The sequence below is a fragment of the Dendrobates tinctorius genome, unplaced genomic scaffold (assembly GCF_039654945.1).
Source record: "Dendrobates tinctorius isolate UK_male_01 unplaced genomic scaffold, ASM3965494v1 ptg000156l, whole genome shotgun sequence".
NCBI lineage: Eukaryota > Metazoa > Chordata > Amphibia > Anura > Dendrobatidae > Dendrobates > Dendrobates tinctorius.
This window is the reverse complement of record NW_027361823.1, coordinates 24643460-24787638: the sequence shown is the minus strand read 5'-3', so window position 1 is coordinate 24787638 and position 144179 is coordinate 24643460. Positions and strand designations below refer to the sequence as shown.

Sequence of the window (144179 nt, the reverse complement as noted above, 5' to 3'; positions counted from 1 at the left end):
AGTCAATATCTTTGTAGCTCTGAACGTCTTTAAAAAAAAAAAAATATTCCTGCTACTCCATTTGATTGGGCTAAACCTCTATGCCTTTAATGTCTCCTCCACCTCCCCCAATACATTCTACATTATTCTTAGTTGTTTTTCTTCATGTAGAATTAACCTACAAGGAAAGAAAGGGTTTTTTTTTAATTCCGATATTTCTGTCCCATTGACTTGCAATGGTTTCCGGTATCGGAATCGGCGATACAGATACTTTTTTGGTATTGGTCCGATATGTCAAGATATCAGATGGTATCGCTCAACACTAGTGATTATGTCTTGCGGATCCTAAAAAGGGACCCCCGCATTGCCCAAATTATGAAGGATGACGACTACTGGTTGGCCAGCATTCTCGATCCACGATATAAAGGCAAATTACAGAACATCATGCCGCAGGAGAACCTACTAGACCTAATATTGGCGAACAAACAAGCAACTCTGGTAAACCGTTTGTTAGAGGCATTCCCAGCACACAGCTGTGGTGCAGGTTCTACCACGAGCCGTACTGGGCAACATGGAAGAGGTGTTTGTGGTGCCCACAGCCGAAGTGGCGTTGGAGACAAGGGTTTCATGACCATGTTGTGGACTGATTTCTCGAGGAACGCTCACACGACTGTTAATACTGAATCGATTGCAACAGACAGGAGACAGCAGTTGTCAACTATGGTTCAAAATTGCCTCTCCTCCCCTATCGATGCTCTCCCTCACAGTTCATTCCACTTTGACTACTGGGCCTGTAAACTGGACACCTGGCCTGAATTGGCACAATATGCCTTACAGGAGCTCGCTTGTCCTGCTGGTAGTGTGCTATTAGAAAGAGTCTTCAGTGCTGCTGGATCAATCCTGACAGAAAGAAGGACCCGGCTGTTGACCCAACATGTTGGTGATCTCACCTTCATTAAAATGAACCATGCCTGGGTTTCAAAGGATTTTATACCACCTTCCCCTGATGACACATAGGTTGCCAGCAAAATGGTTCGCTTTGTCCTCCTCTTCCTCCGACTTCTCCAATTCCTCCATTTGAAGCTGCTGAACATCCAGCCTACACCTCAACATATGGCAGTTTTTCCACCACCCTAACTGGGCTATCCCCCCCAGGGCTGGCGTCAGCACCTGGGGCACCCGGGCAAGAGCCAGGGCCCTGAGCAGGTGAGGGGGCCCACTCGCCGACAGAGACACCGGCATACTATGAGGGGCCCTGTGACAGTATCGGCGCCCACGAGTTGGCCCCCCCTGCTTGCTCAGGGCCCCAGCACTTGCAATACTTAAGTCTCCCTGCTCCACCGCTGTGACGTCTTCCGCGTTTCCTGACAGTGACATTCAGGTCAGAGAGTGTGATGACGTCACGTCTGTGCGCCCTCTGCCTGAAAAGTCACAGTGCAGAAAGCTGGAAGATGGCGATGCTGAGGAGTCCAGAGTAGAGCAGTGCCCAGTGAGGAGAGGTATTTCATTATTTTTTATGTTTGGAGAAATATATGGGGAGCATTATACACTGGAGAATTATATATGGGGCCCATCATACACTGGAGCATCATCCATGGGGCCCATCATATACAGTATATGGGGCCCATCATATACTAGAGCATCATATGGGGTTCATTATTTATGGGGCATAACATGGAGCCCATTATGGAGCATTACATATGGAGACCAGTATATTTGGAGCAATATATGTGGCTCATCATACACTGGAGCATTATAAATGGGGCCCATTATATATGGAGCATCATCCATGGGGACCATCATACTCTGGAGTATTATAAATGGGGCCCATCATACACTGGAGCATTATATACAGGGTCCATTATACACTGGAGCATTGTAAATGGGGACCATCATACACTGGAGCATCATATACAGGACCCATTATACACTGGAGCATCATATGGGGCCCATTATATATGGAGCATTATATAGTCCCATCATACACTGGAGCATCATCCATGGGGACCATCATACAGTGGAGCATTATAAATGGGGCCCATCATACACTGGAGCATCATATACGGGACCCATTATACACTGGAGCATCATATGGGGCCCATTATATATGGAGCATTATATAGTACCATCATACACTGGAGCATCATCCATGGGGACCATCATACATTGGAGCATTATAAATGGGGCCCATCATACACTGGAGCATCATATATGGGGCCCATTATACACTGGAGCATTATAAATGAGGTCCATCATACACTGGAGCATCATATACGTGACCCATTATACACTGGAGCATCATATGGGGCACATTATATATGGAGCATTATCTAGGCCCATCATACTGTTAGGAGTCAGATTTCTGCCCTGACTATGCAGGAATCTAGACCCTCACATCCTGCAGTCTGCTGCTCTCTCTCCACTGCAGAAGAGATTGCAGAGGAGATTGCTTTACAGTAACTCTCTCCGGAGGCTAAGTCCTTCATTCCATCCTCTGAGCATGCTCGTGGGACGAACTCCCATTGGAGTTCAGGAGTCAGGTGCTCAGGTCCTGCTCCTGATTCCATTGGTTCAGCTCAGGATTCTGGAGACTTTCGGAAGGTCCCGTTCGCTATAAAAAGTGCACATGGCTGTTCCACCATGCGCTAGTATAGTCATACTTGCTGCTGTGTGCATGTTGATGGATGCATGTTCTGGTGAATGACTCATTTGAAACCCCATTCCCTTGATAATACGAATGTGTGAGGGATTGAGTTTAGCCAGTACCAGCGCCAGCGCGCTATTGCTTCACAGACACACCTGCTAGCGTGTAACATCGCGCCTGCGCTAATTGTGGTGTTACTCTGCAGTATTCTCTACGCCACGCTGCGGTAGCAGCTTTCACATGCGCTTGCAGTTGCAACGCTAGGCACACGAGTATTACGGTAGGTCTAGACGGAGTTAGTACCGCATCTAGGGCTTCTCCTGTGACCAATTACCACGTGTGCGTCGCTGGACCCTGTGCCTCTAACAGGCTCAGCGACATTATATTTTCTCTTTTGTTTATTGTAGCTCTGTGAGTTCAATAGAGTTTGCTTACTGCACCTGGGTGACATCTAACCCCGTGTACATTACTGCCAGATTGCTCTGCCACCACCTAGCAGCGGTTTTAACATCTACTGCATGGTGGACCCCGAGCGGCGAACACACTTTATTTATATTTTTTATTTAGTGTGTTCCGCCACTCATAACATTATACTGGCGCCAGGGTCTGGCTAGTGATGGCAGAACAGCAGCAACTCTTACAGTGCGTTCACCAGCTAGAGGGCCGATTGACCACCCTTGAGCGGGCGCTCTCTGCTGCGCAGTCCACTGATGCTGCTGTAAAGGCACTTACAGATGTGGTTGGTCGTTTGTCCATGTCCTCCCTCGCGCCGACAGTTACCCGCCTCCTGTTGCCCGATAAATTTCCCCTCCTGTAGGGGCTTTATTAGTCAGTGCTCAATCCAGCTAGAGCTGCTGGCTGAGCAGTTCCCTACGGAATTGGCCAAGGTGGCCTTTATTGTATCCCTACTGTCGGGCAAGGCGTTGGAATGGGCTACACCTTTATGGGAGCGTGGTGACCCTGAGATTCGGACCACTGCGCACTTGCTAGCAGCCATCAAGCAAGTCTTCCTTGGTCCACAGGTCACACACGACACCTCTCTGCAGCTGCTTGCCTTGTCTCAGGGATCCCTCTCGGTTAGTCAGTACGCCGTCCGTTTTCGGACACTGGCGTCCAAACAGGAGTGGTCCGATAAGGCTCTTATCCCTGTTTTTTGGAGAGGTTTAGCAGAGCACGTAAAGGATGCCCTCTCTACTAGAAAGATTCCCACCAGTCTGGAGGAGTAAATCTCCATCTCCACCAGTATCGACCTCCGTTTTTCGGAGCGCGGTATGGAGCGTGCTCACTCCAAACGGAGAGGTACTCCGGCTCCCAGTTTTTTCGAGCCTCCAGAGCTGCCCGAGCCGGAGGCTCTACCCCCAGAGCCCATGGAGGTGTCTCGCACCATCTTTGAGGGACGCCCAACTCAGAATTCCATGTGCGGTTGTCACCATCTACACGCTGCTTCTCAGGAGGACAGCGCCCCGCAATGGTCTTATTGTGAGTCGGTCGGCGAAACTTTTGTCCCTCCTTCGCTTGCGGCCCAAGATTCTCGCGTGGGCACACGCGTCCGATGCGGATGGCCATCGTGGCTATATGCAGACCACAAAGTCTCTGGCCGGATCGTATTGGTGGCAGCACAGGGCTCGGGACGTGAAATTTATTCAGGCATGCACATTATGTGCTCGGGATAGCCTTCCCAGATGGAGTGTGGCGACGGCCGTCGATACACGGCGGCGTTACCCTGTAACTCCCGCTCCCAGTATCTCCCGGGTGTCCCTCCTAAAACCTGGAGACCTGGCCTCCGCTGATACCATCCATGTGTCCCGGTTTTCGGTTGCACCTACCAGGACATCAGGCTCGCCTTTGGACGAGTCTGAGGCCTTTGCCACTATCGGGCATAGGCTGGTGGATCGGAGGGTTCAGGGAGGGGGGGGCCCTAGGAGGGGCGGGTAATGTTAGGAGTCAGATTTCTGCCCTGACTATGCAGGAATCTAGACCCTCACATCCTCCAATCTCCTGCTCTCTCTCCACTGCAGAAGAGATTGCAAAGGAGATTGCTTTACAGCAACTCTCTCCGGAGGCTAAGTCCTTCATTCCATCCACTGAGCATGCTTGTGGGACGATCTCCCATTGGAGTTCAGGAGTCAGGTGCTCAGGTCCTGCTCCTGATTCCATTGGTTCAGCTCAGGATTCTGGAGACTTCCGGAAGGTCCCGTTCGCTATAAAAAGTGCGCATGGCTGTGCCACCATGCGCTAGTATAGTCATAGTTGCTGCTGTGTGTATGTTGATGGATGCATGTTCTGGTGAATGACTCATTTGAAACCCCATTCCTTTGATAATACGAATGTGTGAGGGATTGAGTTTAGCCAGTACCAGCGCCAGCGTGCTATTGCTCCACGGACACACCTGCTAGCGTCTAACATCGCGCCTGCGCTAATTGCGGTGTTACTCTGCGGTATTCTCTACGCCACGCTGCGGTAGCAGCTTTCACGTGCGCTTGCAGTTGCAATGCTAGGCACACGAGTATTACGGTAGGTCTAGACGGAGTTGATACCGCATCTAGGGCTTCTCCTGTGACCATTTACCACGTGTGCGTCGCTGGACCCTGTGCCTCTAACAGGCTCAGCGACATTATATTTTCTCTTTTGTTTATTGTAGCTCTGTGAGTTCAACAGAGTTTGCTTAGTGCACCTGGGTGACATCTAACCCCGTGCACATTACCGCCAGATTGCTCTGCCACCACCTAGCAGCGGTTTTAACATCTACCGCACGGTGGACCCCGAGCGGCGAACACACTTTATTTATATTTTTTATTTAGTGTGTTCCGCCACTCATAACACATACACTGGAGCATCATCCATGGGGACCATCATACACTGGAGCATTATAAATGGGGCCCATCATAAACTGGAGCATCTTATATGGGGCCCATTATACGCTGGAGCATTATAAATGGGGCCCATTATACACTGGAGCATTATAAATGGGGCCCATCATACACTGGAGCATCATATACAGGGCCCATTATACACTGGAGCATTATAAATGGGGCCCATCATACACTGGAGCATCATATGGGGCCCATTATATATGGAGCATTATATAGGCCCATCATACACTGGAGCATCAAACATGGGGACCATCATATACTGTACCATTATGTGGAGCTCATCATATACTGTATGGAACATTGTATGGGACAAATTATTTATGGAGCAATATATGGGGCTCATTATTCTATATGGCGCACGATGTGGTGGCCATAATACTGTATGGAGGAATATACTGTCCGGGTTTTGAGCTATTGTAGAATTTAAAATAGATATCACTCATGTAATGTAAGAAGTGAAGTATTTGTCATTGTACTATACCTATATTTCTCTGCCGTATCGGAGCATCATGAATTGTGGTATGAGACTGAGACTCTTTGGCCCGGGGCCCACGACAACCTGGAGCCAGCCCTGCCCCCCCCCCACAACTTTAGCCTAATAACCCCTAGTTTTCAATGTGTAACTATTATTATAAAGTAAATTAAGGTTGACAAGCTTAAGTAATAAGAATTGATGTCGTTGGCATTTCAATGGGCACTTTAGTTGTGTTTACAGTCCTCCATTCCCTGCCGACTTTTCTTCCCCATTGACTTGCATTGGGTTTCGTGTTTCAGTCGGACCTTCGACTTTTCCCGATAGTCGGCCGATTTCGTTCGACTCGACTTTTGTGAAAGTTGGGTGGTCCGAAACCCGACTCGACCTGAAAAAAGGCAAAGTCGCTCATCTCTAGGTCTAACCCCTCCCATACTATGAGCTAATCCCAATTGTAATAACTATCTAATCCTTAGCATAGTGTAAGCTAAATTCCTATACTTTGTGTGGTCCCCCTTGTGGACAGATCTCCTGCATTCCAAGGGATGACCTTAGGCATAGCTTAGAGACGAACTGAACACATAGCGGCCATAGGGATATAATAAAAACCCTTTTTATCACACATATAGTTGTGCTCAAAAGTTTACATAGCCAGGCAGAATTTTTGCTTTCTTGGCCTTTTTCAGAGAATATGAATGATAACCCCAAAACTTTTTCTCCACTAATGGTTAGTGGTTGGGTGAAGCCATTTATTGTCAAACTACTGTGTTTTCTCTTTATAAATTATAATGATCAAAAGTTCACATACTCCATTTCTTAATATGGGGTATGTGAAAGCTGTGATTAAAAATCATGGTTATTCCACAAAATATTTAATTCTGAACTCTTCCTGAGTTAAAACATTAGTATTGTTGTTTCTAAATGATTATGAACTTGTTTTCTTTGCGTTATTTGAGGTCTGCAAGCACTGCATTTTTTGTTATTTTGACCATTTCTCATTTTCTGAAAATAAATACAAAATTTAGTGCTTGGAAATTCAAAGATAAGTTGTCAGTAGTTTATAGAGTAAAAGAGAAATTTACATTTTACTCAAAATATACCTATAAAGAGAAAAATCAGACTGAAAATTTTGCAGTGGTCTTTTAATTTTTGCCAGAGCTGTATATACCCCTTACTGGTATATGTTCCTCATCCTGGTATACATATCCCCAATCCTGATATATATATCCCCCATACTGGTATATAGCTCCATCCTGGTATATAGTATAGGCCCTATTCCGGTATATGTCCCCCATTTGACCCCTGTTCTTTAATGTACAGAAAAAAAACCATTATACTCACCTTCCCTCCGCTTCCCCACCAAATTACGTATTCTGAAGCTGGCAGCTGATTTTATCATGCAAGCGATGGGAGCACATGACATCACTGCCATGCGTACCCAGTCATGTGCATGCTGATGTCAGCTGCTAGCTCCTGATTGGCGTGTATTTCCGCACACGGACCCGAAGGGTCTCTGCCCTACAATACACTTTAGCTGAACGTGCGTCCAAGGATGTACAACCAATTGAAGTTTGCGCTTGTGTCGGCAGGCCCCTCACCCGCAAGGACCCTGTTACTTTGGCGATCTCTGTTATTTCAGTCTTTATGCCCCTGTCTGTAATTGTAAAGAGTAGGAGAATTAACCTGGCCTGCACTAAAACTCGGGAAAGTCACGTCCAAAAGTTGCGGACATGATTGGCCCTGCGTGCTTATCGACATAGTGGACGGGTGCAGGAGCTGCCCATTATTGACATGTATTACTCCGGTCTCTTAGTCAGATGAATCTAGTGGATGCTGCAATCTGTGAGAAAAATTGTGGTTATGATTGGATCTGTGTGCTAAGCACACCAACAGTACACTAATCCAAAATACCTCCGTTGGGATGAGCTCAGACGCTCAGTGGCCTCTGTTTAGCTTATACACCAGGATCCATATATATAGACATACATTAAGGGGTTGACCAGTCTAAAATCACAAGTCTGCAGTCACTAACTGCAGACCTGTGAATCCTCCGAGCGCACGCACTGCACGCCAAGAGGATTTGCCAGTGTCAGTGCCAGGAATGGCATTCATGTGTCCACAAGTATATGATATGCATATTCCCAGGCAGGATCTGACAAGACTGTTTCCAGCGCTCTCGATACAAGTGTAATGTGTGAGGCCGGAAACAATCTAGTCAGATTCTGGTCAGGAGTTTGCATATCACATGCTTCTGGCAATGACGGCAGTTCCTGGCACATCCTTGCAGCATGTAGTACGTGCTCTGGGCGGATTCACAAATCTGCAGTTACATAGAGTGACTGTAGACTTGCAATTTTAGACCAGACAACCCCTTTAATAATTTACCTCCTTCGTTTGCCTTACGTCAAAAAGTAAATGTTCATTGTACATGTCTTACAGGATGCAGTTATGTGCGCAGTGCAGTCTACTAGACGCTTCTTTAATTTTATTTGATATACAATCAGATACCAGACACAGAAGACACATTTAGGGCTCATTCATATTTTTGGTCCATCCATGTGCTCAATGGGCTGCGCTGATCCAGTAGTAACCTGTACATCCCAATGATTGTTCCAAGTGATGACCAGACTAGAGCGCATTAATAACAGGCAGCTCCTTCTTCTGGGTGAAAAATCTGCTAAGTATTATAATACGATCGTTGCAGATGAGATTTTTGTCTTAATCTTACCTAATGGAGAAGATCTGTAGCGGACATTGACCAATGTTGCGTATTTGTCATCTGCAACATGTAAATTTCCACTCTGTATCTGTACCAGGGATTTCACCCTTTCTCGTGTAGAGAGTGAGATCGGTGATGCACCGGCAGTAATTCTGCAGCAGGGCCGCCAAAAGGGAAATGGCTGCTAAAAATGCAGAAGAAGAGGAAGCACAGTGTGTTAGCTGGGGTCAGTATGGAGCCTGCTGATGATATTGAAAGCATGTCACACTCCCTTGACAAAAATAAGTTCACACTAGAACTGCAGAGCAGACTGAGTGCTCTCACTGTTATTAGCGGCAGTAGGTGTAGGCTGATAGGAGTAGTAGTCCCTTCAGCTGCCGCCTGCACTCACTTCTATCAGTTTAATAGAACTCTCCTTATTCTCCCTGCTCGTGCTGATCACAGAGACTCCACAGGCCTGATTGTTACGAGTGTGGGGAAGATTTGAGGAGACAGTTTGGAAATTGAGGAAGGGATGGATGTGTACACAATATGGGGAGCAAGAGAAATTTGAGGACATAGTATGAGGAGCAAGGGAAGAGATGGAGGCATGGATGAGGAAACAGTATGGGGATGGGTTCAGCACGATATGGTGAGTGGGGGGTGGGTGCATACACAATCTGAGGAGCAATGTATGCGGACAGAATGGGGAGGATGGGTGCAGGCACAGTATGGGGAAAGATGGAGGGGAATGTATGCAGACAATATGGGGAGCAGGGGATGTTTTAAGCCAGTATGAGGAGCAAGGGTGGAATGTATGCGAGCGCTGAACGGGGGATGGGTACAGACACAGTATGAGGACTGAGGATGGAATGTATTCAGACACAGAATGGGGAGGATGGCTGTAAACACAGTATGAGGAGCGAAGGGGGGAATGTATGGCGGACACAGTATGCGGAGGGAGGGGATGGATGCAGACAGTGTGAGGAGTGAAAGGAAGAATGTATTCAAACAGAGAATGGGGGATCTGTGGAAACAGTATGAGGAAGGGAGGGGGAAAGATGTGAGGAGACAGTATAAGGAGGAAAGTGTGAGTGGGCACAGAATAGAGACTGAGTAGGGGGGTGGGGTTTGAACATTTAATAATTTAAGAATAGAGGTACAGAGAGATGCATAAAGTGCATGTATACTAATGCCAGAAGCCTCACCCACAAAATGGAGGAATTATAATTAATTTGCTGGAACATAATTATGACATGGTGGGGATATCTGAGACATGGCTGGACGAGAGCCATGACTGGGTGGTTAATTTACAGGGCTATAGTCTGTTCAGAAATGACCGTACAAATAAGCAAGGGGGTGTGTGTTTATATGTAAAATCATCCTTAAAACCCATCCTGCGTGATAATATATGTGAATCTAATGAAAATGTAGAGTCCCTGTGGGTGGAGATAAAGGGAGGGTGAAAAAATAATAAATTACTGATAGGGGTTTGTTATAAGTGTCCAAAAATAATGGAAACAACAGAGAATATCCTCATCAAGCAAATAGACGAAGCAGCGACTCAAGGAGAAGTCATTATTATGGGGGACTTCAACTTCCCTGAAATACATTGGGGAACCGAAACCTGCAGTTCCAGCAAAGGTAATGGGTTTATGACAACTATGAGAGATAACTACCTTTCACAACTGGTTCAGGACCCAACAAGAGGGGGGGCACTGCTAGACCTAATATTAACCAACAGGCCAGACCGTATATCAAATGTAAGGGTTGGGGGTCACGTGGGTAATAGTGATCACAAAATAATAAGTTTTCATGTGTCCTTTAATAAGATATGTAGTAGAGGGGTTACAAGGACACTAAACTTCAGAAAAGCAAATTTCCAACGGATGAGAGATGAGCTTGGTGCAATTAACTGGGACGATATCCTGAGACATAAAAATACACAAAGAAAATGGGAGACGTTTATTAGCATCCTGAATAGGACCTGTGCACAATATATACCGTATGGGAATAAACATGCTAGAAATAGGAGGAAACCACTATTGCTAAACAGAGCTGTAAGGGGCGCAATAAGTGACAATAAGAAAGCATTTAGAGAATTAAAGCAAGTAGGTAGTGATGAGGCATTAACTAAATACAGAAGATTAAATACATTCTGGAAAAAGCAAATCAAAATAGCAAAGACTGAGACTGAGAGACTTATTGCCAGAGAAAGTAAAAATAATCCCAAAATATTCTATAACTACATAAATTGTAAGAAACTAAAAAATGATAGTGTTGTCCCCCTTAAAAATAGTCTGGGTGAAATGGTGGATGAGGATGAGGAAAAAGCCAATATGCTAAATGACTTTTTTTCAACAGTATTTACACAAGAAAATCCCATGACGGATAACATGATCAGGGATAATAATTCTCCATTAAATGTCACCTGCTTAACCCAGCAGGAAGTACGGCGGCGTCTAAAACTCACTAAAATTGACAAATCTCCGGGCCCGGATGGGATACACCCCCGAGTACTGCAGGAATTAAGCACAGTCATAGATAGAACATTATTTTTATTCTTTAAAGATTCCATAACAACAGGGTCTGTACCACAGGACTGGCACATAGCAAATGTGGTGCCAATATTCAAAAAGGGGACAAAAACTGAACTTGGAAATTATAGGCCAGTAAGCTTAGCTTCTACGGTGGGTAAAATCCTGGAGGGTTTTCTAAGAGATACTATACTGAAGTATCTGAAGAAGAACAACCTCTTGACCCAATATCAACATGGGTTTACAAGGGACCGTTCCTGTCGGACTAATCTTTTATGAAGAGGTAAGTTCCGGACTGGACGAAGGAAATGCAGTGGACGTGGTGTACATGGACTTTTCAAGAGCTTTTGATACGGTGCCACACAAAAGGTTGATACATAAAATGAGAACAATAATAGGGATAGGGGAAAATACGTGTAAGTGTGTTAAGAGCTGGCTCAGGGATAGGAAACAAAGGGTGGTTATTAATTGAGCACACTCGGACTGGGTCACGGTTAGCAGTGGGGTACCACAGGGGTCAGTTTTGGGCCCGCTTCTTTTTAACATATTTATTAATGACCTTGTAGGGGGCGTAGAGAGTAGAATTTCAATATTTGCAGATGACACTAAACTCTGCAGGGTAATCAATACAGAGGAGGACAATTTTATATTACAGGAGGATTTATGTAAACTAGAAGCTTGGGCTGATAAATGGCAAATGAGCTTTAATGAGAATAAATGTAAGGTCATGCACTTGGGTAGAACGAATAATATGTATAATTATGTGCCTAATTGTAAAACACTGGGCAAAACTGTCACTGAAAAAGACCTGGGTGTATGGGTGGACGACAAACTCACATTTAGTGGCCAGTGTCAGGCAGCTGCTGCTAAGGCAAATAAAATAATGGGATGCATTAAAAGAGGCATAGATGCTCATGATGAGAACATAATTTTACCTCTATATAAGTCACTAGTGCGACCACACATAGAATACTGTGTACAGTTCTGGTCTCCGGTGTATAAGAAAGACATAGCTGAACTGGAGCGGGTGCAGAGAAGAGCGACCAAGGTTATTAGGGAACTGGGGGGTCTGCAATACCAAGAGAGGTTATTACACTTGGGATTATTTAGTTTGGAAAATCGAAGGCTTAGAGGTGATCTTATTACAATGTATAAATATATGCGGGACAGTACAAAGACCTTTCTAATGATCTTTTTACTCTTAGACCTGTAATGGGTGCAAGGGGGTATCCTCTACATCTGGAGGAAAGAAGGGTTAAGCATACTCACAGACGCGGATTCTTTACTGTAAGAGCAGTGAGACTATGGAACTCTCTGCCATATGATGTTGTAATGAGTGATTCCCTACTAAAATTTAAAAAGGGACTGGATGCCTTTCTTGAAAAGTATAATATTACAGGGTATATACACTAGTGTCCTTAATATTGCGTTGATCCAGGGAGCTAGTCTGATTGCCGTATGTGGAGTCGGGAAGGAATTTTATTCCCCAGTGTGAAGCTTACTGTTTGCCACATGGGGTTTTTTTTGCCTTCCTCTGGATCAACATGTTAGGGCAAGTAAGGATAGGATATGGGTTGAACTAGATAGACTTAAAGTCTTCATTCAACCTTAATAACTATGTTACTATGTTACTAGTATGTGTGGAGGGTGGGTCGGGGGTAGCATGGGGGGACAATGTAAGGGCACAGTCAGGAGGGGGCAGTATGCCAAGGAAAGGGAGTGTAATGAGTAGTGTTGAGCATTCCGATACCGCAAGTATCGGCCGATATTTGCCGTATCGGAAATCCGATACCGATTCCGATATTTTTTTTATATCGGATACCGGAATCGGAAGTCCCAAATTGAACAGAGCCACTTTTGTGGCTCTGATTGGCTGCCGAAATGACGTCATCATGATGCGCAGTTTGTGCGCATCATGATGCGCCGTCACTTCGGGCCTTCCGGGTGGTCTGTACCGGCCTGCCGGGGGGCTGTGCAGGCTCCGGGGGGTCGGTGCCGGCCTGCCAGGGGGCTGTGCAGGCTCCGGGGGGTCGGTGCCGGCCTGCCGGGGGGCTGTGCAGGCTCCGGGGGGTCGGTGCCGGCCTGCCGGGGGGCTGTGCAGGCTCCGGGGGTCTGTGCAGGCATCGTCCGATGGGACTACAAGTCCCATCTGGCGATGCCTGCTAACATGACGGTGATTGACACATTAGCCAATGATGGGACAGTAGTAGTCCCATCATCCGGCCTATGTGTTGAATGTAAAAAAAGAAAAAAAAATTACATACATACTACATACATACATGCTACATACATGCTACATACATACTACATACATGCTACATACATGCTACATACTACATACATACTACATACATGCTACATGCTACATACATACTACATACATGCTACATACTACATACATGCTACATACATACTACATACATACTACATACATACTACATACATGCTACATACATACTACATGCTACATACATACTACATACATACTACATACATGCTACATGCATACTACATACATGCTACATACATACTACATACATACTACATACATACTACATGCTACATACATGCTACATACATACTACATGCTACATACATGCTACATACATACTACATACATGCTACATGCTACATACATGCTACATACATGCTACATACTACATACATGCTACATACAAACTACATACATACTACATACATGCTACATACATACTACATGCTACATACATACTACATACATGCTACATACATGCTACATACTACATACATACTACATACATGCTACATACATGCTACATACATACTACATACATGCTACATACTACATACATGCTACATACATACTACATACATACTACATACATGCTACATACATACTACATACATACTACATACATGCTACATACATGCTACATACATGCTACATACATACTACATACATGCTACATACATACTACATACATGCTACATACTACATACAAACTACATACATACTACATACATGCTACATACATACTACATACATACTACATACATGCTACATACATGCTACATACATACTACATGCTACATACATACTACATACATGCTACATACATACTACATACATACTACATACATACTACATACATGCTACATACTACATACATGCTACATACTACATACATGCTACATACATGCTACATACTACATACATGCTACATACATGCTACATACATACTACATACATGCTACATACAAACTACATACATACTACATACATACATACTACATACATGCTACATACATACATGCTACATACATGCTACATACATGCTACATACATACTACATACATGCTACATGCTACATACATGCTACATACATGCTACATACATGCTACATACATGCTACATGTCTGAGGATTAAAAATTAAAATAACAAGCCACAAATATACTCACCCTTGATCCGCAGAATTCCACGTATGTCCCAAGACGATTTTGTGTGGAGAACAGCAGCATCAGCTGATGCTACCGTTCTCTACGAGCGCCAGGAATCCTTCCGCACTGTATTCCTCCGCCACTGTAAAAAAAAAGTCCCTAGTCTCACTTTATGGCACTTTGCCATAAAGTGAGACTCGGGCCTTTTTTTTACAGTGGATTCCTGGCGCTCGTAGAGAATGGCAGCATCAGCTGATGCTGCTGTTCTCCACACAAAATCGTAGTGGGACATACGTGGAATTCTGCGGATCAAGGGTGAGTATATTTGTGGTTTGTTATTTTAATTTTTAATCCTCAGACGACAATGGCTTCGGGGAACAATGTGACAAGTGATGGTGAGTATGTACTCTATGTTATATGTACTGTATGTCTATATGTATGTATTGTATGAATGTATTGTATGTAGTATATATGTATGTTGCATGCATGTAGTATGTATGTAGCATGTATGTAGTATGTAGCATGTATGTAGTATTTAGCATGTATGTAGTATGTAGCATGTATGTAGTATGTAGCATGTATGTAGCATGTATGTAGCATGTATGTAGTATGTATGTAGCATGTATGTAGTATGTATGTATCATGTATGTAGCATGTATGTAGCATGTATGTAGTATGTAGCATGTATGTAGCATGTATGTAGCATGTATGTAGCATGTATGTAGTATGTAGCATGTATGTAGTATGTAGCATGTATGTAGCATGTATGTAGTATGTATGTAGCATGTATGTAGTATGTATGTAGCATGTATGTAGTATGTATGTAGCATGTATGTAGTATGTATGTAGTATGTATGTAGCATGTATGTAGCATGTATGTAGTATGTAGCATGCATGTAGTATGTATGTAGCATGTAATTTTTTTTTTTTTTTTTTTTACATTCAACACATTAGCAGGATGATGGGACTACTACTGTCCCATCATTTGCAAATGTGTCAATCACCGTCATGGTAGCAGGCATCGCCCGATGGGACTTGTAGTCCCATCGGACGATGCCTGCACAGACCCCCGGAGCCTGCACAGCCCCCCGGCAGGCCGGCACCGACCCCTGGAGCCTGCACAGACCCCCGGGGAGTCGGCACAGACACCCGGCAGACCGGCACAGCCCCCCGGCAGGCCGGCACCGACCCCCGGAAGGCCCGTACAGACCCTCGAAAGGCTGTACGTGGGAAAAAAAGGGTATTTCTAATTCCGATACCGGAAGTCCCATAGACTTGAATGGGACTTCCGGTATCGGAATCGGCGATACCGATACTTTTTTTTTAAGATCGGCCGATCCATTCCGATCCGATATTTTCAAGTATCGGCTGGTATCGCTCAACTCTAGTAATGAGGCACAGTATAAAGACTGGGGCACAAAGTGTGAGAGAACAATGTGAAGAAGGGGCTCAGTGTGGAAAGGAGAGTAGTGTGGAGGGCATATACCATAAGAGGGACAATGTGTGGGTCATATTTTGTGCAGGGAATATAATGAGGGCCATTCATTTATTCAGGGGATCAGCGTAGAGCAGATGTTTTTTTTATTCAGAAGCATTATAATGACACTGCTACTTTTAAGGGCACCATGTTGGGATGTGCTGCACTAGACCAGAGAAGATGGGAGTCTGCAATGCCAGCTGTGAGAAGTCATCATAGCAAATGGACAAGATGAAGAAAAGAGAACGACTCAAATCAGAGACGTCATCTAAAAGGTAGTCTGATGATGACTGATAGCAATGAACTCCCAGTATCTCCTTACCATTTGTAGCGTGGCTAAGTGTCATATAGTCAATGGGAGGTATATGTCACAGAGATAGTTTGTCTCTGTGATGTAGCCCAAAGGGTCTTCTTTAGTGCACATAAGCACTAAGGGGTCATTAGTACACTTAGGTCCGGGTTATGGTTACACAGGAGGGTCTGGCTACCCATATACCTCACCCCTGGGTAGGTACATCACCGTACCTCTATGTGTTTGAGGACCTGCGGTGATGTCACGGTCACGTGACTAGTCATGTGATAGGTTCCTGGGTGTGGTTATAGCTATATAATGTAGGCTACTGCTTAACACAGGGGCTGTATGTGGGGAGGGGGAAGCCTCCTGTGTATGCTGAGGCTCTAGGACTGAGCCTGAAGTACTAGACACTTACACTTGTACTTTGCCTGAGCTAAGGGTATTTATTTTGTTTTGCTTCGTGGGTCTGTGAAGCAATAAACCCCGTGAATTTTTAAAGGAACGTGCCTCCTGATTGCCACCCATTGCACCTGAGCAAGTACAACCCCTACACATTGTTAAGGCCATACTGGAAGTTGTAGTTACATGTGATACAAATGTATATTGGTCTAACCTGACATTACCATTACAATTGATATACCATGTACTGATGATGGTTCTGGTGCTGAATTCATGTACTGATGGTGGTCCTAGTGATGTATCCATGTACTGCTAGTGGGTCTTGTGATGTATTCCTGTACTGATGAGGGTTTTGATATTTATGCACAAATGGGGGTTATACGAATGTATTTTTGTATGGCTGGTGGTTCTAATGATGAATTTTTGTATTGAAGTGGATTGAGTTGCTGTATTTCTGTACTAATGGGGGTTCCAATGATGCATTTCTGAATGCCTGTGGTGCTGGATTCTTGTGTTATTATTGGTTCTGATCCTGTACGCATTTAACAATCCATAACTTGTAAGATTATATGACTGCTAATAAAGTGTGCTGTCGGACACATTAAGGGTTATTATGTTTTTATTTGTGTTAGCACTAACCCCTTAATGGTATAACTGCTAAGGGGCCTTATTCACGTGTGTGTGTGTGTGTGGGGGGGAGGGAGTCATTCTGCTGTTTACACACCTTAAATGAGACATGGCACTCACGATCTTTCAGCCAAGTTTGTGTTACAAAATTCAAATATTGTTCCTTCTGTTCCGAGGTTGCTGGTTATTTGGCAAACAGAACTTTTTGACTACATATGGGGTATCGCCGTGCTCATCAGAAAGTGGGTGAAAAACTGTGGGGTCCACTTTTTGGTGTTACCTCTTGCAAAAGTGAGAATAGGGCTAAAGCATCATTTTAGAGGTAGCATTTTAATTTATTTTCATTACATTTAATTCATGTATAGAAGCTGAAGGGTTAAAAAAAAAAAAAAACTTCCTGATAAGTTTTGAAGTATTTGAGGAGTGCAGTTTGTAAAATGGCATCATCTTTGGGAAGTTTCCAATACATAGACCCCTCGAAGTCCATTGAAGTCTGAATAGGTCCCTAAAGAAACAAGTTTTGTAAATTTGTTGGAAAAATGAGAAATTGCTGATAAACGTTTAACCCCTCTAACATCCTAACAAAATAACATTACAATTGACTTACATACAATTACAAAGACTGAAAGTTTGAAAATTGAGCATTTTTTTTCAAACTTTTCATAAATAAGCGCAAGTCATATCGAGCAAATTTTACTACCATCATAAAGTACGATATGTAAACAAAGAAAAAAAAGACAGGTATCAGAATCACTGGGATCTAATGAAGCGTTCCAGAGTTCTTACCACATCAAGTGACTGGTCAGAATTGTTAAATTTGGCCTGGTTCGAGCAGTCATCACATGGACAATTGACTCATGCGTTTTTCATTTAAGGTCATGTGAGAACTAGCTTTTCTTCCTTCTCTCAGTTCTCTGAGCAATGAGAACATTAGGAAGAGCAGCTAGTCGGCATGGGACTGCAAGTGGGCAAATCGCATATGAATGTCACATGACGACTACTCAAACCACTACGGGGGAGTAACTGGGGAGCCAGGCTGAACTCTTGCCCTGGGTGCTGGAAAATCTAGATACACTTCTGTACTATGTACAGCCATTCTGACACAATCACAGTTTTCAGATATAGCAATACAGCAGAGCTGAGAGAGCAAACCCTGCACACACCAGGCTCGCTCTATAAACAGTGAGCTGCTTATCACAGAAGGGGCGGAGTCAGCTCAGGAGACCTGCTAGTCACAGCAATGTTAATCACAAGGCTATCAAAGCTTCAGTCTAAGGAAAAAACAGCACACAGCCAGATGTGATACATCACCGAGTTCAGTTTTTTAATCCCTACCTCTTGCTGTCCTGTTGAGATTCCCTTCGATTTTGCTCAAAATAAAATAACCAAGTTGCAGTTAAGTGACATGTCATGTGGGACTTAGAAATCTATAGCAAGTATGTCGCATGCCACTTGCGACAGAAAATCCAGCACATTTGGACACGTTTACAACTCTATCCCCAACATAATAAATCATTACCTGAAATTTTGGGGAGTGACACATGCCGCTTGGCAGCACTAGCATAAAACATGCAAGTCCTTAAAATATAAAATGTTCCCTCTATTTGCCAGCCACAACCCTTTAGTAGCACAATGCATTTGTATTCCTTTTTATGTAAAATGGCCTCCTGCCAGTGCTCACTTCTATCCTCCAGGGTCTTTATATAATTTTTTTTTTTTTTTTTTTTTACAACTGAGCACAAAATTGTTGCACTCTGTACAAAACGCAGGCTAGAAACCAGGGCAGGGGAGTCTGCAAGCCAAACCGCTGACTCGTTAATTTCCCTGACTCCACAGCACTGGTCACTACTGGGCATGTGCATAAAGTGCAACACAGATTCATCTCAACTAAAAGCCGAGATCCTTAGATCAGGAACAGAACAGACATTTATAGGACATTTCATAACTTACCAAAATTATTATGAAAACATTTACATCACATCCTGCACTAAACTACTGCACCTAATTTATTTATACACTAGCTGAAGAGCCCGGTGTTGCCCGGGCATAGTAACTAACTGTGGCTAGTTATAACAAATTATAATGATTATATTGCACATAAATTGTCGTTTTACATCATCTACAGTACTTCTGTATATAATGTACTAGCTGAAGAGCCCGGCGCTGCCCGGGCATAGTAACTAACTGTGGTTAGTTATAGCAAATTATAATTATCCTCCATCCCATAGTCCCGTGCCCATATTCCCATCTTACATATCCTCCATCCCATAGTCGAGTGCCCATATACCCATCATACATATCCTCCATCCCATAGTCCCATGCCCATATACCCATCATACATATCCGCCATCCCATAGTCCCGTGCCCATATATCCGTCATACATATCCACCATCCCAGTCCCGTGCCCATATACCCGTCATACACATCCTCCATCCCATAGTCCCGTGCCCATTTAACCATCATACATATCCTCCATCCCATAGTCCAGTGCCCATATACCCATCATACATATCCGCCATCCCATAGTCCCGTGCCCATATACCCGTCATACATATCCTCCATGCCATAGTCCAGTGCCCATATACCCATCACACATCCTCCATCCCATAGTCAACCATTGTGACATCATAATGAGGGGCGGGGCTTGATGCGCACACACTTTTTCCCCATTATGTAGATAGGGGCAAAATTGTTTGGTGAATTGGAACGTGCGGGATTAAAATTTCGCCTCACAACATAGCTTAGGACGCTCTCAGGGTACAGACGTGTGACTGTGCCAAATTTTGTGGCTGTAAATGCGACGGTGCAGATGCCAATCCCGGACATACATACACACACTTGAGCTTTATATATTAGATATCTGTGAGTTATCTCCTCCTGAATATAGTATATACCTGTATGTCATCTCCCCTGTATATAGTATATGCCTGTATGTCATCTCCACCTGTATATAGTATATACCTCTATGTCATCTCCCCCTGTATATAGTATGTACTAGTAGGTCATCTCCAGGTTCCTTTCCGTCTGTACACGGTGGCGGCAGTGTCCCCGCAGCACAGAGCATTTCAGTGCGGCAGCTCCACCCCGAGTGTAATACCATTTAGTTAGAAATTGTAAAGAAGAAATAATTTAGGCTACTTTCAGACTAGCGTACTGAGGCGCAGCGCAGGGCCGCAGCTAAGCCCCACCCCCGGCCACGCCTCCTCCGGTCAGCTCCTCCTATGATCGCATGATGTTGCATGCGATCAGTGTACCCTATATTTAGCGCTGGGTACGCTGGCCATGCGCTGGTATGATTTTGCTGGTGCTTGCGCCCTTTTGGCACTGCGCCGAGCGCACAAAAACGCACTCTGTTGCATTTTTGTACGCTAGGCGCAGCGCCAAAAGGGCGCAAGCGCAAAAAAAATCATGCCAGCGCACGGCCAACGTACCCAACGCTAACTATAGGGTATGCTGATCACATGCAGCGTCATGCGATCATAGGAGGAGCTGACCGGAGAAGGCGCGGCCGGGGGCGGGGCTTAGCGGCGGCCCTGTGCCTCAGTACGCTAGTCTGAAAGTAGCCTTAGAGTGACATTAGTTGTAGCTGTATACATAGGTTTAAAGCGAACCAGGCCTTGTCAGTTTGGCGCTGTTACACCAATTAGGCCGGAGTCACACTAGCGAATAAATCGGACGAATCCAATGCGATTAAAAAATCGCATTGCTTTCGTCCCAATATTATTCTATGGTTTAGCTCCCATCATCCGATTTTTTATTGGATCTGTTCCTCGGACCGAGACAATCACAGCATGCTGCAATTGTCAGCGATTTTCGGATCGGATTCGCCAATGCAAGTCTATGGGTGCGATTACAAATCGAATTGAAAACGGACCAAACGTGTGACTTACGATTAAATCGCAACACTTCTCCTGGTCAACAGGAAATAGCATCAGGCATTGGCAGGAAGCTTTGGGATGCAAATTTCACTTGGAGCATAAAAAATACAGGAAGAACGCCTCCACGGAGTCCTCCATCATGTGCACGCCAGTCAATGTGGAAATGCTGATAGTTCTGGTCCAGGAGAGGCCAGAACTATGGGACCAGAGAGATCCCCACTATGCTGACCGGACACGCAAGGAGGCAGCGTGGAGAAGAATCCGTGCCCAGATGTTCAGTGGCTACGCGGCAAGACCTCAGGAGGAGCAGGAGCAAATTAGTAAGTTAAATGATGTGTACAAATAATCACAAACCCTAACGTAATAGGGTTTACGATCTCCAAATCGTTTTGGATGCCAGCACACCACCCAAAAATCCCCGCACTATGTTTCAGTTTCTGGAAAGGTGGCAGCTGTCAGATGAAAATCAAATTGATAGGCTGGTTGGACTTGATGTGACAAGTCAACCATCCTTGAAACCTGTTCCTCCTCCTCTGCCACGGGTGCCAACACCTCCGCCTCAGCCTGCACACATCCCCAATGTGGCTCCACAGGTACAATATATGGGCCAGGGCGCACATGCCCAATATGGCCACTTTAACGTACCCAATGTTGGAGGGCGGCCCCAACATGGGTATGTTAGACATGGCCATATTGGGGGATATGGGCAATTAGGGCAGCCCTACCATGACTACCCCCACCAATTTCAAAACTACCCCTAACCAAACCCCCAAATAGATCCTGCCAGGATGCAACAGATGGCACAGCCAACTGGCAGCGCACAGGGGGACAGAGATGTGACCCAGCAACCAAGGGCAAATGTCCAAACAGGACTCCCACCTTCACCACCCCCAACCTACCATGATTTGTAGGTTTTCCTTGTGGCCTTTTTTTGAGGTTGTCTGTTTTATACATGATGTTTCTTTTTTGTGTCTGAATGTTAACTACTAATGTGCTGCTAACATTATGCCATATGGCATTAATAAGGTTATTTGCTTTCGGCATTCCCAAAAAACAAGTAATAAACTTGTTAACATTCACAATGTGTGCCTGTTCGTACATGTTCTGTAATGTGTTAGATAGATCTACTAAAAATTAGTCTGAAAAAAACACAAAAGGCCAAGCAAAAAATCTTTATGAGAACACAACACAACCAAACCACTACATAGATAAGGCATCATCTTGCCAGGGAGTAGCACCCTGAGGTGTTAGAAAATAAGTAGTGAACACATCACGTACTTTGAGTCCGGAAATTGGACGACGGGGTGGGATTGCATGTTTCCTAGGCCTAGACACATTTGCAGACTCAACTTCAGCATCATCATGTGAGGGGCAGTCATGAATTCTTGTGAAGTTATGTAGGACCACACAGGCTTTAATAACTTCATTGACATTTGCTTCACTCAGCTGAATGGCGGACTGTAGGACCCTCCATTTTTCCGAAAGGTGCACTCCACCAGTCTCCGAGCACGTGATAGGCGCAAGTTAAATATTCGACGCCGGCGGTCAAGGGTTCGTCGTGGATATGGCCTCATGACATGTCTGGTCAATTGAAACACCTCATCTGCTACAAGAACATAAGGCACCGGTTCCAGATTTGAGTCTGGAAGCTGACGTGGTGGTGGTAGGTCAAGCTCATTATTACACAGCCGCCGACCCATAATGGAAGAATTGAAGACTCTGGAGTCTCGTTCTTCCATAGGCCCCAATATCTAAAATTATAAACCTGTAGTGAGTGTCGACCAGAGCCAACAATACTACAGAAAAATATTGTTTATAATTATAGAATTGGGACCCTGAGTTTGGCGGCTTACACGCACGGATGTGCTTCCCATCCAGGGCTCCAATACATTGTGGAAACTGGCATGTGGCCTCAAATCCACGAGAGATACGCAACCAGTCTGCCATTTTGGGCTCCGGCATTACCACATGATGGAGTCTGGACCAGATTTCGGAGCATGTAGACGGGACAATGCCAGAGATTGACGATTTCCCAATTAAAAATTCTAAATGCAGACCAGCATATGAAAGGCCAGTTGAAAGGAAGCTAAAAAAATAAAAAAAAAAAACCATGAGTACACAGCCCAACAAACAACAGATAAAGCTTAAATCACATTTAAAGTCTATGAATTCTAAAGTAGGCATGATCAACATTAAATTACATGCCATGGCTTGGTTACGTAATACACAAGCATATAATGTTTATTTGGAAATGTGCTAGAAAAAATGTGATCAAAAAATGGCAATAATAAATAAGGTTCAAGGTCTGGTAAGGAAATATGCTGCTTCACACATCATCAACATATTGGTTTGAGACATACCGTAAGGTGTGGAGTAGACGCTCCTCTGCAGAAATAGCTTTGCGCATCCTCGTGTCCTGAAACGTGATACCAGGGCGCACAATCTCGAGCAAAACATCAAATGTAGCAAGGCTCATCCGACAATATTGAAAGAACTTCTCCGGATGGCTACGCAGAGATGTATAGAAGATGGAAATGGCCTTTAGATATCCTGCGTACCAAAAGCGGATGGACCCACATTCGTCTACGCCTCCTCGGATCCACAATCACAAGGTATTGCTCCCCAAAACGTCGGGATATAACCCAATAGAAAAGAACACGCTCAGTGGTGTTAAAAGTGAGCCTGTCTGTCATGTTTAGCACAAAGCAGAGATAACAAAATCCAAGCACTGACTGTATGGCAAAGGTAGCAGGCTCACACCTGTTGTAGAGCCCATAAATATAGGGCGGGATGATTTTTTAAATTAGTTTCAGGCCTGAAAACCGTTATTTGTCCATTTTGTAAGGCTCCGAGAAAAAAAAAAAAAAAAAAAAATCGCCAGACGGATGTCAAACGGATGCTTACATGCGAATAAAATCGGATCAACGATAAAAACTCGGATCACAGACGGATCACTTGTCAAGAAACCTTGGTGCGATTTCGGAACGTAAAAATCGGATAGAATTTTTTATCGTTTAGTGTGACTCCAGCCTTATAATGATACCTGGGTTGGAGAAATCTGTCTTGTGTTTCTTTTTTTTAATCTGTTTGAAGTTAATGAGGATGCTTCATGCCAAAGAGAAGTTCCTGAATCTGGGCTCCCCCTGCAGTGTGACAGAGGGTGGTCTGTGTTGGCACGGTAATAAATTGTGTTATTTCCAGCTTTACAGAAGGACGATAACACCATAGAAATGATAAAAATAATAGGCCTCAGTTACAACTATCCACAAGGAAAGCTGTTGCTCATAGCAACCAATCACAGCTCTGCTTTCATCTTTTAAACAGCTCTGGTGAAATGAAAGATGCTTAGGGATTGGTTGCTATGGGCAACAAAGGCAGTGTAACCTGTTGTGGTCAAGAAGATGTGCCTATGAAAATACATCCATATACACACATATATACATACTGCTCCAAAAAATAAAGGGAACACTATTCCATTTGCAATGGACTGTTTGTGTTCCCTTTATTTCTTTGAGCAGATATAGATAGATATATACACATATACAGTGGGGCAAAAAAGTATTTAGTCAGTCAGCAATAGTGCAAGTTCCACCACTTAAAAAGATGAGAGGCGTCTGTAATTTACATCATAGGTAGACCTCAACTATGGGAGACAAACTGAGAAAAAAAAATCCAGAAAATCACATTGTCTGTTTTTTTTCATTTTATTTGCATATTATGGTAGAAAATAAGTATTTGGTCAGAAACAAGCAATCAAGATTTCTGGCTCTCACAGACCTGTAACAACTTCTTTAAGAGTCTCCTCTTTCCTCCACTCATTACCTGTAGTAATGGCACCTGTTTAAACTTGTTATCAGTATAAAAAGACACCTGTGCACACCCTCAAACAGTCTGACTCCAAACTCCACTATGGTGAAGACCAAAGAGCTGTCAAAGGACACCAGAAACAAAATTGTAGCCCTGCACCAGGCTGGGAAGACTGAATCTGCAATAGCCAACCAGCTTGGAGTGAAGAAATCAACTGTGGTAGCAATAATTAGAAAATGGAAGACATACAAGACCACCGATAATCTCCCTCGATCTGGTGCTCCACGCAAAATCCCACCCCGTGGGGTCAGAATGATCACAAGAACGGTGAGCAAAAATCCCAGAACCACGCGGGGGGACCTAGTGAATGAACTGCAGAGAGCTGGGACCAATGTAACAAGGCCTACCATAAGTAACACACTACGCCACCATGGACTCAGATCCTGCAGTGCCAGACGTGTCCCACTGCTTAAGCCTGTACATGTCCGGGCCCGTCTGAAGTTTGCTAGAGAGCATTTGGATGATCCAGAGGAGTTTTGGGAGAATGTCCTATGGTCTGATGAAACCAAACTGGAACTGTTTGGTAGAAACACAACTTCTCGTGTTTGGAGGAAAAAGAATACTGAGTTGCATCCATCAAACACCATACCTACTGTAAAGCATGGTGGTGGAAACATCATGCTTTGGGGCTCTGCAAAGGGGCCAGGACGACTGATCCGGGTACATGAAAGAATGAATGGGGCCATGTATCGTGAGATTTTGAGTGCAAACCTCCTTCCATCAGCAAGGGCATTGAAGATGAAACGTGGCTGGGTCTTTCAACATGACAATGATCCAAAGCACACTGCCAACGAAGGAGTGGCTTCGTAAGAAGCATTTCAAGGTCCTGGAGTGGCCTAGCCAGTCTCCAGATCTCAACCCTATAGAAAACCTTTGGAGGGAGTTGAAAGTCCGTGTTGCCAAGCGAAAAGCCAAAAACATCACTGCTCTAGAGGAGATCTGCATGGAGGAATGGGCCAACATACCAACAGTGTGTGGCAACCTTGTGAAGACTAAGGCTGGTTTCACATTAGCGCTCTTTAAGCGCAAGCACGGCCGGGGGTAGCTCCGCCCCCGAGCCGGCTCTCTGCCCGGCGTGCCCGCCCCTTGCTTGTAGCGCCGCCTCCTAGCGGACAGCGGCGCCTGCGATCGGCGCACCCTATCTTTAGCATAGGGTGCGCAGATCGTGCGCAGGCCGTGCGCTAGTTGCGCTTTGACCTGCGCTGCGCACTTTTGACGGTGCGCCGTGCGTGCCAAAATCCGAAAAGTTCGATTTTGGCGCGCACGGCGCACCGTCAAAAGTGCGCAGCGCAGGTCAAAGCGCAACTAGCGCACGGCCTGCGCACGATCTGCGCACCCTATGCTAAAGATAGGGTGCGCCGATCGCAGGCGCCGCTGTCCGCTAGGAGGCGGCGCTACAAGCAAGGGGCGGGCACGCCGGGCAGAGAGCCGGCTCGGGGGCGGAGCTACCCCCGGCCGTGCGTGCGCTTAAAAAGCACTAATGTGAAACCAGCCTTACAGAAAACGTTTGACCTCTGTCATTGCCAACAAAGGATATATCACAAAGTATTGAGATGAAATTTTGTTTCTGACCAAATACTTATTTTCCACCATAATATGCAAATAAAATGAAAAAAAAAAAAAACAGACAATGTGATTTTCTGGATTTTTTTTTCAGTTTGTCTCCCATAGTTGAGGTCTACCTATGATGTAAATTACAGACGCCTCTCATCTTTTTAAGTGGTGGAACTTGCACTATTGCTGACTGACTAAATACTTTTTTGCCCCACTGTACATAAAGAAAAACCTGACCAGCATCTCTTAATGTGAACACGTGCAAGCTGCCAGACTACATTATATAGACAAAAAAAAAAGCACAGCAGCACGGTGCATGAATCTAGGCCATGTGAAAACACAGAAAAACATTCAATTTAGATTTCACTCCTCAAAAAGATTTTTTTAACTTACGGTAATGAATGAAAATGAAAGTTCTTAGCACACAAATTGGCCAATTCATGTATGCCCATCAGCCACAGCAAGGTGACCTCCCTCTGATGGGTCCCTGCTCTACTTGCTCTACCTCTCTTGGGCCATCAACCTACAATTATGGACACTCATGTCTCTCCTAGGCTAAGACTACAATTTCTGGGCAGGTAGAGCCGATTACAGCCACCTGCAGGTGAATGGGAGGAGTGCAAAATCAGGCTGGAGGCAGCCAGCATCCAATAGTTAAATATACAGGTGGCTGTAATCAGCTCTACCTGCCCATAAATTGTAGGCTCAGCCTGGGAGAGACAGGAGTGTCCTTAATTCTACGTAGGCAGATAGCCCAAGAGAGGCATATACAAGTAGAGCATTGACCCATCAGAGGGAGGTCACCTTGCAATGGTTGATGGGCATACATGAATTGGCCAATTTGTGCGCTCAGAACTTTCATTTTCATTCATTACCGCAAGTTAAAAAAAATTTGTTTTTGAAAAAAAAAAATCTTGAGTAAAATCTAAATTGAATGTTTTTCTGTGTTTTCACATGGCCTAGATTCATGCAGAGCTGCTGTGCTTTTTTGTCTATATATTATTTATTACACGGGTTTTGCGTGTGGAGTGAGTGTGGCTATGTGGAGTGGGCGTGGCTAGACACAGTTTTAGGCCGCTTTCACACGTCCTGATATTTCCGGTACCGGAGATATCCGTGTCTGTGTCAATTTGTCACATTCGTGTCCCATCCATGTATTGAAACAACTTGTTTCAATGTTAACCCTGACTTTTAAAATGCACACGGACGCCATCCGTGTGCGGTACGTATTTACATGGACCTATTGACTTATATGGGTCCATGTGATCCGTGCGGTCGCTCAAAAAAACGGACATGTCAGAGTGTTTTGCACACGGATACACGGTTCGTGAAAACATGCTGACATGTACATAGATCCATTCATTTGAATGAGTCTACGTGTGTCAATGTCTCCGGTACGTGAGAAAACTGTCACCACACGTACCGGAGACACCGATGTGTGAAACCGGCTATATATTTTAGGAGACGGTCCATTTGCTACTGACTCGGACACCACAGCGCTACTAGAAACGCACGTCTATTTCCACACGGTGAGAAGCTCTGTACCAACTTTTTCTCTGGAAATAAGTTTTGTTGTGAAGAGCCACTTCTCTAATAGTATACGCTCTTCAATAATTTTAGATGGAGACGCAGACTGAGATCTACAGCTTCTGAAGAGGTTTGCTTTATAACATTTGGTAGAAACAATAGTGTTCTACGAACAAGTCCCCCCCCCCAAAAAAAAAATGGATGCAAGTGTTTGATGACACTGTGTCCAGCCTAGTGGTAACCAGAATACCTCATGTCTAGTTGTCATAGATCTCCTGCAGTTACTAAAAGTAATATGTTGGCACAATCCATCCCACCCCCATGTTTAACCTTGTCATCCATTCCTTTACTGCTGCAATCTTGTTGATTTCCGATTGAAAAGCTTTGCTTGAATTCACAAGCAAATGAGTTTTAGATGCTATGGGAGTATTAAGGCACCACTCCAGAAGGTTTTTTTTTTATTTCACTGCTGGAGTGGTGCTTCAAATCCAAGTCCCCTGCCTCATCTGATACTCACCTTCCAGCGTTTTCACTTGTTTTTGCCACCTCTTCCGTCAGTCTGCAGTTTGTGACCAGCCGGCTGCTCCAGTGTTACATTGATTAGTAACCTCTGGCTCTCAGACTAGCATTGAGAGCTTGTGACAGAGCTGCCGACTTCCTGCCAGACAGAACCTGCGCTCACTAGATGGCACCGCAGGATCGAAGCTGAAAAATGGTGAAGATGCCAAAGGGCGAGTATATGACCGGTGGCAGGATACTTACATTTAAAGCACAACTTCAGTGATGAAAAACAAAACACTGGCACGGTGCTTTAAAGCAGGGCTCCCCAACTCCAGTCCTCAAGGCCCACCAACAGGTCATGTTTTCAGGATTTCCCTGGTATTACCCAGGTGATAATTGCATCACCTGTAGAATACAAGGGAAATCCTGAAAACATGACTTGCTGGTGGGACTTGAGGACTGGAGTTGGGGAGCCCTGCTTTAAAGGCCCTTTTACATTTAGCGATGCACCAGCGATCAGACCCGTTTAGGATCGCTGGTGCATCGCTAAATGATCGCTAGTGAGCTTTCACACAGAAAGATCTCACAGCGATGCAGCAGAGATACAGTGGACGATACTCACCTTTCACACACAGCAATGAAGACGTCCTCCCACCCGCCTCCACGCGTCTCTCGTCGTCACAGCAGGAAGCTGACGAGAAATGGAGCTGGACATTCTCGCGTGATCAGCGATAACCAGCGGGGGAGCCGGTCGGAGGTAAGTATCACACATAGCGATATCGCTATAACATCACAAAATCGTTGACGTTATAGCGATATCGCTATGTGTAAAACCCCCTTAAAGCACATAGGAAGCCTCTCCTCTATATGTGTAGCCACATCCGTGAGCTGGCAGAGGAAAGAGGAGCTGAGAGGGGAATAGAGCCGAGGGGGCAGAGAACTTACCTCATTTGCATATACATTTTACCAATATATGTCAATTAACCTAAATACAGTCATGGCCAAAAGTTTTGAGAATGACACAAATATTAATTTTTACAAAGTCTACTGCTTCATTTTATTCTAATGGCAATTTGCATATACTCCAGAATGTTATAAAGAGTGATCAGCTTAACAGCAATTACTTGCAAAGTCAATATTTGCCTAGAAAATGAACTTTATCCCCCAAAACACATTTCAACATCATTGCAGCCCTGCCTTTAAAGGACCAGCTAACATCATTTCAGTGATTTCTCCATTAACACAGGTGTGAGTGTTGATGAGGACAGGGCTGGAGATCAATCTGTCATGATTAAGAATGACACCACTGGACACTTTAAAAGGAGGCTGGTGCTTGGCATCATTGTTTCTCTTCTGTTAACCATGGTCATCTCTAAAGAAACACGTGCAGTCATCATTGCACTGCACAAAAATGGCCTAACAGGGAAGAGTATCGCAGCTAGAAAGATTGCACCTCAGTCAACAATCTATCGCATCATCAAGAACTTCAAGGAGAGAGGTTCCCTTGTTGCCAAAAAGGCTCCAGGGCGCCCAAGAAAGACCAGCAAGCGCCAGGACCTTCTCTTAAAAGTGTTTCAGCTGCGGGATCGGGCTACCAGCAGTGCAGAGCTTGCTCAGGAATGGCAGCAGGCAGGTGTGAGTGCATCTGCACGCACTGTGAGGCAGAGACTCTTGGAGCAAGGCCTAGTCTCAAGGAGGGCAGCAAAGAAGCCACTTCTCTCCAGAAAAAACATCATAGACAGACTGATATTCTGCAAGAGGTACAGGGAGTGGACTGCTGAGGACTGGGGTAAAGTCATTTTCTCTGATGAATCCCCTTTTCGATTGTTTGGGACACCTGGAAAACGGCTTATTCGGAGAAGACCAGGTGAGCGCTACCACCAGTCTTGTCTCATGCCAACTGTCAAGCATCCTGAAACCATTCATGTGTGGGGTGGCTTCTCAGCCAAGGGAATGGGCTCTCTCTCTGTCTTGCCTAAAAACACAGCCATGAATAAAGAATGGTACCAGAATGTCCTCAGAGAGCAACTTCTCCCAACCGTCCAAGAGCAGTTTGGCGATCAACAATGCATTTTTCAACATGATGGAGCACCTTGCCATAAAGCAAAGGTGATAACTAAATGGCTCAGGGAACAAAACAGAGATTTTGGGACCATGGCCTGGAAACTCCCCAGATCTTAATCCCATTGAGAACTTGTGGTCAATCATCAAGAGACGGGTGGACAAACAAAAACCTTCAAATTCAGACAAAATAAAAGCATTGATTTTGCAAGAATGGACTGCTATCAGTCAGGATTTGATCCAGAAGTTGATTGAGAGCATGCCAGGGAGAATTGCAGAGGTCCTGAAGAAGGGTCAACACTGCAAATATTGACTTGCTGCATTAACTCATTCTAACTGTCAATATAACCTTTTGTTACTCATAATATGATTGCAATTATATTTCTGTATGTGATAAAAATGTCAAGGTGAAAATATATTTTCTTATATAACTTTTATATTTTTATACTGTGAAACAATAAGTTTTTCCTAATTGCTTGCTAATGCAAATGTAACTGTATTAAAGATGGCTGCCAGTGTTCACTTTCACTTAAATTCAGTGTCTAAAGAGTTAAGTTAAGTTTCATTTCTCCTAAAAAAGATAACTCAGGAATGTGAAGGAGAAGTAACCATCGGGAGACGTTTTGACGAATCAGAGAGAGACTGGACACTAGATGTATACTGCATAAACCCCGCCTAATGCACGCCTTCCCCTAACACTCAATATAGTATTGTGTATTTGTAAATAAAAGCCAGTTGTTGTACTGCTCCTGACAGGTGTGGATGCAGGACATTAGCTAAGACTGAATCAGCTGCGTGTCTGAGTCATTCTTAATCAGTACCAGATGTTTTGCGCTCGCACAATGATTTGGAATGACTGGTGAATGAGGATTCATTGTCGTTTACGACCCCGACAATTTGGAGCCCAACGGGGGGCGTGGACAGTGATCCGAGGCACCTCTGGACCCATGCCTGGATGTCTGTGGATGATACCTGTAGTGGCTGACCTCGAGGACTGATCACCCTCCAAAACACGGTAAGTGAGATCATATACACTGTATGTGTCACACTTGCTAGTGTCTCAGCCGTTATTGGTTTGTCTGTGGTCTCCTTGGGTCTGAGGGGTGACCGGTCGAGTGGTGAGACTGAGTGCGATCCTGTGCCACGCTCTGAACCAGCAACTGAGAGACGTCGCATTCTGCGCGTCCTCGTGTACACCACACCTCCTCCACCGGTCATTGTACTCCATTCAACCACCCTACCCGTGACTATTGTCTAGTAGTGAAGTGGAGTGATAAATTGAGCTAGTTGCAGATTGTGGGGCAACCTAGAGGAAGGGATAGGAGACGCAGCCTCTGTGATATTGTACCAGCTAGGTAATTAAGACGTCCCGAGAAGGGACCACCTGTATTTCTGTGGAGGGCTCTCACTAGGAGACCGCCTCCCGACTGTTGGAATATCGTGGCAGGATAATCTGTTAATCACTGCTGTTCAAGGTTAGGGAAAGGAAATATTGAGCGCGAGGCTCTTTTCCTAGTACGTCGAACGTGAGGCTCCGTACTGTGGAACATCAGTGTTGATATCGCTACCAGTGGTTTTTCTGCAGAGAACCATAGTATTCTGTAAGAGTCATGCTGCGTATCTTAAAGCAGAAGAAGTCTGTGCCCCACAAGTTAGATGAGGATGCTGTGGAGGTCAAGGCAATAGTAGCGTCACGGGAAGGCAAGAAGGCAGTCAAGAATGTTGAGAGATTGTATAAGCATGTAGGATTGCCCTCGTCAGGGAGATTACAGCCGGCTATGTGGCATAATCTCATAGAGAACAAACGAGGCATGTTGAAAGATAAAGGATTGTTAGAACAAGCACAAGCTCATCTGCGAGTTGCGCGAGGCTTGAAGAATGAAGGATGGAAAGAGATTGATGGGGAAGGAGGATCAGACAATGCGGAACCTGTGTTTGGTTATAAAATGCCTTTGAACTGTGATCTTATAGATTGTAAAATGGCCGCCGTGCCACTGATGATGAAAATGCAGTCCCAACCACCGCCCTATAATGGCGACAAGACGAGCTCTCCAGAAGCGTGGGTGTGTCCTGTTTGTGGCGTGCAGAATCCAACCTGGGTGGAAACCTGCCGTGTGTGTGGGGCGGGCCGTCCTTGGGGTTCCGCCCAGACCATGGACGGAAGTGGGGCATGCCACGCCTCCACCGGCAGCCATCTTGGTGCACCCGGAATTCCTCCCCAGCCACTATGTCCGCTGGTAACACTTTCCGGCGAGTACTATCAGGGACCACCACTTCCTGAGAAACCTCCGGCACCGACCGATGCTGTTCCCACCTCTAATGTTCCTGTTTCTGTTCCGGCCTCTGGGCCTAGTCTCCCGGTGCAACCCACTGTGATATTTGTAAATACACCTGGTCAAGGTCCCTTCACTCTTGATGCCCTGACCGGCAGTACGGCTTTCCGGTCCGTAATGCGTATGAGGCGCCAAGCTATCGGAGATGATGAGGGATCAGAAGATTCTGACAATCAGGTTGCTACAATTCCCCCTGCCCCGCCACTGCTATTAGGTCCGTTCGAATCCCCCCGGCCCGGAAGGAGCCCACTACCTACCCCTCTCAACAAATCCTCTAGGTTGCCCCATGACCCTGAAATCTGGTTCCCCTGTCATTCACGCTATTACATCACACCTCAGGGCTCCCAGGTTCTTTTCTCAGTGGGGTATGGGGACATAGTTACCCACCAGGTAGGAGCCATAGTGAACCCAGCTAACTCTACCCTGTCGCATAGAGGTGGTTTGGCCCAACAGATAGCTAAAAAGGGAGGCCCAGCCATAACCCAAGAGTGTCAGGCCTACCTTACCAATTATGGCCCCTTGCATCCAGGAGACGCTATGTCCACCCAGGGAGGGAATTTGCCCTGTGATATAGTGTTACACACTGCAGGCCCTATATATGATTACAGGACACCCGAGCATTGCCGTACAATATTGCAGACCGCCTTACAGACAGTGCTTATCTTTGCAGGACGGCTAGGGAGAGATACACTTCCTCGTAGAACTTTGGCTATACCATTGATATCTTCAGGACTCTTTGGATACCCACTGGGCCCCTGTATGAAGGAACACGTTGAAGTCATCAAGAATTGTCTCCAATCAACCCCAGATCTCGATTTACAAGAAGTTAGGATAGTCTGTTACCATGAATCCGGATTAGAGGGCATCATGCCCTTGGTAGCTGAATACATGATACCACTGATGCACACAGGTATAAAGCCCCTGGATGAGGTAATACCCACAGCACCCCCAACTGCCCCGAAGGATGAGGCAGTGACACATGACGAAGAAGAAGAAGGGCTGAAGCTGAAATACAAACCCTTCACTCCGGTACAAATTGATGCTATTGTTAACAAGTTACCTGACCCGGACAAATTTCCCATGCAGTATGTAAGGAAACTGGAACAGACTAGGAGCATCTACGGGGCTACATGGTCTGATCTATCAGGCATCACCTCAATCAAAGCCTCCGAATATTTTCTCCCCACCATCATGAAGGAATTGAACCCCACTAAAGCAGGACCTCTCAACAAGTTCAAGTCTGGAAAGGAGTTTATCGCTCAACTCACAAAGTGGGCCCAGGATCGTCTCTGTGACGAAGCAGGATCAATACAGGATATACAACAAGAATCTGGTGAAGCTGTGGAGAAATACGCTGCCAGACTAACTATGCAGTTTGAAGACTTGGGTTATTCAACTCATGTGAAGACGCAGGCAGCCTTGTTGGTCCGTGCTTTTATTGATGGTCTGGAAGATCCACTGAAGGATAAGGTCATGAAGCTTCGTCCCGAATTACCTGATGGTCCCCTAAAACAGGCCCTCACTGTTGTGAAGAGTTATCAGAAAATGCTTCAAAGGGAAGAAAAAGAAGCAGAAAAGGAAGCAGAGAAGGAAGCACAGAAGGACAAAGGCAAGAAGAAACCAGCCATATATATGGCAGAAGCCTCAGAAGTACCTGTTATGGTGTATCAGGCTCAGGATCGGTATGGATCACCACGCTTGAGGCCGAGAGGGTCCCAGGGCCAAAACTACAGGGACAGACCAGTTCGTGATGACCAAGGGAGACCTCTGTGTTGGGAGTGTGCCAGCCCTGGTCATATGAGAAGAAGTTGTCCTCGCAGGGGGCACCCTCAGAGACCTCTTCCTCCTCCACACTCATGAAGTTCAGGCCAACCGGTGCCCACTTTTCCCGCCACCTGTACTTCCTCGTCTTGTGGTACAGTGACCCTGGAAGTGGACAATCAACCTCTCAAGTTCTTAGTGGACACTGGGGCGGCCACCTCTGCTATCTCTTCATCTCAGCTGCCTCCTACAATCTCCCTGTCTTCAGATTTCCTCACATGCATTGGAGTTGAAGGTCAACAAACCTCATCACCACTCACTGTTCCCGTCCCAGCTGGCCCATTCTCTGGTGTCTTTGCCAAATTTCTGGTGTCTGAAACCTGCCCCGTCAACCTTCTAGGAGCTGACCTCCTTCAAAGGCTTCACGCTACCATCATCTTCGGTGATCAAGGGATGGAATTGCAATTACAAGATCCTGCCTCACAACAAGGCACTGAAGATCGTTGTGTCCTTAAGGCTTTCCCTCTGATGATGATGACTCTGCAAACGACACCTTCCCCGGATTTGCCCAATCTACCTACCACTCTGTGGTCAACTGGACCTGAGGATGTGGGTCTGCTCAAAGTGCCTCCAGTAAAAGTCCACCTCAAACCTGGGCACCCATACCCCAGACTACCTCAGTATCCGCTTAAGGCTGCCCAAGAGCGGAGCCTTGGAGTTCAGATTACCTCCCTCTTACATTCTGGAGTGCTAATCAGATGTGTTTCACCCTGTAACACACCCCTGTTTCCAGTGAAGAAGAAGACAGCTCCTGGAGACCCTCCGAAGTACAGACTTGTACAGGACCTCAGAGCAGTCAATTCAGCCACCATCTTGGAAACTCCTGTGGTACCCAACCCAAACACCTTGCTTTCTCAAGTGCCTACTTCAGCAACACTCTTCACCGTTATTGACCTGGCTAATGCTTTCTTCAGTGTCCCGCTTCATGAAGACTCAGTTTTTATTTGCCTTCACGTTTCAAGGATCTCAGCTGACCTGGACCAGGACACCACAGGGTGCCCAGAACTCCCCTAACCAGTTCACTCATGCTATGAAGATGACCCTGGATCCGTGGGTGTTACAGAATCTTCATGTCACGCTTCTCCGGTATGTTGATGACCTACTCCTCTGTGGAACTGAAGAGAATCTGTTTGCTGCTTCTGAGTCCTTGCTCCTTTTTCTTCATTCTGCCAACTGCAAAGTCTCAAAGGCCAAGGTCCAGTGGTGCAAAGAGAAAGTCGTCTTCCTCGGACACTGCATCTCTCAAGGCTCGAGACACCTCACCGAGGATAGAAAACATGCAATCGAGGATATCCCTTATCCAAAGACATACTCTGCTATGCAGTCTTTCTTAGGACTCATTACCTACTGCAGACAGTGGATTCCGGATGCTTCAAGACTCATGCAACCTTTGTATGATTGCCTCAAGACTGGAGGACCGGACTGGGATCATGCTGAAAATCCGTATATCTATGCTCAGCAAAAGGACTGTTTCCTGGCTCTCAAGGAAGCTGTTGTCAGCGCCCCTGCTCTGGGTCTCCCTGACTACACTCAGCCGTTTCATCTCTTTGTTTCAGAATCTGAAGGACATGCCTCTGGTGTGCTGGCACAGAAACATGCTGATCGTTTCCGTCCTCTGGCCTACTACTCAGCCAGGCTAGACCCTGTTGCCAGAACTGCTCCTTCCTGTCTCAAGGCTGTGCATGCAGCCCATGTTCTTCTGGATAAGTCTGCTGACATAGCACTTGGTCATGACTTGGTCATTCAAGCTGGACATGATCTCTCTGCTGTCCTCCAACAAACATCTCCTAAGCATCTAACGAGCCAAAGACATCTCAGACTTCAGTGCTCTCTACTTCTGCCCTCCAACATCACCTTCCAGAAATGTACTACCATCAACCCAGCCACTTTGCTTCCACATTCTAGGGGGGAGTTCCCTGACGGGTATAAGGACTTACCAGACGGGAGGTCACCTGATGACCCGCATGACTGTATAAAAGCACTGGAACAAGAAGCCTCTGCACCACAAAATGTGGTAACTCAAGAACTTCTCAACCCTGATTTGCAACTATGGACTGATGGATCTCGATTTGCAGACTCTTATGGCAAGTTCCACACTGGATATGCGGTCACCACTGAAACAGAAGTCCTTCTGGCTGAAGCCTTGCCACCTCACCTTTCGGCTCAAGAAGCCGAACTTGTGGCCCTACAACAAGCATGTTATCTAGCAGAAGGGAAGACGGCCAATGTCTACACTGACTCAAGATACGGCTATGGAATCTGTCACGATTTTGGATTCCTGTGGAAGTCCCGAGGGTTCATTACGGCTACAGGAACCCCTGTTAAACATGCACTAAGGATTAAAGCCCTGATGAAGGCATTGGAGCTACCTGTACAAATTGCGGTGATCAAGGTCAAAGCTCACGGGAAAGTCAATTCGAAGGAGACTAGAGGAAACCATTTAGCAGATCAAGCTGCCAAAGCTGCTGCCATAAAGAATGTCTCAGCAAAGTGGGAAGAAGAAACAGCACCAGAAAAACCCTGTTGGGAAGGCACTGATACACCTGTGATGCCTGTGCTTACCAGAGCACAAACAAGAGAACAGGCAACCAAAGAAGCTACCCAAGCCGAAGAAGAGCGAGACTTTGAGAAGTCCGAAGCCCGAAGAAAGAAGAGGGAGTTGATAGAAGACATGGAAATGGAATACCCTGCCACCGGATCTGTCTGGAAGCCAGCCCGACCACCTGAAGAGAGATTGTGGGAAGAACAAAAGTTGACCTCTAAAGAAGAAAAGAAGCAGTGGGAAGCTGCAGGAGCCATTCATGGGAATCGTAGTTCTGCCGGACAATACCAATTTCCTAGACTCTATAAGGTGGATGGGAAACCCTGTCTACCCAAAAGAATGTATCCAGCCGTTGCAGCATGGGCTCATGGATCAACTCATCGAGGAAAGAACCAAGCTCTGGCCTGTATCAAGAAGCTCTACTGGGCCCCAGGAATCTCTACCACTGTCACAGCCTACTCAAGAGCCTGCCCAGTCTGTGCCATCTGTAACCCAACAGCCACCGCCAAGGTTCCACTTCAGCATCTTGCCAAACCAGACTACCCTTGGCAGAGAATCCAGGTTGATCATATTCAGATGCCCAAGTCAGGAAAGTATGAGTACATCCTAGTGGCTGTGGATATGTTCTCAGGATGGCCCGAAGCCTACTCAGTGACCAACATGACTGCCAAAACTACAGCTAAGAAGCTCATCACTGAAATTTCGTGCAGATTTGGAATTCCCGAAGTTGTTGAATCAGATCAAGGCCCAGCCTTCACTGCCAATGTCTACGAGGAATTGTGGCACATGTTAGGGACAGATTTGGGTCTGCACACCCCCTATCACCCCTCCAGTTCAGCCAAAGTTGAGAGAATGAACTCCACAATTAAGACCCAGTTGCTTAAAATGAGCCAGGACTACCCACTCCCATGGCCAGATTTGCTCCCCGTGGTCCTATACCATATCAGACACACCCCACAGGGAAAACACGGCCTGACTCCCTTTGAGATTCTTTTTGGTGCTCCACCTAAAATAGGAGACATTAGGCCACAAGAGTTGTCTGAGACAAATGATAAAGTTGTACAATTTGTGATTGCATTGTCTAAGGAACTGTCTAACACCCACTCTACAGTTTCTGCTTCTCTTCCAGAATCCACAGGTGACGTGGTCCATGACTTTGTGCCAGGAGACCTGGTGTATGTGAAAAAGTTTGTGCGCAGAGATTGTCTCCAGCCGAGATTTGAAGGACCCTACACGGTGATCCTGGTCACCCCCACTGCAGTAAAACTTGAAGGAAAGAGCACCTGGATTCACGCTTCACACTGTAAAAGAGACCGAACCAGTGTTTAGTCACAGTAGTGACTGAAGGGAAATGTTGCTGTTGTTTTTGACCTTGGGACTGGGGGCCATCCTCGCCCCTACCTCTTCGGCCCCTATTGTAAATAAGAATTCTGGTCCCTTTATTCTCTGGGTAAACCTGACAGCCCCAGTGAATATCTGGCGATTTGATTTCTGTGATGTAGTCAAGTGCCTTGAGACTGAACGGGTGGTAGAGGGGATCATCCAGTTCTATATGTGTGTTACCAGACAAGACAACAATAATTGTCATTATTGGACAGATGCTGCCTGGAGTACGGGGAATGATTGGGGATATAAACCTAGCGAAGCCATGTTCCCCAAGGATGGGACGGGTAGGAGTCTTCGTGAGAGAATGCATCTAACAGCCCTTCTGCAACCATTTAGGGGCTGTAAATGGGGTAGAAGCTGTCACCCCCTTCTCCTAAATCTTGAAAGCCCTCAATCTGCTGATCTGCAGACGTTCGTACTAGGAAGGCATTATAATTATGTATTTAGTGCTGGACCTTATGCGTATTTAGGCCATATACGGCTTCAGGATATTAGCTTCAGACCAACCAAGGCCTCCATTACCAGTACACCTAAAATAGGCCCAGGTGAGCGTTTGCAAAATGTAGTTAATGAAGTGATCCCCATTCCAGGTCTCAGTTGGCAAGAGGTTTTCTCCATAGAAACACAAACAGCCCCAAGGAAAAATTTGTGGTTAGAATGGGTGAGGTACAATGTAAAAGTCCAGAATATCTCTGTAGGATGTATTGCTTGTGCTGCTGCGAATACACACCTATACACACATGCATTGCTTTTCCCTGATGACACCACTGCCTGTGTCATGAATTTGTTGAAAGGTTTGAAGCCCACTGATTGCCCAGATTACGTCCCACTAATTCATAAGGAACCCAAACTAAAGGTCCCAGGAGAAGTAACTGTATTAGCTGACAATTACACCTGCTATAATTCCCACGACACCACAGGTACACCAGTAGGGATCTTCGAGACAGGTTTCTGCAAAGAGAATAGTTCTCTAGATACTGACTTGTTAATCAAACATACACAATATATGTATGACATTTATTGGTTATGTGGAGATGGTAAGCTCCGTCCTAGGTTGCCAAATGCCTGGACAGGCCAATGCACCCTTGTTAAACTAGCTATGCAGTTCAAGATTCTACCCTGGGATCCAAAGATACCTGATGAACCTACCAGGAAAAGGAGAAGCCTCGATCAGCTCCATATGAGTTATGAAGAAGATCCACTAGTATATATTGATGCTATTGGAGTGCCAAGGGGGGTGCCTGACCAATTTAAAGCCCAGAACCAGATCTATGCTGGCTTTGCTTCTATAATCCCACAGGTGCAGATTAATAAAAATGTTGAATGGATCAATTACATATATTACAGTGAACAAAGGTTTGTCAATTTCAGCCAAGATGCCTTCCAAGGTATAGTTGAAGAATTGGGCCCTAACACTAGAATGACACTCCAAAATCGACTAGCCCTTGATATGATATTAGCTGAGAAAGGAGGAGTTTGTGGGATGGTGGGAGAGGAGTGTTGTACCTATATCCCTCAGAACTCTGGAGTGAATGGAAAAACCATGATAGCCCTTAAAAAGATAACTGGGTTAGCAGCAGAATTGAAAACTAATGCTGGAGTAGACATCTTTCTTTTCCGGCTGGTTGGGTGGACTCAAGGGATTCCTTCAACAAGCTTGTATAGTACTGATTGCCCTCCTTGTAATTGGATCAATAACTCTTTGTTGTGTTATTCCCTTGTATAAAAAGGTTATTGCCAAAGCAACTCCGACTGGCACCTTCCTCAATCAAGAAGTAGACCCACCAGAGTACGATGGTACTGATCTAGGGGAGATCCCTAAGTATATTCCCCTCAAGAGAGTAGACAAAACCCCCCATTCTCAGATGATGTTAAGAGACTTAGTTTAGGGACAGCGGGAGAACTCCATGTGAGGTTAGTGAAGGGTTCAGCTGCCTGGAGGCCTCTCGCTAGGGGAGAGCTTCTGAGGTGTCTGGATGAAGAAATCCACCTCCCCTTTTCCCATCACATGGACAGTCTCGAAGGATCTTTCATTAAGGGAAAAACTTAGTGTTTAGGGGGGATTGTCAAGGTGAAAATATATTTTCTTATATAACTTTTATATTTTTATACTGTGAAACAATAAGTTTTTCCTAATTGCTTGCTAATGCAAATGTAACTGTATTAAAGATGGCTGCCAGTGTTCACTTTCACTTAAATTCAGTGTCTAAAGAGTTAAGTTAAGTTTCATTTCTCCTAAAAAAGATAACTCAGGAATGTGAAGGAGAAGTAACCATCGGGAGACGTTTTGACGAATCAGAGAGAGACTGGACACTAGATGTATACTGCATAAACCCCGCCTAATGCACGCCTTCCCCTAACACTCAATATAGTATTGTGTATTTGTAAATAAAAGCCAGTTGTTGTACTGCTCCTGACAGGTGTGGATGCAGGACATTAGCTAAGACTGAATCAGCTGCGTGTCTGAGTCATTCTTAATCGGTACCAGATGTTTTGCGCTCGCACAATGATTTGGAATGACTGGTGAATGAGGATTCATTGTCGTTTACGACCCCGACAAAAACATCTGACAAACACACACAAAAACCAGAGGGCAGCAGATCATGTGAAAATATAATATTTGTGTCATTCTCAAAACTTTTGGCCATGACTGTATATAGCACTTCCCATGTGGCACAAAAATAATTAAGAGAAAGAAAAGATTGTGCTTGGGATGAAATATCACAAGAATAATTTTAAAAGTGAAATTTTATTGTATGAATTCATTATATATTTAAATAAAGCAAACAAAAGACAGACATCTTAAAAAAAAAAACAAAAAAAAAAACCCTGTATGATACATAGTTATATGTATGCAGTAGGTGAGCTAATCATGGAAGTTTCAGGGTGTGTGCACACGCTGCGGATTCTGCTGCGATTCCGCAGCAGTTTTTGCTACAGTGTACAGTACCATTATTCCCTATGGGAATTGAAAACCGCAGTGCAGACGGTGCAGATTTTTCCACGCGGTTTTGAAATCGCAGAAAGAATGGACATGTCAATTCTTTCTGCGGATTCCGCTGCGGTTTGCCATCTCCTCCATTTAGGAGATGAAAAACCGCAGGGCAAAACTGCAGAGCAATCCGCAGGTAAAACCGCAGGTCTTTTGACCTGCAGATTTACCTGCGGATTTTACAAAATCTGCGCGGCCAAATCCGCACTGCAATCCGCAGCGTGTGCACGTACCCTCACAAGTCCATGTGTACAATATCAGGTGATCAAAAAAGTATGATCCTATAGAATTAGGAAGTGCATGTATATGAAACATTTAACAGAATTATTTAGCTGATATAGATAAATGTACAAATATCCCAACTGTATGTAATTGTTAGAAGTAAAATTTACATATAACGAAAGGGGGAAAAAAAAAAAAAATATGTAGTACTATATCACAGTGATCAGCTCACATACCACAAGACCAGATACATGTGTCACTGCTGCTTCATCAGATCCCTGATGTTAAACTTCCATCATAGCTCACCTACCCCACACACACACAGTTATATGTATGCACATGCATCACTTTGTTTTTTTTTTTTTTTTTTTTTTTTCTTTATAGGTGTAGGCTACTTTCACACATCCGGTGTTTGTTATCCGGCGGTGCAGCGAAAAGCCGCAATACTGGATCCTGGACCAAACGGTGACACCGGATCTGTTTCTATGCTGGATGCAGCAGAGGACACATTTAAAGGACCAGGCCGACCGGGACAAAACGTGAGAGAGAGGGAGAAATATAGGTGCCGCCCTTTGCAGGGTTAAATGTCTGGGCCGAGAGAGAGAATGAATATAGGTGCCGCCCCTTGCTGTCTGGGCCAAGAGAGAGAGAGAAAATGAATATAGGTGCCGCCCCTTGCAGGGTTAAATGTCTGGGCCGAGGAAAAAAGCCGTACGGCATAGGGAAAAAACGTTCGATGGAACGTTTTCAACACGCCACATCGTCATTTTTCGCTGAATACGGGAAAAATCGGACGCGCCGCATAATGCGGCGTTATCCGGCAACAATGTCTCCCAATGGGGAAAGAGCCGGATCCGGCACCACATATCGCCAGATCTGGTTTGGGACATTTTCGCCGCACACCGCCGGATCCTAAAAGCCGGATGTGTGAAAGTAGCCTTAGTTTATCTATTGGGGTTTGCTTTAATTATTTTGCATATATTCTTAATGAATTCAAACAATAAAATGTAACTGTTTAAAGTGATTCTTGTAATGTATTTAATCCTCGACAATTTTTTTTTTTTTTGGTCATTTCATTTGCATATACATTAAAGATAGCAATTTTTATTTCAGGGAGATACAGATTGACAGAATGATTCTAATAATTTACTCATGCAAAGAGCAGCATGGCCACAAACAGTTTGGATGGTGAATCATGCTGATTAATGTGCAGTAAGGGAAATGCACCTCTGTGAATCATCATATCATGGTAAAAGAACATATACAGTGCCCAACATAAATAAGCACACCCCCTTGGAAAAATAAGGTTTTAATCACTAGCTCACAGAACAAAATTTTCCAAATTCTGGCAAGACTGCATTTCATAAAAGTTTTTAACTCTAAACATCAAAGTAAGGTACATAATATAACTCATTACAATATCTTCAGTTTTACACAAATTCATTGATTTAAAAGTGCGTAAACCCCACATCTATCATTTCATATGAATATTTTTTTTTTTATTTTTTTTTTTTTTGAGTACAGCACCAAGTCTTCTAGGCATGGCATGAACAAGTTGGCAACATATTGCATCATCCATCTTTTTCCATTCTTCAAGAACAAGCTCTTTTAAAGGCTGGATGGAGAGCGAAGCTCAAATTCTCTCTTAAGAATTCCCCATAGGTGTTCGATTGAGTTCAGACCACAAGACATATTTGGTCACTGAATCACTTTCACCCTGTTCTCCTTCAGAAACACATTGACCTTAGATGTGTTTTGGATCAATGTCTACCAAAGGCATAGTGACGGCAGCATCTTCTCTTTCCATACAGAGCAGAACATCTGTAGATTGATGATATCAAAGAAACATGGCTCCCCAACACCATTCATTCAGCCCCACATTAGGACACTATCTTGTGTGTCAGGGGGAAAACACCCCAGTTTGGCTTTCTACTACTTTAGCTAGTCTGAACGTTGATTTTTTTTTTTTTTTCTTCTTCAACCCTTCTCATCAGAAGATGCTCCTGTTTAGGTATTAATGGCTGTGTCCAGCCTGGCCACCTGGGAGACCGCTGCAGTTTAGTCAGAATACAATTTAACAAATAAGTAAAGCTTTGTTGATCTTTTTGTTGCCTTCACCTTTCTTGTATAAAAGTAGTACTTTTCTCTGTCTGGCCTTGTGACATTTCTCTTCCATGTGGTGCTATTGTTAACATCATGAAATGGGAAGCGGTTTTCTTTGTTAACCATACACGTTGCTACTTAACTGTGTTGGATATCTGCCTAATGAATAATTGGTTACCTTTGGTTGAATTCTTGTTAATTAGAATTTTGTATTCCAAATTTTAGCTGTGCTCATAAGCCTTTCATTGAGGTGTACTCCCATTTGCAACAGGGTCTTGAATAAATTAGGGAAATTACCTTTTACAATTACACTTGGGAGTATTTTGTTGTAATGTATTATATAGAAAATGTTGATTCTGAAGGAAACCAAATGTTTTCTGACAAATCTGTAGGGGTGGTACACATTTATGCTGAGCACTGTACATAGCGACATTCCATCACCTGTCAAGTTAAAAAGATCTTTCAACAAGCATTGAAAAACACAGTAGTAAAAATGTAATGCCAAAAACATTTATATAAAGATTTACAGCATACAAAAGGAGATTTATAAGTACAAATAGAACAAATGAAAGGGACCAGAAAAGGACACCAAAGAGCAGTGCGCATGATCCAATTTTTAGTTTGTCTGGTTTTGGCATGGCAATAGTCTAAACTAAAAAAAATAATAATTTAAAATTATAACAAGTTAAACTTTGCAAGCTTCTCATGCCCAATAAACTGCAGAGAAAAAAAAAAAAAGCACCACAGTTATTTAAGAAAAAATTTTTTTTTTTTTTTTTTTTTTTTACTACCCCAAGTGTTGCTTTCTGGATTGAGTTTAACATAGGCAATACATCCCCCTCACATCAATTACTTAATGGTCACCACATAGGACAACTTGCCTTTGGTTTCCATACTTCGAGAACAATTCACCACCAGTGGCATGATTTAAGCAGCACGTCTTGATTAAATCTTTGATGGTTTGTGAATATAGATCTTTATTTAAGTCTTTGCTGTGATTTCCTCTACTGTATTTGTACACAGCACATGGCAATATTTACATGTAAATACATTACCTGCAAAGTCTGCAGGAGAAAACATACATAAGAGAAAAAACACACAGATATACACAAGTAGTAAAAAAAAAAAAAAAAAAAAAAAAAAAAAAAAAAAAAAGGTGACCATTCATAGGATTAAGTAGTTAGGACCCAGCATGGGTGTCAGGATTTAAGTTTTAATTTGATTGGCTGGAAGATTTGACTTGTCCAAGTCATCGAAGTATGGATGAAGCAGGGCCTTCCTGGCAGAAATTCTCTTTGCAGGGTCATAGATCAGCATTTTCTGTTAATCAGGAAATAAAATATTCAAGTTACTTTGGAAATCTTTTCACCACAGGAAAATAGGTATGAGTATGTAAAGATGTGCTCCATGTCAGTCAAAAGGGTTACTGCCAGCTGTGTTATACAGCCTGTTACTGACCGCCGCAATCAATGCAATCATTAATTGAAACAGTTTACCCCATTCATTAGCCACAGAATCACAATCACAGCAGCCAAGTGGTAAGGCTAGTTTCACACTTGCTTTTTTTTTGCAGCGCGTTTTTCCCGCAAAAAAACGCATTGAAAAAACGCATACAAAAGCATACAACTGCTGCGTTTTTTTCAAGCATTTTTATGAGCATGCATGAAAAAAACGCAGCGTTTTTATGCGTTTGTATGCGTTTTTACCGCGTTTGCGTTTTTTTCCAACATTAGGTGGCCCCTCACACTAACCCAAACCATGACTTTACTAACCCTAACCCTGACCCTAACCCTTAACCAAACCATACTTAACCCTAACCCAAACCCTAACCAACCCTAACCCTGACCCTAACCCTTAACCAAACCATACTTAACCCTAACCCTGACCCTAACCCTTAACCAAACCATACTTAACCCAAACCCTAAACCCTAACTAACGCTGACCCTAACCCTGACCCTAACCCTGACCCTAACCCTGACCCTAACCCTGACCCTAACCCTTAACCAAACCATACTTAACCCTAACCCAAACCCTAAACCCTAACTAACCCTAACCCTGACCCTAACCCTGACCCTTAACCAAACCATACTTAACCCTAACCCTGACCCTAACCCTTAACCAAACCATACTTAACCCTAACCCTGACCCTAACCCTTAACCAAACCATACTTAACCCTAACTAACCTTAACCCTAACCCTAACCCCAACCCTGACCCTAACCCTAAACCCCCTTAACTAACCCTAACTCTAACCCAAACCCCTAAATTCCATGGTTAACAAAAAAAAAACGCATGTGCAAAAAAACGCATACATGAGCATGCCAGTGCGCATGTATGCGCATCCATAGGCTATAATGGCCATTTTTAGCGCAAAACGTGCGCATATGTGCGCATGCGCTTTTTTGCAGGGCCAAAAAATGCAACATGCTGCGTCTGGAAAATACAAACGCACACCCCAAAAAAACGCAGCGCATGAAAATCGCATACATGCGCTTACAAGCGCGCAGGTATGCGCACCCATGTTAAATATAGGGGAAAAAACGCATGCACACATATGCGTTTTTTTCCAGCGCAAAAAAACGCAAATGTGAAACCAGACTTAGAGATTGGAAAATAGGAAACAGGCTCTTCCTGTCACCCATTAGCCCCCAATGGCAATCAGGGTCTTCATGAGACAAACTCTTGGTACTATCCTCTTCCCGACATAGAGAGTTACATTTCTGTGGTTTTGTTTTTCCCAGTCTTCCAAGAGCCATTACTTTTTTATTCATCCATCCACAACCGCAAGGGTTTTATTTTTTGTAGGCAGAGTTGCATTTTTTCTTTCCCGCTTTCCAGCAGATCACTTGAAAAAATTAATGGTGCATTCCAAAAGGTAAAACCGCAGCGAAATAGCCAAACAGAAGTGCAATTCTGCAATTTTTTTGGGAAGGTGAGGGGGTATTTAAATTTTCAGCGTTCATTGCATAGTAAGAAGGACCTGAAAATGATTCCCCAGTATTATAACAGTGATAACAAAACTTGTATATTTTTACTATAACAATTATGGAGGTGGTGTTTGGGGACAGATTTATTTTTTCTTTGTACATTTTTGTTTGGTGATGCTATTTTTTTTTTTTTTTTTAAACAAGAAGTAGGTGCAGGAGCCATGTGAGCAGTTTGGGTTTTTTTTGCACCCTGAGGCTGAGTTCACACGTCGCGGTTTTTTCGCGGCGGTTTTAAACGCGCGATTTTGCCACGAAAAATAAGCATCCCATGCAATCCTATATGATTCCGCAATGCTGTGCTAATGCTGTGGGGTACCATATCCCCGTAAAAATAGAATTAAAATAAAAAATATTGTTATTCTCACCTTCCGGCGTCCCGAGCGGCCTTCCCACCTCTCTCCACGCTCCCGGCATCTTCCGGTCCCAGTAATCCTTTGCGAGAATGACCGCGATGACGTCACGATCTCGCGGGAGCACGACATCTCACGGTCATTCGCGCAAAGGATTACTGGGAGCTTGTAGAGAGGCGGGAAGGCTGCGCGGGATGCCGGAAGGCGAGAATAATTTTTTTTTTTTTAATTATTTTTTACATTTTATCTTTTACTACTGATGCCGCATTGGCAGCATCAATAGTAAAAACTTGGTCACACTTTTCAAACACCATGTTTGACGAGTGTGACCAACCTGTCAATCAGTTCTCCAAGCGATGCTCCAGATCGCTTGGAAAACGCTAGCATTCTGCAAGCTAATTACGCTTGCAAATCGCTAGTTTTTCCACGGCAAAATCGCGGGAATTTAAAATGCAATTTTCCCGCAGAATGGAATTCCGGAATTCTCGCGGTAACTTCCGCGAGAGTTCCGCTACGTGTGAACGTAGCCTTACATTGCAATTTTATTGTTGTTTTGGGGCAGGTAAAATGTTTTTAATGCCTCTTATTGCATGGATTTGCACTATTGCAAAAAACACCTCTGGTATTCAGATTTTTCTTGATTAAGCCATTTACCGATCGGGTTAATTTCATAGTTTTAGAGATCGGTCGGACTTTTACGAGCATTAATTTGTAATGGAGAAGTGTGTTAGAACTTGTATATTTTTTGATATTTTAAAACTTTCTCTCTGCTTTCTATTGTACTTGTTAGTCTCCTAAGAAGATTTGAACCTGCAGCAGCACCGCAGTATTACTGGGTATAGTTCTCCTATGAACGCCATCCACCGGAAGGCCTTCACAGGAATGCCATCATGGAGAGGGGATGGGTAGTCAAGGCAACCCATCAGCACCCAAATTTGAGCAGATGGATGCTTAGGAAAGGTCAGTTACCTGAAACGTCTGCTATAACTGCTGTCACAGACTAAGCAGTTATCGGCAAGAGCCATAGAATGCAACCTGTAGAATTTAACGAAGGTGTGAACAGTGGCCCAGAAGGCAGCCTTCATAAGAAATCAAGGAATGATCACACTGAAGACCCAGACCGCTCTTGTGGGATGAGCGGTAACCCCAAAAAGTGCAGACGCTTGCAGCCGATATGCTAAAGATAGGGTGTGCAGATCGCATGCAGCCGTGTGCGATACTAGGCGGATGACCGGAGGGGGCGGGCAGGAGGCGGGGCTTAGCGGCGGCATGCGCTACTGGCAAAAACCGCTAGTGTGAAACTAGCCTAACATCCCCTAAAAATGGAGGTTGCTGCCACCAGCAATGCTACTTTCCATAGAAGTAACTTCAAGCACACTCTGCAGACAGAACAGACAAGATCCAAAGGATCCACCAGACGCCTGCATCCAGAGCAGACAAAGAAAAACCTAGGCATAGGGAAATCTTTGGGGAGGAAATATCTCTGCTTGCACTCCAAATAACAAGACTTTCCAGGTTTGGTACTAAACCTAGGCAGATTGACCCAGTTAGCCAGACCATGCCAAAGGCTCTTGGGTTTCAGAGAAGCCCTTGGATCTCACAACATTGACTTTACCTTAGCTGTATTTAATGGTGTCACTGTTAAATTGTGGTTATTATTTATTTATATAGCACCATTGATTCCATGGTGCTGTACATGAGAAGGGGTTACATACAAATTACAGATATCACTTACAGTAAACAAACTAACAATGACAGACTGATACAGAGTGGAGAGAGGACCCTGCCCTTTCGGGCTTACATGCTACAGGATGGTGGGGAAGGAGACAGTAGGTTGGTGGGTTGCAGCAGTTCCGGTGTTGGTTGAGGTGATATCACCGGTAGTGGTGAGAGAGAAGGAGGTAGCGGGGTCATTGCAGGCTGTAGGCTTTCTTGAAGATGTGGGTTTTCAGGTTCCTTCTGAAGGATCCAAATGTGGTTGATAGTCGGAATTGTTGGGGCAAAGAATTCCAGAGAATAGGGGCTATTCGGGAGAAGTCTTGGAGGCGGTTGGGTGATGAGCGAATAAGTGTGGAGGAGAGAAGGAGGTCTTGGGAGGACCGGAGATTACGTGAGGGAAGGTATTGGGGGATTAGTTCAGAGACATATGGGGGAGACAGGTTATAGATGGCCTTGTAGGTCAGTATTAGTAATTTGAACTGGATACGCTGAGGGAATGGGAGCCAGTGAAGAGATTTGCAGAGGGGAGAAGCGGAGGAGTAGCGAGGAGAGAGATGAATTAGTCGGGCGGCAGAGTTAAGGATGGACTGGAGAGGTGCGAGGGTGTTAGCAGGGAGACCACAGAAAAGGATGTTGCAGTAGTCAAGGCGGGAGATGAGGGCATGCACAAGCTTTTTAGTAGATTGAGGGTTGAGGAAAGGACAGATTCTGAAAATATTTTTGAGCTGGAGGCGACAGGAGGTAAAAGAGCTTGGATGTGCGGTTTGAAGGACAGGGCAGAGTCAAAGGTTTCTCCGAGGCAGCGGACTTCTGGTACTGGGGAAAGTGTGATGTCATTAATTGTTATAGCTAGGTCAGGTAAAAAAAGATCTGTGAGATGGTGGAAAGATGAGTTCAGATTTGTCTACATTGAGTTTGAGGAAGCGAGAGAAGGAGGATATGGCTGATAAACACTCTGGGATTCTGGACAGCAGAGAGGTGACGTCTGGGCCAGAGAGGTAGATCTGAGTGTCATCAGCATAAAGGTGGTAGTGGAATCCGTGGGACTTTATGAGTTGCCCCAGACCAAGTGTATAGATTGAGAAGAGTAAGGGTCCTAAAACAGAGCCTTGGGGGACTCCAACAGAGAGAGGGTGGGATGAGGAGGTGGTGTGGGAGACGCTGAATGTGCGGTTGGAAAGGTATGAGGAGATCCAGGATAAGGCAAGGCCTTTGATGCCGAAGGAGGAGAGGACCTGTTGTAGGAGGCAGTGGTCAACTGTGTCAAATGCAGAGGACAGGTCTAGAAGCAGGAGTATAGAATATTGTCCATTTGATTTGGCTGTAAGTAGGTCGTTAGTAATTTTGGTCAGGGCTGTCTCAGTGGAGTGATGGGGGCGGAAACCAGATTGTAGATTGTCAAAGAGCAAGTTAGATGATAGGTGGGAGGAAAGTTCAGCGTGGACATGCTGTTCCAGGAGTTTGGAAGCAAATGGAAGCAATGATATTGGGCGATAGCTGGACATAGCGGTTGGGTCGAGGGTTGGCTTTTTAAGGATAGGCGTGATTGTGGCATGCTTGAAAGCAGAAGGGAAGGTACCGGACGTTAGTGATAGGTTGAAGAGTTGGGTTAGGGATGGGATAAGTGCGGTGGGGAGGAGGTGGGATGGGATGGGGTCAAGTGCACAGGTTGTGAGGTGCGATTTGGAGAAGAGGCGATTAAGCTCCCCTTCAGTGATGTTGGAGAGTGAGGTTATGGGGTTTGGGCATTGGTCTGGTATACACAGGACAGTGAAAATCAGGTAGTGACAGAGGAGGGGGCCAAGGATTGTAGATACACAGAAAGGCTAGTTGAAAGCTATCAGACTTTCCTTCTACCTTGACCAGCTTGAACAATGCAGGGAAAATGTCAAATCTGGAGAATGGAAAGAGGTAAAGCCAACTCTGACCAAAGAGTGGTCAGAGTTTACTGCAAAGATTTTAAGGTCTCAGGATCAGGTATTATAAGTTGGGATTTTGTGATTAAGACAAAGTACAGAGAAAGTCGTGTCAGGAGTGCATGAGCAAAATCAGAGCTGGCTGAAGACCTCTGAAGTGATCCTACTGTCCTAGATGTAGAATTGCTTGGCTGAGAAAGTTTGCAGCCCAGTTTTCCACTGAATGTGAACAGTAGAGAGTGCAGGAAAGTGAAGCTAAGAAAATATCAAAGAAATATAGGCAGCTGTAATTACCAACACACAATACTAATGCCGTGCAGGATGCAGCAGGCCCCCCCATGATAATGGCGGAGGCAGCATTAAGCCATATTCTCACATTCAGTATTTGTAAGCCAAAGCCAGAAGTGGAACAATCAGAGGAAAATTACAATGGAAACACAATACCACTTCTGATTTTTTTTTCACACTCTTGCTTTTGGCTTTCAAATACTGACCAAATACTGAAAACGTGATTGTGGCCTTAGTGTAAAATACTGATGAGAAGACTACTCATAGCTACCATTCATGGGCACCTGTCACACATGTGCATTTTGTAACTGTGCTGTCCCAAATTTATCCTGGGAGCCTGTTGCATCTTGTAGTGGAACATGACACTCCGACCAGTGAAGGACCTTGACGATTTTTACTCCTGGCTAAGGGGCTACAGGTGTCCCATGATGGTTCACATAGGCCTCAAAGCACTCAAATAAGAAGGTCTCAGAAGGGAGGACCGGTTGTAGAGAGCCATAAAATGACTTTCAGTTCCAGGACAGACTGCAGGCAGGATTCCTACAGAGAACTTGAATGGAGTGATGATTGAACACCGCCCTCCAGCCCAAAAGACTAGCATTGGACATTACTAGCTGCCATTGAAGGAGAAAGGAAAGATCTGCCTGAAACCAGAGAAGGGCTGTCAACCACCAAAGGGCTACGAAGACTAGAACAGAAAAACTGATGCAGCTTTATAAGGACTCCACTGACTTGGTTCAAAGAGAATAAAATGTTGCAAATATTGAGTGAAGGGCACTGAGTTGAAGACAGACCATCATGCAAAAACACCTCAGATGCAACACAAGGTCTCCAACAAAGCACTTCAGTTCAAATAAGGGAGAACTTGTTTAATGACAGGAAGACCCAAACCACCCAGGTGTGTCCAAAAATTGCAAGAGATGGAATGGCATCAGACATAATTTATGTTGATTAATGAACCAAATAAAGGGCTCCAAGGAGTTCAAGAAAATTTGGAGACTGGACAAATATTCCTCTCTGGACATGACTTTCACCAGAAGATCATCCAGATACAGGATAATTGATACCCCTCTGCCATAGATGACCACGTTAAGAGTCTTCACCAATCTAAAAATAAGTGCAATAAACTGGAAATTAAGAGAACAGTTCCTATTGTTGGTAGGACTTAGCAATGGGAATGTGAAGATGAGCATTAAGTACGGCAGAAGAAATTCTTCTCTTCTGTAGTGACAGGACTCCATGCAAAATATTTAGAAAGGGGAACAAATTTGATCATGTAACCTAGAGATAACCCTCCCTGACCAAGTTGTCAGTTAGATTATCTTGACAAATCTCTTGGAAAAAGGACAACATCCCAGTCATTCATCATCTCGTCTTGACTTTTTCCGAAGAGCCCTTCCCCTGCAAAAGGGAGCCAGTAAGGGACTTCCCATGCTATATTGCTAACAAAAGCCTGCAAGTAGCAAATGCTCTTGAGAACAAGGAGGATATTTAAAATAAAAATGTTTAATAAGCAGTTTATAATTTTAACTATTTAAGAAGTTGAGAAACAGACAGAAAAAAAAAAAATGTCACACCACTAAAATATATGAACTAGAGAGCTCCACTTTTAGTACATACCGATAGCAAGTCAAGGCCATCTTTATCAATGTTCTTCACATTAGAACCAAGGTTGCCACCTTTCCATTTTGGAAATGTATTCTTGTAGTCTTGCAATGATTCCACTTCTGGCCATACTTCATTATTCGGTGTTCCCAGAGCTCTGTATACGTTTAAAAAATAAAAATATGGAAAGTTAGATTGTTACACCATCATCAATGCCTAAGGATCCCTTCACATTGCGTTTTTTACCACGTTCAGTGGTCCCATCAGGGCTCGTGTGCAAGCACCCCCTGCTAGATGGTTTACGGCGTATGCGCCGATGAGGCCATAGACTAAATGGTAAAGACTGTGAACGTGCGCTTCGCCGTGCATCATTTTCAGGAGACTACACCTGAAAATAATGAGTCAGATCACACGTTGACCATCAGTGCATGTGCTGAATCCCAATTTGTGCTGGGTTGAGACATGCCTTGACAGAAGCACTGAACGTGTGCAAGAAAGCAATGTGAAGGGAACCTTAACTAAGCAAACAATTTTAATTTTGCTTTTATAGACCTTAAAAGGAATTTAATCAGAACTTCTTTATATTTTCCCTATAGAGCCAAGCACATATTGCCAGTGCGTCACTGACAATATGTAGATTGACCGCTGCAGGGAGCCGGCGGTCAACATGTCAGCAGTGACGCTTCTACAACAGATCAGAGCAGAAAAGGTGCAGAATTGCTCAGCCGAGCTCCTGCTGTATTCGGGTCATGCACAGTTCCTAAGTCAATTTGCAGGAACTGCAAAGAGATTAGGACTAGGGATTTGCGGACCCGTGGATGTTTTGCTTTGGCAAAGCTAGTTAAAAGTTTGGTTCAGAACTGAACTTTACCCCGAAACCAAACCAATAGAAGACATGGGGAACCCAAACTTGGGAGCATAAAAAATGGTTGTAAAATGGTCATCGTTAGGACTACGCTAAATAGGGGTAAGAGCAGGACATGTGCCATTCAAACAAATGTGGATAGGACATGCAAACCTAGAATAAAAAGAAATTATAACCTTGAACCAGAAAGCAGGGGTCCAAGTGGAGCAGGAGATTGAGGAGCAGGTTGCCAACACTATTTTAATTGAACAGGCAGTGTAAATCTGATTGCCACTCTCTCTCTGTATACAGGATGTGTAATATGCATGTTTTCAACCCAAAAAATTGAAAGCATCAAACAGAAGATGCGGCCGTTTTGCTGCTGCAGCTGCTGCACAAAGAGAGGGCATGGTCAGTGTGTGCCTGCTATGCACCCATATGAAACCACCTTCTGCTGCCAGCTGGTGACAGGACATGCTGTGTAACTTCATAGGCCCAAGTACCATTCGATGAATGGCAAGTCCAGAACAAGTAGATGTGGTTTTAGATTGGTTAGCTGAGAGTAGTTTCAAGCCCTTTTGTCTGCTGAAAGTGATTTGGCACTTGAGGCCCATGGGCATCAGTCTTCCATCTCACTTCTTGCAAATCTGGCAAGCAGTCTGAGCCCCAAGTCATGCAGCAGTCACTTCTGATCTTTGACAACTCTGCTGGCTGTGGTTCCATGGGACAGCCACCTGGACCTGGCCAACAATTGAAAGATTAAGTGCAATGATGCCCAACCACTTGTTAGTGCAAACAGACCACCGCAGCACATTTCTCATGATGCGGATGACAAAAACACAGGTGCCAACCGCTGCAGCTTTCTGCTGTGTGTACAACAGCAAGGAGGGCAGGGTGGAACATCATGTGGTGGTTATTAGGAACACACAGATTACATGGTGGGAAATTTCAGAGACATATGGAGGAAACAGATTATGGACAGCTTTGCTACTAGCTTGAAGTAGATGCTTTGTGGATATTGGAGAGAATGACGGAATTTGCAGAGGGGAGAAGCAGAGGAGTAGTGAGGACAGGAGTGAATTAGTAGGGCAGCAGAGTTACAGACTGACTGGAGAGGTGTAACGATGCTGTGTGTGTGTGGTGGTGGTGGGGGGGGGGGTGATGAGGTCCTAGATCTAGATCCACATGAAGTCAAGGTGATTCAAGTCATGTGTGCACTACAGAGGGAGGCGGTGGCCAAATTGCCCCAGCTGCACAGCAAACGTGAGCGCAGGGTGCAAAATCTACGAGGCTGGCCCCTAGCTATTATGTTGGCTACTACTGCGTACCGTGGCCATTCCTTAGCATTTCCTCTGTCTGTTAATTTTATTTCTATATACCAGACAGCCAAATAAAAATCAGTACAAACTAAGACAGTTTTAGCAATTACAGGAGTAGTGAGGGCCTTTCTCGCAAGCTTACAATCTACATGTTGCCTCCTCCACAGTCCAGTGCAGGCCGGATGTGCACGCTTTTGGTGTTTTCACTCTGCTGCTCGCCTGTCTGCACTGCAGCTTCACTTCAACCTTCCTGTTCCCTACCACATATGTGGCCTACCCATAAGGTAGGACTCCTCCTTGTATAAGCTGGACAGCCTGAGAGCCACAGCAAGCAATAGTGAAGCTTCAGCACGGATGGGTGAGACGCTCTGCGGAACACCACTTAAGCGAGTGGGTCTCTATGCAGGACGTGTGTGCCATGTTGTGCTGCTTAGAGTATTCTACCAATATGGCCAGCGATTAAGATGCCATTATCACCGTTACCATCCCCATACAACTTACATTTACGTACCTGAATATTCTGAATAGTTGATCTATTTCTGAATCGCCATGGAACAGCGGCTTCTTTGATGCAATCTCTGCAAATATCGTGCCTATACTCCATACATCAACTGGGGTGGAATATCTCACAGAGCCCAGGAGGACTTCCGGCGCCCTGTACCACAAGGTCACAACCTGCAGTGAAGAGGAATAACTGGTATTTAATTGGACATTAACAGGTCTTTCAGTGCTCTATCGTCAATGGCCCATTTCCAATACAGAACCCATGACTACCCAGCTGCAGAACCAAGTATTGCATCATGGATCAGTGTGTGTTGCATTTCCAGCATTGTATGACGTTTGCATAAAACAGATTGAGGGAGGCCTGCTCTTTGTAAGCTTTGGTGGGAATGACATACAAATTGCCTCAAGGAAACCATATCTATTGTGCATATAATTAATAGATATGTGATCATGCTGCAGTGCAGGCACCACCTTGCCACCTGCTTGCAGAAAGGTTTTTACCCCCAAGCTATGTAGAGAGGTCATAAGCCATACACATGAATACCTAATCAGAGCACCACATGAAGTGACTGCAAAGTTACTGACAAGTAGATAGTTACCGAGGATGGCAGGCAGCAAGGATTCTGTTAGTTGGTGCTGCTCATTGTATCACACAGACATACAGGGAAAGGAGGAGCACACATGGGGAGAGAGACCAGGCACAGGGGGATGAGCACACGGGGAGAGCACACATGGGGAGAGAGAACAGGCAAAGGGGGAAGAACACACACATGGGGAGAGAGACCAGGCACAGAGGGTGGAAAACACACATGGGGAGAGAGACCAGGCACAGGGGGATGAGCACACGGGGAGAGCACACATGGGGAGAGAGAACAGGCAAAGGGGGAAGAACACACACATGGGGAGAGAGACCAGGCACAGAGGGTGGAAAACACACATGGGGAGAGAGACGAGGCACAGGGGGATGGCAGTGACATTACTACTTGTGGAGTAGATATTCCTCGCTGGGTTCTCAGCGATCAGCACTATTAGAGTGTGTGTACATGGCTCAGCAGTCAGTATCACACAGTAGAGGATTAGATACACAGCTCAGCAGACAGTCTGTGCAGCTCTCAGAGCAGAAGATCTCACCACCTGTAATGTGAGACCCCGGCTGTGCAGAGAGCTGCTGATACATTGTAACACAAGAGGCGTGCCTCACCGCTCCGTCTGCATGCTGCTCCTCTCCCCCCCCTCCCCCCAGTCCTGGTCTCTCCAGTCTCCTATAACAGCGCGGCTCACATTGAGCTCAGAAGTTATAGGGGGAAGTGGAGTTCACAGATGCACTGTGGGCTCCAGTAAGATTGCGTCGATCTCCTCCCTCTGCTGTGATGTGAACAGCCTGGGGGGGGGGGGGCGTGCCCAGATCACAGCTGGGAGCTGCTCAACACAAGTTATTGAGTAGGCAGGCGACTGTTGTCTCCTATACCCAGGGACAGCTATATTTGCAGAGTGTAAAGGGGGTTTTACACATAGTGATATCGCTATAACGTCACCGATTTGTGACGTTATAGCGATATCGCTATGTGTGATACTAACCTCCGACCGGCTCCCCCGCTGTCTGTCACTCATCGCACGAGATCGGGCGGCTCCATTTCTCGTCGTCAGCTTCCTGCTGGGCGAGACGAGCGACGCGTGGAGGCGGGCGGGAGGACGTCAGGATCGCTGTGTGTGAAAGGTGAATATCGTGCGCTGCGTCGCTGCTGCATCGCTGTGAGATCTGTGTGAAAGCTCACTAGCGATCATTTAGCGATGCACCAGCGATCCTGATCGGGTCGTATCGCTGGTGCATCGCTAAATGTAAAGGGGCCTTTAGTGTGTCTTACGCTCCTGCAAAGCAAAATGGCCCAGTGGCTGTAAAAATAATTTTAAAAAAAATAATTTTTTATTTTGTATTAAAATTTATATAAATAATGATTTTTAATACAAAAAGACAAATTGCGGCACCTTCCCTTTAAAGAGAACCCGTAGTGTCCCCAACACACTATTGACCTGCAGATCTAGAATTAATCTACAATTTAAAGGGAACCTGTCAGCAGGATTGTGCAGAGTAAACTACAGACAGTGTCAGGTTGGCACAGTTAACCTGATTACAAATGATACCTTAGTTGATGAAATCAGTTTTGTGGCTGTTTTTTTTTCTTCTAATTTTTGATTTATTGATATCCTCGTGCTCCATCGCAGCCTGTTTGGGTGGTCTTCATGTGGTGCTCTGCTTAGGCATTCATCTGTATGGCTTCTGACAGGTCACTGGTCCCTCACTGACCTGACCCCTATTTTACATACTGATCATTATATGTATTGAAAAACAAAAAAAAAAAAAAAAAAACACAAGAAAAACGTAAAAATCACATTCAGCAGGCATGCAGCGTGATAGCATGTATAATGTGCATGAAATTGTTTTTTTCTGAAAGAAAAAAAAAAAAAAAAAAAAAAAGTCTTAAAATGGCACCTGCACAGTAGCATCTATCAGCAGTCTGATAGATGCTACTGCAATGAAGCCATAAAGATAGAGGGAGAAAAGAAAAAACCTTGTGTCCACCAAGATGGCACCGGCAGCACCTGGGCAGTAGCATCTATCGGATCACCCACACCGATTTAACATTTTTTTTCTTTCAGAAATAAAACAATTTAATGCACATACATGCAATCGTGCTGCAGCACAGGCGCCACTGCACGTTGAAGGTCCTCTTTTTTCAATACATATAATAATCAGTATGTAAAATAGGTGGGGAAAGTCAGGGGGAATCCGTGACTTGTCATAAGCCATACAGATGAATATGTAAGCAGATAACCACATAAAGCCCACCACAGGCCACCATGAAGCACAAGAATCTCATTAATCTTTATTCTTAGTTTTGAGTTAAACTACCACAAGATGTCCATTCTTCAGAGCTGCAAAGAATTTAAAAAAAAAAAGCTAAATTGCACGATTGCTTGTTTTAGCAAGGACTTTGCAGTATCACCCATTTTAAGTAGGGACAAAAAAAATGTTACATTTTTAAATGCCATATCACTACACATTTATTTTTTCTTACCTCATGTGTATAAACACGGACAGGGATGCCAAATGCTCGAGCCAACCCAAAGTCAGCCAACTTTATTACTCCTTTACTGTCTATTAACAAGTTCTGGGGCTTCAGATCTCTGTGTAATACTCTTCTGGCATGACAAAACACAATTCCTTGTAGGATCTGATACAAGTAGCTCTGTCAAACACAAGAAAAATATACAAAATGAACAAACGTAGGGCAAAGCAGAGCACTGGTCTACAGTGTAACAATGAAAGAGGCATAATCTGGATTGGATATTTCTCACCTTTACAAGCATTGCCTCTAAATATTGACCACTAGGGATGGAATCCAAATACTTCTTCAAATCCATAGAAAGAAACTCAAAAATAAGATATAGCCTTGAATCTTGCATCAAAACATCCAGAAGGCTGTGGGGGAAATATATTAAAATCAATTACTGCCAAGTATAGACACTTCTAGAATTAATACTTTGTTTCTGTCCATTACGCTCTGGTGGAATTATACTGACAGGCCGAGATCTGACTTGAATTCAGTCTGTACTCCTTCCCCTGCACTTAGGTGCAATCATTTACCAGCACAGTCAATGCATTCAATACCTTTTTTGCTTTAGGCCCTAATCAATGTTTAGAATTTCATGATGAATTTTGAAACCATTGCTACATTATCCCCTTAGGCTAAGTTGACACTTGCGTTTGGATGCTCTGCGTAGGGCTGCAGTTGCGTCCACAAGCACCGTTTTGAGGTGTCCGCCAAACACAACATGTTGCATTTCTGTGCGAACCCGGCCTTAGTCAGCGCAGAAATCTACCAGGAAATTTTAGAGCACTTCATGTGCCAACAAGCTTCGTGGAGATGGAAATTTCATTCTCCAGCAGGACTTGGCACCTGTCCTCACTGCCAAAAGTACCAATACCTGGTTTACAAACAGTGTCACTGACTGATTGGCCAGCAAACTCGCCTGACCTTAACCACATAGAGAATCTATGGGGTATTATCAAGAGGAAGATGAGAGACACCAGACCCAACAATGCAGAAGAGCTGAAGGCTGCTATCAAAGCAACCTGGGCTTCCATAACACCTCAGCAGTGCCACAGGCTGATCGCCTCCATGCCACGCCGCATTGATGCAGTAATTGATGCAACAGGAGCCCCGACCAAGTATTGAGTGCATTTACTGAACTCATTTCAGTAGGCCAACATTTTGTATTTCAAAATCATTTTTCAAGCTCATGTTATAAAGTATTCTAATTTACTGAGATAATGACTTGGGTTTTCATTGACTGTAAGCCATAATCATCAACATTAACAGACAAACACTTGATATAGATCACTGTTTGTAGTGAGTATCTTAAGGGTGGTTTTACACTTACTGTATTTTTGCGGACCGATTTTGCACCCCAATAGCTTTCTATGGGGCCACAAAATTGGCCCGCAAAAACTCAATGGTGCGCCGTATGGCCGTGAAAAAACATCGAGCATGCTCGATTTTTATCACTGCGTACGGACACGGCGCCCATTTAAATCAACGGGGCCGCAAAAAAAAAAACAGAAGTTTGTTTTTGCGGCGTGCCGTCACTTCCGGTTTTGCAGAACGCCGTTTTTTCTCCAATACTATTTCCAAATGCAGTAAAATTTTGTGCTTCCATGAGGTCGCCGCACACGTCAAATCTCTGCATGCGAACGCATCCACATACAACGCATGTCCCTGCGTACCCAATGTTAAAGATAGGTATGCAGGGAAACGCAGGATGCATACAGAAGTAGGCGGAGCTTCATGGAATAAGAAAGGAGGAAGTAGGCACCAATCCGCAGCCCTCCTGAACGCAAATGTGAAACCAGCCTAATACGAGTTTCACTTTTTGTATTGAATAACTGAAATAATTAACGTTTTGATGATATTCTACCGTATATACTCGTGTATAAGCCGACCCCCCTTATTTTGCTACAAAAAAAACTGGGAAAACTTATTGACTCACGTGTAAGCCTAGGGTGGAAAATGCAGCAGCTACTGGTAAATTTAAAAAAATAGGCATTAGACATACCGGTAATAATGTTTCCAGGAGTCCATCCCTTGCCGCCTTGCAGGGACAAGAAGAGCACACAAGAGGTTAAAAACAATCTCCACCCCCATTCCCTCAGTGTTTTTCCAAGTACCACACAGTGGATGATGCAACTGAACACTTTATTTACAGAATCATTACGACATATGACAATTATTTCAGGAAGGGAACCATCCGTGCTGTCAGGATGGACTCCTGGAAACAATTACCGTAGGTCTAATACCTATTTTCCAGGACGTCCCTCCTGACAGCTCCAGGGAGAATACCAAAGTATCCCCTTAGGGTGGGATGACTGCCTGGAGAATCATTCTCCCGAAAGCAGTCTGTTGGTTAGATAATATATCTAAAAATATGTAATGTTTACAGAATGTGTCCAACCTGGACCAGGCTGCGGCCCTACAGATTTGGTTTACTGAAGCCCCTGCTCTTTCTGCCCAAGAAACTGATAATGCTCATGTTGAGTGAGCTTTTAACCCTTCTGGGGGAGGAACCCCCTGAGAGAAATAGGCTAAACTGATTAGCGATGTTATCCATCTCACGATGGAGGCTTTTGAGGTTTTCCTCCCTTTGTTTTTCCCCCAAAGAGTAGAAATAGGTTATGGTCCTGTCTCCAACCCTGTGTGGCCCTGATGTAATCAATCACTGCCCGGCCTACGTCTAATTTGTGCAGGGCCCTTTCTTTGTCATTTGAGGGGTTCTCACAAAAGGCTAAATTATTTCCTGGTTTAAGTTCTGGACTGATGCAACTTTGGGCAAAAAGGTAGGGTCGAGTCTCATGATTATACGATCCTCCCAGATTCGGAGATATGGGTCTCGGATAGATAGTGCCTGTATCTCACTTATCCGTTTCGCGGTGGTGATCGCCACTAAGAATGCTACCTTCATGGTTCGATGTGAAATGGGCATCTCCTGGCTCTGGATAAAGGGATCTAAGCAAAGGGACCGCAGGACAAGACTAAGATCCCATGGGGGGACTGACCTCCTTGATTGTGGGACGCAACCTCTGAATTGCCCTGATAAGTCTTATTACCCAGGGATGGGAAGCCAAGGGGTAATCAAGAAAGGCGCTTAATGCAGAGATCTGGACCTTCAACGTGCTCAGCCTTTATTAAAGCCTGCCTGAATGAAATCTAGTATCATTGGGTTGTCTGGTTTTCCTTCCGCTGAGTCGGGCCTGCCACAATCTAGACAGAATCTTTTCCAAATTTTGTGGTATATCGCAGAAGTTACAGGCTTTCTGCTGGCATGAATAGTCGATATGACCTGGTCTGACAGGCCTCGAGCCATCAGGATCTGCCGATCAGGATCCAGGCTGACATGTGAAGTCTTCCTGGATCTTGAAGAACCGCCCCTGGTGAATGATGTCTTCCCTCTGTGGAAGCAGAAGTGGTCGATCTTCTGCCATAATTCCCAGGAGTGGAAACCAGCTCCTTTTTGGCCAATAAGGTGCTATCAGTAGCACTCTTGCCTGATCCTCCAGAATCTTCCTGAGGATGGCTGGAATGAGAGCCATCGGGGGAAATGCGTATGAGAGAGTCTGCCCCCACTTCTGGCTTAGGGCGTCTACCCCCTTCTGGATTGTCCAGTGGATTCAGAGAGAAAAACCTGTACGTCTTGGTATTCTTTCTGGTTGCGAAGAGGTCTATGTGCAGACTTCCCCAGTGCTGGCATAGGTTTTGGAAAATCTCCGTATTCAGTTCCCACTCCGTGGGACAGATCTTCTGTCTGCTTAAATAATCTGCCACTGTATTTTGTGATCCTTCGAGATGGACAGCTGTTACTGACAGAACCGTATTTTCTGCCCAGAAAAAAAAAAACAAAAAAAAAAAAAAAAAACCTTTTTTGCCAGGTCCTGGAGTGCCCAATGCCTTGCCTTGTTCCTCCTTGATGCCGGAGGAAGGATACCGCCGTCACATTGTCCGATAGAATCTTGACGTGTTGGTTTTTAGTCAACCTGATTTCTTCTTAGAGCCTCCCATGTGGCGTAAAGTTCCTTGTAGTTGGAGGAAGTGGACCGCATGTTTACCGGCCATTCTCCCTGAAGAATTCTGCCTTCTACTGTAGATGAGCCCCCCAGCCCCATTTGCTGGCGTCTGTAATGATTATGATGCATGGGGAGGTAAACCAGGGGACACCTTTCCTTAGGTTTTGTTGCTGCATCCACCACACCAGGGATCTTTTTACTGCTGGAGACAAGGCAATTTTCTTGTCTAGGGAGGTCTGGTGACGATCCCAGGCGGCAAGTACTTTTTGAAGGGATCTCAAATGGAACTGTGCCCATCAGATACAAGGGATGCAGGATGTCATGAGGCCCAGATCGAGCATTGCTACTCTGATGGAAACGCGGCCTTTTTGAAGTTCCTTCATGCTGTCTCGTATCTTTGTCTGCTTTTCTGGTGGTAAGAAGGAAGTTCTGCTTCTGGAGTCCAGCAGTACTCCCAAATTTTTTCTTCTTTTTTCTGGTACTAGGTCCAATTTTTCTTTATGATCCAGCCCAGGAACTCTAGAACCTCTATTGTCTTCTCCTTGTGCCGCCGCAGTTCCTCTGTTGATCTCGCCACCAGGAGGAAGTAGTCTAGGTATGGAATGATGATTATTCCCCGATTTCTTAGGAACGCCACCACTTCCGCGATTAGCTTCGTAAAGACTCGAGGCGCCGAGGCCAGACCAAACAGAAGACACTGAAATTGAAAGTGGCAGGTCCGATTCTGAAGTCTTACTGCAAACCTCAGGAATCTCTGTGACATTGGGTGAATTGGTACCTGATAGTAGGCACTTTTCAGGTCCAGGGTACACATCAGGGCATTCTTGTCTATGAGATGGACTGTGGATCTGATTGACTCCATTCGGAATTTTTTGTACGTTACCCAGGCATTTAAGGGTTTCAGGTTTATAATGGTACGGGATTCTCCGGATGGCTTTGCGATGGCAAATAGGGACGAATAGTGGCCCGCCCCAATTTCTGCCTGGGGAACCGGAATAATCACACCGGAGTTTGCCAGTTCTGTCACGTCGACCCACATCTGGGAGTAGTCTTTTATTCTGCAGGGGGAAATGGACCTTTCGGGGGGAGGGGATGAAAATTCCACTTGTTAACCCTCTGCTATTGTTCTCAGTACCCACTGATTTTTTGTGATCTGAGACCACTGGGAACTGAATTCTCTGAGTCGACCCCCTATGTTGGTATAGTCATGTTCTTCTGGATCTAGTACGAGATCCAGAAAGGGGGGGGGGGGGGGGCCTCTAGATCTTCCAGCTCTAAAGTGGGTGCTACCGTAGGAACCCCTCAGAGATCCCCTGGTATCTATAGTACTGCTGTCTTCTATATCCCCTGGGTCTACGAAAGGGCTGGTCCCTAGGTTCCTTTTTCCCTGGGAACCCTTTCTTTACATCAGATGCTTTTTCTAATATATTGTCTAATGCTGGGCCAAAGACTTTTAACCCAGAGAAGGGAAGGGCACAGAGCTTGTTTTTAGAGGCTCATCACCTATCCAGGTCTTTAACTAGATGGCTCTGCGTGCCGAATTTGACAAAGAGCCATTCCGGGCAGATATTCTAACGGATTCTGCCAATGCATCGGCTAGGAAGGCTGCGGCTGACTTCATGATTGGAAGTGAATCTATAATTTCCTCCCTTGGGGTTTTTTTTTTTTAGTTAAGTGTTGCTCTAACTGCCCCAACCATAAAAACATAGACCTTGCTACCGAAGTAGCTGCTACGTTTGTTTTAATTAAGGCTGCTGATGTTTCCCAGACCCGCCTTAGTAGGTTATCCGCCTTCCTATCCATGGGGTCCCTCAGACTAGACGCGTCCTCAAAGGGGATCGTTGTTTTCTTGGCCACTTTTGCCACAGGGACATCAATTTTGGGAACTACCTCCCATTCTTTAATGTCCTCGGGGTCGAAGGGGAGACGTCTCTTAAAGTCTCGAGATATCACGAGACGCTTTTCCGCCTCCTCCCATTCCTCCAGGACCATAGCTCGCACATGGTCGTTCACTGATAATACTACTTTCCTCTGCGCCCTAAGGCCCCCGAACATCATGTCCTGTCTGGACTGATGTTTCTGGACCTCCTCAATCTGCATTGTGCCTCTGACCGCCTGTACCAGATTGTCTGTATCATCCGAGGAAAAGAGGTATGTTTTCCCATACTCCGGTTCGCTAGTGCCCAGCTCGCCTTCTTCCTGATCCGACTCCGAGGAGTAGGAACCTTCCTCTGAACTAGGCTTCATCTCCTGTCTGGTTCGCTTAGCACTGGGGCCTGGACTGGCTGGCTGTGGCTGGGACAGGGTGGCCACGGAAGCCTGGACCTCCTCTCGAATCAGCGCTCTCATCTCCGATTGGAGGGACGGCTGTTCGCCCTTCATTACTTTGGCCGTTCAGGTATCGCACAGCAACTTCTTGTGCTTGCTGGGGAGCTTAACCCTGCATACAGGACACTTCTTGGGCTTCCCTGGGTCTTTCTCCGCCTGCTTGGTCGTGGGAGAGGGCGCTGTCGATTGTGCCTTTTCCTGCATAGTGCAAGAGAGGGACAGTCAGGCTCTGATCTGGGCAGTCCGGGTCTCGGTCGGTCTGCGCTATGCGCACTTACTCCGTCTGGGTCGATTCTGCTCTGGTTCTCCATCCTTGCTGTGAGCTTCTGCGAGGTCAGGACAGGCGGGTGCTGCCTGTCTCGCTGATGCCGCGCTCTGCTCCTTCAGAGCGCCCGCCGGTGGCCTGTATTTCCAGCGCTCTGACGTCACCGTCTCTACATGCGACTTCCGGTTCCCGCACTGCTGACGGCGTCGGAGCCGAGAGCCTCCGCTGCGGGACCCCTCCGGTAAGCCGACTCCTCTTGTGCGTCCCTCCGTGGAGGAACACGAAGAAACACTGAGGGAATGGGGGGTGGAGACTGTTTTTGACCTCTTGTGTGCTCTTCCTGTCCCTGCAAGGAGGCGAGGGACGTCCTGGAAATAAAAATAGATACCAATAAAAGTAAAATTAAGTGAGACATCAGTAGGTTAAATGTTTTTGAACATCCACATCGAATCAGGAGCCCCATATAATGCTCCATACAGTTCATGATGGGCCCCATAAGATGCTCCATACAAAATACACCCCATATAATGCTGCACAAAGGTTAATAATGGCCCTATAAGATGCTCCATAGATTATGCCCCCATAAGATGCTCCACAGATTATGCCCCTATATGCTGCCGCCGCTGCTGCAAATAGAAAAGAAAAATGACACTCACCACTCTGTCCCTGGAAGCCAGGTGCCGGGTCCTGAGCAGGTGACAGGTGCCGGTGTCGCCGCTGGCTCAGGACCCCAGCACTGGTGATATTCACCTGTCCCCGCTCAATCGCTGCACCCACTCGTCTCTTCCGGGTCCCTCTGTCAGTGACTGTTCAGGCAGAGGGCGCAGCGTGCACTAACTACGTCACCACGCCCTCTGACCTGAACATCACAGCCAGAAGACGCGGAGGACAGTAGTGCACAGCAATGGACCGGGGACAGGTGAATATTGCATATACTTACCCCCTCCTGGCACGGTCTCTGCAGCCCCGCTTCTCCTGGTCAAAGGCTCCTTCCTTCAGCGGTAACATGGTACTGCTCACTAGAGACATCATGACTATAATGAGCGGTACCACGTGACCGCTGAAGGAAGGAGCCCGAGACCAGGAGAAGCAGGGAGGGGGGGGGGGGCTGCAGAGACATTCCGGGGGGGGTTAGTATGATCTGGCACCCCCGCTAACCCTCCGACATATGACTCGCGTATAAACAGAGAGGGGGACTTACAGCCCCATAAAATGGGCTGAAAATCTCTGCTTATACACGAGTATATATGGTAATTTTGTGAGAAGCACCTGTAGATAAAAAAAAAAAAAAAAAAAAGAGAAAGTACTAAAGCAGGGGTCCCCAACCACCGATCCGTGGCCCAGGACCGGGCCGTTGCAATGCTGTAGCACTGTAGTGACAGCTGCAACCGCCGGCTTCCAGAAGACATCGATATTCACCCTCAGTTCCTGCATCCCTGTAAGGCGCAGCAGCTTCATCCAGTGCTGAGCGGTCACGTGGTATTGCCCATTAAGGTCATGAATATGGACGTGACCCCATTCCCATAGGCGTGGGGTCCATATTCATGACCTTAATGAGCGGTATCATGTGACCGCTCAGCACAGGAAGAAGCTGACGCGCCAAGATAGAGATGCAGGGAAGTTCAGCGACTGTGTGAGAGCAAAGTATGATGGGGGAGGACGGGGGAGCCCAGCCGGTCCGGTGCCTCCCTTCTTCATGTGATGACGTCCTCTTCTCCCATCCTGTAATGGCTCCGGCGCAAGCGCACTGCTCTGCCCTGTTGAGGGCAGAGCAGAGTCCTGCAGTGCGCAGGCGTCGATGAGAGGTCAGGCGTCGATGAGAGGTCTGGCGCCTGCGCACTGCAGAATTCTGCTCTGCCCTCAACAGGGAAGAGCAATGCGCCTGCGCCATTTCAGGACGGGAGAAGGGGACGTCATCGCATGAAGAAGGGAGGCGCCGGAACACCCACCTCGATAAGTAAAATATAACGTGTTTTTCTTCTCTTTCAGGTTACATCGGAGGCTTATCTACAGCATTACAGAATGCTGTAGATAAGCCCCCGAGGTCTATGCCGGCAGCTGAAAGGCCAAAAAAAGGGTGACAGATTCTCTTTAACTGCCATTGTCAAATTCACAAAGTGTGCGTATTGTAAAAAAGTTATTTTTAATATACATTTTACCAGTCAAATTTTACACTCGACAAATACAGAGAACTGTTGCAGGTGGTCAGTATTTCATTGCCAGTGGACAGGGTAGTGTAAAAAAAAAAAAAACCCACACATACCGCAGCTAAGAGTCAAAGAGCCGCTAGCTGCAAAAGATGCACCACCAGCAATAGCACCGGCACCAGCAGCTGTCTAGGAAGTATTAGTACCAAATACAGGTCACAACTGGCTCCTCTCTGGCAGTCAAATTAGTGGTGAGTTAACGAAGGGTATTATGGAATATATGGCACGTCACTTGCCCCAGTAACAGCATGATGAGGTTTCCGCTACCATCGACAGTCAGTTTCAGTGATTGTTCCAGCAGAGAACTGTCTGCCTGATCACAAATGGCTAAAAAGGGATACATTTTTGACCATATGAATTTAAAATGAGTTATGGAGAGTTCTCTATGACGTTACTAAGGCTGTGTATGGGGTAGATTGGATTCACACATCCATTTCAGATCACAATGCACAGAACAGCCATGGATTCCCTGACCCCGAACTCGGCATACTCATAAGAATGAGGATGTCAGAATCTAGCCTTAAAAGAGATTAATAGGGGCTGGATACAATTGTAATATTTGTTTTGTAGCACATACAAATCCCAGCAAATTTATTAGCCATAAATTTAATTTTCGGAAAAAAAAATAAACCTGACGGATTTGAATTTTAAAAGATTTGATCATCTCTAGCAATAATGTCTGCTGATTATTAACTACACAGACGTCCATGTAAAAAATAACTCATGCATATATTCAGGATTTTGAACATCTTGACCACCTCAGGTTTGAAAATACACCAAACGGCCAACAAGTCAGCAGACCATTTTCCAGGAGCTTGCAGCTCTGACAACGCTTAATACTTTACAAAGAAAGTCAATGGGAAGTCTCAAAATACTCTCGGGCATCTTGATAGTGAAAACTATCAAAATGCCTGGGGTGGAAAAAAAATGCTAAGACAATCAATGGTGAAAAACAACAAACAAAAAAAAGAAAATAATGATGCTTCAAGACCTTTCAGACAAAAACCGCTGACATGACCTGAAGAGCTTTTCTTGCGGAAAAGACATGTGCAAATACTCTTAACCCCTTCACAACAGGGCCATTTTCCAGTTTTGCCTTTTGCTACCTTTATTCCCAGAGCAATAACTTATTTTTATTTTACTGTCAATATGGCCGTGTGAGAAGTTTTTTTGCGGGATGAGTAGTATTATTGAATGACACCATTGATTTTACCATATAATGTACTGAAAAAAAAAAACGGGAAAAAAAATCCTAGTGTGGTGAAATCACAATTCCACAGGTGTTTTGGGGTTTGTTTTTATCATGTTCACTAGATGCTAAAAAAAAAAACAAAAAAAAAAAAAAACTGGCATTAGGATTCTCCAGGTCATTGCGAGTCTGCAGATAGCAAACATGTCTAGGTTCTTTATTGTTTAAGTGGAAAAAAAATCCAGTTTGTAGAAAAAAAAAAAAGCCAATCATTTGATGGCCTGTTACTGCAATGTACTGCGACTAAAAAACTTAATTCTGGAGTTTTGATTTTTTTTCCTAATCACGCCATTTAGGCTATGTGCCCACAGTAGCGTTTTAAACCTGACACAAAACCGGACTCCTTCCCAGAAAACGCGCGTTTTCCGCGCGTTTTTTGCTAAAAACGCACGCTTTGATGCTTTTTTTCCCCCACGCGTCTTCTGGACCACAGGAAATAGCTAAAAACGCGGACTAGCCACAAAATTAATGAACATGCTGGGTTTTTAGCCGCTAAGCGCTTCCTTAGCGGTAAAAAACGCATCCATTGGCACAAAAAGGCCAAAAAGCATTAAAATGATTGGGAAGCTTCTTTTAAGCGTTTTTGAAGCGGTTTGTCCCCTAAAAACGCTACTGTGGGCACACAGCCTTACCGATCGGATTAATTTTTAATATTTTGACAGATTGGGAGTTTTTAACCCCTTTACTCCCAAGGGTGGTTTGCATGTTAATGATCGGGCCAATTTTTACAATTCTGACCACTGTCCCTTTATGAGAACTCTAGAACGCTTCCATGAATCCTGGTGATTGACATGGTTTTCTCGTGACATTGTACTTCATGAAAGTGGTAAAATTTCTTTAACATGACTTGCGTTTATTTGTGGGCGGAAAAAAAAAAAAAAACAAATTTGGCGAAAATATAGAAAATTTTGCAATTTTCCAAATTTGAATTTTCATGCCCTTAAAACAGAGAACTATGTCACACAAAATAGTTAATAACTAACATTTCCAACATGTCTACATCAGCACAATTTCGTTAGGAAGTTATATAAGGGTGAAGAGTTGACCAGCAATATCTCATTTTCACAACACCATTTTTTTTTTTGTTAAGGCACCACATCACATTTGAAGTCACTTTGAGGGGTCTATATGATAGAAAATACCAAAAAGTGACACCATTCTAAAAACTGCACCCCTCAAGGTGCTCAAAACAACATTCAAGAAGTTTATTAACCCTTCAGGTGGTGCTTCACAGGAATTTTTGGAATGGATTGAAAACAAATGAACATTAACTTTTTTCACAAAAAAATTTACTTTAGATCCAATTTTTTTAAATTTACCAAGGGTAACAGGAGAAATTGGACCCCAAAAGTTGTCGTACAATTTGCCCCGAGTACGCTGATACCCAATATGTGGGGGTAAACCATTGTTTGGGCGCATGGCAGAGCTCGGAAGGGAAGGAACGCCGTTTGACTTTTTCAAACTAAAATTGGCTGGAATGGAGATTGGACGCCATGTTGCGTTTGGAGAGCCCCTGATGTGCCTAAACAGTGGAAACCCCTCCACAAGTGACACAATTTTGGAATGTTACAAGATTTCTCTCGCGCATCACCCCTACTCTGGAACTCTCTACCACAACATATCAGACTCTCACCTACCATCGAAACCTTCAAAAAGAGCCTGAAGACCTACCTCTTCCGACAAGCCTATAACCTGCAGTAACCACCGATCGACCAAACCGCTGCACGACCAGCTCTACCCTCGCCTACTGTATTATCACCCATCCCTTGAAGATTGTGAGCCCTCGCGGGCAGGGTCCTCTCTCCTCCTGTACCAGTTATGACTTGTATTGTTTAAGATTATTGTACTTGTTTTTATGTATACCCCTCCTCACATGTAAAGCGCCATGGAATAAATGGCGCTATAACAATAAATAATAATAATAATAATAATAATAATAATAATAATAATAATAATAATAATAATGTAGACCCCCTAAGGAACTTAGATGTGTGGTGAGCACTTTAAACCCCCAAGTGCGTCACAGAAGTTTATAATGTAGAGGCGTTTAAAAAAAAAAAAAAAAAAAAAAAAATGCATAAAAATGATCTTTTTGCCCCCAATTTTGTATTTTCCCAAGGGTAACAGGAGAAATAGGACCCCAAAAGTTGTGCAATTTGTCCTGAGTATGCCGATACCCCATATGTGGGGGTAAACCACTGTTTGGGCGCACGGCAGAGCTCGGAAGGGAAGGAGCACTGTTTGACTTTTTCAACGCCGAACTGGCTGGAATTGAGATCAGACGCATGTCGCATTTGGAGAGCCCCTGATGTGCCTAAACAGTGGACGCCCCCCCAATTCTGACTCCAACCCTAACGGGAAAGTGGAAATAAATACATTTTTTTTATTTTATTATTTTTCCCTAACTAAGCGGGTGATAAAGTGGGGGTTGATTTACTATTTATAGTGGGTTTTTATGTTTGGCAGCTGTCACACACTAAAAGACGCTTTTTATTGCAAAAAATAGCTTTTGCATCACCACATTTTGAGAGCTATAATTTTTCCATATTTTGGCCCACAGAGTCACATGAGGTCTTGTTTTTTTGCGGGACGAGTTGACGTCTCTATTGCTACCATTTTCGGACACATGGCTTTTTTTCCCCCTCGCCTTGTATTCCGATCTTTGGGAGGCTGAATGAACAAAAACCCGGGGGGCGTTTATACCGTTCCGCGTGTGGTAAAATTAATAAAGCGGTTTTATTCTTCGGGTCAGTACGATGACCGCGATACCTCATTTATATATTTTTTTTATATTTTGGCACTTTTTTACAATAAAAACTATTTTATAGAAAAAATTATTCTGCATCGCTTTATTCTGAGAGCTACGTTTATTTTTCCGGTGATGGAGCTGTATGGCATCTTTTTGCAGGACAAGATGACGTTTTCAGCGGTACCATGTTTCTTTATATCAGTCTCTGATCGCGTGTTATTCCACTTTTTGTTTGGTGGTATGATAAAGCATTTTTTTGCCTTTTTAATGGTGTTCACTAAAGGGGTTAACTAGTGGGACAGTTTTATAGGTCGGGTCGTTACGGACGCGGTGATACTAAATGTGCGTACTTTTATTGTATAGATTTTTGTATTCAAATATTGATTTAATGATGGAATAAATATTGATTTATTATTTTTACAATTTAAATTTTTTTTTTTTTTAATTTCAATGTTACTTTTACACAATGTTCCACTATGGGACACTCACTTTGTGCAGGCTGATCGCTTATATTGCATGCATTGGATTAGACAACTTATTATTCAAGTTAGCATGATTACAGCGATACCAGATTTATTTAGTTTTTATATCATCTTTGGCTGCTGTCACACAGTACTAGTCGCTTCTGAGCAATAACAAGCTTATGCATTGCCACAGTTCAATCTAGAATTTCCTATATTTCAGCCCACAATTGCGTGATGGATCATTTTTTGTGGGACGAGTTGACGTTTTTATTGGTACCATTCACAGCCACATTTTTAATCGTTTTCTATTCTGATTTTTGCGAGTCAGTATGAACAAAAACCAGCAATTCCGATGCCATTCCATGTGTGCTAAAATTGATACGGCAGACTTATTCTTCGAGTGCGTACAATTATAGTGATAACACATTTATAACCTTTTATCAGGTTTTAGTTTACTTTTCCCGGCGGTATGATGAAAAACCAAAGTTTGCGGTTTTTGTTTTTTTTTATTTTTACAGCATTCACTCTTGGGTTTAACTGGTGGGACAGTTTTATAGATGGGGACAATCCGGACCTGGAGATACCAAATGTGTACTTTTTTTTTTTTTACATAAGTACACATTTACGAGTATATTTATTATTTTGTTTCTCTTTTAATACTTTCACAATTTATTTTTTTCTTTTTTACTTAATCCCTCTATGAAACTTTCAGTTATTTTACTCTGATCACTTGTATAAAGTATTGCAATGCACCAGCACTGACAGAAGCATTTTAGACCATGCTCTGAGCATGATCCAAGATGCTTTCTGTAGTTGGTGACAGTCATGACAACCACGGGTCACCGTGGCAACGATCGGGCCTCCACGATTAAATTGCAGGGGTGCTGATCTCAAGGGAGAGTGATCCTCATCCCTCTCCTTCGTTTCTAAATTCTGCGATTGTTATGGATCGCAGCATTCAGCTTAAACCACCAAGGGCAGTACTGGCACTATCCCTGGCTGTTCCTGCAGGAGCTCAGCCCTAAGCAGCGCCGATCTCCTGCTGTGATCAGGCAGGAGATGCTGATTTCAGCACCTTCTGCAAGATTCATGCTGTGATCGCCCAGTCAGATTGTTCCCCACAGCTCTTCCCGTGCTGCTCAGCTGTCGCCAAGGAACTGTCACTTCGTTTTTAAATCATGAAGGGCATAGCAAGTCATTGTGCAGAAATTGACCTGCGCTCATGAAGTGCTATGTCAATCATTGGTCGTTAAAGATGGTTGTCCAGACTTGGGTGGAAAATTTCCAGTTACTCTATGGAGTGCTCGTTCCTTGTTAATGCACTTCTATTAAGACCAAGCACTCTAGACAACAGTTGATCACACTTATGTAAACCGCATACATGCAGTCATGTGACTGCACCACCAACACCGGAGAATCCTGAATGTGCACGCTCAAAGCCTGGGCAACCCCGTTAATGTAAGACTATTAACTCAGAAACTTACCACACGATGTTTGGATGTTGAAGTTCTTTGAGGAGAGAGATCTCTCTGATCGCTGTACTAGGGACACCTTCCTCTTCATTTTCCAATCTAATTTTCTTCATGGCAACAATCTGCCCTGTTGCTTTGTGACGACCCTTATATACAACCCCATAAGTGCCTGAAAACAATCACGTTTTTGTTAGGCTTCAATTACACAGAAAAAAAAAAATTCACAACTCATTCTCTAGGCAAACGTAAGATAGATTATTTTTGTTTTCAAGTCACATTCCACATTTATTCAGTTTTACAGTCTTAAAGGGTTTGTTTAGGACTAAAGGCCCTTTTACATTTAGCGATGCACCAGCGATCCAACCAGCGATCCGACCCGGTCAGGATCGCTGGTGCATCGCTAAATGATCGCTAGTGAGCTTTCACACAGAAAGATCTCACAGCGATGCAGCAGCGACGCAGCGCACGATACTTACCATTCACACACAGCGATCCTGCGTCCTCCCGCCCGCGTCCAGCGTCGCTCGTCGTCACAGCAGGAAGTCTCAGCAGGAAGCGCCCGACGAGAAATGGAGCCGGACATTCTCGCGCGATCAGCGATAACCAGCGGGGGAGCCGGTCGTTGGTAAGTATCACACATAGCGATATCGCTAGCAATATCGCTATAACGTCACAAAACCAGTGACGTTTTAGCGATATTGCTAGCGATATCGCTTAGTGTAAAACCCCCTTTAGGATAGGTCATCAATGTCTGCTCGGCAGGGGTGTGACACAGCACCCCACCTCCAATCAATTGCTCCCGGTGTCGGCAGCAGCCAGAACCAGGGCTGTTTAGTCGGCAAGCCAAACCATGGACTCCTGAATTTCCCCAACTTCCGACTCCACAGCACTGGTCACTACTGACCATGTATATAAAGTGCAGGACAGATTCATCACAACTAAAAGCGGGGCTCCTTCGATCAGTAACAGAACAGACATTTATAGCACATTTTATAACTTTCCCAAATTCTTATTAAAAACCTTTACAGCACATAACCCAATTTATTATATATTTTAGGAGTCTGAGGCAGTCCATTTTATACCTACTCCAACTCCACCAAAATGGACTCAGACTCCACAGCCCTGGCCAGAACTACTCAATTACGGAGTTGCACAGCTATCATCTATTGATTTGATTAAGTGGAGGATGTGCAGTACCCAGCCGCGGCCACTATACAGTAGATACCGGGAATAGCTGATCTGCGGGGCTGCCGGGTGTCACCTCCACCGATCAGACATTGACAAACTACCCTAAGGATAGGCCATAATTGTTAAAATCCCAGACAACCTCTGTAAAATTCATACTAAAAAACAAACCAACAAACACGTGTAATGCCTAGCCAGGCAAAAAACTAGTTTACCGACCTACAAGATAAAGACCTGCTCATATGTTAAGGCCCTTTTACATTTAGCGATGCACCAGCGATCCGACCCGGTCAGGATCGCTGGTGCATCGCTAAATGATCGCTAGTGAGCTTTCACACAGAAAGATCTCACAGCGATGCAGCAGCGACGCAGCGCACGATACTTACCATTCACACACAGCGATCCTGCGTCCTCCCGCCCGCCTCCACGCGTCGCTGGACGTCACAGCAGGAAGCCCAGCAGGAAGCAGACGACGAGAAATGGAGCCGGACATTCTCGCGCGATCAGCGATGGACAGCGGGGGAGCCGGTCGCTGGTAAGTATCACACATAGCGATATCGCTAGCAATATCGCTATAACGTCACAAAACCAGTGACGTTTTAGCGATATTGCTTAGTGTAAAACCCCCTTTAATGGGGTACCCACAATGGGTGTGCCTTATTCACCCTAGTAACCCCTAGACTCAAACTGCCTAACCGTGGAGGTTGGCACTCTATCTTGAATGCAAATTGGTGCCACCCCCAAACTTCAGGCATGGTGCAATAGGTGGTTATGTTATTCAAATTGATTTTTGGAGGGTTTATTGCTACATGCCAAGGAACTAGAGTCTGTTTGAGTTGGAAATAAACAGTTTGTGGATATTGCTAAGACACCATCATGGTGATTACTGGAACCAGGACTTAGTGGCGTATATTCATCTGCAGATACATTTATATATGCTAAAAAAAAAAAAAAAAAAAAAAGTTAATTATCCTTATGATTATTTGCATGACTCCATTTATTTTCTGATATTTATACTTTGCATCATTAATTGAATAGCTCGGGAGTTTTTTTTTCATTAAAGTCCTATATCCCTTGCAATTTGTTTCTTTGGTGTGCAATCTTCTGAGATATCCTAAGAGAGTATACCTCAAGACAACCCCCTCCCCCCCCCACTATGTTTATACACGTCCCAGTTTATTAGGCGTTCTTGTTGGAGGAAAACGTAAAAGTGTTGACAAGGGTGAGCGGGGACGCCATTTGCGTACAAGTTTAGGGTGCCAACATCCGCAGCAAGGAAGGGACTCTGACTAGGGATTATGGAGGGCGAGTTACAATAAGTTCTAAGCCACAACAAAATTAATGGTTTTTTGGATTACTGATTGTCTGATTATTCCATGGCAATGATTATTGTGTACTTTTGGATTATTTAGTTTCTATATGCCAATTGGATGTTTGGTGCTTGGTGTATTTGCCGACATCATATACTTTCTCACCCTTATCCCTGTTCCATCAAACACCTCCACAGTTAGGCAGTTTCAGTTTAGGTGTTATTAGGGTGTATAAGGCACACCAATTGTGGGTACCTCATTAACATAGGAGTCTTTATCTTGTTGGTTCAGTAATCTAGTTTTTTGCCTGGCTAGGCATTACATTACATGTGTTTGTTGATTTGTTTTTTAATAAGTATAATAAAAGATTTTTAATGGAATTAGTTTTTCGGCGAGCTTTTTTCTACTAATCATAGTTTTTGTAATAAGTTTTAGACAGATTTATTAACGTGTACTGCACATCTTCATAAAAGGGTATTGTGGGATAATGCATGTAAACACAAGTGTTAATTTTCTGCATTTTATCACTTGATTACAGCTCATTATATTGAAGACAGACCACAACTGCTAGAAAATGTGCAACACTTAGGGTATGTGCATACGTTGTGTTTAAGCGTTTTTGCCACTTTTTTCCCCACAGCGGAAACACTTAAAAACGCTATTAAAACACATCCCATGCGAAAATCAGCATGTTCATTATTCCTGTGGAATTGCAGCCATAGGATTGCACTGAAACGCTGACTTTACGCATGTGGCTACGCCCACCATGTGTAAAGTGAGGGCTGCATGTGCGGATGGTACCCAGGGTGTGGAGGAGAGACTCTCCTCCACACCCTGGGTACCATATTCCTGTAAAAAAAATAGAATTAAAATAGTGATATACTCACCTTCTGATGGCCCCCGGCATCCTTCCCGCCTCTTAGCCACGCTGCCGGCCTCTTCCGTTCCCAGGAATGCATTGCGCTAATCACCTGAGATGACGTCGCGGTCTAGCTCGCGTGACATCTTCTGGGGCGATTCTCGCAATGCATCCCTGGGACCGGAAAGTACCGGTAGTGTCGCTGAGATCGGGGGCCGTCGGAAGGTGAGAATAACCATATTTTATTTTTTTATGTTTTACATTCTTTTACTATTGATGCCGCATAGGCAGCATCAATAGTAAAAAGGTGGTCACATTTGCCAAGCACTGTGTTTGACAAGTGTGACCAACCTGTCAATCACCTTTCCAAGCGATGCTTCAAATCGCTTGGAAAGCGCAAGCATTCTGCAAGCTAAAAACGCTTGCAAAACGCATGCGAATTCCTCATGCATTTTACCGGCGGCAGAGAGCTGCGGACGTTTCCGCAGCATTTCTGCAATGTGGGCACTTAGCCTTACACGTTCTTTTCTATTGTGCTTCTAAACACTATATTGAATCTGGCCAAGATCGCTGAAGCACAAAGTTACTTCCTAATCCCAGCTTCAGCGCAGTGCTTGCAAGAAAAGACAGCAGCAGTGGTCGGTGTCCCAGGAAACAAGTTGTAAACAAAAGGGTTAAACAAAACTCATCACAGGTTTCATGCTGCCCATATCATAGACAAGCAACATGGATCAGAGCCTGGCTGCATGATTACAGAAATGTATAATTTGCTTTCAAACTGTCTAGCATTTCAGGGAAATTCTAGCTAGAAGGACATTTGGGAAAAGCCAGCTGGGCAGTTCGCTGGACTAGTCTCATTTCTGGCCATGGTCTCCAGACTGCTTTTCCCAGCACGGCACTAGGTGATTTACAGGTCTGGTATAGGAAATACTTGTCAATCACATGCAGCAGTGCTAGAAAAAGCTGTCTGAGTGCAGCTCATGGCGAGTCTAGTCAAATCTTTAAAACTGGCGTTTCAGAGAAAAATACATCTGGCTGCAATAGTGCAGCAAAGGCAATTCATGTTGTCTGCAGTTTGGGCAACATGAATCGCCTCACAGGTTCCCCTTCAGTTCTCAAGAACGACTGCAAATTTTAATAAGCAGTAACTTGCCAAAGTGCTTGTTTATACACCAACTATCCAACAATGACCATTTACGAAGATTGAATAGTTCTTTACAAAAAAAAAAAAAAAAAAAAAAAAAAATTTTGCTGAGGTGGCTGTCAGTATCTCTATACTGTGGTGACCGTAGCCACAACGGCACGCCTGCATGGCTGAAAGCCAGCGGCTTCTGGGAGAAAGACTTATTTTCTCACTAGAACCATACATTTAGTACAGCGGCCAGGCACCTACCTAATGCTATTAACCTGCAGATTAACCCTATATCTGCTGATTACTAGCGCTATTCGAACTGACAGGTTTCCTTTAACACTTTCCCTTTTAAATTAACTGTACATTTGCCATATTATACATACCCTCGCCGATTTTTTCTATCTTCGCATATTCATCCATTTCTGTGGGATTTCTAAAAATACCTGGAAAACAAAATATAGTAGAGAAGCCATTTAAATAATGTTTCTTTCATATCTTAAAATGATTCTCTTAAAAAAGGAATTATGCTCTATCCATATCATGGGGGTTAGCCTGCTGACTGCGGATAGTGTGTGTCCCGGGACACCCCCCCCTCAAATCACAGAATTGGGCCTCTAGAACATCAAGAATGGGACTGCAGAGCCCAATACTAAATGAAGCTATGAATGCTCAGCCCCCATGTCATTCATTGTCTATGGGATTGCCAGAGAAAACAAAGTGCTGTACTCTACTTCTGACAATCCCATGGACCATGAATGGTGTGGCGGTCGTGTCTGCACACTGCTGCCCCATACTAACATGGCAAAAGTGCCTTGTTCTGCAAATTGGTGCTGGTCCCAGCAGGCGACCAATGCACCAATATATCAGATTGCAGCAATCCTAGGCAACCCTTTTAAGGAAAGGGCAATTTATTCATTTCCCATATACACAGTGAGGAAAATAAGTATTTGATACTCTGCTGATTTTGCAAAGTTTCACACCTACAAAGAATGGAGGTGTGCAATTTTTATTGTAGGTACATGTCAACTGTTAAGAGACAAACTACGGTAAAAATAAAAACCAGAAAAATAGCATTGCATGATTTTATTGCATGAAATAAGTATTTGGTCACCCACAAGCCAGCAAAAATTCTGGCTCTCACAAACCTTTTAGTTTTTCTTTCTTAAGGCTATGTGCACACGGTGCGGATTCTGCTGTGGAATTTTCCGTGCAGATTTTGCTAAATCTGCAGGTAAAATGACCTGCGTTTTACGCACAGATTTAGTGCAGATTTAGCGCAGATTTTGTGCGGATTTCCCCTGCAGTTTCCCCTGCAGATTTCTATAATGGAGCAGGTGGAAAACTGCAGCAAAACCGCACAAAAGAAGCGACATGCTGCTTCTTTTATTCTGCACCAAATCTGCGCAGAAAAATCTGCAGCATGTGCACAGCCTTTTTTGTTTTACATAGCCTTAAATGGTACTGTACATCACGTGCAGTTCTGCTGCTTTTCTGCAGGGCCAAATCTGCTGCAGAACTGCACAGAATCTGCACCGTGTGCACAGGGCCTTAAGACGCCTTCCTTCTCTGCACTCATTACCTGTTTTGATTGCACCTGTTTGATCTCATTACCTGTATAAAAGACATCTGTCCACACACAATCACACTCCAATATGGCCAAGACCAAAGTGCAGTCTCTGGAAACCAAGGACAAAATAGTCCTGTAGTCAGGAATCAGCCCTGAACTACCCAGGAGGACCTGGTCAATGACCTGAAGAGAGCTGGGACCACAGTTTCAAACATTACTGTTAGTAGCGCACTATGCTGTCATGAATTAAAATCCTGCTGGGCACGAAACGTCCCCCTGCTCACGCCAGCACATATCCAGGCCCATCTGAAGTTCGCAAATGACCATCTGGATCATCCAGAGGAGGCATGGGAGAAGGTCATGTCATGTGAGACCAAAACAGAACTGTTTGGTATCAACTCCACTAACCATGTTTGGAGGAAGAATGACAAGTACAACCCCAAGGACACTGTCCCAGATAAGCAGCATGGTGGAGGAAACCTCATACTTTGGGGTGCTTTTCTGTAAAGGGGACATGGACGACTGCAGCGTATTGAAGATAGAATGGATGGGGTCATGTATCAGGAGATTTTGGCCCACAATCTCCTTCACTCAGTAAAAGCATTTAAAGGGAACCGGTCACCAGGTTTGGCCAACACGAGTTACTCCACCGCCTTTCAGGGCTTATATACAGCATGCTATAATGCTGTAGATAAGCCCCCGATCTGGCCTGCAAGAGAAGAATAACTTCTTATACTCACCTGCTGGACGGTTCAGTCCAGTGGGTTTCGCATGTCCTGGTCCGGGCGCCTCTTATCTCCTTGCGATGAGACCCTCCTGCTTGCTTAACAGGCTCCCCAGCATTGCGCTCCTGCGCAGGCATACCCATCTGCCCTGTTGAGGGCAGAGCAAGGTACCACTGTGCGCAGGCGCCGGGAAAGGTCAGAGGTCCAGTATCTGCACACTGCAGGAATTTGCTCATTCCTCAACAGGGGAGATAAGTACGCCAGCGCAGGAGCGCAATGCCAGGGAGCAATGAAGAAAGCAGGAGGGTGGCATTGCAAGAAGATGGGAGGTGCCGGACCCGTGCAACACCCATCAGACCGGACCGCCTAGCAGTGAGTAGAATAAAAGGTGTTTTTCTTCTCTTGCAGGTCGGATCGGGGGCTTATCTACAGCATTATAGAATGCTGTACATAAGCCCAGAAAGGAGGTGGCAGTATCTCGTATCGGCCAAATCTGGAGACAAGTTCCTTTAAGATGTGTCGTGGCTGGGTCTTCCCATGACAGTAACCTGAAAAATAGCCAGGACAACTAAGGAGTGGCTCCGTAAGGCTGCTTTCACACATCCGGTGGTTTTGTTCCGGCGGCGTGCGTGCGGTGGAAAGCCGGACCAGGCCTGCAGCGGTGACACCGGATGCAGATGCGGCGCCTGATACGCAGGGCTGTGGAGTCGGAGTCGGTGCTCATTTTGGTGGAGTCGGAGTTGGAGTCGGTATAAAATGGACCGACTCCTAAAATATATAATAAATTGGGTACAGTAATTCAATGCAGGATGTGCTGAATATTTTTTCATAGGAGTTTGGGAAAGTTATGAAATGTCCTATAAATGGCTGTTATATTCCTGATCTAAGGCTACATTCACACAGCGTTTTTCCTGTGTTTTTTGAGGATACGTTTTTCAGCTGCAAAAGCAGATCAGCTTTTTAAAAAACTGCATCACCTGAAAGGTTTTTGAGCTCATAGATAATGTTTTCAATAGCAAAAGCAGATTAGAAATCTGCTCTATCTATCCATTTATCCATATCTGTCTATCCATATCGTATCTGTACCAAGAAGAATGAAAACTGGGTAGTACACCAATATATATTCTGTTCTATATAAATATCTTGATTATTGGATCATAAAAATGATTAAATGTCTGAGGTTCACATTGTACTACAATAAATTTTTCACTTAAATATAAGCAATATGTGTGGGAGTCGGTGTAAGGGAAATTGAGGAGTCGGAGTCGCAGGTTTGGCTTACCGACTCCACAGCCCTGCTGATACGGCTTGGAAAGCTTTTAAAGGAGCCACACCGGGGACGAGAGAGGCGGCGGCATGCGGGGGGGGGGGGATCCAATTCCGGATCCGGTTTTCACACTTTTCGCCGCATCGTGCCGGATTCAAAAAGCCGGATGTGTGAAAGCAGCCTAAGAAGCATTCATTTCAAGGTCCTGGAGAGGCCTAGCCAGTCTCCAGACTTGAACCCAATAGAAAATCTTTGGAGGAAACGGAAATTCAATGTTGTCATCAACAGCCCCGAAACATGAAAGATCTGTATGTAGGAGTGGGCCAAAATCCCTGCTGCAGCGTGTGCAAAATTGGTCAAGAACTACAAGAAAGGTCCAACTTCTGTAATTGCAAACAAAGATTTTTGTACCAAATATATAGTTCTGTCTTTTTCTTGTATCAAACTCTTAATTAATCTGCATTTTATTGCATGAAGTATGTAAAAATCACACAATGTGATTTTCTGTTTATTTTTAAAGGGAATCTGTCACCTCATTTTTCCGATATGAGATGCAGCCACCACCATCAGGGGGCTTATCTACAGCATTCTGTAATGCTGTAGTTAAGCCCCCGATGTAACCTGAAAGAGGAGAAAAACGAGTTACCGTACATTAATCTCACCCGGGGGTCCGGCGCCTCCCATCTTCTAGCAATGACGTCCTCCTCCTTACTTCTGCCGCGGCTCCTGCGCAGGCGCACTATATCTGCTCTAGAGGGAAGAGTAAAGTACTGCAGTGCGCAGGAGCGGACCGTGACACCAAACGGACCAGGACCCCCAGGGTGAGTATAATCTAAAGGGCCTGTCACACTAAGCGATATCGCTAGCAATATCGCTATAACATCAGCGTCATATCGCTGGTCGGGATCGCTGGTACATCACTAAGTGTGACAGTACCTTTACTCCTCGTTTTTCTTATCTTTCAGGTTACATCGGAGGCCGCATCTCATACCTGAAAAATGAGGTAACAGATCCCCTTTAAATTATGTTTAACAGTGGAAGTGTACCTACGATACAAATTATAGACCTCTCCATTGTAGGTGGGAAAACACGTTATATACAGACATACCTCTCTATCAAGCTACAGTGTGACTCAAAAACATCCCAGACCATCTGTATACACAGAAAATATCCAGAGTAGAAGGCAAACTATGAAAGCAAGATCATAAAGGGACTCCTGCACAGATACTTAGATCTGGGGATCAGAAGTATAAGAAAGCGAAGGTCAGGAGCTCAGATTTTTAGGCCTACAGGCAGCAGCAGTGGGGTACGTGCACACGCTGCGGATTCAGCCATGCGGATTTTGCAAAATCCGCAGATAAATCTGCAGGTCAAAAGACCTGCGGTTTATCTGCGGATTATCCAGCGGTTTGGACCTGCGGTTTCACCATCTCCACAATGGAGGAGATAGGAATCCGCAGAAAGAGTTGACATGTCAATTCTTTCTGCGGTTTAGAAACCGCAGATAATCTGCGCAGAAAATTCCGCACCGTCTGCACTGCGGTTTCCATTTGCCATAGAGAATAATGGTACTGTGCACCGCAGCAAAAACTGCTGCGGATCCACAGCGGCCAAATCCGCAGCGTGTGCACACAGCCGTAGCCCCCTACAGGCAGCAGTAGCCCCCCCTACAGGACCTATGGGGCTGCTTACTGAAAATGATGGTGTACTGTCCCTTAAGTCACTAGTTTCCAGGCACACGATAAGCAGTTGGGAGACTACAAGTCGCAGCATGCCATGCACACGTGGCTGCTCCGAGGATACAGGAGCAGTACTCAGCCCAGGGCTGTATATTCCTGGGCCTGTCACAGACAATGGAACAGAATAACATCCGGAATTACTGATCGCTCTAGAATCTGTGCCCCCCCATAGCGACTAAATAAGCCATAACCCCCACCACACACGTGCACAGACATTACGACCCCTACATACTGGTCACACGGCCCGGAGCACACCGGCGACATTACCTCACAGAGCGCCTCTTCCTACTAATACACGGGCAGCGAGTGACAGACTGAGAGGATTTCAAACCGGCCGCTCAAAACTCAGGCAGCTCAGCCAATCAGGGCGGAAGTGAACGTTCAAAGCAACCAATCAGCATCGAGCAGTGATGACGGCGCGAAACGTACAAGGAAGGGCGGTGAAAAAAAAGCCTGCGGGAGGGGACGTGACTGCATTATTGCCGAATAAAACTTTTGTTGGTTTAAGTGCGGTAGGGCGAGTTTTTCTCCAGCTCTGATTTTATGTTACGGGGTGTATAATCAGCGAGAGGCCGGGTCTGTGGGGAAAAGAAAACGTCTCCAGCGAGACATGTTCCTATGCTCCTATGTTCTATAGCAGCTGCTACATACATTACATGTCAATATATGTACAATGTGTGAACACACAGTCACACACAGGGTCGGTTTTAGGCAAAGTGGGGCCCTGGGCAAAACTTTAAAATGGGGCCCGAAATGCTAACATATTGCCCCCATCACACAGAAGCATTTTGGTTGTAGTTAAATGCGCTGAGTTAAGGTCGCTAAACGAGTGGGATTGGCGATATTGATGTAGTCCACGCTTGTTTCCTTGTTTCCCGGCCTCTATAGACAGGCTAAGGAGGAATGATGGGGACAGAACAATCACTAATGGATCAATCTGTCCCCATACAGTATCATGTCATCAGCAGCACAGCTACAGTTTACACCGGCAATGTGCTGCTGAGAACAATGATTTTTGTCCGGCATAAACAATCTAATCTCTGGATGAATAGGCAGTGTTTAGTTTGTTTAGCACAATACCCCCCATAGAACTCACTCCTCCACATAGTATAATGCACCCCACAATCCATAATGTGCACCACAGTCCCCCATATTGTATAATGCACACCCCATAGTCCTCCATATAATATAATGTGCCCCATAGTCCTCCATATAGTAAAATACACTCCCTTTAGTCCTCCATATAGTAAAATACACTCTTCATAGTCCTCAAAATATTAAAATACTCCTCATAGTGCTCCATATAGTATAATGCACCCTGTTATGAATGGGTCACCGAGGAGAAAAAAACAAAACAAGCTAAGTCACAGAAAACCAGAGAGGTTGGTAACTATGCAGATTGCAGATCCCCGATCCTACCACACAACTAGCAGTAGCCGTGGAGCGTGCCTACGATGGTCCTAGACGCTTCGTCACAGCCGCTGGACTAAATAAGCCTGAAGCAAGAAAAGGGGAAAACTAACTGCCTCAGAGAGGCCTCAAAGGAAAGACAGCCCCCCACATGTATTGACGGTGAAACAAGATGAAAACAGAAACATAGGCAGGAAAATAGGCTGAGCAAACGATGGGGCCCAAACTAACTAGAAAGGAAAGGAAAGACACTGTCTGCAATCTGCAAAAAACCCTACAAAAATAAAGTCCAACACTTCTGATAGCAAAATTAACCCTGAAGTCACTAGACTTCTCCCACTATATCAGCAATCTGAAATATTCTGAGACAGAGCAAAAAGAGGCCAATCTAATAAGGGACAAAAACAAATTGGCAAATACAGATAAATAAGAGTGGAAATTTAGCACAGCCCCAGCCGGGGCTGGCTGACCACACAAAAAACTGAATAGACCAACAAAATCAAGTGAGAACATTAGCAGAAAAAACTTAGCTTTAGATAACTGGAACAGAGCTGAAAACAAAGACCTGACAAGCCAGAAGGAATCACCAGCACCAGACTAGGGCGTCGGCTGTCTTAAATCCAGTCTGAGATTCCTGAGGCTCAATCGTCATCCTCATTAACAGGTGGCAGATTTCTACTGATTAAATCAGCCTCACTACCTCCAGTTACCACCAGAGGGAGCCTGGAAGGAGAACTCACAACTGGTGGATCGGAAAATGAACTCAAAACAGCACCCCCATAGTCCTCCATATATTATATGGCGGATTATGGGGCACATTATATTATATGGAGGACTATGAAGTGTATTATACTATATAATACACTTCATAGTCCTCCATATAACATAATGTGCCCCGTAATCCGCCATATAATATAATGTGACCCATAGTCCTCCATATAGTATAATACACTCCCCATAGTCCTCCATATAGTGAAATACACTCCCCATAGTCCTCCATATAGTAAAATACACTCTTCATATTCCTCAATATATTAAAATACTCCTCATAGTGCTCCATATAGTATAATGCACCCCCATAGTCCTCCATATAGTATAACTTACCCCCATAGTCCTCCATATAGTATAACGCACCCCTCCATAGTCCTCCATGTAGTGCAATTCACTTCCAATAGTATAATGCACCCCATAGTTCTTCATATAGTATAATGTATTCCCCATAGTCCTCGATACAGTATAATGCAGGTCCCATGTAGTACATATAGTATAATGCACTGCCGATAGTCCAATAGAGTATAAGACAGCCCCCCATAGAGTATAATGCAGCCACCCCACAGAATATAATGCAGCCCCCAATAGAGCATAATGCAGTCACCCCATATTGCATAATGCAGCCACCCCATAGAATATAATGTAGACCCCCCTTATAGAGTATAATGCAGCCCCCCCAATAGAATATAATGTAGCCCCCCCATAGAATATAATGAAGCCCCCTCATAGGGTATAATGCAGACCCCCATAGAATATAATGTAGCCCCCTCTTAGGGTATAATGCAGACTCACATAGAATATAATGCAGCTCCCTCACAGAGCATAATGCAGCCCTCCCCAAAGAATATAATGTAGCCCCCTCAAAGAATATAATGCAGACCCCCTCATATAGCATAAAGCAGCACCCCATAGAATATAATGTAACCCCCTCATATAGTATAATGCAGCCACCCCCCCATAGATTATAGTGTAGCCCCCTCATAGGGTATAATGCAGCTCCACCATAGAATATAATGTAGCCCCCTCATAGGGTATAATGCAGCCCACCCATAGAATAAAATGCAGCCCCCCTCATATAGTATAATGCAGCCCCCCATAGAGTATAATGTAGCCCCCCTCATATAGTATAATACAGCCCCCCCACGACTATAATGTAGCCCCCTCATATAGTATAATATAGCCTCTTCAGAATATGATGCAGCCCCCCTCATAGAATATAATACAGAGCACCCCCCATAGAATATAATCCAGCCCCACAGTCCAGTACTCACTAATATATTTTTAAAAAAACTACACAATCCTCACCTTGATTCGTTCCCTGCGCTGTTCCAGGCTCTCCTCTGGTCTCAACAGCTGCACTGCCCGACACACAGCGGTTGCGCGATGAAGTGATGTCATTCGCACCCACAGTGTTAAAGGCAGAGGGGAATGATGAGAGAGGGAGCGTCATCTGACGCTCTCTCCTCCATTATTGCTTTTAACTTTATCGGCGTCTATGATGCCGATACAGATGAATGGGGCGGGCGGTGTCGGCGGTGGCACCGGGCGGGCCCCCTGACTCACAGGCCCCATAGAGGCCATGTGGTATGCCGCTATTAGCAAGTAAGCAAGTAAAAAGTAATAAAAAGTTTTTAAAAATATTAAAAAAATAAAAAATATATGAGTTCAAATCTCCCCCCTTTTGCCCCATTCAAAATAAAAGAGCAAAAAAAAATCAAACATGCACATATTTGGTATTGCCACTTTCAGAATCGCCCGATCTATCTAATATATAAAGCTCAAGTGTGTGTGTGTATGTATGTCCGGGATAGGCATCCGCACCGTCGCAGCTACAGCCACAAAATTTGGCACAGTCACACGTCTGGACCCCAAGAGTGTCCTAAGCTATGTTGTGAGGCGAAATTTTAACCCCGCGCATTCCAATTCACCAAACAATTTTGCCCCTATCTACATAATGGGGAAAAAGTGTGTGTGTGTCAAGCCCCGCCCCTCATTATGATGTCATACTGGTTGCCATGGCGACGCTGATTTCATCATAGGTTGCAAGCCCCGCCGTTCATTATGATGTCATAATGGTTGACTATGGGATGGAGGATGTGTGATGGGTATATGGGCACTGGACTATGGGATGGAGGATATGTATGATGGGTATATGGGCACGGGACTATGGGATGGAGGATGTGTGATGGGTATATGGGCACGGGACTATGGGATGGCGGATATGTATGATGGGTATATGGGCATGGGACTATGGGATGGAGGATATGTATGATAGGTATATGGGCATGGGACTATGGGATGGCGGATATGTATGATGGGTATATGGGCATGGGACTATGGGATGGAGGATAATTATATTTTGCTATAACTAACCACAGTTAGTTACTATGCCCGGGCAGTGCCTGGCTCTTCAGCTAGTTATACTATATAAGGAGCTGCATTATATTCTATGGGGGGCAGCTAGTCAATATATAAAAAGAATTAATCCAATCGGTAAACGGCGTAGCGAGAAAAAAATCAAAACGACAGAATTCCTATTTTTGGTCTCTGCAATATTGCAATAAAATTCAATTAGGGGCGATCAAAAGAACGTATCTGCACCAAAATGGTATCAATAAAAACGTCAGTTTGCATGCAAAAAATAACCTCTCACCCAGCCCAGATCCTGAAAAATGGAGATGTTACGGGTATCGGAAAATGGCAACTTTTTTTTTTTTTTTTTATAAATTTTGAAATTTTTTTTCACCACTTAGATAAAGAAGTACCTTGGCATGCTTGGTGTCTTTGAACTCGTAATGACCTGGAGAATCATAATGGCAGGTCAGTTTTGGCATTTAGTGAACCTTGTAAAAAAGCCAAACAAAAAACAAGTGTGGGATTGCACTTTTTTTTCAATTTTACTGCATTTGGAATTTTTTTCCCATTTTCTGTTACACGACATGGTAAAACCAGTGGTGTTCTTCAAAAGTACAACTCAACCTGCCCTCACATGGCCATTTTGACCAAAAAATAGAAAAGTTATGGCTCTGGGAAGAAGGGGAGCAAAAAATGAAAATGCAAAACTAAAAATACCCCTAATCTTTAAAGGGAACCTGTCAGCGCTTTTGGCCCATATAAGGCTACTTTCACACATCAGGTTTTCGGCGTCAGGCGCGATCCGGCGTCGTGCCGGAATGCCGGATCCGGCAAATGTTTTGTAAAACCTGATGTGCCGGATCCGGTTTTCTGCCGGATCCGTCTTGTTCTTGACAGACAAAACCGGATCCGTCTCATCCGGTTCATCCGTTTTTCTAACCGTTTTTCGACGGATTACGCCGGATCTGGTTTTTAAAATTGACCCTTGTGGCCTTCCGAACGGGATTGGCTACTGGAAAACTATATATAGCATGTTCCTACAGCCCTTCTTTGACAGGTTGTAGAGGAGAAAGTGCAGGTTGGAGAGAAGAGCAAGTTACTGGCGAAGATGGATGTTGTCATTGGAAATATTACCACTAGAAGTTCTGTGACGGTTTCAGTAATGAGGGACAATTTTGCACTATACTTTATGTCACCTCAAGGCAGAGTACACTGGCAGGATGACAGAGTGTGAAAGATTTGTGCCCTAACCAAACTTGTGTACCTTCTGGACCAACAGTATATACCTTTGCCAACCAAAGTTGGCTATCTTGTCATGGTCTTACTATTTTTAGCTTTAGGCCACAGGTGTGTACCTGGTTGTGTTTTATGCAAAGTATTTCACCTTTTAACAAAAGTTGTGTACATTGGTAGGAAATCACCAACAATAAACACAACTTTTCAGGTGAAATACTTTGCTTCAAACACAACCAGGAACACAACTGTGGCAAAAAGCTAAAATTTACCCACAGTTATATACCTGGTTTTGAATACCTTTTTACCTTTTAAATACCCTGTATTTAACCTTTTTTTTAAACATATTTCGCCGCAGAAAGAAATGACAGACAACCAGTGTAAACAATAATTTAACTTTTATTTAAAATATTTTTTTTTGTGTAAACTGTTTTTAAAGTTAAAAAAACTTTTTTAATAAAGGTTTGAAACCAACCAAATGGGCATTTTTATTACAAAAAAAACATTATAACTCGGTGTAGTGTGGGGTGGAAATACTGCTGGAGGGGCTGCGGGACACTTCGACAATGGGAGTGTGGAGAGAGGACTGGGATCGTGGTGGGGAAGGAACAGTTAGAGGTGAAGGTGTGGAAAAAACTACAGAATGGGTGGACATGTGGGAGGCAGAAGAGGTGGTGGGCGGTGGAGTGGAGGGTTGGGTAGGGACTGTAGGAGCAGATGATGTTGATGGAAAGTTGTATGGGGAAGGAGTTTGGTACGGGGAAGTAGTTTAGTACGGTTAAGGAGTTTGGTACGGGGCAGGTTGCTGGAAGTGGGGAGATGTCTGGTACTGGGGAGGTTGCTGGTACTGGGAAGGTTGCTGGTACTGGTGAGGTTGCTGGTATGTAATAGGAGGGGGAGGATGGAAAGTGGCTGGAGGGGGTGCAGATGTAATAGGAGGGGGAGGATGGAAAGTGGCTGGAGGGGGTGCAGATGTAATAGGAGGGGGAGGATGGAAAGTGGCTGGAGGGGGTGCAGGTGGAGGAACTACAGTGGTGGGAGGTGGAGGTTGGGAGGTAACCTGCTGTAGAGCACCGTGGCACGAATGCATTACATGCATCTGCTGGGTAGGAGATAGTGTTGCCATGCGCTCCACAACAGACCTGAAAAAGGTGTGGTTTGGCGAAGATCTTGCTTCTGAATGCATGGTTTGCAGAAGTGTCTTCACCTCCAGAATGCTGGAGTTGATCTGCTGAAAGCCTGCGGAGATTTGCTCTGACAAGACTTTTAGACAGTTCTGGAAAGATGCATTCAGATGCAAGAACTCTGGCGCATAACTCTTTTCCTGACCCCTCTGCCGCTGCCGCCCAGTACCCGCAGGTGTACTAGATGTGGCAGGGGCAGAAGGGTGGGGTAAAGGGAAAGCGATCTCCTCACCAGCAGCTTCATGTAATGTAGGCGGCCACGATGCTCCTGTGCTGGTGGATGGGACAGATGGGTCGAATGTGTGGGAAGGCTGGGAAGGTGCAGATGTACCGGGGCGGTCGAAGTGTCCCTCGGTGCCGGTCTCCTCAGGGATCGCCTCAGAAGGGTCCAATCGTGCAGGCTCCCGAGTGCTGCTCACCGTGCTGTGGAATAAAGAGAAAAAAAAACAATTAAAATACTGACATGGTATGGCCCTGGCTGAAAAAAAAAAGTTACATCTAACATTTTTTTTCACATGTGGTGTGTAATATTTACCTTCTAGTGACCATTGTTTCCCGGAGGAACGACAGGGCTTGTGCGTACTTGTACTTGCTCCTGCGTCCTCCAGATCCACTCGGGGCCCGCATCTCTTTATTGAACTCCTTCTTGAAACGATCCCTCACAGACCACCACCGATTCACAATTCTGTTCCCTGAAACGAGAAAGGAGTGGTTAGTATACAACATCAGTGTTTCACAAACTCCAGTCCTCATGGTCCCCAGGGGTCATGTTTTCAGGATTTCCATAGTAAATAGAAATCCTGAACACATGATCCGTGGGGACCACGAGGACTGGAGTTCGGGAAACACTGGTTTACATCAAGCAACCGGTACTGTATATACTTACGCTCTTTAATCTGGGCCCGAACATCGAGGTCCTCCCAGCGGTCCACAAGGAGCGAACAGATTTCCTCCCAGAGTCGTCGGGTAACGATCAGGTCAGCGTGGCGGCGGTCAGCCATATTCCAGAGCGGCTCCCTTTCTCTGACGAGATCGATGAGGTGGTCCACATCGAGTCCTCCATCCTCACCGTCAGAGTCGGGAGCACGCTGTGAAGGCTGTTAAAGAAAAAGACAAAAATAACATAATTAGCCTCCACAAAAGAAATGAAATAAAAAGTGCAAAAAAACAAAGCAAAAATATTTATACTTACACGCTGGTGACCGCCGCGTTGCTGTCGCCGACGACCCTGGGAGGCACTGCGAGGACCTCTTGGCCGAGCACCAGATTGGGAAGACTAGAGAAGAAAACAAAAAATGTTATGTCTTTGGATGTAGGCATTTGTTTGCTGTGTGTGGTCTGCAGAACATTGTTTTCTATGTGTTGTGTGTAGTGTGATGTTGTGTTTCTGCGTTTGATGCAAAAAACTTACCAATTGTGAGCCCACTCCAGGTGTCTGTCCACCCCTTCCTTCTTCTTCTGGGAGCTCCTCTTCATCTTGTGAATCCTGTTTTGAAATAAAAGGCAATGAATAGACATATATTACAGAGATGATGGATTTTGGAAATAAAAACTTACCGTCAAACGCTGACGATGCGAGGGAGGGCTCCCAGAAGATGATGTGCTGTCTTCCTGGTGGCCACACTCCATGCCTGTGGGTGGTGTTCCAGCTGCTGCCATTGCTGCTGCTGCTGCATCTATTGGGCGGCTGTTGAATAAAGAGAAACAAAGGGCCAATGAATATTTTGATATTCAATAGCCCTAGTTTGGAGGAATGGGGGATTTGATAATTACCGTCTCTCATCTGCTGCTGGCCTCCCCTCCTCAGCATGTTCCATTTGCTGCTCCATTTGGGGTGGTGGTGGTGCTGATGGTGCTGCAGTGGTCTCCTGCCTTCTCCTGCTGCGCTTGGTTGCTTTCTTGGGTGGCATGTTGGGTGTGGCTGTGGGTCCCACTGTCTTGCTTTTATATATGTCTTGTGGGCAGAGCTACTGAGCATGCTCAGACCAAAAAAAACGGATCCGGCCACCGGATCCGGCTTTCGCCGGATCAGGCGCATTGCGGCGCTCATAGGCTTTCATTGTGTGAAAAAGACGGACGCGCCGAATCCGGCGGGTCCGGCTTTTTCGCCGGAGACAAAAAACGTTACAGTAGCCGTTTTTTCCAGACGCCGGATCGCGACACATTGCCGGATCCGGCGAAAACCGGATGAAACGCATGGCCATCCGGCGCGATCCGGCGCAAATGCAAGTCAATGGGGGGGAAACCTGATCCGGCATTGCATTTCGCCGGATCCGGTTTCTGTCAAAAGCGCCGGATCGCGCCTGACGGCGAAAACCTGATGTGTGAAAGAGGCCTAAGATACAGCCACTACTTTTCAGGGCTTATCTACAGCATTCTATAATGCTGTAAATAAGCCCCCAATCCTATCTGAAAGATAAGAAAAATATGTTTTATTATACTCACCCGGGGGACGTGGTCTAGTCCGATGGGTGTCGCAAGTCCGGGTCCGGCACCTCCCATCTTCTTGCATTGCCGCCTTCTTGCTTGCTTCATCACTCCCCGGCACCCAAAAATATGAAATATGTAAAGGTGACTTTGCACACTAGTTGGTGAGCTGGCACTTGCATGTGCTACTGCAGTGCTGCCAGAGAGTCGACAGCTGTAGCCAACTTGCGGAAATAGGCGCTGACATGGCGTAACTGAATCTCTGGCAAATTTGGTTATATTTTCAGAAATCGCTGAACTACCAAGTTGAGTACATGTGCCAAGCATGGTATGTGTGTGAGCTTGCCTAGCTTCCCAACCGCCACCAAGTTACGCCCAGGGTTGGACTGGCTTGGCGGGGTACCGAGGAAATCCCCTGTGGGCGCTTGCAGTGGACCAGAAAGATGGTGGTGGGAAGAAGAAGAAGGAAAAATAAAGTCTGCGATTTTTTGGAGTCCGGGCCCTATAAAACCACAGGTAGAGTACGTGCTGGGGCGCGCTCACGCAACGTTCATTACCTGAACCACCACGTTGCACATCCTGATAAACACTGACGAGTGTGCACCTGACGTTAGTGTCATGCTACGGGTGCACACACGTCAGCCGCCGGCCTCTGCTAGATCGACGGCCATTTTTATATGAGCGCATAGGATCTGTAGAGCAGGACGTCGCGCTGCGTTGGGAGCGCAGGGAGGTAAGCAGAATCTTTTTTTTCTTTCTGTGCATGCAGCATGGTGTTGGGGTCAGGATGGATATATGGAGGGGCCAGGATGCATATATGGGGGTGCTGGATGAATATATGGGGGAGCCAGGATGAGATATATGGAGGGGCCAGGATGGTTATATTGGGAGGCCAGGATGGATTTATGGGGGAGCCAGGATGGATTTATCAGGGAGCCAGGTTGGATATATGGAGGGGCCAGGATGGATGTATGGGGGATCCAGGATGGATATATGGGGGGAACAAGGGACATATGGAAGCCAGGATGGATATATGGGGGGGTCAGGATTGGTATATGAGGTCCAGGACAAGAACAAGAGACAAGGTTGAATATATGGGGGGCCAGGATAGATATATTGGGGGGGCAGGGCAAGGGATATATGGGGGCCAGTATGGATAGTTAGGGGGGAAGGATGGATATCTGGGGGCCAGTCTTCACATATGGGGCCAGGCTGGACAAGAGACATAGGGTGCCAGGTTGGACAAGGGATATAGGTGGCCAGGCTGGGGAGATTATTAAATAAAGGGGGCAAGGATGAGTGTACAATACCGGAAGTGACTGTAATATGACACGGAAGTGCTTTCAGCAATTGGTGAGTGCTCCTATCATTGGTTACCCATACTATATAATGCTTCCACCCCTATCCCCTAGCGTCCCTGATGAAGGGACGAAACGCGCGTTGGAGCGATCACATCCTGCAGACCACCTCTGATGTTAGTGCTCATGTAATTATCATACCCCCATAGTGTACAAGTCGGTGAAATAGTGGGGAATGTGCTCTGGAAGTGATAACTGTGTGTTATTTTTTGCAGAGATGAGTTCTGACTGGAAGAAGTGATGGTGGTCTGGGCTGGTTGAAGAACTTCATCTACATACATCACTGGTGAATCAGTGTAATACATGTATACACATACTATACATTATATACTGTGTAAAGAGCTCCTGTGTATAATGTTACTGGTGATCGCTGTATTACCTGTACACTGACATTATATGCAGCACTCCTGTGTACCATCAAGCACGTTTGCTCATTCCTATCTATTATCTATCTATATGGTATGTTAGGCATCGGGTTCCTGCCTCTGCACAGCAGGAATCCCGGGGCTTGCCTTCTGCGGTCTCCCATTCCCCTCCAGCCGCAGAGGAGCCTGCTCAGCAAAGACGTCGTTCCCAGCGTCTTGCTCAGTCTACTTCTGTTGGCTTGGTTACTGCTGCCAAACAGGGTTCAGCTATGGAAACCTGCAATAGCCAGCAGCGAGCAGCTCTTGGGACTCAGTCCTTCTTTCGGCCCACTGAGCATGCCCGTGGGAAGTCCTCTCATTGGAGGTCTGAGGTCACGTGCTCAGGTCCTATTGCTGCTCCCACTGGACCACTAGGAAGGTCCCTGAAGGACGCTGCTATAAAAGGTTCGCATGGCCGTCAGGCCATGCGCTAGTATAGACTCTAATACTCATAGTGTGTATGATGATGGATGCATGTATCTGGTGACTGACTCATTGGAAACCCCTACCCTTGGTTGTGTCTGTTGTTATAGGGATTCAGAGTTAGAGTCAGCGCCAAAGGGTGGCTGTGCTCATGCCACTGTGCTCCTGGTACTCTGCAGACACTAGCATCCGATGGTGTTGCCCACTGCAGGGCCCTATAGTACCACGGCAAGTTACAGTCACCGCCTGTGCGGCGCCGTGCGCAAGTTTAGCGTTTTCCTCCCTAGTCCGGGTGGTTAGTGGCGTTCGCCAGAGCGGTGCTCATGTAATGCGCTTTATCTATTTAGTTGTTTCCTCCTGGCACTGCAGTTTCGGTGCCGAGCACTAGTGTGTCTAGAGGGACTCTGACCCAGTGTCTTAGGGGTAGAGTCCTGTGACTATACACTAGTGTTCACACTGCCGTGCTCTGTGAGCTTAAACAGGCCACAGCATTTATATTTGGCGGCTGTGCGGCTCTGTGAGGTAACAGAGTTCGCCTCGGTACACACAGGGTGAAGTTAACCTTTGTTATACTGCCATATCACGTCCTCCATTACCAGCAGCAGTTTACCATCTCTGCACGGTGGACCCCGGGTTGCGATCGCACTTTCTTATATTTTATATTTAGTGCGATCCGCAATCCTAACACAGTATATAATCTATATCTATCTAACTATCTATCTATCTACAGTGCCTTGCGAAAGTATTCGGCCCCCTGGAACTTTTCAACCTTTTCCCACATATCATGCTTCACACATAAAGATACCAAATGAAAATTTTTGGTGAAGAATCAACAAGTGGGACACAATTGTGAAATTGAACGAAATTTATTGGTTATTTTGAATTTTTGTGGAAATTCAAAAACTGAAAAGTGGGGCGTGCAATATTATTCGGCCCCTTTAACTTAATACTTTGTTGCGCCACCTTTTGCTGCGATTACAGCTGCAAGTCGCTTGGGGTATGTCTCTATCAGTTTTGTACATCGAGAGACTGAAATTCTTGCCCTTTCTTCCTTGGCAAACAGCTCGAGCTCAGTGAGATTTGATGGAGATCGATTGTGAACAGCTGTTTTCAGCTCTTTCCACAGATACTCGATTGGATTCAGGTCTGGACTTTGACTTGGCCATTCTAACACCTGGATACGTTTATTTGTGAACCATTCCACTGTAGATTTAGTTTTATGTTTGGGATCATTGTCTTGTTGGAAGACAAATCTCCGTCCCAGTCTCAGGTCTTTTGCAGATTCCAACAGGTTTTCTTCACAAATGGTCCTGTATTTGGCTCCATCCATCTTCCCATCAATTTTAACCATCTTCCCTGTCACTGCTGAAGAAAAGCAGGCCCAAACCATGATGCAGCCACCACCATGTTTGACAGTGCGGATGGTGTGTTCAGGGTGATGAACTGTGTTGCCCTTACGCCAAACATATCGTTTGGCATTGTTGCCAAAAAGTTCAAGTTTGGTTTCATCTGACCAGAGCACCTTCTTCCACATGTTTGGTGTCTCCCAGGTGGCTTGTTGCAAACTTTAAGCAACACATTTTATGGACATATTTGAGAAATTGCTTTCTTCTTGCCATTCTTCCATAAAGGCCAGATTTGTGCAGTGTACGACTGATTGTTGTCCTATGGACAGACTGTCCCACCTCAGCTGTAGATCCCTGCAGTTTATCCAGAGTGATCATGGGCCTCTTGGCTGCATCTCTGATCAGTCTTCTTCTTCTTTGAGTTTGAGTCTTGAGGGACGGCTGGGTCTTGGTAGATTTGCAATGGTATGATACTCCTTCCATTTCAATATGATCACTTGCACAGTGCTCCTTGGAAATCATTTTGCATCCAAATCCGGCTTTAAACTTCTCGACAACAGTATCATGGACCTGCCTGTTGTGTTCCTTGGTCTTCATGATGCTCTCTGTGCTTCAATCAGAACCCTGAGACTATCACAGAGCAGGTGCATTTATACGGAGACTTGATTACACACAGGTGGATTATATTTATCATCATTAGTCATTTAGGACAACATTGGATCATTCAGAGATCCACAATGAACGTCTGGAGTGAGTTTGCTGCACTGAAAGTAAAGGGGCTGAATAATATTGCACGCCCCACTTTTCAGTTTTTGCATTTCCACAAAAATTTAAAATAACCAATAAATTTTGTTCAACTTCACAATTGTGTTCCACTTGTTGTTGATTCTGCACCAAAAACTTACATTTGGTATCTTTATGTTTGAAACATGATATGAGGGAAAAGGTTGAAAAGTTCCAGGGGGCTGAATACTTTCACAAGGCACTGTATCTATCTATCTATCTATCTATCTATCTATCTATCATATTCAAATGCAATGAAGCTTTATTGGCAGGACCAAATAAGCTTTAGTTTTCCAAAGGATGTGTACAGAAGGGAATAGGTATAGGGACTGTGGGAATGATGAGTTGGGACTATAGGAAGGATGGACGGGGCACATCCAGGATAGGGGCTATGGAAGTCCATGGCATATTATAGTTTTCTTTCTCGCAGCCTATGTCATGCACTCATAAACTGCGCTGCTATCTCCACAGGTCTTTCGTCTAGCCCCAGCAGGATGAATGTTTTCTCTTCTTCCTTCATGGAGTTGAAATCTGTGAAGAGATTGGAGAGTCTCCTGAAGTGAGTGTCCCTCACTGCTAAGTATTTGGTGCAGTGTAGCAGGAAGTGGATCTCATCCTCCAGGTCACAGTGTGGGCACATATATAACAAATACTGGGCACACTCATAGGTTGCAGATGTGAGAAAATAATTTTAATACATACAGTAGCCTCTAGATACAAACGTTTCGGTCGTTTATGACCTTCGTCAGTGTACTACAAAAAAATGAAATGAAAATATAACAAAAGTATATACAAATTATACATAGAGCACAGGTCAAATATATATCAATGAGTAGATTAATCCATATAGAGGCTATCCAGCATCGCAGGAAATAATTGTGTCTCAATTTCTTAAGAAAATGCCAACATACCTAGGGTCAGTATATAGGAACATGTGAGAATCTCACATGAATTGCCGCAAAGAGGATAATCTGTGGTGGTGAAAGGAGAGCATAACTAACGGGACCATGTGTGGTGCTATGAAGGTGAGTATAATGAATGTGGAACCAACCTTTTAACTGTTTATGCTGTTAGAAGCATAGGTGGTCAGTGTCCGCAAATGGCCATACTGTGGAGGAGAGGATGAATTGGCCATTAGATGTGAACAAGTGCTGGTGGAGAGGGACGCTAAGGTATGCACTTACCAGGGCAGCTGCGCTGCTATGTGTCCTATGACGCAGTTTCCGCCGCCTGTCAGTGAGGTAAGCTGGGAGTTCAGGCCGCTAAATGAGTGTGATCGACAATATTTATCTCTTTCTTCACTTGTTTCCCGGCCTCTTTCCACCGTCTGAGAAAGAATGATCGGGACAGAACTATCACTAATGGATCAATCTGTCCCCATACAGTAACATGTTATCAGCAGCATATCTCCAGTTTACACCCCATAGCCCTCTATATAATATAATGTGCCCCATAGTCCTCCATATATTAAAATACACTGCTCAGTCCTCCATATAGTATAATACACTCCTCATAGTGCTCCATATAGCATAAGATGTATATCTTTATACCGTGTTAGCCAGTAGATAGGCATAGACTACGCCTGATGAAGAGACCTGAGTAGTCTCGAAAGCTTGCAATGTGTTACCATCTTTTCAGTTAGCCATTAAAAGGTATCAACCACTGAGGACTCTCAATTCTGAATATTTTTCCATATAGCATAATACACTCCTCATAGTCCTCCATATATTAAAATACACTGCTCAGTCCTCCATATAGTATAATACACTCCTCATAGTGCTCCATATAGTATAATACACCACCAGTCATCCATGTAGTACAATTCACTTCTGATAGTATAATGCACCCCATAGTTCTTCACATAGTATAATGTATTCCCCATAGTCCACGATACAGTATAATGCAGCCCACATATAGTATAATGCAGCCACCCCATAGAGCATAATGCAACCACCCCACAGAGTATAATGCAGCCCTGCCATACAATATAATGTAACCCTCCATAGAATATAATGCAGCCCCTCTCTTATAGTATAATGCAGCCACCCCTTAGAGCATAATGCAGCCACCCCACACAATATAATGTAACCCCCCATAGAATATAATGCAGCCCCTCCATAGAATATATGGCAGCCCCCTCATAGAGTATAATGCAGCCCCCCATAGAATACAATGCAGCCCCTTATATAGTATAACTAGCTGAAGAGCCAGGCGCAGCCTGGGCATAGTAGCTAACTGTGGTTAGTTATAGCAAATTATAATTATCCTCCATCCCATAGTCCCATGCCCATATACCCATCACACATCCTCCATCCCATAGTCCCGTGCCCATATACCCATCATACATATCCTCCATCCCATAGTCCCGTGCTCATATACCCATCATACGCATCCTCCATCCCATAGTCCCTTGCCCATATACCCATCACACATCTAGCTGCAGAGCCCGGCGCTGCCCGGGCATAGTAACTAACTGCGGTTAGTTATAACAAATTATAATTATCCTCCATCCCATAGTCCCGTGCCCATATACCCATCATACATATCCACGATCCCATCGTCGAGTGCCCATATACCCATCACACATCCTTCATCTCATAGTCCCATGCCCATATACCCATCATACATATCCTCCATCCCATAGTCCCGTGCCCATATACCCATCATACATATCCGCCATCCCATAGTCCCGTGATCATATACCCATCATACATATCCTCCATCCCATAGTCCATTGCCCATATACCCATCATACATCCTCCATCCCATAGTCCCGTGCCCATATACCCGCCATACATATCCTCCATCCCATAGTCCAGTGCCCATATACCCGCCATACATATCCTCCATCCCATAGTCCAGTGCCCATATACCCATCACACATCCTCCATCCTATAGTCAACCATTATGACATCATAATGAGCGGCGGGGCTTGCAACCTATGATGACATCAGCGTCGCCATGGCAATCAGTATGACATCATAATGAGGGGCGGGGCTTGACACACACACACTTTTTCCCCATTATGTAGATAGGGGCAAAATTGGTGAAGTGGAACGCGCGGGCTTAAAATTTCGCCTCACAACATAGCTTAGTACACTCTTGAGGTCCAGACATGTGACTGTGCCAAATGTTGTGGCTGTAGCTGCGACGGTGCGGATGCCTATCCCGGACATACATACATACACACACTTGAGCTTTATATATTAGATGTAGCCCCTCCATAGAATACAATGTAGCCCTCCTCATATAGTATAATGCAGCCCTAATAGAATATAATGTAGCCCCCTCAAAGTATAATGAAGCCCCCCATACAACATAATCTAGCCCCCCCATAGAATACAATGTAGCCTCCTCATATAGTATAATGTAGCCCCCTCATAAGTTTGATGCAATAACCCCCCATAGAATATAATAATATAATACAGCCCCCAATTGAATAAAATGTAACCCCAAATAGAAAATGGGTCGCCCTCCCAGGGCCGTGGGGTACTCGGTATCGGGCCGGTGTCCAGGGGATGCGTTGCGGCAGCGGTGACCCGGTCCGTGGCCCTGGGTGCCCAAATCAATGGCGGTCGCGGTTGGTAGTGCAATGGAATAGTTTGTGACGCCACCTGTGGTGTTCGGCAAGGGAGGTGTTAAGCCGACGCCGCATGCAGATCCGCTGGGACTGATGGTGTGGTGCAGCAAAGGTGGTGTAGCTCCCCACAGGTGGAGCTGTAGTCCCAGGGCAGTGTAGGTGCTATGGGTGAGGAGAGGCGCAGGATGGTATGGATGCTGGTACCCAGATGTAGTGGTGCTGAAGGTGTTAGCGCACAAATGAATGGAGGACACCAGAGCTGCAGTTTCAAAGCTTTGCTCACAGTTCGTGGTACACACTGGTGCCTGCCTCCGTGCCGTGTCCTCCGGGGTGAAGACTCAACCAACCTCCCAGGCAAGTCAGGGCTCTCTGTTATGATTGAGTCACCGTAGGAGGCAAAAACAGAAATGCTAGCTAAGTCCAGAAAACCAGAGAAGTTGGCAGCTATCGGATTGCAGACCCCTGAACCTATCAACACAACTAGCAGTAGCCGTGGGGGGTTCCTACGATGCCCTAGACCCCTCGATCACAGCCGGAGAATTAAATAGGCCTAAAGAAAGAAAGGGGAAATCTAAACTGCCCCAGAGCAGATCCCAAAGCAAAAGGCAGTCCCCAACATATAATGACGGTGAAGCAAGATGAAAACACTAACACAGACAGAAAGATAGACTGAGCAAAGACGGGGCTCAAGCTAACTAGATAGAAAAGGACAGGAAGGCTGCTGTCTGCAATCCGTGAAAAACCCTATGAAAATAAGAGCCAACAGACAGACAGTGAAAAAGGCCCTGAAGACGCTAGGCTTCAAAAAAGCTATGTCAGTACTCAGGAATATTCTGAAGACAGAGCTACAGGCAAAAGGAGATTCAGCTCACCCCAGCAGGGAATGGCAGAATACAGAAAAGCAAGGAAAGCAAAACATAATTGCTAACAGGCAAAGCAGAAAACTTAGCTTTAGAGGAGCAGGAATCAGACTGGTGTCCTAGAAGTCCACAGAGAAATCACCCGCAGGGCAGAAGGGCGTCAGCAGCCTTATATCCAGTCTGTGACTCCACTCAGCCAGTCATCCTCATTAGGCTCAGGTGCCTGATAATCAGGCTCATTACCTTCCTTTACCAGAATAGGGAGTTCACCAGACCTCAGTGACGAAGGGGAAAATGAACTCACAACAGTACCTCCCCCTTGAGGAGGGGTCACCGAACCCTCAACCACGCCACCAGGGTGATCAGGGTGAGCCCGATGAAAGGCACGCACCAATCTTTTGGCATGAATATCAGAGGCAGAGACCCAGGAATTATCCTCCTGACCATAACCCTTCCACTTAACCAAATACTGGAGTCTCCGTCTAGCCAGACGGGAATCCAGTATTTTCTCTACCTCATATTCCATGTTACCTTCAACCAATACAGGGTCTGGAGGTGCCACCCCAGGAACAACTGGTTCAACAAACCTCTTCAACAAGGACTTATGGAACACATTATGGATTTTAAATGTGACAGGAAGAGCCAAACGAAAAGAGACCAGATTAATAATCTCCAAAATCTTGTAAGGTCCAATAAATCTAGGCTTAAACTTAGGAGAAGCCACCTTCATAGCAATATTTTTTGATGATAACCACACCATATCACCAATCTTAAACTGTGGACCAATGGTCCTATGTCGATTGGAAAACCGCTGGGCCTTTTCCTGGGAGAGAGATAACTTATCCACCACTTGGTCCCAGATCTGGTGCATTCTCTCCACCACAGTGTCAACACCTGGGCAGGCAGAAGGCTCCACCTGCCCTGAAGAAAATCGAGAATGAAACCCAAAGTTACAAAAAAAAGGTGACATCAAAGTGGCAGAACTAGCTTTATTATTTATAGCAAATTCGGCCAAGGGCAAAAATGAAACCCAATCATCCTGATCAGCGGAAATAAAACATCTCAAATACGACTCCAAGGTCTGGTTTGTTCTCTCTGTCTGCCCATTGGTCTGAGGGTGAAAAGCAGAGGAGAAGGACAACTGAATTCCCAGCTTGGAACAGAAAGTCCTCCAAAATCTAGACACAAACTGTACTCCTCTGTCAGATACAATGTTCTCAGGAATCCCGTGTAAGCGAACCACCTGTTGCAAAAACAGGGGCACCAACTCAGAGGAAGATGGCAACTTAGGGAGTGGTACAAGATGAACCATCTTAGAGAACCTATCACAAATCACCCAAATAACAGTCATTCTTTGAGAGACCGGCATATCAGAGATGAAATCCATTGAAATATGGGTCCATGGCCTCCTGGGGACCGGCAAAGGCATCAACAACCCACTAGAGCGAGAACAAGATTTAGACCGGGAGCAAGTCCCACAGGACTGCACAAAATTCCTGACATCATGAGACAAGGTGGGCCACCAAAAAGAGCGACTCACCAGATTTCTAGTACCAAAAATACCTGGATGACCAGCCAATGCAGAGCAATGAACTTCAGACATCACTCTCTTCTTCCACTGGTCAGGAACATACAACTTTCCACTGGGACAACGCTCAGGTTTGTCCTCCTGGAACTCTTGCAGAGCAAGTCTCAAATCGGGCGAAATGGCAGAAAGAACTACCCCTTCGCCTAAGATGGTAGCAGGCTTGGTCACCACAGGAGAATCAGCAAAGATCTCCTAGAGAGGGCGTCTGCCTTGACATTCTTAGTTCCAGGAAGAAAAGAGACCAAAAAATCAAAACGTATAAAAAACAAGGCCCACCTAGCCTGTCTAGGGTTCAAGCGTTTAGCCGACTCTAGGTAAATCAAATTCTTGTGGTCAGTGAGGACCACAACTTGATGTTTAGCTCCCTCCAACCAATGTCTCCACTCCTCAAATGCCCATTTCATGGCCAACAGTTCCCGATTCCCCACATCATAGTTACGTTCAGATGGAGAGAACTTTCGGGAAAAGAAAGCACAGGGATTCATTTTAGATGTTACAGGATCCTTTTGGGACAAAACAGCTCCTGCACCAATCTCAGAAGCATCCACCTCTACCTGGAACGGGAGTGAGACATCAGGTTGCCGCAAAACCGGGGCGGAGGTAAATCTTCGCTTCAGCTCCTGAAAGGAAGCAACAGCCTCCGGAGACCAATTCAACACATCAGCACCCTTCTTAGTCAGATCAGTCAATGGCTTGGCAATACTAGAAAATTTTGCTATAAATTTCCGATAAAAATTAGCAAAGCCCAAAAACTTCTGGAGGGCTTTCAAAGAAGTGGGCTGAACCCAATCATAAATGGCCTGTACCTTGGCCGGGTCCATTTCAATAGTTGACGGAAACAAAATAAATCCCAAAAATGAAATCCTCTGTACTCCAAAAAGGCATTTCGATCCTTTGACATGCAGGGAATTCTCCCTCAAGATCCGGAACACAGTCTGAATATGTTCCACATGAGAATCCCAATCCTTGGAGAAGATCAAAATATCATCCAGATAGATAATCAAAAATTTATCGACAAAGTCTCGGAAAATATCGTTCATGAAGCACTGGAAGACAGAAGGGGCATTAGTGAGCACAAAAGGCATCACCAGGTACTCAAAATGTCCCTCCGGAGTATTAAACGCCGTCTTCCATTCATCCCCCTGCTTAATGCGGATAAGATTATACGCCCCCCTGAGGTCAAGCTTGGTAAACCAGCAAGCATCTCTAACTCTAGAGAATAGATCCGAAATCAGGGGTAACGGATACTGATATTTAATAGTAATTTTATTGAGGGCACGATAATCAATACAAGGCCTTTAAGAACCATCCTTTTTGGCCACAAAAAAAAACCCGGCACCTAAGGGTGAAGAGGATGGTCTAATATGACCCTTCTCCAACGCCTCCTTAATATAGGACCGCATAGCCTCGTGCTCGTGTACAGATAAATTGAAGAGCCGACCCTTGGGAAATTTACACCCCGGGCTTAGTTCAATTGCACAGTCATAACTCCTATGAGGAGGCAAGGACGCAGACTCATTCTCACTAAATACATCATAAAAGTCCGCCAAATAGTCAGGAACATCATGCGACTGAGGAGAGGTGGAAAAAACCGGAGCCTCACTAAAGGCACACCGACAACCCCAACTCACCACAGACACAGATTTCCAATCCAAAACTGGATTATGAATTTGCAACCAGGGAAACCCCAGAACAACGGCATCATGCAGACCATGCGACACCAAAAATCTGCAATTTTCTTGATGGTCTGGGGCGACCCGCATGACCATCTGGGTCCAAAACTGAGGTTTATTTTTAGCCAAAGGAGTAGCATCAATCCCCCTCAAAGGGATAGGTGTCTGCAGAGGTGTCATCGGAAATCCACAACGTTTAGCAAAATCCAAGTCCATTAGGTTTTTAGCGCTGCTCCCGAATCCACAAAAGCCTTGGCGGAAAATGTGGACAGGGAGCAGATCAGAGTAATTGCCATAAGAAACTTAGATGACACCAGCAGGTCAAACATATATACATGGTATTTTGCTTGTACATCTACCATAGATTTATTACGGATTTAACTACCTATCACCAAAAACACATAAACTAAACCAAAGAAAAAGGTGAACACAAGGCCAAGATAACATATAAAAAATACAATTTTATTAAAGCATCTAATAAAATCCAATCGACAGGTATATATAGGAACGATGTAGGAAAACGCACACATAATGGTGGTACATAAGCACATGCAAAGGGACGTACACATCCAGATTGATATATATTAGCAATAAATATAGTAATCACACAATTGTGATTTAACCCACATGGGGAAAAAAACGCTATAATATATAATATCAAAGGGAAAATGATGGACATACAAATGCATAGCTGGGATATATACCACAATTATATCCCTTAGCCATATCCATATCCATAAAGATCCCACCCTGCTAACAGCAAGTGACCTCCATATATTAATCACTACCCCAAAGTTACCATACAAATGAGGGGTTAAATTACCAGCAGGTCACGGCAGCAGCAGGGACTGTGATGTATCCCGGATGAGCAGTCAGCCCGTGTGTGCAAAGCGTTTCTCTCGTTTATGACAAACAGAAATAATATGCGAGGCATCTCCACAGAAAAAACACAGCTTATTACGCCTTCTGAACTCCTGACATTGCGCCTTTGACAAAACTCTATCACATTGCATAGGTTCAGACGTCTGTTCAACCGGTGGCAACACCTCTCGTGCAATCCTGCGTTCACGTAATGCCGATCAACCTGAATGGCTAATGACATAGAATCGTCCAGACCAGAGGGAACAGGAAATCCCACCATAGTATCTTTTACGGCTTCTGACAAACCCTTCCGAAAGAGAGCAGCCAAGGCATTATCAACTGTCAAAAGTTTCGGAACTTTTGACAGTACAACTCTGCAGAATCTCGACCCTGGTTCAATGCTAACAGGGTCTTTTCAGCCTGATCAATAGCATTAGGTTCGTCATACAACAACCCCAAAGCTTGAAAGAATGCGTTCACATTAGTCAGAATAGGATCATCTGGTTTCAAAGAAAACGCCCAATCCTGGGGATCGCCACGCAGCAAAGAGATGACAATTTTAACCTGCTGCGCGGAGCTCCCTGACGAGTTGGGCTTCAAGGCAAAAAATAATTTACAATTATTTTTGAAACTCAAAAATTTAGATCGATCCCCAAAAAATACATCAGGTGTAGGGATCTTTGGTTCAACAGCATGCGGACGAGCAAGGTAGGCGGAAATTCCCCGCACTTCCGCAGCGAGCTGCTCCACATGATCAGACAATTGCTTTATCTCCATTGAGAGAGAAAAAAAAAAATTCCCCCTATGGCCTCAGAGATATAGAGGAAAGAATATACACACACCTTTTTTTTTTTTTTTTTTAAACACAATTCTTTCCTGCTATTGAGTACCCTAGGATCTGCGGTATGGCGGGTGATTCTGTTATGATTGAGTCACCGTAGGAGGCAAAAACAGAAATGCTAGCTAAGTCCAGAAAACCAGAGAAGTTGGTAGCTATCGGATTGCAGACCCCTGAACCTATCAACACAACTAGCAGTAGCCGTGGGGGGTTCCTACGATGCCCTAGACCCCTCGATCACAGCCGGAGAAATAGCTAGGCCTAAAGAATGACGGTGAAGCAAGATGAAAACACTAACACAGACAGAAAGATAGACTGAGCAAAGACGGGGCCCAAGCTAACTAGATAGAAATGGACAGGAAGGCTGCTGTCTGCAATCCGTGAAAAACCCTATGAAAATAAGAGTCAACAGACTGACAGTGAAAAAGGCCCTGAAGACGCTAGGCTTCAAAAAAGCTATGTCAGTACTCAGGAATATTCTGAAGACAGAGCTACAGGCAAAAGGAGATTCAGCTCACCCCAGCAGGGAATGGCAGAATACAGAAAAGCAAGGAAAACAAAAACAAAACATAAATGCTAACAGGCAAAGCAGAAAACTTAGCTTTAGAGGAGCAGGAATCAGACTGGTGTCCTAGAAGTCCACAGAGAAATCACCCGCAGGGCAGAAGGGCGTCGGCAGCCTTATATCCAGTCCGTGACTCCACTCAGCCAGTCATCCTCATTAGACTGAGATGCCTGATAATCAGGCTCATTACCTTCCTTTACCAGAATAGGAAGTTCACCAGACCTCAGTGACGAAGGGGAAAATGAACTCACAACAGCTCTCCTCTCCAACACTCCGCCAACATGTACCTTCCTGAACGACTCCGCCAATGCGCCTTGTGGTGTGAAGCACTCCAGTACTTAGTAACCCTGGAATGCCTCCTAAGAGATGTTCCTAGAACTCTACTTGCACGGCAGACAGCTGTAGCCTGCTTTGGGGATGCCTCACTCCCGGCTCTCTATCTGTGTTGCTGTTGTGCCTCAAGTCTTGGATGGGAGTAATGCATTTACAGCCAACTACTCCACCAGTGTCTGCTGCAGAACCATAAGTGTCCATACAACCTCGGGGACCGGGCCTCGGCCTTGCGCTGAGAACCTATAGGCAGGGTTCCTCTTCCAACCCACGTCTCTTCTCTGTTCTCTACTCCTTCGTTCCGTACTTGACTCTCTTTCTTATGGAAACTTAGGTTACAGTTCTACGTCATTCCACCTTCCTTACTTTCCCGTGCCAGCTGGCTCAGGTCACTGAGGCAGCTGCAGCACTCCTTCCTCCATCCCTTCTTCCAGGGATCCTCACTACTCTCTGAGTGACTGTCTACTCCGCCGACCTTCTGTCAGACTGAACCTGTAATTCTAAACCTTCCCAATCTTTTATATGGATCTAAACTCCTCCCACCTCCCAACACATCCAGTGTTCCAAGCAGGGAACCACCAGAGGTGCTCTGCTACTCTGTAAGCACTGAGCAGCAATGTGGTTGTGCAGAACTACCCTGTTGTGTGGGGTGCGAGTGTTGGAGTGTGGAAAGGAGCTCCCAACTTACCCAGACGGTGGGGTACAGCTCACCTCACCTCCCCATAGAATATAATGAAGCCCCTCATATTATATAACATAGCCTCCTGTTGTGAACTCCCTTGCTCGGATTTCTGAGCCAAAGCTCCCTCTGCTCCCTCTGGTGGTTACTGAGAGTAGTGGAGCTGGCCAGGTGGATGGAAGTTCTCCACCTGACAATGATAATTGGGAACCTGGGATTACTGGCTGGGAGCATATAATGGAGCTGGCTGCTCTTGAAGGTTGCTGGTGATTTTTTGTCGTTGTGCATTTGGAGTTCTTTTGTCCCCTGCCTGATCTGCATGTTCAGTTAAGTGATTCTTTTGCTAATCCTTTGCATCTAATCTGGTTGTGCCTTTTTTTTCCTTTCTGCTCTGTTGCTAGGGTTCAGCGTGTTCCCTGCTGGGGGCAGCGCTGGGCCCTTTCTTCATATGTCACAGCTTGTTCAGTCCCCTGTTATGTTAGTGTCTTTTTGCTTTGCTTCTAGTTTATACCAGAGTGCTGATCTAGCGGGGGTGAGGCTTTTTGTATAGCAGAAGTGTTGGACTTTTTTAGGGTTTTTGTGTGTGATTGCAGACAGTATATTTTCTGTCCTGTCCTGTCTAGACAGCTTGGGTCCCATTGTTTGCTCAGTCTGTTTTCTACCTGTGTTTGTGTCTCATCTTATCTCACCGACAATATATGTTTGGTGGTTGTCTATTCCTTTGGGGATCTGCTCCGGGGCAGTTTAGTTTTCATCTTTCTGTCTTTAGGCTTACAACATGAGCAAAAGCTCCAAAAACGCGACAGACCAGGTCCACAAATTGATATAATAAAATATATGAATTTACTGGCATGTATAATAATAATTTAATACATACAAGGACATATAGCAAAGGAAGGGGAGACAGGGATACTGTCACATCCAAAACCACATGGGTAACAAAAAGGGGGCTGGAATAAGATAGCCCAACTGGCATATAATATTATAATATACTCATATGCAAAGTAGATATCATGAGAATCCACAGGAAGATGTAATAATCACTACACTGTGCTCATTTCATACAAGTTACCAGGAGGCCACCAAAGAGCGTCATGATGAAAAACAAGTAAATACAGTGTACCTGAGGACAGTTGCCAGCGGCTACCAACATCCAGACACCCACCCCGACGTGCGTTTTGGAGGGTCAGTCCTTCATCAGGGGGCGATAGGTCCACTTTTTGCCATATGTCTTAAATACTCTTTGAGCTATTAGGCTATACATTATTTATGGTCGGCGCACACCGGCGCACCTTCAAAAGTGGGCAGCGCATGCTAAAATCCTACTAGCGCACAGCTAGCGCACGGTCTGCGCACCCTATGCTAAAGATAGGGTGCGCAGATCGCATGCGGCCATGTGCGATAGTAGGCAGCGATGACCGGATGGGGCGGGCAGGGAGCCGGCAGGGGGCGGGGCTTAGCGGCGCCGAGCGCTGCGTGGAAAATAAGCTAGGGTGAAACCAGCCTTAGGCTACAGCCCTGTCCGACTCTGTGGCTCTGATGGAAATCAGCCGTTCTTCTATCGTTCACACGCACGCTGCAGTGGTTCTTGGTGTGAAACTTTTGATGACATCATATGTCTTTCCTCCTATTCCGCTCTCAAGCAGTTTAAGAAATAGGCCCGGGTACCATTCTGAGCCAAAGGCCTTTTTAAAGTCTACAAAACAGCCATATATCTTCCCATGCTTTATGTTGTGGACATGGCTCTGAATGAGGTTGTGCAGGTTGTAAAAATGGTCAATAGTGCAGTGGTTTGGCATGAACCCTGCTTGGCTTTTGTTGAGGATGTTGTGCTCGGTGAGGAAACTTATGATCCTCTTGTTCAGGATGCTGTTTAACAGTTTTCCCAGGATTCTGATGACACATATGTCTCTGTAGTTGGCAGGGTCATACCTGTCCCCACTCTTGTGAATGGGTATCATGAGGATTGAGTGTGCTCTCAGTACAATATTGAACATTTTAACCATTGCTGCCTGTATTTCTGGTGGGCTGTATTTCAGTATTTCTTGTGGGATTCCATCCAGACCACTGGCTTTTCTACACTTTACGGAAGAGATTCTGTCTGTAACATCTTGTAATGTGATTGGTGTATTCAGAGCTTTTTGGAAATTTTTTATTTTTTTCCTCCATTACCTTTAGTTTTGCCATCATGTTTTTTTTGTTCTTGGCTTAGTCCTTCCTTCGAGATGCCTTTATAGAGGTCTCTGAAGTATTGGAGCCAGATGTTGCCATTTTGTATATGGATGTTGCTTTTCTTGCTTTTTGTGCCCATGAGGTTCCATAGATCCTAGAAGGAGTTATCTTGAAGGGCGTCTTGGAGTTGGCTAAGTTTGGTAGAGATGTATCTCTGCTTCTTCTTACTGAGGATTGTTTTTATAATGCCTTTATGTGGTGTCATAGGCATCCCTCAGACCTAGGTGGTTGGGGTCTTTGTGTTTCTTGTTTGAGGCTATTCGTAGGATCTTTCGTACTGCTTTGCATTCTCTGTCAAACACCAACCTTTGATCTGTTTCTCTTTTGGTCTTTGGTAGTTGACTTTCGTAAGGTCTGACTATCTGGCCATGGTGTAGAATATATCATTGAGGTCCTTTGCAGCTTGACTCACTCCTTCTGGGAGTTGTTGTAGTTGATGTGGAAGTGGTGGAGCATCTCCTGTATTTTGTGTCTGCTTGGAACCTCTTTAAAGTTTATTGCCGACGTCTTGGACCATTTATAGGATGGAGGCAGATGGAAGAGGCCGCTCGGCTCAGCTTTTTGTGTGAAAGGATTCTTTGTAGATTTCACGTACAGAAGAAGTTGGCTGTCATCTGACAAGTGCATTTGTGGGGTGACTATAAAGGTAGTGATATTTGCTGGGTCCATATCTTTAATGACATAATCTACTACACTACTTCCTGCATGTGAGTTTAGTGTACACCTTCCTAGAGAGTCTCCCTTGGTGCGGTCTTTAAGGCTGTGTGCACACGATGCAGATTTGCAGCGGATCCACAGCGTTTTTTACCACGCAGAAACGTTGCATATCCGCATTGTGATGTACTGTACAGTAGCCTTAAAATCAATGAAAAAAAAACCTCTGTGCAGACGCTGCGGATTTTTCCGCGCGGTTTTCCTGCGGTACAAAATCCGCAGCATGTTACTTCTTTTGTGCGGTTTTCCATCTCCCCTGTCACCAAATCTGCAGGGGGAAAACCGCAGTGGAAAACCGCACAAAAACTGCAATAAAACCGCAGGAAAAATTGAAGAGCCCTGTTTGATGTTTTTTTTTCTGGGCAGAGACAGAGATTTACATGTATCTGATGGGTACCAGCAGGGCGCAGCTATAATGAGGCCATTTGAGCCTGTTGCCTCAGGTGGCAGGCAGCCGCGTGTGTACGAGGTGTACAGAGCTGAGCCACGTGTGTACCAGTTGTATGGTGTGGAGCTGTGTGTGTATGGGGCATACAAAATGGAGCCCTGTCTGTACGAAGTGTACAGAGCTGAACCGTGTGTGTACAGAGTGGAGCCGGGTGTGTATGGAGCGAAACCGCGTGTGTACGAGGTGTATGGAGCAAAGCCGCATGTGTACAAGGTGTTAAAAACACTGCCCCGAGATAGGTATACCGTGACATTGGTGGAGTGGCTTAGTATACATTTTTTGCAAAAAACGTATCAACTAAATACCCTGTTTTTGTTATTATTTTACTAACACTTGCTGTCTACTGTTATATTTTTTTACAACAGAATATTTTTGCACATTTGTCATACTGTGTTTTTTCTTTGTGTTTCAGTCTTTGGGTGGTGTGAACACTGTCCAACCGAACTGTTCACGTTTGTGCGTGTCACATGTGTTTTTAATCTATTGGTTCCTTGCTCATGCAAGGTTTGGGAGATGCCTGCCCCTCTCTTGTGTGACATGCACATAAAACACCATCTTACACAACGTGCCCATATTAAGAAGCGCCTTTCTGAATCCTGCTCATATAGGTACTGTTCACATGATCAGGCTTTAAATAGATTAGACAGGACTGCTCCGAGATGGGTATACCGTGACGTTGGTGGAGTGGTGTAGTATACATTTTTTGCAAAAAAAATTATCAACTAAATACCCTGTTTTTGTTGTTATTTTACTAGCACTTGTTGTCTACTGTTATATTTTTTACAAGAGTATTTTTGCACGTTTGTCATACTGTGTTTTTTCTTTATGTGTAGAAGGTGTACAGAGCGTGGCCACGTGTGTAAAAGGTGTATGGAGCAGAGCAGCATCAAGTGGTTTATGGAGTGGAGCCATGTGTGTACTGAGTGGAGCCGTGTGTGTGCAAGATATACAGAGCGGAGCTGTGTGTGCACAAGGCATAAAAAGCAGAATCGTGTGTGTATGAGGTGTGTGGAGCCATAAATGTACAAGGTGTATGGTGGGGAGCATTCATAGCTCACAGTGGGACAGTCCCGATTTTGAGAGAGAGTCTGCCCCACTGCCCCGGCCGGGAGCTTACTTTTCCCGTGGACACAGGAGTACACGGCGGAGCCCCGAGGAGCACTTTAAAATTCGCACGTGACGTTCCACCGGAAATGACGTGTTAGAAGCTGACCGGAAATTAGGTAATTTCTGGAGGAAATTATGACGGAACCATGGAGGCACTTCAGGGAATGCTTCAGATCCATCGCCGTGTCCTCCTCTGAAAGCGCAGACTGCGGGATCGCCTTAGACTCGGGGATGCCGGCCATGTGAGCAGATCATGATATGTCCTGCATCGGGAGGCTCAGGTGGGCACTACAATGGGCTGCTATAGTATCTGTAAGGTACACCTGGGGTGGACCCGCTAGACCGTGGCAACGAACCTCCCGGGGGCGAGCTGACCAGGTGGACCACCCCCTATACAGGGAGCGTTTGGTGCAAGCCCGCGGATAACTATTACCACGGCAGCTGGTACCCTGGAGAGTAACGACAGACAGACAGCTAGAGCCGAGTTGGGGGTACAGGACTGACGGTACCGGCCTGGAGACACAGGACAGGCGGGCACGGCTGGGAGACACAGGACAGGCGGGCACGGCTGGGAGACACAGGACAGGCGGGCACGGCTGGGAGACACAGGACAGGCGGGCACGGCTTGGAGACACAGGACAGGCGGGCACGGCTGGGAGACACAGGACAGGTGGGCACGGCAGGGAGACACAGGACCTAGGAGAGAGGAAAAATGGAGAGGTGAACGAACAACGGATGGACAGCGATAGCGTGCATAGAGGGCGGCCAGAATCACTAGGGAAAAGCAGTGATACTCAGGCACCGCTGGCAGGAAGAGGCGGCCAGATATAGGGGCTAGTAGGAGGACTTCCGGGTCGTGACCTAAAGTGGAGGAGGAGCAGGCGCGCGTCCTCAAGAGGAGGAGGAGGAGGAGGAGCGCGCGTGCCCAGGCACAGTATGTGCGCGCGCCCGCCGAGCAGGAGGGGCGGGGGCGTGCACCCGGCGCGGTCCGGAAGACCGGACGAAGGGGACCGCCGGACAGAGAAGAGGAGCCGGGGAGGACCGAGGACGCCGGCGCAGAGGGAAGCAGGATGCCGGAGGAAGGGTAAGCTGCGGCCGGGAGGAGGCAGAGAGAGGAGCGCGCGGCAGCCGCCGCGTGACAGTACCCCCCTCCTTACGCGCCCCCCTCCGCAGTCCGGAAAAGAATTTGGCCAAGATTCGAGGGGCCTGGATGTTCTCTTGGGGCTCCCAGGACCTCTCCTCGGGACCAAAGCCCTTCCAATCAACCAAGAAAAAGGTTCTCCCCTTTTGCTTCCTCATGGCCAAAATATCTTTAACCTCAAATACATCGTCTGCGGAGACAGGCGGAGGTGAGTGAGGGGCCTTAGAAAGGAAACGATTGAAGACGACTGGTTTTAGCAAGGACACATGAAAGGCATTAGGGATACGGAGAGAGGCAGGAAGCCGTAGTTTATAGGAGACATCATTAATACGGGACAAGATCTCAAAAGGTCCAATATAACGGGGACCCAGTTTATGGGAAGGGACCTTGAGGCGAATAAACTTGGAGGCCAGCCAAACTTTATCACCAGGGTGATATGGCGGAGCATCCAGGCGTCTTTTGTCGGCGTGTCTCTTAACTCTGTTACGTACCAACTCGAGAGCGGCCTTGGTCTCCTGCCAGATCCTGGAGAATTCCCCGGTCAGAAGGTCAGCCGCCGGTACACCCGAGGCCTGAGTATTCTGTAAGGTACACCTGGGGTGGACCCGCTAGACCGTGGCAACGAACCTCCCGGGGGCGAGCTGACCAGGTGGACCACCCCCTATACAGGGAGCGTTTGGGGCAAGCCCGCGGGTAACTATTACCACGGCAGCTGGTACCCTGGAGAGTAACGACAGACAGACAGCTAGAGCCGAGTTGGGGGTACAGGACTGACGGTACCGACCTGGAGACACAGGACAGGCGGGCACGGCTGGGAGACACAGGACAGGCGGGCACGGCTGGGAGACACAGGACAGGCGGGCACGGCTGGGAGACACAGGACAGGCGGGCACGGCTTGGAGACACAGGACAGGCGGGCACGGCTGGGAGACACAGGACAGGTGGGCACGGCAGGGAGACACAGGACCTAGGAGAGAGGAAAAATGGAGAGGTGAACGAACAACGGATGGACAGGACGCGATAGCGTGCATAGAGGGCGGACAGAATCACTAGGGAAAAGCAGTGATACTCAGGCACCGCTGGCAGGAAGAGGCGGCCAGATATAGGGGCTAGTAGGAGGACTTCCGGGTCGTGACCTAAAGTGGAGGAGGAGCAGGCGCGCGTCCTCAGGAGGAGGAGGAGGAGCGCGCGTGCCCAGGCACAGTATGTGCGCGCGCCCGCCGAGCAGGAGGGGCGGGGGCGTGCACCCGGCGCGGTCCGGAAGACCGGACGAAGGGGACCGCCGGACAGAGAAGAGGAGCCGGGGAGGACCGAGGACGCCGGCGCAGAGGGAAGCAGGATGCCGGAGGAAGGGTAAGCTGCGGCCGGGAGGAGGCAGAGAGAGGAGCGCGCGGCAGCCGCCGCGTGACAGTATCTTTATAGAATCTTTCTTTCTCTCTCTGTTCTTTCTTTCTCTCTCTGATTTCTTTTTTCTCTCTCTCTGTTTTTTCTTTCTTTTCCTCAGTACCAGTCAGTGTGCCCACAGTACCAGTAGAATAAGAGGGGTAGGAAACTAAGTGGCACTGGTCACATTGAGCCTCTCATACTTTTTACTGGTGTATAATCACATGCCCTGAGCACCTCCATAAAGTGGGCCAGTCCTAGACAACAGGGTACAAACAAATCACTATTACTATCAGTCCAAGTGGATAATTATATACGTAACGTTAATGATGTCCCTGTGCCAAGCAGTGTGGAGGATCAGAATACACTGAGGAGACGAGAGCAGCAGGGTATGGGGAGAAGAATTATATGGTGCCCATTATACTGTATGAAGTAATATATGGGGCCCCAATATACTGTATGGAGCATTATATAGGGCCTATAATACTGTATGCAGTAATATATGGGGCCCATTATACTGTATGGAGCATTATGTGGGGATAGGGAATGACTTTCTGTTTGTTGTGGATCTGACCGCTGGGACCCCCATGATCCTGGGAAACGTAGCTTTGAAGAGCACCATGTAAATGGAGCTGTGGTCAATCATACGCACTGTGGCGCCATTCACATGTGGCTCTTCAAATAACTCCTTTAAGAGAGTGATGAGGGGACGACAAAGTATAGCAAAAAGTCACTGATCGGGGTGATGAGTGCTATAGTTTGTGGGCTAGTGGGATTTGTGTGGCAGGGCTGCTTTTTTGTCCCAGTCTGGCCCTGTGCCAGGCCTACCATTGCCATTAATGACCCTTGTTCTGGATACTTCTGTGTTGTTCTTGTACAGTGCTGTGCAAATTACAGTAATTGGGACAAAGCATATTTTTAAGTAAAATCGTAAGTTGGCTAACAGTCAGTTATTCAAACCAGTTGTAACTGCTTTGAACAGGTGTGAGTGCCTGTTCAAAGCAGTTAAAACTGGTTTGAATCACTGACTGGTAACCAGCTTACGATTTTACTTAAAACAATGCTTTGTCCCAATTAATTTGCACAGCACTGAATGTGCGTGTGATGGCGCTGACATCCTTGTGTTTGGACACCTTTCTATTTATCTAAATTAAAATGTCCACTATTGTACTCAGTTTTACAATATAGATATAAAAATTTACTTTGTGTGGGGGGGGCATAATTTTGCCTCAGGTAGTAGAGAGGGTAGGTTCACCCCTGGGTACCAGGGATTCGTTTTCAGCTCTGGTTCATGTTTCCAAGAGAATCTGAATGGCTATATTTTTCAGTCTTTGTTTAAAGTTGGGTAATTTGTCCAAAGCCCGAGTTGTTCAGGTTTTGGATGTTCCAGCTGTTGATTGTAAGTGAAGTCATTTTTTTTTCTATTTTCTGTACTTTGTGTATATATACCTTGCAATGAGTGTGTCTGTGTAGGACACATAGGATGTTAGACTGTTTTTCTAATGACGTTGGTTCCATCCAGTCACATTAATTTCTTGCATAATTTATCTATCTACAGTATCTATCTATCTATTTATCTATCTATCTACTCTATCTATCTATCTATCTATCTATCTATCTATCTATCTATCTATCTATCACACTGCTGCTATGCAGGTAGATGCAAGCTCCACTAGATGGCAATAGAGTGGAGGGAGAACTGCACACAACAGGAGCAGACCTGCAGCGGAGCAGCGAGGCTACCAGCAGGTGGCAGCAGAAGAATCAAAACAAGCCGGGTCGATATTAGTCTGTAGCGCAGTACCAAAGGAATAAACAAACACAGGGTCAGAAACAAGCCAAATGGGTCAGTAGTACCAGTCAGTAGCAGATATGCCAAAGACAAGAGACAAACAGCAGGTCAGGGACCAAGCCAAAGAGTCCAAAACATGAAAGGGGGAACACAGAGTCGGGCCGGGAAGAGGGGAACAAAACAGACAGGGGCAAAGTCAGAAAAAGCAGAAGGACAAATCTGGATATACACGGAGTCTGCTACTCATGCCGTAGGCAGAAACTTTAACTGACACCACCTGCAGGATGCAGTGGAGAGAAATAGCCAGCCTGAAGCCAGAACGAGGCAGGAAAAATTAACCCTTGACATGATCAGACCAGGACAGAGAGACAGGATACAAACCCCATCCTGGATCATGACACTATTTATCTATCTATCAATCAGGGGCCCCGCTCCTGTGCTTCTAGTCATCGGGCCCTAAGTGCTGTGCACTGCGGCCAGGCCTGCTGCACGCTGCGCACACATCAGCACAGCCGCCACAGCGGCCGACATCAGAGCTACAGAAGTGGAAGCGCTGAAGGACCTGTGGTCATGTCATCATTATCACAGTCCTTCACCATTGATCAGCTCCACCCCCTGATCACATGATGATGACGTCACCACAGGTCCTTCAGCTCACACGACAGCAGCTGCATCTTTGCTGCAGGAACGCGGCCAGGTAAGAAGAAAGTTTTTTTATTTTATTTAATTATTGAAAGCGGACAATATGTTTCCCCGGCAGGATGGAGACACATGGACCATGTGTCTCCATCCTGCCAGGGCAGATTGGAGGCACACGGGCAGATTTGAGACACGGGGGGCAGGATGGAGACGGGCATGATTGGAGACACTGGGGGCAGGATGGAGATGGGGCATGATTGGAGATACAGTGTCAGGATTGGAGATACAGGGGGCAGGATTTGAGGCACTGGGGATAGAATTGGAGACACGGGGCAGGATGAAAGACATGGTGGCAGGATTGGAGACATTGGGGGCATGATTGGAGACATGGAGGCATGACTGGAGACAAAGGGGGCAGAATGGAGATACGAGGCATGATTGGAGACACAGGGGGCAGAATGGAAATACTGGGCATGATTGGTGACACGGGGCAGAATGGAGATACGGGGCATGATTGGAGACACAGGGGGCAGAATGGAGATACGGGGCATGATTGGAGACACAGAGGGCAGGAAGAAAGACATGGGGGCATGATTGGAGACACAGGGGGCATGATTGGAGACACAGGGGGCAGAATGGAGATACGGGGCATGATTGAAGACACAGGGGCAGGATAAAAGATATGGGGGCATGATTGGAGACACAGGGGTCAGAATGAAAGACATGGGGGCAGGATTGGAGACACTGAGGGCAGGATTGGAGACACTGGGGTCAGGATTGTAGACAGATGGGGCGGGGTTGGAGACAGATGGGCCAGGGTTGGAGACAGATCCTGCAGGATCATTGGGCAGGATGGGGAGATCATATGGGGCAGAATGGAAACTCATGAGGGCAGGATGAGAGAACATATGGCTGAAGCCAGGAATGAGACACACAGGGATCAGGATGGGGGATATTATTACCATAGGGGCTAATTAAGGGATATTATTACTGCAGTGATGTATTTATTTTATTTTTTGAGTATTCTGTTTTAAATGGGAGTGGCGGTCCTGTTACTGTGTAGAGTGACACTATGTCACCTTTTTTTCTTCATTTGGTGTAATGTAGAAGTTGGGAAAAAAATAAGTAATGTTTTCTGCAAGCGGAGCTCTAGATAACTGTTATTTCCTGCAGAGACGAGTCCTGGCTGGAAGAAGTGATGGCGGTCTGTGCTGGATGAAAGATGAAAAACAAAGATGAAGGACTTCAACTAGAGACGTCACTGGTGAGTCAGTGTGTTACCTATACACTGACACTATACACTGTATACTATATACAGAGGTCCTGTGTATAATGTCACCAGTGAACACTGTATTACTTATGGTCATGGTGTGGTGATATTTGTTCCTTGTATGTGATATTATTCGTTTTCTGTGGTGGTAATATGTGGTCTGGACATGGTGTGGCGGTATTTGTTCCTTGTATGTGATATTATTGGTCATTTTAAAAATTGAAAAATAAAAATATATCTAAATTGTATTGCATATTTTAACAAATATTTAGAAGGCTACAGTAGAGTAGATCTTGGCCAAAAGTGTCTACCGTGTTATGGTAGCGGCTTAAAAAATCTTTTGGCCAAAACAAAAGCTGCCGGCTATATGTGTGATCTGGTGATGGGAACTGTTAATGTGTGACTGGTGAGAAGTGGAGTTTTTCCAAAAGAGAGCGGTGGGACTGTGGACAGTTCGAGTGGTGGAGCCTGGGCGGAGTCTCAAGGGAGCCCCAAAAATGTTGCCAGTATGGGGCCCCGAAATTCTTAGTGGCAGCCCTGATTATCTATGTATCTATCCAGGGGCGGACAATGACAGCTTGGGGCCCCTGTGCAAGAAATGTGTCTGGGGCCCACTCCTTTTATGGTGACAAGGCTACAGATTATAAATATGTATGTATATTTACATTTACAGTGCCCTCTCTTGTTATGCATAGCTCTGTCCCTTACATATCAGATTATATAAAGCCCTGTTTTTTATCACATACCGTTCTCTCTTGTTAGGTATACTGTATAATGCAATGACAGCTGATGGGTCATTGGAAAACTTCTTGGTTGTTTTGTCACCGGCTGCTCCATCAGCAGTCATTATATATTCTAACAAGAGAGGTAACTATGTAATAAAAGAGGGTGCTGTGATTAACAAAAATAACAGGAATACACAATGTAAAGGACAGCACTGTACATAACAGCAGAGGAAGCTATATAAAAAGGGACAGCACCATATATAATTAGAGAAAATGGTACGTAATAAGGGACGGTGTTATACATAATAAAAGAGGAAACTATGTAACTAAGGAGTCGGATGGCATTATACATAAGTGAGTATACTATATACTAAGGGACTGTGCTATACATACGTGAGTACACTATATACTAAGGGACTGTGCTATACATAATAAGTGAGTACACTATATACTAAGGGACTGTGCTATACATAATAAGTGAATACACTATATACTAAGGGATTGTGTTATGTGCAGTATATATAAGGCTACGTCCCTGTATCTGTGTGCAGTGTCGGTGTGCTGCGCGCTTTTACAGACGAATTGAGCATGTCCTATTCTGATCCTCAAAATTCGATCAGAAGAGGACATTCTCTGACCCTCACAGATCTCATTCTCAGATCCATGATTTTCACGGATGTGCGAATGGACCTATAAAACTCAACGAGTCCATGTGCCGTCGATAAAAAAAATCTGGAAGCACATGGATATTTTCCACAAATGTGAGAAAGTAGAATAAGGGATTTTACAGATAACATTATCACTTCAAGTCGACATCCAGTTACTTAACACTGACATCTCATCTAATAAGAGCCGTTTTCTGCTGTTTCTACTCCATCTGGTCAGACCTTCATGTCAAGATCTCCCGGCCACGACTTGTCTCGTCATGATGATCATCGCAGCCCTGAAAATATATATATGTGCACACAGAAAATATGCAAGGTTTTACAGTACAAGCAAAATTATCAGGTACTGAGCATCCTCCGCCACCTCCCAATTCATTACAAATCCCTGACAGCATCCTCTCCGACCAGTCAATTCATTATAAAGTGTCCTATGCATCTTACCGCCTCCTCTCCCACTTTCCAATCCATTTTAAGTCCCCGATTGCATCACAATGGATTGTGAGATGGGGGAGGACGCTATCAGGGGCTTAGCACCCTGCTCCACCACCCAATTCATTTTGCATCCATATCTAACATCCTCCTCCACTTCCCCCGTTCATAAGTTCATTATAAGTCCCCCTTCCTTCCATCCCAATCCCCCACATCACTCATTGTTCCCCCCCTGCATCCCATGATTATCCTCTCCACCACCTCATCATTGCCCTCTCCACCGCCTCCATCATTGCCCTCTCCACCACCTCCATGATTGCCCTCTTCACCACCTCCAGCATTGCCCTCTTCACCACCCCAATCATTGTTCTCCCCACCACCTCCATCATTGCCCTCTCCACCACTACAATCATTGTTCTCTCCCACTGTCCCCATCATTGCCCTTCTATCGCCACCTCCATCATTGTCCTCTAAACCGCACCAATCATTGTTCTCCCACCACCCCATCATTGCTCTCTCCACCACCCCAATCATTGTTCTCGACGACCACCCCCATCATTGCCCTCTCACCACCTCCATCATTGTCCTCTCTACCATCCCAATCATTGCTCTCTCCCACCTCCTCAAGTCCCCCAATATATTAAAAAAACAAACACCACCACTCACCTCTTCGCATGTTCCCCCACAGCAGCATCATCGTCGCCTGCAGCTCTCTCTGACACAGGCAGGCTTTGAATGCTAACGTCATCTAGCCGTGCGGCTGTGTCAGATAGAAAACGCCGGGCAGGAAACAGAGGACGGATCCCTGCAGCTCCGCTCCTCTGCTATTTTCTCCTGTAGGCAGCGGAGCTGCAAGGATCGCTCCCTGCCCACCCCACATGAGGGCGATCTGGCCATGGGCCCCCCGGGCCTCGGAGCCGGAGAAACAGGCCAGATTGTCCTCATTATTAGCCGCCCTGCATGGGGCCCCCCTCCACCTCCAGGCCCCGGTGCGGCTGCACCGGCTGCTTCGGCGGTATGTTCGCCCTTGTATCTATCTATTATCTATGTATCTATTTAGCTATCTATTATCTACCTATGTATCTATCTGTGTATCTATCTAGTTATCTATTATCTATCTATCTACCTACTTATTAAATAGTTAAATAGTTACATAGGATGAAAAAAGACCTAGGTCCCTCAAGTTCAACCTTTCTCCACCAATTGTACATTTTGTCACTAATTTAACTATTACCCATAATGTTATGCGTACTACGTAAATCATCCAGCCCCTTTTTAAATGCTGTCATAACGTCTGCCATTACTACCTCCTGTGGTCGGCATTCCACAGTCTGCATGCACTAGCTGTAAAGAACTCTTTCCTATTTAGCTACCGGAATCGCATTTCTTCCACTTGAATGCCGCCTGGCCATTAGTATGGTCTTGGAAGGAATAAGTCATGTACAAGTCCTTTGTACCACACATAAATTTATACATTGTGAGACAGAAAGAGGAATCATATACGAGGGTCGTTATGTGTCGCTCAGGATGCGCATAGAAGCATATTAAACCCACTGGAACGCATTGTAATCTCAACTACACCTGTGGTTGCAATGCAAAATAAAAGAGAGTGTGGATTTGGTCTAACTATTTGACCATGTCAGAGTTAAGAAAACCTGACATGGGCTATTATTTATAGAGAGATCTGCAGGATGGTAGTGGGCTGCATCTCTACCTCCACTCCGGGTTTTGCGAGTGGCCCATGTCCATGATTCACATTAAAACTTTGAATTGAGGTTTGGTTGTGTTAGTGTTTGGTTTTGCAAGCTTGAGAACAGGAGTTCTCAGCAGTACAGGTCTGTGTGAGACTGAACACAGGTCAGAGCCAGAGGAAACAAAGACAATGACTCACCAAAGAGAGATACGGTAGTGTCATCACCCACGGCAATGGAGTGTTAAAGATTGTTTTGGATGATCCAGTTACAGGAATGCATGATAATAATAATAAATGGGGTGGCAAAGTAACATGGGACAGATCCATTTTTTCCTCATATCGCGTCAACCAGGAGTTGTTATGCACGTAGTGTCTGCTCTATTTGGAAGTCACAGGACCACTGCAGCCTGTGATTGTGATTGAATGAGCGCATCATCAGAGGGACTTAAACCACTCTTGGGTACTGCAGTAAGATGGCGGTGATGTGGGCATTCAGCAGGTCTCCAGCTGTCATAGAAAACCTGTCAACACAAATATTTAAATGCCACTATCACTGACTGACAGTGGTAATTGATTAAATAGCAGTTATCACAGCTAACAGCTCCTACTTCTCCATATACCCAGCTGTCACATGACCACTGGTCCAGAGGAGGAAGAACTATCAGTGCTTCCCAATGTGTATACACAGCTCTTCACAGCACTATTGTGTATACAGCAATCAGGAAGGCAGGGATGGTAATTAGCTGTCTCTGCCTTCTCAATGGGGAGTCTGGCTGTGTCTGATAATCGGTCCCCCACTCCTGCAACTGAATAATTTCATCCATCTGCTATACTATGGAGTGATGTTTTAGACCATCACTGCAGAATATAAAGCTGACCGCCTGAACGTATACAGCGTAGAGTATTTGTTCAGTAGCATTAACTATTTCCAGACCGCCCATACGCTGTATTCGTCCGGGCGGTCTGGAAATAGTTAATGCTACTGAACCAATACTGTTGAAAGCCGCCTTCCCATGAAAATTTGCATTGCCTAAACCTGTGTAAATGTCTATGTAGTGTAGTGAAGGTGCATGAATATACTCACCGGTGGCCATCTTCCCCGGTTTCCAGTACTGCTCCGGTCCTCTCCTAGGTAACGTCACAGCAATTCCAACTCTCCGGATCACACATCCATAGACTTACGTGAGCAACTTCTGTCTCACACATAAACCCCAGTATGAACTGGCAAATTGATATAGCCATCATGAGACCCAGAAGAAACAAGAGTGGTGCTGGAAACTGTGGAAGGTGGTTGTCTGGCCTTAGGCTACAAGTCTGCAGTTGCTCTATCTGCGCCCTGTGAGGATTCTCTGGTGTTGGGAGCAGTGGGCGCATGACCTCAAGTAGGCAATTTGCATACATGCAGATGCAGTCACATGCCAGCTAGCCGTGCATGACTTCGCTCAATGCAAGTGAATTGAGCAAGGCTGTACACGTGTGCAAGCACTATGAGGATTCACGTCTGGAGTCAAATAGAATGACTACACACTTGTAGCGTAAAGCGAGAAAACCCCTTTAATGATCCTACACAACACTGCGTATACTTTTACATAGACTTAGCAAATAAAAAGGGTAATGGAAGCGCTTCTTTATAGAATTTGAATTAATATTTGTGTTACTGGAGCATGTTAACTGTGCTGCCACTAGGAGGCATTGCAATAGAGACTATTGTTAAGTTAGGAACTTGGATATGCATCTACTAATAAACATATGTGATGCGTTTACACATATTTGCTATTAAACCACTTTTGTTGCTTTGTCCATACCAACGCCTGTCTTAATTCATGGACTCTAAAAGGTTAGAAACAATGTGTATTTGTGTTATTGTCTCTTTGTGTCTTTATTTGATCTATTATACACTCCTCAACATTGAATTTGCAACACCACGAATGACAAGTCATGGAATTATTGAAATCATTGAATGTATAGACAAGTTAGTGATATGCAAATTCTGAAAAATTGGAAACAAAATTTTCACAACATCTCTATTTATGCAGGATCGATTATGAGCGCCATATGCAGAAATCCTTGCGTTTACACACCTTGGCTTCTAACCATGAGGTTATCAATGACTGTCTGAGGACTTTTCTGCACTTGGGTGTCTAGAGAGTGGCCCAAAAAGTTTAGGGATCATTGCCAAAACCAAGAAAAAAAAAACAAACATAACAAAGGTAGAGTTGTTGTGAATTTATTTGCACATTCAATTTACGGTAATTGACTATGGAGACTATCCTTTTTACATATTCACTTAACATGTGAATTTTACATACGCAGACTCTAGGGGTCTTATAACTCGCAATTACAAAGTGAAATTTTTGCTTTTTTTTGTTTTTTAAAATGTGCGATATATATTTTAAAATATTTCTCTCACAGCATTCAGATGTTTGCTGTGAGTCCAAAGGGAAATATTAAACTCTATGCACGCAGGGTTATTTGTTTTTTGTTTATTTTTTTTTTTTGGAGGGGGGGTAACCGCAGTTTTTGTTTTAGGCTTTTCTTCAAAATCGCAACATCAGCATTTTTTCAGGCTGTTTGTGGCATGGCATTTGTCTCCCATTGATAATTTTACTCTTTTAAAAAATGAATGTGTATATATATATATATATATATATATACTATATATATATATATATACATATATATATATATATATATTGCTTGTTAGAAAATATTTTTAACATTACTAATAATGTAAATCTGATAGAAATTGAAGGCCAAACTAAAAAAAACAAATGCAACCTAAAAATTTGCATGCTAAAACATGGTTGTAAAAGAAAGTGTAACGGGAGTGGTGGAACCACTGTGCTGCGAGAACCTGGAGGTACTGCACCAGGACTGACCTTAGATCTACGGCAGCTGACCCCCAAGGGACAGGATGCTAGAAAGCTCAAGAAGCAAAGTTCAGCGGGTACAGATAGGCACAGTTGGTGCACTATTCTGATGGGGAGGTCAGAATCAGACGCAAGCAGCATGAATCTGTGAATCATTTGGTTATTTGAACACAGTGTCTTTTGGAGCGGGTCCGCTTCCAACACACCTGAAAAACAATCATCCAAAAAACATGTTAGAGACACTTTCTGTTTTTATTTATTGTAAAAATACATTTTTCGTATGTTGTGTCTTTTGAGGATATTTCAGCTTAAGGTTTTGAAAAAAAAAAAGTTTTGAAAAACAGTTGCTGTGAGAAAAGAGTTTACCTGACTGAATCCGTTTCAAACTAGACACTGTCCAATTAGAAGGCTACAAAAAAACACTTAAAAAAAAACTTCTTCCAAAATTCTTCAAAAAAACTTCTAAAGCACTTTAGGACATTTCAGGAAATTCCTCTCAAAACTCCCCAAGGCTATGTGTACATGATGTTTCTTTCAGCTGAATTCTGCCTGAAAGGGCTCAAAAGAATGAACATATGTATCTTTATGTAAAAACAGTGTGCTGTACATAATTTTAGCCTTTTGACAAGTTTGTAAAAACAAGCAGTTAAATAAAGTGAAATGTCCATTTCTTTCGTTTTCAGCTTGAAAGACACTTTGTCCTTTACAATACATTATTTCAAAAGCATGGGAAAGCTCAAAAGATACCAGGATTTTTTTTTGAGCGTTTTGCCATAATTTTTGCTTAAATGGAACCAGTCATGTTGGATAACTCTATAAAACTGCAGATATGGGGCTAATCTGCAAGTTAATAGGAAGGTTCCCGGCTTCTGTACTGTAAGTGCGGCAAACGGGAAAAAATGAACTTTCTTCTTCCCGGGAGCCACTGACTTTCACTCATGCAGGCGGCACAGTGGCTCAATGGTTAGCTGGGGTCCTGGGTTCGAATCCCACCAAGGACAACATCTGCAAGGAGTTTGTATGTTCTCCCCGTGTTTGCGTGGGTTTCCTCCGGGTACTCCGGTTTCCTCCCACATTCTAAAGACATACTAATAGGGAATTTAGATTGTGAGACCCATCGGGGACAGTGATGATAATGTGTGTGCAAACTGTAAAGCGCTGCGGAATATGTTAGCGCTATATAAAAATAAAGATTATTATTATTATGCAGGCGTGCTGGAGCAGTTATAGTCTTCACTCACAGCAATGAGAGCGGCTGCTATAAGCTCTCCTTGGCACTTTGACTGACAGCTGGCTTTATACTGATGCACTGCGAGCTGTCAGTCAATGCTGGGGCGTGATGACATTCATCGCTCTTAGTGTTTTAAGAAATGACTACAACCGATCCATCACGCCTGTATGAATGAAAGCTGACATATGAATGAAGTTCATAGGAATGAAGTTCATTTTCTCCTGGGACCTGCTCTTTCAGTATGGTGGCCAAACACCTTTCTAAGGCCAGGGTCACACTTGCGAGAAACTCACACGAGTCTCTCGCCGCAATACCCAGCACTGCCACCGACACTCGGGACCGGAGTGTGTGGCTGCATGTATTTCTATGCAGCTGAGCACTCCAGTCCAAGTGCCGGCGGCAGTGCCAGGTATTGAGATTCGAGACTCGTGCGAGTTTCTCGCAAGTGTGACCCCGGCCTAACACTATTAACCTGCAGAATACCCCTATAATGCAGGCTAATCGTGTTATCTAACCTGACAGGTTTAATATATCACTAGCGGTTTCTTCTTTATTCAATGGTGTGAAGATCAGTGACCTGTCAGAAGCCATACTGGTGAATCCCTAATCAGAGCACCAAATGAAGACCCCCCCACAGGCCACCGTGCAGCATGATCATATCATTAACTCAAAACTGCAAAAAAATTAAACAACAACCACAAGACAGATTTCATCTTCCCAGGTATCATTGTAATCAGTATAATGGCGCCGACCTGACAGTGTCTGTAGGCAGATGTGTATCTAGGCTTTCCGGCACCAGGGGCAAGAATCCGCTTCGGTGCCCCCCCCCCAAAAAAAAAAGCACACATGTAATTTCCACACAGTTATGTACCGACAAGCTGCTCTTCCTAATGCTCTCAATGGTCAGTGAAAAACTGAGAGAAGCAGGAAGAGAAGCTCGTTGTCACAGGACTGTAAGTATGAAAGTCACATATGAGTGAAGTGTCCATGTGATGACTACTGGAACCTGCAGAGCTAAATACTGACATTGCAGGCTTCTGAATTGTCACAATGAATGCACTGAACACTTTTAGGATTCTCCCGTACCGGTGGCAAGAGTACACGGTCATGTCCGCACAAGCATGTGATTTATATACTTATGGCCACATTCCGACTAGACATACCCGGCTTCGCTCTGTTCATTTTCTTTGAGTGAGGCCACACATGTATAGTCAGCATGTGACTGCATGTATGTAAATTACCGGCACGAGAGAATCCTAACAGCGTTCAGTGAGCACTGTAAGAATTCACAAGTCTGCAATCACATAGAATGACTGCAGACTCAGCACAAACATGGAGAACCCCTTTAATACTCTTAACAAATAAAAACATGAGAATTAGCCAGTATCACAAATAATTTTTACATCCAGGTACCTTACAGATGACGTCGTCTCTGGAGTCGTTCTCCTTCTTTTCTTCTTCTCCAGACCCCATGATGAGTTTTCTCAACCACAGCCGTCTCTGCAGACTTCCATCTTCTCCAATCTTCTGCCTTGCAGCAAAACACTGTCTCCTCATATATTTACCCCCTCACTCACTATATTGTCTGCTCACACATACCCCTGACTCCCCATACTGTCTGCACACATCCCATCACACTCACTCCCCATACTGTGTCCACAAACATTTTTACCATTTCTACTCATACTGTGTCCACATACATTTACCCGTTCACTCCCCATACTGTCTGCACCCATCCCCATACTGTTTCCTCATATGTGACACCCCAGAGTCCGGTTGTCACAGTGACATTACCTCCCTCTAATGGGTAAAGTCATGCTTGGAGGCAGAAAGGGACCCCAATGCCAGACAGCATAGATTTAATCACAATTTCCTGCTGCAGGTCAGAAAAGGGAGATGCCTTATAAATTCTGGCCAGCAGAGGGGGTTGGTGAGTCAGCTAGAAATCAGCTGAGGGGGTTGTCATGGAAACAAAACAGCTGTGAGGAAAAATGACAGTTACAACGTGAGGACGTGAGGTAAAGAGATCTTTCTGGAAGATCCTGTCAGTTCACAACAGGCAGAGCTGATCTGTGAAGAGGGAAAGGACAAGAGCAGAGACTAAGAGACTCTAGGGGAGCTAAAATACTGCATATAGCAGACACCTGAGTGAAGCACTAATAAAGAGAAACGGGACATCAGAGTCCTAGGCTGACAGGAACTGTACGCCCTGATAGCCGAATCTGAAAGTACAGGGGATTGTAAATTCCTGTGCACATTAATCACCTGAGGGCACGGCAGCGGATAAGAAGCCCGGGACCGACGGTGGAGAGAACGGTACCCGTGGAATAGGCTCATGCTGACAGCTGTACAGGTTAGTGAAACCATCACGAATAGAGGGTCGCAGCATAGTTATATACAGCGGAGACCCACACACAAAGCGCAGAAAGGAAGGTCCTAAATCCCCACCTGGCAAGGTGGATCCCCTGAATGCCTTCAGGCGAGCCGGACTCATTCCATCTCCTGTATGTGGTACTCCGGACTGCAACCTATTACCAGTAAAATGTAAAGAAACTGCACCTCTCTGTGTCTTTCCCTCATTTATCTGCACCCCAACGTTTACAGCCATTTTTACTATTTATTTAACATCTTTGCCCTGGGACTACAGCCCTACCTGTGGAGGGCTACAACATCATAGCTGCGCCCAACATCCATGCCAGAGAAGCAACACCGCAGCGCTGGTCACCTCTGACTAGAAAACCACAGATGGCGTCACGTATTTCACCATCTATAAACATTATCTTTATTTTTACCACAAAAATACCACACAACTTTCCCCTATTCCATTTACTGGACGCCTCTGGGCCACGGACCGGGTCGCCGCCGCCGTGACACCGTCCCCCATGGAAGTTGACGGGCCCGGTACCGAGTACCCTCAGGCCTCGCGGGGCGCTCCACATACATGCCTTCATACATACATACTGTTCATTGTGTCCTCAAATCTTCCTACACATTAAATCCTCATCCCCACTCCAAATCCCCTCCATCCCCATGCCAAATCCCCACTCAAATTAAGTACCTCCATCCCCACTTCAAATCCCCCACACATAAAGTACCCCCTCATCCCCACTCCAAATCCCCCCACACATAAAGTACCCCCCATTACCACTCCAAATCCCCCCAAACATAAAGTACCCCCATCCCCACTCCAAATCCCCCCACACATAAAGTGTTAGGGATGGCGGAACGCACTAAATATAAAATAACCTAAAGTGCGTTCGCCGCCCGGGGTCCACCGTGCAGAAGGTGTTAACACTGCTGCTAGATAATGGCGGACGTACAATATGGCGGTATAACGCACGCGGGTTAAACGTCACCCGGATGCGCTGAGCGATCTCTGTTTAATCACAGAGATACTGTCATGATCTCAGTGCGGGTTTGACTCGCACACGTGGGGTTAATGTCTGGAACCAGTGTTGATGACTGGCATTTCTGGGGTTAAAGGTTGTGATCCCAGTGCAGGCTTACATGCACACCTGGGGCTATGATTGTGGCCTCTCCCTGGTTCTGGGAGAGGTTTCTTATAGCCTCAGGACGCTCCCATCCCCGTCAGTTATACTTTCACCTTTGGCATTGTGTGGTGACCCCTGAGTGTGTTTGTGCTGTGTTCTGGTTGCTTGATTCTCTGTGTACGACTCGGTCTGTTCCTGTCACGTGGGGCTTAGGACAACTAAGGCAGAAATACCCGGGGCCCCTGTGGTGTCCCTTTCACTAGGGGAAACCCTGTCTGACCCTCAACCCAGGGTTTTTGCTGAAGGTGCAAATGCCTGAGCCTCCGACCTTTCCTTATCTCCTGCTCAGCCCTGCACTTAACCCTCCACCCTCCACCCAGTGAGGAGACACACCACCAAAGCCCCCACACAAATAATGACAGACAGGGAGAACTTAAACTGCACTGCGCCACACACACACACAGGAATATACAGTAATGTGAACAGGGCACAACTAAACACAAATATGGGAAGGAGAAAGGATAACGACGGATCATACGACACCAGATACGAATCTCTCTCTCTGCAACACCTCCACTCCAGACCGGAACCACTTGGTATGAAAACACAAGCTATAATCGGCGACGCCCATATGCCAGTATGACTATTTAAAGACCGTGGGCGTGACTAACCTTCCAACCTGGTCTCCAGCAGGATTAACCCCCGAGAGCCTGAAGATCAAGCCGGCGCCACTGAGGCTATAGTGGCTGGAGGTGGAACTACCTCTGCCTGCCGGACGCTGTGGTGTGAACAGCGTCCGACATGACAGTACCCCGTCTTCTACGAGGGACCCCAGGGCCCTCAAGACTCATAGGACCCGGCTTGTCCGGATGACGACGGTGAAAAGAACTGACCAGCCGATCCGCATGTATGTCTGAGGCTGGAACCCAAGACCTCTCCTCCGGACCATACCCCCGCCAGTGCACCAAATACTGAAGAGTACGGCGTACTACTCGAGAGTCCACTACCTTGGCGACCTCGAACTCTAAATCGCCATCCACCATGACTGGAGGTGGCATCGGCGTAGTGTCCACCAAGCCTACCACCTTTTTCAATAAAGCCCTGTGAAAAACGTTATGTATTTTGTACACCGCAGGAAGTTCCAACCGATAAGCCACTGGGTTAATGATGGCAGAAATCCTAAAAGGCCCAATAAACCTTGGACCCAGTTTTAAAGATGGAATTTTGAGTTTTATGTTCTTTGTAGCTAACCACACCCATTCACCCACACACAGGTCCGGACCTGGCACGCGTCTACTGTCAGCCACCCGTTTGTACCTGGCACTCATGCTCAACAAACGCTGTTTCACCCGCCTCCAGACTGATGACAATTGGGCTCCTAGCTGATCCTCCTCCGGGACACCCCCGGAGTCATCCTGACGTAAGGTACAAAACTGAGGATGTTGACCGTACACACAAAAGAATGGAGACTCTCCTGATGACTCTTGGCGGTGATTATTTAACGCGAATTCGGCCAGAGGAAGGAAAGTAGACCACTCCTCCTGGTTGTCGGACACAAAACATCGTAAATACTGTTCTAGATTTTGGTTCATGCGCTCAGTTTGTCCATTAGACTGTGGATGAAACGCTGATGAATGTGACAACTTGATCCCCAACCTTGAGCAAAAAGCTTTCCAAAACCTCGCCACAAATTGCGTACCCCTATCAGATACTATGTCAGATGGTACTCCGTGGAGTCTGACCACCTCCTTCACAAATACCTGAGCCAACGTCTTAGCATTGGGCAAAGAAGACAACGCCACAAAATGCGCCATCTTTGAAAAACGGTCAACCACCACCAGGATGACCGTGTTCCCTGCCAAGGCTGGCAAGTCAGTGATAAAATCCATGGAGATTTCTGTCCATGGCCTATTGGGTACCCCCAGAGGCTGTAGCGTGCCAGCAGGACGGGTTCGGGGTGACTTAGCCCTAGCGCACGTGATGCAAGCTGCCACGTACGAGACCACGTCCTGCCGGATTTTGGGCCACCAGAAACGACGCGATACCAGCTCTAAGGTGCCCTTCACCCCTGGATGACCAGCCAGTACCGAATCGTGGTGTTCCTTCAACACCTTAAGCCGAAGATGCAGGGGTACAAATGATTTGTTGGCGGGAAGTCCTGGTGGTACCTCCTCTTGGGCCTCGGCAATCTCCGCCTCTACCTCCGTCGTGAGAGCCGAGACCACTACCCCTTTCTGGAGGATGGGTACCGGCTCTTCCCAAGGTTCTCCCCCCAGAAAACACCTAGACAAAGCATCCGCCTTGGTGTTTTTAGCCCCGGGACGGTACGTCACAAGAAAATTGAAACGAGTAAAAAACAATGCCCAGCGAGCCTGCCTAGGAGACAGACGCTTGGCCGACTCCAGATAGAGCAGATTCTTATGGTCGGTGATAACTGTGACCTGGTGAGCCGCCCCCTCCAAGAAGTGTCGCCATTCCTCAAAAGCCAGTTTGATGGCCAACAACTCCCTGTTGCCGATATCATAATTCCGTTCGGCCGGCGACAGCTTCTTGGAGAAGTAGGCGCATGGATGCATCTCGCTCAAGGACGAGCCTTGAGACAGTACTGCCCCCACTCCCACCTCCGACGCATCAACCTCTACCACAAAAGGTTTAGACACGTCTGGTTGCACCAGAATGGGGGCTGAAGCAAAACTATTCTTCAGACGCTCAAATGCACGTATAGCCACCTCAGGCCAGTTCGCCAGATCGGCACCCTTTTTTGTCATGTCCGTGAGCGGTTTGGCGACAGTCGAAAAATGTTTTATAAATTTCCTATAATAATTCGCAAACCCAAGGAACCGCTGGAGTGCCTTCAGACTCTCCGGCCTCTCCCATTGCAGCACCGCTTGCACCTTAGCGGTGTCCATTTTAAAACCGGCTGCGGACACAATATATCCCAAAAAGGGCAACTCCTGGACAAAAAATAAACATTTTTCCAGCTTAGCATAGAGCTGGTTCTCCCGGAGCAACTGTAACACCTGCCTAACATGCTCCAAATGAGTGTCCCGATCGCTAGAATAAATGAGGATATCATCCAGGTATACAATCACAAATCTCCCCAGGACATGAGCAAATACATCATTAATAAAATGTTGGAAAACGCCAGGCGCGGTGGTCAACCCAAACGGCATAACCAGACTCTCAAAATGACCCTCAGGAGTGTTAAACGCCGTCTTCCACTCATCCCCCTGACGGACCCTTATGAGGTTATACGCCCCCCTGAGGTCCAGCTTGGAAAACCATTTCGCCCCCGCTACCTGGTTGAACAAATCCGGGATCAACGGCATTGGGTAGGGATCACGGATAGTAATCTGGTTTAACTCTCGGAAATCCAGACACGGGCGTAACCCCCCATCTTTCTTCTTAATGAAGAAAAACCCCGCGGCTACAGGCGAGGACGAAGGCCGGATGTGTCCTTTGCTCAGACTCTCCGCGATGTATTCTTTCAGAGCTTGCCTCTCAGGACCAGAAATATTAAACATCCTGGCCTTAGGTAATTTGGCCCCGGGTTTTAACCTAATCGCACAGTCATAGGCTCTATGTGGAGGCAGTTCTGAGCAACCCTTCTCAGAGAAAACATCCGCGAAATCCTGCAAAGCCTCCGGCAGGCTGGGCGTCAAGGCGGACACACATGTGGCCAAGCAATTGTCTTGGCAGAAACCACTCCATTGCACTATGTCCTGAGTTTTCCAATCAATTACCGGGTTGTGCCTGGACAACCATGGAAAACCCAAGACCATTTGAGCTGGGAGATTACGGAGGACCCTACATGTAACAGACTCAGAATGTAGGACCCCAATGTGGAGTTTCACCTCTGCCACAAACTCAGTAATCTCCCCTTGAGGGAGGGGAACAGCATTAATGTCACCACCTGTATGGGGTGAGGAAGTTTTTCGATCTTAAACCCGGCGGTGTGTGCAAACTCCTCATCTATGAGATTGGTAGCGGAACCGCTATCCACAAACACTGATATAGGTAGCTCTCTGCCGGCGATAATAACCTTGGCAGGGAGCATACATTGAGATACCATCATGGAGGATATGCATACGCTCAGTTGGGTCTCCTCCATACCCTCTGAGCTTAACAGTTTTCCGCCGGTGTGACCCTCTTAGGTAGTACCGGGCAAACATTAACATAATGACCTCTTTTACCACAGTAGAAACATGCTCCGGGCTTCCGGAATCCCGGAGCGCGACGCTTAACCTGTGCCACGCCAGCAATCTGCATAGGTTCAGGGGACTCATCTACTTCAACCACACCTGCACCTCTGCTTTCCCCCAGAGGTAGCGTCTCCTGTGCCCCCTGACGAAAACGGCGATCAATACGTATCACCAAACTCATGGCAGACTCCAATGATGCCGGAGTCTCATACATCAGGAGGGCTTGTTTCACCCTCCCTGATACCCCATGAATAAACTGGCTCCGCAGTGCTGGGTCATTCCACTGTGTGTCTACAGCCCAGCGGCGAAATTCCGAACAATAGTCCTCTGCCAAGCGCTCCCCCTGGCGGAGGGCGCGGATTTTAGATTCCGCTAGAGCCAGTCGGTCAGGGTCATCGTAAATGAGCCCGAGGGCAGAAAAAACATTATCGACCGAATGAAATGTAGCAGAGTCAGCTGGTAAGGAAAATGCCCATGCTTGGGGGTCACCACTCAGTAATGACAACACCAGCCCTACTCGCTGGGCCTCATTACCTGAGGAGATTGGCCGCATGCGGAAGTATAATTTGCAGGCCTCCCGAAATACGACAAATTTGCTGCGATCGCCTGAAAATCGTTCTGGCAGCGGAAACTTCGGCTCTGCACCGATACCTGCAGATGCCGTTTGCACCTTTGCCACAACCAGGCCCTGCTGCTGAACAGCCCCCTTCAACTCGGAGACCTGTAAGGACAGCGCCGCCAACTGGCGGGTTATGGAATCCATGGACTCCTGAAAAAATGTGGGCCGATTATAATGTCACGCGGGGCTTAGGACAACTAAGGCAGAAATACCCGGGGCCCCTGTGGTGTCCCTTTCACTAGGGGAAACCCTGTCTGACCCTGAACCCAGGGTTTTTGCTGAAGGTGCAAATGCCTGAGCCTCCGACCTTTCCTTATCTCCTGCTCAGCCCTGCACTTAACCCTCCACCCTCCACCCAGTGAGGAGACACACCACCAAAGCCCCCACACAAATAATGACAGACAGGGAGAACTTAAACTGCACTGCGCCACACACACACACAGGAATATACAGTAATGTGAACAGGGCACAACTAAACACAAATATGGGAAGGAGAAAGGATAACGACGGATCATACGACACCAGATACGAATCTCTCTCTCTGCAACACCTCCACTCCAGACCGGAACCACTTGGTATGAAAACACAAGCTATAATCGGCGACGCCCATATGCCAGTATGACTATTTAAAGACCGTGGGCGTGACTAACCTTCCAACCTGGTCTCCAGCAGGATTAACCCCCGAGAGCCTGAAGATCAAGCCGGCGCCACTGAGGCTATAGTGGCTGGAGGTGGAACTACCTCTGCCTGCCGGACGCTGTGGTGTGAACAGCGTCCGACATGACAGTTCCCTGGATATTGCTTTGGATTCTGCTTGGTACCTTCTATGTCTGTTTGGTTTTGACTTCTTCTTGGCCCTGAATATCTGTTCTGTCTCATCCCTAGTACTTTACTGATATCTCTGTGTATGACCTCCGTTTTGCCTGACTCTGAGTATTTCTGTATAGTGTCCTGCCTTCTGTGAAAGCAGGACGCTAAGCCCCGCCCCCTTGCTGCTTGCTAAACTTCAGCGTCCACAGGTCCTGTGTTTCTGTACTTTCCGGCTGTACCTGACCCTGGGCCCCCCTACAGTGCGGGTGAGTCCCTGCTCAGTGGAGGCTGCACGCCGGCGCTGACAGGATCCTGACATTATAACTGACCGTTAAGTTTTTGGCATTTTTTTTTCTTTCTCTGCTGAGAAATATGGATCCCATACAATCTCTTGCTGAGCAAATGAAAAATCTGAGTCAGATGTTTCAGGGTTTATCTCTGGAGCAGCAAGCTCTGGCTCGTTCTCAGCAGCAGGTTTCTGAGACATTGCGGGGGGCTTTAGCTGCTGGGTCTCTGGGGGCTGGGGCAAGTGATTTTGTTTTGGTGACCCCAGAACCACCTGTTAAACTGCCTGATTTCTTTTCTGGGAACAAAAAGGAGTTCAGGGTCTTCATGGAGGGGTGCAAACTCTTCTTTAGTTTGAGGCCATGTTCCTCTGGGGAAGAAAGTCAGAAGGTTGGGGTCATTATGTCCCTGTTAAGAGGGTCCCCACAAGCTTGGGCTTTCTCCCTTCCTTCCACTGCCCCAGAGAGAGTGTCTGTGGATGCGTTTTTTGAGGCCCTCGGGCACATATATGATGAGCCGGACCGAGTGCGATTGGCAGAGGACATGGTGATGAGTGTCTGTAAGGGGAAACACTCAGCTGAGTGGTTTTGTACAGAATTCCGCCGCTGGGCCGCAGAGGTCTCTTGGGACGATGCCACACTCCGAGGACTCTTTCGCAGAGGCTTGTCCGAGCGGTTACAGGATGCCTTGGCATTACATCCCCCACTTAACTCACTCGAGGACGCCATGACCCAGGCCGTCCGGATGGACCGAAGGCTGCGGGCAAGGGGGGTGATGCAGGCAGAGACTCCATTGTTCCCTAGTGGAAAAGAGACTGTTTCTGTGCCCATGGACGTAGGGGCTCTCTCCCTGAAGGAAAAGGAGAGAAAAGCAGTTATGCTTCTACTGTGGTAAAACGGGACATTAGAAAAGGGAGTGTCCTGATTGTCCATCCTCAACCCGGTCGACGGGAAACGACTAGGTCTGGGTAGTCAGCGGGGAGACTACTCAGACCCTCAGGTACTCCTTTCCTCGTTTTCTAAGGTGTTACTTCATGTGGAACTGTTAGTGGACGATTGTTGTTTTCCCTCTACAGCTTTCGTGGACTGCAGATCATCCGTCAATCTCATTGACTCCCAATTGGTCACACGCTGTAAGATAGGGACAGTTAGACTTAAGGTTCCGATCAAAGTGGTGGCCATTGACTCCTCCCCCCTCACTAAAGAGGGAATTCTCTTTATGTCTGACTTGTTTTCGCTCAAAGTGGGCGCTACCCATGTGGAAAAATTAAGTTGTTTGGTTCTGGACAATCTACCAGCAGGATTGGTGTTGGGCATGCCCTGGTTACAACGCCATAACCCAGTCATTAACTGGAAAACGGGGGAGATTGTTCAGTGGGGGTTTAATGATTCGATGTTATGTGATAAGTCTGCACTATTGGTTGAACCTGTTAAATCTGTATCTGTGTCATCTCTCGAGCTGGAAGGTATTCCAGAGTACCTGAAAGAATTCGAAGATGTGCTCTCTGAAAGCGAGGCCGAGACGTTGCCGCCACATAGACCCTTTGACTGCGCTATCGAGTTAGTCCCGGGGGCTAAATTGCCTAAAGCCCTTCTGTTTAATTTATCTGGCCCTGAGCGCTTGGCCATGAAAGATTACATTGCTGAGAGTCTTCGCAAAGGACACATACGTCCCTCAGTCTCACCTGTGGCGGCAGGGTTTTATTTTGTAAAGAAAAAAGATGGTGGTTTACGTCCCTACTTCGATTTTCGTGAGCTCAACAAGATTACTGTACGAAATATGTACCCCCTTCCGTTGATTCCCGATTTGTGTAACCAACTTTCAGGGGCAAAATGGTTCTCCAAACTGGATCATCGGGGGGCATATAATTTGATAAGGGTCCAGGAGGGGGATGAATGGAAAACCGCGTTCCTCACGACCGAGGGACTGTTTGAAAATTTAGTCATGCCGTTTGGTCTTACCAATGCCCCAGCCATATGTCTGTTTGGCTTTGACTTCTGCTTGGCCCTGACTATCCGTTCTGTCTCATCCCTGGTACTTTACTGATATCTCTGTGTATGTCCTCCGTTTTGCCTGACTCTGAGTATTTCTGTATAGTGTCCTGCCATCTCTGAAAGCAGGACACTAAGCCCCGCCCCCTTGCAGTCACATGACCGTAGGTCCTCTGACTGCTTGCTAAACTTCAGCGTCCACAGGTCCTATCTGTACTTTCCGGCTGTACCTGACCCCGGGCCCCCTACAGTGCGGGTGAGTCCCTGCTCAGCGGAGGCTGCACGCCGGCGCTGACAGGATCCTGACAGATACCTAAGTGTTAAACACAAAAAGTCTGAGCCTGTTAACGTCACAGGTCTCAGAGAAGTGCACGCACGGTATATGGTCACAGGAGCTGGGCCCTAGGCAGAGGGTCAGCGTCCGTCTAGACCTACCATGCATGCGGCGTCGCTACTGCGGACGCCAAGAGAAGCTGCAGACTGCAGCGTGGCGACAGACACTGCCGCTAATCGACAATGCCCGGTAGCAGGTGCACTGTCGAACGCTAGCACTGTGGAGGATGCTAATGTGGCTTGTAGCTTGCCACTGGCTGTCGCTGACTCTAAAGCTAAGTCCCTATACACACTCGTAATATCAGAGGGAGGGGATCTTAATGAGTCATTCGCAGGTACATGCATCCATCATCATTCACACAGTTGGCAATTAGAGACTATACTAGCGCATGGCCAAGCGGCCATGCAAACCTTTTATAGCAGGGACGCTATAGCCAGAAGCTTCCAGATCCCTGAGATGGACCAATCAGATCTGGAGAAGGATTAAAAACACATGTGACATGCACACATATGAACAAGTATCGACTAAATACCCTGTATTTGTTATCATCTTTTTATCAGCACTTGCTGACTACTGTTACATGATTTACTGCAGGATATTTCTGCACAATTGTCACTCTGTGCTCTCTGTTTGTGTTTGAGTCAGTGGGTGGTGTGAACAGTGTCTTACCGACTTGTTCATATGTGTGCATGTCACATGTGTTTTTAATTCAGTTTTTTCCGTGCCTATGCATGATTTGAGAGACCCCACCCCTCTTTCGTGTGACATGCAAATAAAGAGCTGGCTTACACCACGTGCCCATACTAGGAAGCGCCTGTCTTCATCCTGTTCATTAAGACACTGTTCACATGTTCAGGTTTTAAATACATTAGATAGGGACTGCTTCAATCAGGGCTACCTTGACGCGGTGGAGAAGCTTGGTATATATTTTTTTGCAAACAAAAGTATCAACTAAATACCCTGTATTTGTTATCATCTTTTTATCAGCACTTGCTGACTACTGTTACATGATTTACTGCAGGATATTTCTGCACAATTGTCACTCTGTGCTCTCTGTTTGTGTTTGAGTCAGTGGGTGGTGTGAACAGTGTCTTAACGACTTGTTCATATGTGTGCATGTCACATGTGTTTTTAATCCAGTTTTTTCCATGCCTATGCATGATTTGAGAGACCCCACCCCTCTTTTGTGTGACATGCACATAAAGAGCTGGCTTACACCACGTGCCCATACTAGGAAGCGCCTGTCTTCATCCTGTTCATTTAGACACTGTTCACATGTTCAGGTTTTAAATACATTAGATAGGGACTGCTTCAATCAGGGTTACCTTGACGCGGTGGAGCAGCTTGGTATATATTTTTTTTTTAAAAAACGTATCGACTAAATACCCTGTATGTGTTATCAGCTTTTTATCAGCATTTGCTGACTACTGTTACATGACTTACTGCAGGATATTTCTGCACAATTGTCACTCTGTGCTCTCTGTTTGTGTTTGAGTCAGTGGGTGGTGTGAACAGTGTCTTACCGACTTGTTCATATGTGTGCATGTCACATGTGTTTTTAATCCAGTTTTTCCGTGCATATGCATGATTTGAGAGACCCCACCCCTCTTTTGTGTGACATGTACATAAAGAGCTGGCTTACACCACGTGCCCATACTAGGAAGTGCCTGTCTTCATCCTGTTAATTTAGACACTGTTCACATGTTCTGGTTTTAAATACATTAGATAGGGACTGCTTCAATCAGGGTTACCTTGACGCGGTGGAGCAGCTTGGTATATATTGTTTTGCAAAAAAAACATATCGACTAAATACCCTGTATTTGTTATCATCATTTTATCAGCACTTGCTGACTACTGTTACATGATTTACTGCAGGATATTTCTGCACAATTGTCACTCTGCTCTCTGTTTGTGTTTGAGTCAGTGGGTGGTGTGAACAGTGTCTTACCGGCTTGTTCATATGTGTGCATGTCACATGTGTTTTTAATCCAGTTTTTTTCCGTGCCTATGCTTGATTTGAGAGACCCCACCCCTCTTTTGTGTGACATGCACATAAAGAGCTGGCTTACACCTCATGCCCATACTAGGAAGCGCCTGTCTTCATCCTGTTCATTTAGACACTGTTCACATGTTCAGGTTTTAAATACATTAGATAGGGACTGCTTCAATCAGGGTTACCTTGACGCGGTGGAGCAGCTTGGTATATTTTTTTGCAAAAAAAAAGTATCGACTAAATACCCTGTATTTGTTATCATCTTTTTATCAGCACTTGCTGACTACTGTTACATGATTTACTGCAGGATATTTCTGCACAATTGTCACTCTGTGCTCTCTGTTTGTGTTTGAGATCTGGAGAAGGACCTGGACATGTGACTCCCGATCTCCAATGGGAGATCGTCTCGTGAGCATGCTCAGTGGAGCGACAGAAGGACTGGAGCGATTTGCTGCTGAGCAGCCTGCATTGCTATTGCTGACCCAAAGGTGGCAGCAACAGCCAGACCCACAAAGCAGGTCTGGGCAGAGCGTCTGGGACGCTGGGATTGCAGAGCAATCTCTTCTGCAGTCGAAAGATAATGGGAGACCTCAGAATGTGAGGCTCTGGATTCCTGTTGAGCCACTGCAGGAACCCGATGCCTAACATAAAGTACCCCCTCATCCCCACTCCAAATACCCACACACAAAGTAAACCCCACCCCATCCCCACTCCAAATCCCCCCACACATAAAGTACCCCCCAATCCCCACTCTAAATCCCCCACACACATTATGTTCCCCCATCCCCCCTCCAAATTCCCCCCTTAATCTTTGGTGGTTTCTTCAGCTCCACAGTGGAGCACGCTTACCACCAGTGTTCCCCCTTCTTGGTGACGTCAGCAGCATGATCACATAACCTGATCACGCTGCTGGGGTCGCTCTGACCCGGCGGTCAGAGTTTCATTTGTACTGGTGTCTGTATAGATGCCAGTACAATTGATCCCTGGGAGCTGGCGCAAGGCAGCTTCTCTGCGCCGGCTGTCAACTTGACAGCCGACTGTGATGGAGTCAGCTTACGCTGAGTCGATTTCTTTAGAGTAGACCCTCAGGGTCGTGGCACCCACCCACCTAGGGCGAGCTGACCTTGTGATGAACCACCCCCTATACAGGGAGTGTCAGGGGCAAGACCAAGGGGGTGAGCCACCACGACTGCTGGAACCTGACGGCCGGCTCAAGTAGACACTAGGTACGAGTGTCTGATGACAAAGGACGTGCAGGAAACAAGACAAGACAATACGTGGATTCAAGGTATCTTCACTAAGGCAAATTCAGGATAACATTAAGTGCAAAACGTGATAACAGGCAAACACAGCAAGGTGCGTGCGTGGCAAGCCAAGGTCCATGGCATGGTACGTGCCAGAAGGTAAGCCCGGTTACCGGCAAGGACACGATAGCATCGGACTCCAGACAGCTGGCAAGGATCAGGGCATCAGGCTGCCGACACCAGCTCCGGACACGGACATCAGGCCGTAGTCTTCATGCTTACGATCTCTGGCAATGAAGACAGGTTCCGGGAATCCAGCAGGAAAACCAGGGTACAGGCAGAGAGGCAAGACAGATCTCCAGACATGGTGCGTGTTAGGGAACATGCCGAGGTCCAAGGCAAGATTCCAGGCAGGGTGCGTGCTAGGGGCACACCAGGGTCCAGGGCAAGGTGCAAGGCAAGGTGCGTGTGTAGGGGACACGCCAGGTTCAAACTACAAGCCATGGTGCGTGTGTAGAGGACATGCCAGGGTTCAAAGTTCAAAGTACAAGACATGGTGCATGTGTAGGGACACGCCAGGGTTCAAGGTCTAAGGCAAGGTCCTGGGCGTGCTGAGGGACACGACAGGGGCAGTGTTCAAGGCAAGGTCCTGCGCGTGCCGAGGGACACGCCAGGGTCAGGGTTCAAGGCAAGGTCCTGCACGTGCAGAGGGACACGCCAGGGTGAGGGTTCAAGGCAAGGTCCTGCGCGTGCCGAGTGACACGCCAGGATCAGGTTCAAGTCAGGGTGCGTGCTAAGAGACATGCCAGGGTACAGGCTAGGGCCTGTGTGTGCAAGAGGGCACAACAGGGTACAGGCTGGGGCCTCTGCGTGCAAGAGGGCACGACAGGGAACATGGCAAGACCTGCGCGTACTTTTACAGAAGCACGGGGTGGTATGCCAAGGAGCAGGCTAGGGCCTGCGCGCGCTATTAGAGAAGCACACAAAGCACAGTGCAGAGACAGCGTGGGTGCAAGGAAGCACGGATGGGGCACTGGCTAGCTGGTCTGGCTGCGGCACAGACAGACGGGCAAGACTCCAGCGAACCCGGCTGAGGCATAACAGGCGACACAGCTGTCACTGGCCGACACGCATGGCTGAGGCACAAGCAGGCGGGCACGGCTAAGGCACAGACAGGAGGCTAGGAAGGCCAGGCGCATGCAAAGGGCACATGAAGAAACAAGGCAAGATGGGAAACAAGGCAAAGCTGGACAAGGTACGGAACAAGGAGCGGAACGTAGGCAGAAGCACAGAGCGGGGTCAGAGAGAGAAAAGGACTAGCAACGGAGCGTAGGCCGAAGCCCAGAGCCGGGTCAAGGGAGAACCATGAGACTAGACATAGAATGTGCAAGAGAGCAGAGATGGTGCGTGTGCCAGGAGGCACAACAGAGCACAGGCAGAGAACAGGGCTAGCAGCGGAGCGTAGGCCGAAGTCCAGAGCCGGGTCAAGGAAGAACCTTGAGACTAGCCTGGAAGTGTGTTTGAGAAGCACCATAGGTCAGAGAGCAGAGGAATGGTGCGTGTGCCAGGAGGCACAACAGAGCACCATAGGTAAGAGAGGAGGAATGATGCGTGTGCCAGGAGGCACAACAGAGCACCCTAGGTCAGAACAAGGAAGACCAGGCAGAAACACGGAAGCGGAAGCAGTACAAGGAAAGCATAGCATAGACAAAACATGGCAAAGCAGGCAAAGGCAGAGAACACAGAAAGGACTACAAGTCCCAGCATAACAGGGACAAAACATGGCACAACGGACAACGCAAGACATGGCACAGGACAAGAGGCAGAGTACAAGCACAGAGCGTGCGCAGAGACGCACGACAGGGCAAAGTGCAGGGGCACAGAATACGGGGAGAGACCGAGCAGCCATGCAGGGAAGCAACACAATACTCAGGCGCCGACCATAGGAAGGGGCGGTCTGATATAGGGCATTAGCACCTGCACTTCCGGGTCAGGACCAGGAGAGGACTTCCGGTTCAGTTCCTCCAGGATCATAGAGAGGGTCACATTGGCGAGTCCTCCAAGACCATAGAGAGCATTGCTGGATCAGGCTGTGCTGGAACATAGGAAAGGTCACATGATCCCGGGCTCCAGGATCACAGAGAGAATTGCTGGATCAGACAGTGCTGGAACATAGGAAAGGTCACATGATCAGGGGCTCCAGGAACACAGAGAGGATTGCTGCAGGCAGAGCAGAGACGGCTGGTCACACAGCAATGACGTGTAGCCATAAGGTAAAACACACATGCGCACTGGCAATGGCAGGCAGCCATGAGATAAGGCGCGCGTGCACACTGCTCCAGGCATCTTGCAGCACAACAGTCATGAGGTGCGTGTGCACACTGCTTCCAGGGATCTTGCAGCATAGCAGACATAGCGGGCATAACAACGACACAGAGAACGACCGACTCCCAGGCAGGGGGCGGCAGAATGCAGGCAGGCAGGGGACCGCCGCATTAGGCGGCCCGATTGCACCCCCCTTCCGGCTGCACCCGGGGCACATGCCCCGGCTGCCCCCCCCCCAGTCACGCCTCTGTCTATAGGTTACTGTGCACAATCCTGCTGACAGGTTCCCTTTAAGGAAAAGAATTGCTTTGCATACATTGTTCAACTAAATGCCTTTATTAACACAAAAAAGTTTGTGGATACAGCTCACCCATCCACTATATGTATGTTGTTCAGTTTGGTACCTGGGCAATCCATTCCCCTGTGCACAAATAAAGTTTGTAACTTATCAAGCAGCCTTGTTCAAGGTGACAAAAAAAAATATTTAAATCCAGCAAAGCGAATT

At 45.8% G+C, this 144179-nt stretch overlaps 1 protein-coding gene across 2 annotated transcripts; it reads right to left on the bottom strand.

Moving 5' to 3' along the window:
* Nucleotides 1–43397: 43397 nt before the first annotated feature.
* On the bottom strand, nucleotides 43398–83785 carry CDK1 (cyclin dependent kinase 1). Of its 2 annotated transcripts, none has more exons than XM_073548286.1 (8): nucleotides 83641–83785; nucleotides 78459–78518; nucleotides 73602–73758; nucleotides 59096–59219; nucleotides 58816–58986; nucleotides 55746–55909; nucleotides 53087–53228; nucleotides 43398–45527 (listed from the first exon to the last, which is right to left on the bottom strand). In XM_073548286.1, the coding sequence occupies exons 2-8, from the start codon at nucleotides 78493–78495 to the stop codon at nucleotides 45414–45416; spliced, it is 909 nt and encodes a 302-aa protein (XP_073404387.1). In that variant the 5' UTR covers nucleotides 78496–78518; nucleotides 83641–83785; the 3' UTR covers nucleotides 43398–45413. The 2 variants fall into 2 exon arrangements, with proteins under 2 accessions (XP_073404387.1, XP_073404388.1); XM_073548287.1 differs by lacking the exon at nucleotides 83641–83785 and adding an exon at nucleotides 83606–83629.
* Between the last annotated feature and the right edge of the window lie 60394 nt (nucleotides 83786–144179).

Excerpts from the sequence above, each read along its gene's own strand:
- CDK1 (XM_073548286.1), bottom strand. The coding sequence starts at position 78,495 with ATGGATGAATATGCGAAGATAGAAAAAATCGGCGAGG. Across the intron at positions 73,759-78,458 it reads GATAGAAAAAATCGGCGAGG|GCACTTATGGGGTTGTATAT; the intron begins GTATGTATAATA and ends GATTGTTTTCAG. Across the intron at positions 53,229-55,745 it reads CAACTATTCAGAATATTCAG|AGCTCTGGGAACACCGAATA; the intron begins GTACGTAAATGT and ends AAACGTATACAG.